Source organism: Vigna unguiculata, chromosome 3 (genome assembly GCF_004118075.2).
Source record: "Vigna unguiculata cultivar IT97K-499-35 chromosome 3, ASM411807v1, whole genome shotgun sequence".
NCBI lineage: Eukaryota > Viridiplantae > Streptophyta > Magnoliopsida > Fabales > Fabaceae > Vigna > Vigna unguiculata.
This window is the reverse complement of record NC_040281.1, coordinates 59771581-59915759: the sequence shown is the minus strand read 5'-3', so window position 1 is coordinate 59915759 and position 144179 is coordinate 59771581. Positions and strand designations below refer to the sequence as shown.

General features: G+C 29.9%; 14 protein-coding genes across 28 annotated transcripts in view; 8 read left to right on the top strand and 6 right to left on the bottom strand.

Annotated features, from left to right (window-relative positions):
- The window catches only part of LOC114175553 (putative transcription factor bHLH041), a 3184-nt gene extending 483 nt beyond the window's left edge, over positions 1 to 2701 (bottom strand). Inside the window, exons 1-7 of the mRNA XM_028060306.1 lie at positions 2586 to 2701; positions 2395 to 2502; positions 2200 to 2305; positions 2113 to 2127; positions 1980 to 2042; positions 800 to 1390; positions 205 to 600 (exon numbers count right to left, since the gene is read on the bottom strand). Of these exons, the coding sequence (XP_027916107.1) occupies positions 205 to 600; positions 800 to 1390; positions 1980 to 2042; positions 2113 to 2127; positions 2200 to 2305; positions 2395 to 2502; positions 2586 to 2701 (1395 nt within the window). The remainder of the gene's footprint in view (positions 1 to 204; positions 601 to 799; positions 1391 to 1979; positions 2043 to 2112; positions 2128 to 2199; positions 2306 to 2394; positions 2503 to 2585) is intronic.
- An 8480-nt stretch (positions 2702 to 11181) lies between these two features.
- On the top strand, positions 11182 to 17042 carry LOC114179875. Of its 2 annotated transcripts, XM_028066361.1 has the most exons (8): positions 11182 to 11257; positions 11392 to 11467; positions 11563 to 11681; positions 11766 to 11848; positions 12972 to 13093; positions 13737 to 13898; positions 15867 to 15960; positions 16527 to 17042. In XM_028066361.1, the coding sequence occupies exons 2-8, from the start codon at positions 11452 to 11454 to the stop codon at positions 16726 to 16728; spliced, it is 798 nt and encodes a 265-aa protein (XP_027922162.1). In that variant the 5' UTR covers positions 11182 to 11257; positions 11392 to 11451; the 3' UTR covers positions 16729 to 17042. The 2 variants fall into 2 exon arrangements, with proteins under 2 accessions (XP_027922162.1, XP_027922161.1); XM_028066360.1 differs by having other exon boundaries at positions 11202 to 11467.
- A 1801-nt stretch (positions 17043 to 18843) lies between these two features.
- Positions 18844 to 22867, top strand: LOC114175957. 2 transcript variants are annotated; one of them, XM_028060816.1, is made up of 8 exons: positions 18844 to 19139; positions 19653 to 19768; positions 19899 to 19981; positions 20661 to 20782; positions 20965 to 21126; positions 21572 to 21665; positions 22392 to 22593; positions 22683 to 22867. In XM_028060816.1, exons 1-7 carry the CDS (start codon positions 18980 to 18982, stop codon positions 22591 to 22593), a joined length of 939 nt encoding a protein of 312 aa, XP_027916617.1. In that variant the 5' UTR covers positions 18844 to 18979; the 3' UTR covers positions 22683 to 22867. The 2 variants fall into 2 exon arrangements, with proteins under 2 accessions (XP_027916617.1, XP_027916616.1); XM_028060815.1 differs by having other exon boundaries at positions 22674 to 22867.
- A 1689-nt stretch (positions 22868 to 24556) lies between these two features.
- LOC114176552 lies at positions 24557 to 27479 on the top strand. Of its 3 annotated transcripts, none has more exons than XM_028061622.1 (8): positions 24557 to 24805; positions 24935 to 25053; positions 25182 to 25264; positions 25461 to 25582; positions 25985 to 26149; positions 26393 to 26486; positions 26989 to 27190; positions 27283 to 27479. In XM_028061622.1, exons 1-7 carry the CDS (start codon positions 24790 to 24792, stop codon positions 27188 to 27190), a joined length of 801 nt encoding a protein of 266 aa, XP_027917423.1. In that variant the 5' UTR covers positions 24557 to 24789; the 3' UTR covers positions 27283 to 27479. The 3 variants fall into 3 exon arrangements, with proteins under 3 accessions (XP_027917423.1, XP_027917424.1, XP_027917425.1); XM_028061623.1 differs by having other exon boundaries at positions 24588 to 24805; positions 24946 to 25053; positions 25163 to 25264; XM_028061624.1 differs by having other exon boundaries at positions 24591 to 24805; positions 24946 to 25053.
- Positions 27480 to 28500: 1021 nt separating this feature from the next.
- On the top strand, positions 28501 to 32796 carry LOC114177960. 5 transcript variants are annotated; one of them, XM_028063584.1, is made up of 8 exons: positions 28501 to 28617; positions 29302 to 29420; positions 29572 to 29654; positions 29839 to 29927; positions 30868 to 31035; positions 31398 to 31491; positions 32101 to 32302; positions 32408 to 32796. In XM_028063584.1, exons 1-7 carry the CDS (start codon positions 28590 to 28592, stop codon positions 32300 to 32302), a joined length of 783 nt encoding a protein of 260 aa, XP_027919385.1. In that variant the 5' UTR covers positions 28501 to 28589; the 3' UTR covers positions 32408 to 32796. The 5 variants fall into 5 exon arrangements, with proteins under 5 accessions (XP_027919385.1, XP_027919384.1, XP_027919386.1 ...); XM_028063583.1 differs by having other exon boundaries at positions 29839 to 29954; XM_028063585.1 differs by having other exon boundaries at positions 29839 to 29960; positions 32101 to 32162; positions 32418 to 32796.
- A 370-nt stretch (positions 32797 to 33166) lies between these two features.
- On the bottom strand, positions 33167 to 38244 carry LOC114177959 (CRM-domain containing factor CFM3, chloroplastic/mitochondrial). Of its 3 annotated transcripts, XM_028063579.1 has the most exons (9): positions 37376 to 38243; positions 36452 to 36926; positions 36242 to 36372; positions 34694 to 35044; positions 34457 to 34613; positions 34060 to 34355; positions 33919 to 33978; positions 33735 to 33827; positions 33167 to 33597 (listed from the first exon to the last, which is right to left on the bottom strand). In XM_028063579.1, exons 1-9 carry the CDS (start codon positions 38189 to 38191, stop codon positions 33526 to 33528), a joined length of 2451 nt encoding a protein of 816 aa, XP_027919380.1. In that variant the 5' UTR covers positions 38192 to 38243; the 3' UTR covers positions 33167 to 33525. The 3 variants fall into 3 exon arrangements, 1 of the variants encoding a protein (XP_027919380.1); XR_003603250.1 differs by lacking the exons at positions 33167 to 33597; positions 33735 to 33827 and having other exon boundaries at positions 34060 to 34377; positions 37376 to 38244; XR_003603251.1 differs by lacking the exons at positions 33167 to 33597; positions 33735 to 33827 and having other exon boundaries at positions 34060 to 34374; positions 37376 to 38244.
- An 18193-nt stretch (positions 38245 to 56437) lies between these two features.
- On the top strand, positions 56438 to 59879 carry LOC114176603 (cytokinin dehydrogenase 3-like). The gene is made up of 5 exons (XM_028061686.1): positions 56438 to 57182; positions 57745 to 57872; positions 58537 to 58812; positions 59036 to 59304; positions 59397 to 59879. Exons 1-5 carry the CDS (start codon positions 56558 to 56560, stop codon positions 59704 to 59706), a joined length of 1608 nt encoding a protein of 535 aa, XP_027917487.1. The 5' UTR covers positions 56438 to 56557; the 3' UTR covers positions 59707 to 59879.
- Positions 59880 to 63791: 3912 nt separating this feature from the next.
- Positions 63792 to 67809, bottom strand: LOC114177218 (cytokinin dehydrogenase 3-like). The gene is made up of 5 exons (XM_028062485.1): positions 67135 to 67809; positions 65281 to 65408; positions 64745 to 65011; positions 64394 to 64662; positions 63792 to 64302 (listed from the first exon to the last, which is right to left on the bottom strand). Exons 1-5 carry the CDS (start codon positions 67742 to 67744, stop codon positions 64014 to 64016), a joined length of 1563 nt encoding a protein of 520 aa, XP_027918286.1. The 5' UTR covers positions 67745 to 67809; the 3' UTR covers positions 63792 to 64013.
- Positions 67810 to 73047: 5238 nt separating this feature from the next.
- On the bottom strand, positions 73048 to 74174 carry LOC114176536 (pathogen-associated molecular patterns-induced protein A70-like). Its single transcript, XM_028061606.1, has one exon. The coding sequence runs from the start codon at positions 74044 to 74046 to the stop codon at positions 73276 to 73278; it is 771 nt and encodes a 256-aa protein (XP_027917407.1). The 5' UTR covers positions 74047 to 74174; the 3' UTR covers positions 73048 to 73275.
- A 20068-nt stretch (positions 74175 to 94242) lies between these two features.
- LOC114178894 (zinc finger CCCH domain-containing protein 64) lies at positions 94243 to 100817 on the top strand. 4 transcript variants are annotated; one of them, XM_028065039.1, is made up of 13 exons: positions 94243 to 94437; positions 94529 to 94802; positions 94882 to 95011; positions 95143 to 95262; positions 95739 to 95856; positions 97398 to 97834; positions 98066 to 98351; positions 98571 to 98664; positions 98935 to 99080; positions 99241 to 99484; positions 99582 to 99640; positions 99743 to 99915; positions 100511 to 100817. In XM_028065039.1, the coding sequence occupies exons 1-10, from the start codon at positions 94366 to 94368 to the stop codon at positions 99367 to 99369; spliced, it is 1806 nt and encodes a 601-aa protein (XP_027920840.1). In that variant the 5' UTR covers positions 94243 to 94365; the 3' UTR covers positions 99370 to 99484; positions 99582 to 99640; positions 99743 to 99915; positions 100511 to 100817. The 4 variants fall into 4 exon arrangements, with proteins under 4 accessions (XP_027920840.1, XP_027920842.1, XP_027920839.1 ...); XM_028065041.1 differs by lacking the exon at positions 100511 to 100817 and having other exon boundaries at positions 99633 to 99640; positions 99743 to 100006; XM_028065038.1 differs by lacking the exon at positions 100511 to 100817 and having other exon boundaries at positions 99743 to 100006.
- A 3910-nt stretch (positions 100818 to 104727) lies between these two features.
- On the top strand, positions 104728 to 106831 carry LOC114177375 (transmembrane protein 258). Its single transcript, XM_028062694.1, has 4 exons — positions 104728 to 104936; positions 105022 to 105122; positions 106401 to 106479; positions 106565 to 106831. Exons 1-4 carry the CDS (start codon positions 104934 to 104936, stop codon positions 106610 to 106612), a joined length of 231 nt encoding a protein of 76 aa, XP_027918495.1. The 5' UTR covers positions 104728 to 104933; the 3' UTR covers positions 106613 to 106831.
- A 13285-nt stretch (positions 106832 to 120116) lies between these two features.
- On the top strand, positions 120117 to 122049 carry LOC114177258 (probable polyamine oxidase 5). Its single transcript, XM_028062532.1, has one exon. The coding sequence runs from the start codon at positions 120264 to 120266 to the stop codon at positions 121866 to 121868; it is 1605 nt and encodes a 534-aa protein (XP_027918333.1). The 5' UTR covers positions 120117 to 120263; the 3' UTR covers positions 121869 to 122049.
- A 7941-nt stretch (positions 122050 to 129990) lies between these two features.
- LOC114177982 (beta-galactosidase-like) lies at positions 129991 to 134757 on the bottom strand. Its single transcript, XM_028063617.1, has 18 exons — positions 134398 to 134757; positions 134222 to 134317; positions 133994 to 134106; positions 133797 to 133863; positions 133606 to 133698; positions 133324 to 133467; positions 133019 to 133107; positions 132841 to 132946; positions 132653 to 132740; positions 132427 to 132545; positions 132177 to 132338; positions 131859 to 132034; positions 131639 to 131748; positions 131443 to 131552; positions 131228 to 131338; positions 131015 to 131125; positions 130709 to 130914; positions 129991 to 130607 (listed from the first exon to the last, which is right to left on the bottom strand). Exons 1-18 carry the CDS (start codon positions 134557 to 134559, stop codon positions 130445 to 130447), a joined length of 2226 nt encoding a protein of 741 aa, XP_027919418.1. The 5' UTR covers positions 134560 to 134757; the 3' UTR covers positions 129991 to 130444.
- Positions 134758 to 140354: 5597 nt separating this feature from the next.
- The window catches only part of LOC114177981 (beta-galactosidase-like), a 5339-nt gene continuing 1514 nt past the window's right edge, over positions 140355 to 144179 (bottom strand). For both annotated transcript variants that reach the window (XM_028063615.1, XM_028063616.1), the window contains 13 exons: positions 143879 to 143967; positions 143699 to 143804; positions 143478 to 143565; positions 143169 to 143287; positions 142919 to 143080; positions 142507 to 142682; positions 142269 to 142378; positions 142086 to 142195; positions 141870 to 141980; positions 141662 to 141772; positions 141369 to 141574; positions 140940 to 141267; positions 140355 to 140671 (listed from right to left, as the gene is read on the bottom strand). In XM_028063615.1, coding sequence (XP_027919416.1) covers positions 140561 to 140671; positions 140940 to 141267; positions 141369 to 141574; positions 141662 to 141772; positions 141870 to 141980; positions 142086 to 142195; positions 142269 to 142378; positions 142507 to 142682; positions 142919 to 143080; positions 143169 to 143287; positions 143478 to 143565; positions 143699 to 143804; positions 143879 to 143967 — 1827 coding nt within the window. In that variant the 3' untranslated portion in view covers positions 140355 to 140560. The remainder of the gene's footprint in view (positions 140672 to 140939; positions 141268 to 141368; positions 141575 to 141661; positions 141773 to 141869; positions 141981 to 142085; positions 142196 to 142268; positions 142379 to 142506; positions 142683 to 142918; positions 143081 to 143168; positions 143288 to 143477; positions 143566 to 143698; positions 143805 to 143878; positions 143968 to 144179) is intronic.

Here is a 144179-nt window from a genome sequence, read left to right as displayed (position 1 = left end):
CTCCATTTAAGGTGGAGACCCAGATCCGGTGGTTGTAATTATGGTTGAGATGTTCATAACGTTCGTTGACGCTTTTAATATTTATTTATTTATGTGTGTAGGTTTAACGAGGGTTCATAAAATTACTCATATTTAATGGATTATGTAGAGACAAAGCAAATGTTTGAACATGTTACGTCGTGGAATGGTGCTTGAAAAACATACCTCAATAATCCTCAGCCTGAAGGTTAATACATTAATGGTTGTCCCTCCTTCCGTAACATGGAGGTTTGTGTTCGTGGAAATCAAGGTTACGTTCTGAACCCTTTCTAAGAATTCCCATATGCGAATCAATACATTAACTTCACAGTTTTGTTCTCTCATCGTCACTTCCAAATCCACCATTTGCTCTTTCGATGAACTTGATTCTGATGCATGCAAAACCCGAACTTTCAATCTTTCATTACAGGACCTGTCACTGTTTTCCTCCCTACTACTGCCAACTTCTTTGCCTGACAAAACTCTTAACAGCTGCTCATTTCTCACCTTAAGCTTTTCAATTTCAACCATCAAAGATATCATTGTCTCCTTTGCTGCTGCAAGTATCGACCTTTTGTTTTTCTAAACCACCAAAGTTCAAATCCAAGTGCTAAATGCATTAATTTTTTTATTAAAAATCATGTTAACGCGTCATTATAATTAATAGTGTGGTACAGTTTGGACAAGAAATTAATATAGCATCATCGCAAGCAAATACATAAACTTAATCCTAGTAATTAGCCATGACGCTGCTTTTTGAATTGAAATTTGATATATATACCTTTGTTCCCGGAGGAAGAAGTGCGCTGAGTTCCTGAAAACACTCGCTGAGTTTTTCACGACGTTTTCTTTCCGATATCGTGTGATAGTACTTCTGGGGGGAACTAATGGGATGGGTTGCTTTAACAGTATCACGTTCTCTCATTCTCTTTGTATTTAAGTTTTCAAGCAATGATGTATTCTGCAGGTTTTGCCTGTTAAAATTGGACTCCATTTGTGGTTTTATATTTGAATCTGATCTATATCTCACGAAATCGGCAGTTCCAGGGTGTGTTACAGAATTATGAGGCAACATTGGAGGAGGTTGATACTGCTGATCAGAAGTTGAAGACATGACTTGGATTAATGTTCTTACTATTTCTTCATGTTCATCTTCTGGTGTTGGTAATGGTTGGATAGTGTGTTGGTGAGGACTAGATTGTGTGGGAGCCACACCAAAGTTGGAGTGGGAAGTTCTCGGAATATTGAGTGATTGATTAAAGGTAGTTGATGATTTTATGAAAGAAGATGAATATGGATTCTGATCAATTGATTGGGAACGTATATAGAAATCTTCGGGGAATAAATTCTTAAGTGCTGTCTCAATGTCAGCCTGAATATAACACAAGTTAGTTTTTCAGGTACCAAATTGATCAAATATTGTTTAGGGCTAACCATGTTATCAGTGATGAAATTTAACTCAAAATTAGAATTTGTCTCTTTCTACAATATATTTTAGTTCATAAACTTTGAAACTAAATGAATATAGTTTTCTTTAACCCAATTACGTTAATATTTTTTAAGGTATCGAACACATTTTCCAACATATATTAAATTAAGAATATGTCAAACGGTATAAATATTTTTCAAGTTTTTGATTATTATTTGTTAGTCTTCCTTGAATATAAATTGAAGCACAAACTCGGCTCACTTAAGTTAGACATTTTGGTGGTTTAGGCTAAATGAGAAACTTTTTAATATCATTCAAGTGTTTTATTAGAGCTTTTATAAATTACAATTCAAAAAATATGTTTTAGATAACTTTTACTATGAATTTATTTTTATTCATATTGTAAAAAATGCATTTAATTTTGCATAAATTAACAAACAAATGTTTAAAAATCCATTTTACTATTTGAAATACTTGCAAAAAATATTTGAACTCAATTAACCAACATGCATGCATAGTGTAGTTTTCTTACTTGAGGAATGTTGGAGAAGCCAAGTTCGATTTCTCCAGTTTTGCACCCCATGAAAACAGCCATCTGCGATCAACAACATACATATCTGTAATAAATATTCATTCCATTTTTGTTTCCGATGAAGTTAACCTACCTGAATCCTAGCTTCCTGTAAAATCATTTAAGACAATTAGCGATATATCCTGTAATTTAAATACTTCATAAAATGATCATTAATTACCAGAAAGAATTGTGCTTGAATTTGGGTGGATGTGAGTGGTAGGAGATCCGAGAGTTTGAGGTGTATGTAGGGAAGTTGATTCCTGAAAGCAACTCCAGGAACACATCTAAAACGGTAAAAAAGGAAAAAGGTGAAACCATTTTGCAGAAAGAAAGATTAATGCATGATGATGGTGAAGAATAATGCAGCACTTACTCATCACTGACATCAAACGTTAAAGCCCGATACTGATGAAAAAGGGTTTGAGAAGAGGTTGGTTGGTTGTTCCCTCCATTGTAGAAACCATCAAGGAAGAACAAACGACTATGGAAGAAAAGTAAATAAAAACTTTAGCCAGTGAAGAGTAGAAGCTGAGAAAATATAAAGAGAGAATGAATGATAGATACTTTGATAAATGGGAGTGATGCCGCCATAGACAAACGTAAGTGGCACCAAAAGATTGGATGAGAGAACGGAGAAAATCATCTCTGGGGGCTTCAGGGAGGGCAAACACAGCATCCATATTGCACGATGATGGATATGATTATGCATCCATCATCTTAATATATATATACAGTAGATCGATAAAATTCCGGATTTGTATGTGTGAAGGGAAAAGAGCGTCCAGATTATTAATATATTATTTATATATTATTGGTATATTATTAGAACAAAACGTCAACAGTTTTGATAAATACGGCGAAAACATAAGTATTCATTTCAAAATGTGTGCATTAGATTGGAAAAAAGTGTTTGACGATAGAAGCTTAATTGTGTGAAGAACGCAACAGTTCCCAGAAACATCGACGGACCATTGTGTGGAAATAGGGCCATGGTCTGATTATTATTTTTTATTTATATAATTTTATATACATTTTTTAAAAACTTAATATTTTAATATATATATATTATATATTTAATATTTTAATAAATTTTTATATATTTATATTTATAGATGAAGAAAACATTTATTTTTCAATCTTATCTTTTAAATATTTTTTAAATAAAAATACTTATTTTATTAATATTATTTTTTAAGTGATTATTTATTTAATTTAATCATTTTCTATTTGATTATTTTCAAATTTATAATAAATATATTTAATTTTATATTTATAATAATAACAATAATTATAGTTTTATTATTATAAAAAATTAAATACAATGTTTCTACTCGTTTATATAAAGATTTTGAAATTATTTTTTTGTCCTATTTTTGTTCAAAAATAATAAATTGATTCTCGATTTTTTTTGTCTCAATTTTGAAAAAATGATGCAATTTTGTCATTTTTTCAATAATTTATTGATATTGACAAAAAATATTTCATCAAAATTGAAGTGGTGAATACAGATGGTTTATTTTGTTGGTGTAATTGACATAATCCTAGTATAAATTTTGATGAAACATTTTTGCTCCGCTTTAAGAAATTATACGAAAAAGATAAAATTGCATCAATTTTAAAAAATCAGACCCAAATTGAGACTAAAAAACATTAGACGACAAACTTAATATTTTTAGACAAAAAATAGACAAAAAAAGTATTCAACCAAAATTTGGACACCCCAACATATTGGTTGAAGATCTGCCTGCCTAACTTTTCAGGAAACTAATAATCAAGTAATCCATCTGCTTTGGCTTCCCAGAATAGACCATCATATATGACTTAATTAAATTGCTCAATTAAATTTTAAAAATTACAATAAATATATTTTTTAGACTTAAATTAAACTTGATTTTATTGTTTATTTTTCAGAAATCAATCTGAGAGAGTGAGTTTGTTAATCAAAATACTAATTAAAGAATTTTCATGGTGTTCAACGTCATTTTATATTTACTTTTACAATTATTTGAACTTGTATCAACTTGAGTTTATTTAAACTTTATTTAAAATTTATGACAATAATGTATTTTATTTTATTTTATTTTATTTAAATTTATGATTAAATATTTATTTTTTAAATAATTTTACAAATATCTGCGGATATCCGTGGATACCCACGGATATGAATAAAATAGACAAATACCCGCATAACGGATACCGGATATGACTACGGATACGGAGCAAATATTTAACCAGCGGGTAGGATGCGGAGAAACTACTACCCATACCCTACCCACCCCGTTGACATCCCTACCCATATCCTACCTTTCCCCGTTAACATTCATGAACCTATATAAATTTTGGCAATTTTTACTTTTACCGTCAATGCGTAATTAATTAATGTGCTTCAGAGTCACTAAATTAGTATAATACGATATATTTTAAATATATAATTTGAATACCATTTTCATCGTAGACACGTGACTAACGCCTTATACCTATATTTTTTATTTACTAAAATACGTTAAATTTTAATATTTATATTAATTTTAATTTTAAATATTAATTTAAATAAAAAATATATATGTATCATTTATATATTGATATAATATATTTGAATGAAACAACCCTTAATAAATAATACAAAATTATATATTTATTAAAAACATTAAAAACATAATTATCTATACCTATTTATATTTATATATATTAGAATAATTATTTTATCGATTTTATTTTTATATAATTATTTTTTTAAAATGTAATCAGTTTTTTTATTTGATAATTTCTTTAAACTTTAATTTTTTTAATTATAAAAATACCTAAAATATAAATAAGAATTATTTACAAAAAATATTAAATTATTTATAATTAACTTTATAATTATAACAATATATAATAAAATAGTAATATTTTTATTATCTTTTATTATCTCAAAAAATTATTACAGAATAGTAATGCATTAATTAATTTATTATTTATTATTTATTTATTATTATTATTAATATTAATCCTAATCCTAGAGAGACTTCTCATATCCAAAGAATCCGGTAAAAAGAAGAAAAGTTATACTTCAAATCTTAAGTGATGTATAAAGAATTTATTTTTCCACATTTTTTTTAATTTTATCTCTTAATGATTTTTTTATAAAATTAAATTAATTATTTTATTAATTTTATCTTTTTTAAGTAACAATTTCTTTTAAAATTTAACCATTTGACCGTTTTCTTAAACTTAAACATTTTTTAGTTATAAAATTACCTATAAAATAAATAAAAATTATTAATATTTAATTTAATAATTATAATAATAATTTTAGCATTTTTTATTATCGTACAGAAAAATAACATATATGCGAGTAGTATATGTGTTTTTTCAGTAAATATAAACAAAACAATAATATTATAATTTTAAAGTTTGAAATATTAAAAATTTAAAATATAACTAAAATTAAAGTAAATTATGTATAATTCAATTATTATCACGTGGCCTAAATCATGACAATTTTTCATTATTATCACGTGTTTTCCCTTCTCTCACGTAACCAAAATGATTCACAATAATTTATGAATATTTGGAGATATTAAAAAGTAATGTTTGGTTAATGAAGTAATAATTAGAAACCACGCGTGTGGGAATCGGAGAAATGAGTTGTATATTTGCGGCCCTGTGAAGATGGTTGAATTTGTCTCGACAAAGAAATAAGACCTGAGATAATTGAAATGACAATAATTTGAAAGAAGTATGTTAGTTTATTTTGGATGAGAAAATGGAGTATGAGTGGTCAACTCATATTTATCATCTCTTGTTCATAAATATATTCCAATTTCTCATTTCATACATCTTGTGAACATTAGAGACGGAACAATTTTTGTGGGTGTAAAATTATGTTTGTCATCATTTATTACTGATTTTGCAAATTCTTTTGGAAATTGAAGATATTTATTAATATATGTAGATGAGACAAAACTTACACACTCAAAAATTCACATCAACTGCATCTTTTCAATCGTTTATGTTTCCGTGTTCTGTATGATTTGTTAAATTTGTTTTCTTCTTATTATTGTTTTGTAAGAGTGGAAAGTGATTCTCATTTTCAGGCATACTATTCAAAATATATTATTGTTTTACTTTCTTTTAACTAATTATATGCATCTAAATAATTTTGATTACCATTTCCTAAAACCCTATTTACTAATTAACATATTTAATGTGATAGAGCTTTATGACACAGTTAATATGATTTTTTTTTTAAAATTAAGATATCATTTTTATTACTGATTTCTAAAAGTCCTTATTAACTAGTAAAATTGATAAATCGTATATCAAACTTTAGGGGTAAGAAGAGACGCTTATTTTTGTTTTCTATTTAATTTTATACTTTTATTGTATGATTTGGGTTAATTATATATTAGAGAAATTATTTTAAAGAAAATAAAAAATAAAATTGTATACGAAAGTTTAAAGTAATGTATTCATCACTTTAACTACCATTGAATTTCTTTATTAATTTTCTTTATGTTATCTTTATTAATAAATATTTATTATCAATGAAAATATTCGACAATAAATCTATCGGTAAAATTTATTAGTAATTTAAATTTTTATTACCTGTCAACATTCTCATTTTATTTCTGATTTTTTGTGATAAAATTTGTCAATAATTACTTTTTTAAATACATCAGTAACAGATTTTCTTAAAAAATTTATAGATAATTTAAATTTTGTCCATAATTTCTTCAATAAAATGGCGTGTCCATTTTTCCACAAAATCAATTATATATATATATATATATATATATATATATATATATATATATATATATACTTATTTTCCCTCAAAAAGTAAACGTACCCTTAAAAATACATGACTAGATTTAACTAAACATTTCTGCTTTGATATGGTAGATGAGAAGGTGTTTGGAAGATGCAATCTTGTGTGTGAATGAAGTTGGTTTGGTGACTTTGGGCAGGTTTGTCCTTCGCCAGATACGATGTAGCTGTTTTTCCTGGTCTATGCGCCGTCAATACTAATCAAAATCTATGTCAATTATTATATTTCCAGTTTCAAAATTATACGATTTAAATTTTATAATTTAATTTTGTATACTTAATTTTAGAATTTTTATTTTTGAGAGTGTGACTATTTTTTATTGTATTCGGAATAAAAAGTGGTTATTTAATGGTAATTCAACTCCAGAAGTTCGAAGACATAAAAAAGAAAAAAAAAAAAACTGTTTTGGTCTGTTTATCATTTTCTCCTTTGTGTGGGAGCATGTTTGTGGTCAAAAATTGTCAGATATGGAATCAATTTTAGTGTGAATTGAATCTAATCAACAATTTTAAAGATTCATTCAAAGAAGGGAGGATAAGAAAACCTACCCATCAATGGGAGTCAGATATATATATGGATCTGCATTCAGACTTGCCTACACCCACATTGTCATACATATTAATTAAATAACTTTTTAAAGAAAAAACAAAATAAAGAAAACATGATGTTAATACAATTATATATAATTATATTTTTATGAAAATTTTTTAATACTTTTTATCTTTTATAAAATGTTGACCAAAAAACATTTTCAAATAATTGAATAAATTTGTTGGATATAAAATGAATTAAATATTAGAAGAAAGAACAAAAAATTATGTAACAATATAATAGTTTTTTAAACAAAACAAAATTAACAACTAAAGAAAAAGAAAAAAAAAGTTTTGTGGATTATTTTAAAAAGGGTTAAATATGTTTTTGGTCCCTCAAGTTTCAGCGAAATTTGGAATTAGTCCCTCATCAAAACTTTTGACCAATTTAGTCCTTCATCTTTCAAAATGCGTGAATTTAGTCCTTTTAACCAAATTTTGTTAAGTTTATCTGACGTTTCAAGCGCATTTCATGATAGTATTTAAATTATTTACACTTTTTGACACATTTTTTCTTCAATATTAACTTAAATACTATCATGAAATGTGCTTGAAACGTATAAACTTAACAAAATTTGATTAAAAGGACTAAATTCACGCATTTTGAAAGATGAAGGACTAAATTGGTATAAAGTTTTGATGAGGGACTAATTCCAAAATTCACTGCAACTTGAGGGACTAAAAACATATTTAACCCTTTTAAAAACTAAATTTTTAAACAATTGAACACTTAATATTGAAATAAAAATATTAAAGAAACAAAAATAATTAAAATATGCACTAAAAATAACATAAGTTGTAAAATTGAAGATTACGTTCCTTGGTATTCAAGAAATCATATGATATATTAATATTTGTTATTAATATACCGAACTACACAACTGAGACCTCACACCTTATATTAGGAGTGAAAACGAGTCAGGTGAAAGATACGGATACTGCTATTCGCTATTCGATCTGCAAAAGAAAAAAATTTATTCGTATCTGTCCGTTTATTTGTTGAGTATCCGTTCAAAAAATATTTGCAGATTTTTTCAAAACAAGCGAGTACTTATGAATATCCGTATACCTGTAAATATTTTTAAAAAAAATATTTTATAAAAATTTTGAATAAAATTATAAAAATATCAAATATAATAGAAATTAAATTTTAATTTTAATTAAATTTAACCTAATAAAATATAAATTAAATTTTTATTTTAATTGAATTTAACTTAATAAAATATAAATTAAATTTTAATTTTAAGTTTGTGCAGGTAACTAATATTTGCGGGTATGAGTAGTGTGATATCGCACTCAATCCATTTATAAATGGATATTAAAATACTTACTACCCACTACTCGCGGGTAACAAATACCAACAGATACTAATTATCTGTCGTGAATTTTATCCGTGAATACCCACAGACACATGTATTTTTGTTATTCCGACCTTATACAATATAGTCTAATTTCTAAATCCCATTAGATAGTCTAATAATTTGGCTAAATGATTTAATACAAGCAGTCCATTTATAAGTTTGATTATACCAAACATTCTAAGTGTTTTGTGTCCTTGGATGTGATTTATTTATTTGAACATTCCTGACAAGCGAGTTTATGCAATTATTTTTAATCGTAATTAACTATCATATATTTAAATATGTTTATGTTTGAATTGTTTTCTTAAGCAACACAAAAGCAAAAGAACTTATAATAATCAAATTTATCTTTCTTAATTGAGACCAACAAATCAACAAACATATTGAAGTTTATACGAGATCAAGGAAGATCAATGATTAATTTATGAAAGGCATCAATGATCATCTTTCAGAGTCTCTTTATATTCTATATAAAGAGATTGAATTGAAGTTGAACACAAATGCAATTCACAATTCTTTCTATTCTATAGTAATCAAAATGTGTTCTTTTTAGGGTACGCGATAACCATTATAAATTTTAACATTGTAAAGTTAACATTGTGAGTTTTAAATATGATCTCTTTATAATGTTTCTATTTGTTGATTGTAACACTCCAATTTAGTAAAATTATCTTAGTAATTAAATAATTACATATAGGTTAAATCATTCTAGAGGTCCCTCCATTTTTATTTGACTCAATTGAATCTTTATTTTTGAAAATTCGTTGCAATAAGTTCCTTTTCCTTAGTTGTCCACTAACGGTGCTATTTATGTGTCACGTGTCAGCACTGGTTTTTATAATTTTTTTATAATTTTTTATAATTTTTTTAATTTTTTTAATTTGTAATTTTTTTTATAATTTTTGTTTTAAAAAATTAAAATTGCCACGTATCAATCTGACATTGTGTCACGTGGCAGAGACAATATGATGTGGCAGTGGCAGTTTTGCATATGTCACGTGACATTTGATTCTACTTTTGAAAGACGTGTGTATTGAGTAAAGATGTTTTGCATATGTCATACCATCTCACACTTCTAAGGAGTTTGCTCTCACAAAGCAATAACTAGGACTAATGTCCCTCTAAAGTATGATGAGTAAATTTCTTATGTTTGTTTGGTTCATCATATTTTGTATCAAATTATTAAATTACAAGAACCTCCATTGACTCTCACACCTAAGTATCTTTCTCTATGTGAGTTAGATATCAATAAAGTTAGGATAATCTTTTTAAATTCGTTTGCAATACACTATAGACTTAACTAAGTGAAATATTTTCTCCCAAAAAATTCACTACACTCTCATCACATCAACATTTAAACATCATATTTCTCGTCAGATACTATCTTCACCATTCATACAAATTAGAAATTATATTTATCATATTTAAACCATCCATTATTACCAACTGATCAACACATGTGCACAATTAATAAATTATTAAACACGATAACTTATCAAATGATGTATTTAGGGTCCAATGCTAACCTATATTTGCCTAATGAAAGTAACAAAGGCTCCCTCGAACCAAGTTCCAATTTGCACCTAGCGAAACCAGACCATCGTTTGGTGTCTACACATGGCACCCGATGGAAACCTAATGCTTTGAACCCGTGAATCCCATTAGGATTTAATTTTATGACGTCTGACACACTTCCTTTAACGGCGTCAACTTTGACTTAACAGAAATGTCAAACTTGAGACATTTTAAAAAAATTAGACCAATTTGAGACTTTTAAAAATTTAAATACTATTTTAAGATTTTAACTCTAAAATAAAAACATTATTAAACCTAAATCATAATAGCACCTATGGGTCCTTAACTACCTAACAACATGGACCACTAAAGTTCTCTGACTTCAATTTTTGATATAGTGCTCGACGAATTCATGGTATTGCTCAACGTAATACCAATACTGACTAACTACAAACATGTTATCTAATTTACTATCTAGAGAATTCTATCTTTTCTTTAATTCAAAATATCATAACTTAGTTCAAAATAAACCTTAGACAAATTGTGAGAAATTCTTTATAAAAAATATAATTAAAATTGTAATATGAAAAAAGTGTCTCTAATCTCAATTAACTAAGTGAAAATAAAATGAATTAAACCTTTATTTAAATTAAAATTATTTTAATAATTCAAATCTAAAATTAATACGAGGATGGAAAAAAATATTTAATACTCATCACGTGTTACATCCGATTTAAAAGTTGGATATTATTCACAGTGAATTGATATTAATATTTTTAATAAAAATTAGACAATGATTTATTACCCAAAATAAATTAGAATTTACACTGAAGTGAAAACTAATTGAGTTATTTATATTTTAAAATTAAAAAGGTTGCTTATATCAACAACTCTAAATCTTTATCGGAGGTTGAGTGAGTGAGGACCAGGAACAGACAAGGAGCGAGTGAGGAATAGGTAAATGGATCGTGTTCAAATGAAATGCCTGTGCATGTCATTGTTCACTCCCAATGGAATCCTTTCTGCATAATGCTTCTTCACTTTTCTTCAATTCATCACTTCCTACAACACCTAAATTTTCCCATTACCAGGTTCGCTTTTCCATCCCTCATAATCACAAACCCAGAACCAGAAGGACTTTCACCTTGAGCATGGCACACACCCCAGGTGATATTTTTTGTACTTTTCATTGCAAAATTGGATCTTCAATAAAGTGCTAAGAAAGAAAACTGATACAATTGACGTGTTAATTGCCCTTTTAGCTGTTGAGCAACACAGAGTGATAATACCCAACAAGCACGGTGAGAATCTAGTAGGCATATTACATGAATCTGGAAGCAGGGAGATTGTAATCTTGTGCCACGGTTTCCGCTCTTCAAAAGTTAGCTTTTTTCATATTTTAAGCTTTTACTTGTAAACCCATTTTACCCGATAAGTTTCATCGCTTTAGTTTCCTAATGTTCAGCAAACAAATACCTTAGTGAATCTTGCTGCTGCTTTGGAAAATGCCAGATTGAGTTCTTTCCGCTTTGACTTTTCTGGAAATGGGTAAGTTTAAAAGTAGTACAAAACAAAATCGTAAATCCTTAACATTCAAGTTGTTTGTTACTGTATTAGCATTATGAGCATTGATGTGATAAAAAAGAAGTGGCCTTTTTAAGGTTTGAATTGTTTCAGAGATATGTGTGTTAAACTCATCAATATTTGAAAGCTTTAAGCATGGGTTCCAATTGTAAAAAAAAGGAATGTATTAGATTAGATGAATAATAGGTGAGGGTAATTACTACCACATTTTAAGAGCTGGAGATTGGAACAACATAAGTTGGTATGTCTAGATGATATAATTTAAGGTAATGCAACCTTTGGAGTCATATTGGGGCTCTTCAACAGCATAAAGACAGTCTTAAGATTTGTTTTGACCAACTTCTGCTTAAGGATTTCCAAGAGAGAAAAACAAGAAAAAATGAAATTAGTTTCTTCACTAGTTAAAATTAACTTACAAGTTAAAAAGCAAAAAATTAGAAACTATGAGAAAGATTTTATGAATTAGTTTATATATAAACTAATTTTAAGTTATAGAGAAGTTTATTTCATTTTTTTCTTCTTATTTTTGTTTCCTAAAAGTCCTTGTGGAAAGTTTATCCAAACAAGTTCTTAGTAATAATAGCTCCAAAGAAACCAGTGAACCAAGCTTCTAAACAACAACAGGCACCACCATTGACCCAAACTTCTTAACAACAGTAAACTTGGGGATTACTAATATAGTATGGGATGTGAATTTTCAAATAGAGAGATTTATCGGTAAACTAGTTATATGTGACAGGATTGCTATCTTCACTGCCTGTTGATTAATGTTTGAAGTCCCACATAAGTAGGATGAGATACTTACGCCTTAGAGCTCTCCCACGTGATTGATTAGTTTTTTTTTGGGTTGAGCTCTCCTCTTATGCTTGAGTCCTAATAGTTAAGCAATCTTCAATTCAATACTTTTTAAGCATATGTATTCCTGATACTTTGGCCACATTACATGGAATTATAGGTTGAAAACTCTATGGCAGTTTCTCTCTCCATTTACTGTGTTACATGAAGTGCAATTTCTGCCATCTGGTCTTTATCATAGTCTTGCTTCGTTCTATGTTTCCTTTAATTTAGTGTTGGATTTTCCTTCTAGGGAAAGTGACGGCTCCTTTCAGTATGGTTACTATTGGAGGGAGGCTGAAGATTTACGTGCTGTAATTCAACATTTTCATGAATCAAACCGTGGAGTTAGTGCCATTGTTGGGCACAGTAAAGGTATTTTAAATTATTTTCTTCAATTCCATCTTGCAAGTATCTCTACCAACACGAAAAATGTCATGAAAGATAAGTCAGAGAACACTCGGGTTGCAAGGGTTGATTTAATAATCATTTCCCAGTAATTGATAATGTTATGGGATTGTTCTTGTTATTTAATTTCCTACTGGCTTGGTTGTAAAGGTAGAAACCATGAATGATGCAACATGAAGAGAATTATGTTGTTTCTGGCATAGAACCAGAATCAACTCATCATTACTTGGTACTTAATAACTGGCTAGTCTTCTATTATGAGCTATGCAATATTTTAAAATGTAATTTCTGGGCTGCTTGCCAAAAGCCTGCTATAGAGGAAATTGAGAAGCATTTTTTATTTAAACATAGTGTTTGCGAATTAGGATTATAGAACAATAGGTATGTGGGTATATAGTTCTTAAACTGGATATGTTATGGTAATAAGTAAAATTGATGAAAAACTCCGTGACTTCTACTCTTTATTGATGGTTAATTTTTTTTTTTCTCATTGGTACTCAGTGAAACTTAACTTATTAGTTCAGCTTTGCCTGGTACATCTTCTCAAATCGCTTCTCTGAAATTGCATGCTAATTGGACTAAAATTAGTCATTGACGTCTATTGGTGCAGGAGGTGGCGTGGTGCTTCTTTATGCTTCTAAATACCATGACATTAAAACAGTTGTCAACCTATCTGGACGCTATGATCTGAAGGTAGGAATTGAAGAACGCCTTGGAAAAGATTACTTAGAAAGAATTAAGAAGAATGGTTTCATTGATGTGGAGAGATCAGGTAACTTGTCATTTAAGGACACTAGTTTCAATGATATTAGTGTTAGACTTTAGAGCATGTTGTAAGAGATAGTTTGAACAATGAGTGACTATCAATTACTTGTTTTTCCATTTTGAAGTTATGGTACAAATGTATTTTCTGAAATTAGCAAGCCTGGAATTAGAGTTTGTCTTGCTTTTGCCATGCTCATATAATTTGTTATTGGTATTTGAAATTCTCCAAAATATAATCATCCTAGTTCTGTAGATATTTATACTCAAAAACTATACACCTGAAGTCTTCATACATTATCTTTAAACTGTAAGCTCTTAAAATACATATAAAAAATCTTATCGTTCTAGGAATATATTAAATCATGGTCCTAGCTCTGCTTGGAATGTTTTCACTAACTACAACAACATTTGTTTCCGTACAAAGTACAATCATACTAGTAGCACACTACAGAACACCAAGGTGAGCTAACTTTTTGAGCATTCACATCTCTCGTGATTTTGTATCGTTGATATATATAGCATTCACATCACCACAACAATCTCAATCCCGAGAACAACATGATCACATATATCTTATCTTGAAGAACCATAATAACAACAAATTACACCCGATTCACAATCTAAGATTACATAAATCCTTAATTGTATTTTTTATGATATTAGGAATCTGTGACACTAGACACCTTCCTACAAACTTTTATTAAGTATTACCTACCTCAGAGCAACACCTGATCCATTAAAAGTAATACTGTTAATTGAACCACAATTTCCTATGTTAGGATGGTTCTTTACACCTACACTATACAAAGTCTAGGGCAAGAACTTTCTTCAGCTTCTCACTAGTGCGGTGCTTTAGCAACAATTCTTGGTGTTGGCAATGATTACCACTGCTTTAGCATCACTCAAGCAAGATAGGGAGAAAACCCATATCTTAAGCAATTTCATGATAGATACAGCAACTCAACATAAGCAATCCTAACCGTCTTCACACAATTCAATCAGCAAAAATACACCTATAATGTAACCGAACCTTCCAATAAGCTAACTAAAACTAAAATTGAGGAATCCAAACCCCAATTCAATTCAACATAAGTATACACCAATTAAACCATAACTCCATATACTTCCAATTCAAAGAAAACCGAACTCCAATCAATAACATTCATCACATTTTAATGCATCTAAATCAAATTAAACGATTAGATGTAGGCTATTAGCTCCCTTTTCCTGGAGATAGCTAGCCTTGTAAGAAAAACAACTTCCAAAATTGAAATGTTTTCAAAGAAATCTGGTAGAACCTCCCAAGTTTCAACCTATACAATCAACATCTTCACTTGTTCAAATTATTACTACAATCCTATTCCTCAGTTGATTTTAACAGATGGTAGGAAAAACACGAACTTACCTAGATCAAGATTTTGATTAATCTCATTGCTGCTTCCTTAGCTATGTAATGAGATTGTGGAAAAGATGGATGACCAACTAAGAATCTTAGAGAGAAGGTAAAATATTTAGGAATGTAGAAAGATGAAATTTAGAATAAGTGAAGAATTAATTGTTTTGAATTTATTCACAAACATTTTTTGAAAGACATTTTCATTCTCCATTAAATTTCGAAATCATCTCTTAACCTAATAAACTGGGTCTTATTGTATTGTTCTATCCTATAAGCACAAATTTCTTGCTGCAGTACTTCTTTTTTGTTGCATTTCATTCTTTTAAATTGATAATCAAACAAACCAAATAAAAAAATCAGGGAGAGGGGAAGACACAGAAGGAAAAAATGAAAAATCTGGGCAATAATTATCTGCAACTGTTTTTAATACTTGGACTATTGAAGATTGATTGGCTGTCAGCCATCATATGTAATCTGACCGATGACATGGATTTTCTGTTTTAGTTTGTTTACCACAGACACAATATTGAGTTATTTTAATTAATGACCATTTGGGGTTGGGGACATCTACTGTTGCAGGAAATTTTGAGTACCGTGTGACATTGGAAAGTTTGATGGATCGCTTAGATACAAATATGCAGGAAGCTTGTCTTCAGATTGATAAAGAATGCAGGTGAGGAAATATTTTGTTTGGTTCCTTTTGATTGACCCTTTGCATATTTTTGATGGCAAAGTATGTATGTCGAAATTACACAGTTTATATAAAGAAAATATAATTGGGAAGCAATAAACCATAGGATAATTTATGATGGCATTAAATTTAAGAACACATAATTCAAAACTCGAAAATGCAGAGAGTAGTTATTTGGGTAGAGGGTGTTTATACTAAGTGTTAGAAGTGGGCTTTAAAAACCGGCTTGGAAGGTGAGGTTTGCAATCACAATCTTATTGGAACTGTCCAGTTCACCCTTTGGAACCATATCACATCCTCGATAGGATGAAATTAAGTTGAGGTGTTTGCACACTCTAAATATAGAGACTCTAAGTACTTTAATATGTTAAAGGATGAGATTTAAGCCTAACTCAAGTTCCACAAACCGGCTTGTAAAGTGAGGTTTGTATCTCACTTATATATTATGAAATTGTCTTATTTCTAGTCGATATGGGACTTCCAACACTAAGTTATGAATTTTACATCATGAGCAGAGTGCTAATCTCAAGTCATATAATGTATTACAGGGTCCTAACTGTTCATGGTACTTCAGACAAAGTTGTCCCTGCTGAAGATGCATCTAAATTTTCCAAGATTATACCAAACCACAAGCTACATATAATAGAAGGAGCTGATCATTCATTCACTGGTCATCAAGATGAATTAGCATCTGTTGTTGTGAACTTCATAAAGGAAACCTTGCACCAGGATAGGGGTACTGCTAGCTAGGTATTTGTCTGTGCTAGCAGCATTTGAACTTACCTTTTTTTTTTGGGGACATCTAATTATATTGTGGTAGATCTTGCAGTTTCAAGCCAGTTGAATTCACCACTGATGACAATTTTTTTCATATGGATGAACCTCCCTATGATGTTCTACAATATATGTTAGCCCTTCTAACTTTTGGTTATTAAATTAGTGAACTTGCATCAGGGTGAAAATAATGGCAAGATCAATGTCTGTCCTTGTTATCTACATGTCAGATGTACTGGGTTATTTTGACATTATCAATTATGACGATGCAAACAGTTTGATGTTTTTCACCCAGTGGCCAGGTATAAATGCCAGGGCAGTTTCTTTCTCACCCCCATCAAATTTCTCCTTACACCCATCATTGCATTTTATTTTTCTAAACTCACCAAATTAATTTTAGAAAATTTTATCCGGAATTGGAGTGGTGAGTGTGTTCCGAAAAAATGTTTTCAGAATTAATTTAGTGCCGTTCCGGATAATAAAATCGGAAATGATAGGATGCAAGGAGAAATTTGATAGGGTGCAGGAAGAAACTGGAAAAACCAAAGGGTTTGGGCTGACATTTAAAGTTTGTGGGGACATCTCACATTGTTACCAAGCGGGAAAAAAAAGAAGGAAAAACTCATGTTTGGAACTTCGTAGTTGTCACCTCTGTGTGTGTGTTTTTTTTTTTAAAAAATAGTGGAAGTTTTTCTGAAATTAGTTGGTAAATTATCTGGTGTGAGGTTGTGATCTGCAGCTTTTTCCTCCTATCTGACTTCCTAGAATTTGGATTTGGACTTGGTTTAATTTCAAAAGAAGCTCATGATATGAAAATTAGCCTTTATATAAAGACTGTTTCTTCTCGATCACATCAAATTTCTTCCTGCATCTTATTAAATATGAGAATTTCTGGATTTTACTTTTTCGAACACATTAGACCAATTTCGAAAATATCTTTCCAGAAGATACTCATCAATAGTATGTATTGCAGATTTCTTTTTCTGGAAGTATATATTATGCTTCTGGAAACACGAATCCGGATACCAAATTCTCACCATCCACCCCTATTCCGGACCAAAATATCCGGAAGTCTCTATATTTTCGTGATGGGATTCTGGAAGAAATTTGATGGGGGTGTAGGAAGAATCAGTCTTGTATAAATTGTTTCATAACATTAGTGAAAGTGTAATTTTCAATATCTTCCCTGATCGAAGATTGTACATTTGCCGATGGTTGAAATACGCTTTAATTGATTTAACAACAGCTGCTAGTATGAGTTTTTGACACGTTAGAATGAGTTTTGTACTTAATTTAACATGACGTAAGAGTTGCTGCTCTTTTTTATATACATTATTTTGGTTATCAGTAAATGTGTAAATTTTAATACATTATCTTTACATTAAAAATTACACATTTTAATGAGATAAGTAAGATTAAATATTTGTGAATGTTTTATACCGGCATAATTGATTCAATAACGATACAAATATTAATACTACCTTAAAATTTGAGTTTTGGTTTAACTCAATACAAAAGTTGACTCAAGATAAGAAACTTACTTCCCAATTGCATGTAGTATTGATCATTGACTAGTGGCAGCTTCTTCCTGCATTCTAATAAATTCTTGTATTTTGGATTATGTAATTCAAGATATAGATGTATTTTCAAATTCATGATCTAAAATATAAAATTATATTCTGAATTATAGATTTATTTTAAATTATGTAATTTAAAATGTATTTTTATTTTATATTTTAAAATATATAATCTAAATTAAAAAAAAAAGTTTAAATTATACATTTCAAAACATAAAAATTTATGAAGGTGCAGGTTGAAATTATAGAAATGCAGAAAGAAATGACCTTAGTTAATGAGATTTTACCGAGAAGAAGATTTTACATGGTTGTTAACTGTTAACTGTTTTACACCCCCTTTGATGTGAAAAATGAATCTAAAATCGTTATGACATGCCATTGATGTAAAGGACAGTTTAAAAAAAATATTATTATTATTATAATGCATCGAAAAAAAAATCTGTTGGACGAAAACATGTGTTCATATTTTATTGGATAAATGTTAAAAAACTTTAAAATAAAAACAGTTTAGGCAAGTCACGTGTTGGCTTTGCAACACAGTTTTCGTCGAAATCATACGACGTTTATTCGTGAAAGTCCAGTATAATATAATATATTTTCAATCATTATTTTAAAGGAATTTGGATCATTCTAATTCATGATCACATGATATGCTTACTGTGTTCGCGGGTCCTGTCGTAAATTTGTCTCCCCGGTTTATTGAATTCAGGAAGCTTTCACAACCAATCTTTTCTGGCATTTCTCGCAAGCCGATTCGCATTTCAAGAAAAACCCTGAGCTTGAAGATGGCTCAACCTTCCCAAAACCCTTGTGAGTTAATTTTCTGGTGTTTTATTAGAATCGATGACTTAAGTGACTCTGCCCACAATCATTGGTAGTAAAGGCTTCACCTTTAAGTACTCGAAAGAGTTTCGTGTGGTTTATTTTGCAGCTACTGATTTAATCCATTGGTAAAATAATCAAGAAATGGTTTGTTGGGTATCAAAAATTCAACTTATTAGGCTTATAATTCTGTGGTTCTGTTTTTATTTGTACAGATTTGTTTTCCTGTAATTAGTTTCTATTTATTTCCTGTAATTAAGTTAGCAAGATTCTTTCATGTGAGTACTAGGTCAAGAGTCATTAGTCATTTAGAATATATTTGTAATCAGCCCCTATTACAGAATTGTAAAAAAGATTAATCTCTTTCTCAAATTTCAGGTGTATGGTATGGTGATACTTATTATTTGAAATAAAGAAAGGCAATGGTTAATCTAACTTGCGTGTTGATTATTCAATCAATTACAAAGAAAATGACTTCCCACTGTTGAATTACTTTTTCAGCTCGGCAGCAGAAAGTCATAATTACTAAAAAGAATGACAGTAAACTGGTTGGCATTCTTCATGAATCTGAAACCGAAGAGATTGTCATCCTATGTCATGGTCTTCGATCCACCAAGGTTGAGCTCACTTTTTTTTATTATGTAAATGCTATTAAAAATCAATATGACATCTCATTCCATTATCCATATACATTAAATATCTTGATTCATTTTTTTTCATTGTTTAATTAAAATTTTCTATCTCCAGGAAGACACTATCATAATAAATCTTGCTTCTGCTCTAGAGAATGCAGGAGTCAGTTCTTTCCGCTTTGACTTCAGTGGAAATGGGTACGTATCTTGTATTACAGGATAAATTGTGAACCTATTTGTTTTTTATTCAAATTATGCAACCAACTTCACTTTTTGTTGTGAATATCAATGTTATTAGATTCAAAACTATTCTAAAAGTGCAAAGCTAAAAATCTCCAGTGATTCTGCAATGCAAGATGTTCAAAGGTTTTACTTATTTTATGCAGTTTTTGGCATACGTTAGTGACCATTGTGAAGCATATGATATGATTTTCTCTTTAAGGAAACAGATGCTGGATATTTATATATTCACATATGCATTAGTATAGTGTATATGCAAACGCTGCATAACGTTATGTTAATTGTTACATATTCTTGGAATATAAATTGCTCAACTGTCAAGATATAAAAATGATCTGTTTTACCAAAAAATAACCCATTAGAGGTCATTGATAATATACATTTAATATTTTACGCAAAAACATGAATAAAAACATCAGTTCCTCGTTACAAGGGAATTTGGACACATACTTTTACTTTTTTTCTAGTTTTAACAAAGTAATTATTTCCTTTGACAATAGAAAAGCTAAAACCATTTCGTGATGAATCACCACTAGCTTCTCCACCATGTTCTATGAAACTTCTACCTAATCCTGATCACTAGTATGTATTGTTTAGCTGTTTCATTTTTTATTTAGCTGTTGAGTTTTCCTTCTAGGGAAAGTGATGGTTCATTTGAGTTTGGTCACTATTGGAGGGAGGTTGATGATCTACATGACGTCATTCAACACTTTCATAGAGCAAACCGCATAGTTACTGCAATTATTGGACACAGTAAAGGTTTGTTGTTTACATTCTTACTAGCAAAAATAATTTTGCAGATGATCAAGCACTAACATTTCAATCATGTGTTTAGTCCATACTCTAAATACAAAACTTTTATTCTTAATGTACTGAGTTAGCCTGTGGAACAGCTTTAGAAAGGGTTTATGTGAAATTTTGTTACTTGTATCCTGATACAGGAGGTGGCGTGGTTCTTCTTTATGCTTCTAAGTATCATGACATCAAAACGGTTATCAACATCTCTGGACGCTATGATCTGAAGGCAGGAATTGAAGAACGCCTTGGAAAAGATTATTTGGAAAGAATTAGGAAGGATGGTTTCATTGATGTGATGCGGGCAGGTAACCTTTCATTTAACCACAAAACATTTACACGCCTCTTACAGCACCTTGTAAGATATAGTTTGCACAAATTCAGTGAATTTACAATGCATATTTGTTAAAACCGGTAAGTCAAACAACATGGCTTTTTTGCTTTTGCTGTATATTTTATACCAAAATTGGAATTGGGGAATATTCTGTCTTCTTAAGCACAAAGTTCTTGCTGCAGTACTTTTATTTTGCCACAGTTCATTTTCTTAATGTCTGATAACTAAAGAAACCCAAAAAGGAAATGAAAACGAGAGAAACTCGAAAAATTTAGGCAATAATTATACTTCAAGATTTGTTGGCAGCCTTCATATGTAATCTGGCATATTACATGACATTCTCTGTTTCTATTTGTCTAACGTAGGCAGACACTTTTTTACATTATTATACGACCATTTGATGACATGTCTCATTGCAGGAAGTTTTGATTACCGTGTAACTTTGGAAAGTTTGATGGATCGCTTAGATACAAACATGCATGAAGCATGCCTTCAGATTGATAAAGAATGCAGGTGAACACAATTTTTTGTCTGATCTCTTTTTTCGTCACCCTTTGTATCTGTTTTGTTTATGAAGGATGAGTGTGGAGTTTCCAGAGTTTGGGTAAATAAAAAAGTTAAAACCAGAGATAATTTTTTAAAGAATGTGGTTTTTCCCATTTGTAATTGAAAATTATGTAGAGTTTATAGAATACGTTATTTTTAACCTAGTGGTTGTAATTATATGTTTTTATTTATAACAATGACCAAGAGTTCTTATCTTATCTAGTGACAAAGTCATTTTTGTATAAGGGTTATTGTTTTTTGTCTATATAACTTGGCTCCATTATGCTGTTTTTAACACATTAATTAATTTCTTGAAATGTCCCTTGTTTTCCCTTGTCTAAACTTGATTTTACGAGAGATGTTCCTAATTATTTCACAGCTGCTGAAGATTATGAAATTAGAGGAGGAAATTTACAAGATTTAATATCCACTCTTGATATTTGAAATAGAATTGTTTAATTTCATGCAGGGGAAACCATTACATGTACAAATTTATGAATACTTTTGTATTTAATTGAGGAAGTCTTATTTAATAGTGCGTAGAGTAGTTGTTTGAGCAAAGGGAGTTTATACTAGTGAGAGATGATGATGAAGGTAGTAGGGTGGTCTTGTGAACAATATTCTTAATAAAGCTACAAACTCATTACATGCATCCATATAATTGCTAATCTCAAATCACATAATGGATTATAGGGTCTTCACAATTCATGGTTCTTCAGACCCAGTTATCCCCGTTGAAGATGCATATGAGTTTGCCAAGATTTTACCAAACCATAAGCTACATATCATAGAGGGAGCTGATCATTCTTACACTAATCATCAAGATGAATTGGCCTCTGTTGTTGTGAACTGCATAAAAGAAACCTTGCTCCAGGATAGGGTTACATCTGGCTAGGTATCTACCTTTGCCAGTGCCATCTATCTGAACTTTAATTTGGTGGACATCTATTTTTTAATGATGTGCAATTGTGGTAGATCTTGCAGTTTTTAGCCAACTGAAATTGCTCAAGGTGACAATCTCTGCTATGGATGAACCTGCCTATGATGTTCTACAACATGCTTGAGTTCTTCTAGCTTTTGCTTATCAAATTTGTGAATATTGCATCATGGTGAAAATAATGGCGAGAGAAATATCTGCTACAGTTATAAAATATGTGAATATTGCTCAAGTTAAGATTTGCCACAATCTTTGATGAGAACCAGATACCTAAGTTAAGACCAAAGAGAATCCTCTCTTTAATAAAATAAAATTCAATATATGACTAAAAGTGTTTACATCAGTTTTTTGTACCTCTATATATAGGCAAAAGAATCTTCTCTCTAATGAAATAAAATAAAATTCAATATATGACTAAAGATGTTTACATCATTTTTTTTCTTACCTCTATATGTAGGCATATAAGTTTAAGAAAACCTAAAAACCTTACAAGAAGACCTAAGCCCAAAAACATAAAAATATAAACTAATTTATAAAAGAAAACTCAATGTCCAAAAACATAAAAACATAACAAGTTTCTAAAAGAAAACTCAAAGTCCAAAAACATAAACTAATTTTTCTAAACTAATTTTTCTAAAAATTATGCTTCAAATGTGTTCCAAGTCATGACCTTCATATCTTTTGAATTTCTAATTGTTTATAGCATTAGGAGCCTTTGAATAGATTTGATCTTCCAATCTCTTGCTTTTACTCTTGTTATAGTTCCTTTGAATTATAAAAGGTTCATTTTGCAGTTTTTCATGTACGAGATTTAAAGATATCACGTGACAGAACACTTATTTGACATATGATACTTGTTTTTTAAAAAGAAAAGTAAAATAAAAAAACTACGAACTAACATGTAACACAAAGATAACATTGTCAGTGTTACACTAACAGAAAAGGTTAATTTAAAACACATTTCCAAAAATGAAGACCCAATTAAAACAACTTAAAATTTGATAATTCAATTAAGATTTTAGAATAAAAACAAATTATTCGAACGATTTAAACCTAATTTTAAGAAGGACTACTTTTTTATTTAAAGTGTTTTATAATCTGTGACGATACTACCAAGTTGATCAAGTTAGTGTGATAAATGAGTTGATAATCAACCTCGTCTCGTATATTAGACTATTAAGGGATTAAAATTGAATTCTGTCAACATATACAACAATTTTTTAAAGACGTCTTAGTCTTCCTTTAATGGTTTTTGATATTTTATTTTTATAGACATTAATTTCCGTAACTAATTTAACAAGAAAAACAAACAGTGAGAAAATTTTTTCTTAGTGTCAATCGGTCTACTTCGAGAACTAATTGCTTTTAACATTATGTAGAATTTTAAAATTTAGTGATTTTGTTTGTTCTTATTTGTTTCAATAAAATAAATAAACTTCGGTTTATTTATGTAGTTGTCTAATTAGTGAGCAGTTTTATAGTTTTTAATAAGCAATTATTATATATATTTTTTGAATAAGTAATTATTTACAGAAAAGACGTACTTCAGAAATATTTATTTTAAATTTAAACAAAATAGCCCAATGCGCATTGGAAAAATTCTATTTGATTTTGTTTTAATTATGTTATCTGTGTATTAACTTTGTTAATGAAAAATACAATGAATAATTTTTTTAACAACTTTTCTTCGAACATTCTTCACTTTGTTTTTTTGTTGAAATTAATGTTATTCAAATGGGATCAGTAATTAATGTTCCAAGAAGTGAATGATTGAACCGTTAGAATAGTTTAACTGAAGTACATGAACCTGTTATAAGTAATCTGCCAATATTATATGTAACTGATCCTGTTTAAATGTCAAATTGATTAAAAATCATTAGTTTTGGTGTTGAATTTAATATCTATGTAAGCAACCCTTGATATATTTAAACCAACAAAGAGGGAATCTTGATTAAATTTTACGATATTAGTTAAAGTTTTAATTTTTACAAAAGAGGGAGTAATATTGGATAATTTGTCCTCTCAGATTAAGGGGACGATTCCATCAGACAAGAATATCCACAACATTACACACAGAGGTTGAATTATAAACTCAAATTCAAGAGAGGTTTCGCAAGCAAGCATGCGAGCAACTTCGCATCCCAGAACTTGAAGATGGCACAAAACCCATGTGAGTTATTTCTTTTGAATTTGATTTTATAAGAGCTTGATGTTCAGAGTTCTTGGGTTTTCTTTAACTCTTCAAGAACTCCTTTTTACATAATTTACAAAGAAAACACTGTTGAAGTATTTTTCTCAGCATTTCTGCAGCAGAAAGTCATAATACAGAATAAGTATGGCTATAAACTAGTGGGCATCTTACATGACTCTGGAACCGAAGAGATTGTTCTCCTATGCCATGGGGGTCGAGCTTCCAAGGTTACTTTTCCTGTTTTGTAAATTATGAACTCACAATTTTTTTTATTATGATGCAAATGTTATTAGAAATTAATATAAAAGCCTTGATTCAGTTTCTGTCGTTGTTTAGTTATTTTTTCTATCTCCAGGAAAACTTTATCATGACAAATCTTGCAGCTGCTCTAGAGAATGCAGGAATCGGTTCTTTCCGGTTTGACTTCACTGGAAATGGGTAAATTTCTCGTTTTACAGATCAAAACCAAGAGCATATTATTCTTATATTCTCGGTGTTCAATTCAACATATACAACCACTTGTTCCTTCCTCCATTTCTTCTATGTTATATTAATCTTCTGCTATCTAATCCTGACTATTACTGTTTCTGTTTAACTGTTTCATTTTGATTTAGCTGTTGAGTTTTCCTTCCAGGGAAAGTGAAGGTTCATTTGAGATTGGTGGTTTCTGGAGGGAAGCTGATGATATACATGCTGTAGCCCAACATTTTCTCAAAGCAAACCGGAAAGTTATTGCTATTGTTGGCCACAGTAAAGGTTTGTTGTATTGATGTAATTAAACCATGCCTGCATGTGTTTATATTTCATACTCTCAATAAAAAACTGTTTCTTAATCTACTGAGCTAGTCTGCAGAAGTTCCAAAATGAAACTTGAGTCGGTTTTAAAGAGGATTTATAAGAAATTTTATTACTGGCCTTCAACTGTAATTTGAAGTCTACTGTGATGGCTGTGTTAATCTGTATCCATTAGAAAGGAACAAATACTTGTCAAGTTGCTGCATATTTGTGATAGGGCTTAAAACATTATTTCATCCCTTCGCAAAACTTGCCAAGATCTTCTACCAGTATAAAGAAGTCAACAAATTCAGTCACTATGTGAATTAGAGAGTTTGTATGCATGTTGAAATTGTTCTGAATGGTTTATGTATATTGGTGCAGGAGCTAGTGCAGCCATTCTTTATGCATCAAAATATCATGATGTTAAAACAATTGTGAACCTCTCTGGAACTCATGATTTGAAGGTAGGCCTTGTAAGTCGTTATGGAAAAGAAATTTTGGAAAGAATCAGGAAGGAAGGTTTCGTTGAGTTGAAGGAAGCACCAGGTAACTTATCACTAAATCAGCCATTTATTTCAGTACTTATATTGATGCAGAGGTGTGCTTCTAAAAGATAGTTTTGAGAAATCTGGGCTTCATATACTTGTTTCTATGCTTTTATTTTGCTATTTGTTGCATTTTCTAAAATGTTGTGTTTTTCCTCTTCACTCTTTTTCAAAACAAAACTTCGTTCTTCAAACCAATTGGAGCTCTTTCTTTTGGTCTCCGATCTTTGATACAATGTGGCAGGAGGCATCAATTATCGTATAACTGAGGAAAGTTTGAAGGATCGGTTAAACATAAGTATGCTTGAAGAATGTCTGCATATTGACAAAGAATGCAGGTCACACTCTTCTTCAACCTTTCATCTTCATTGCAGAGTTTTATTATAATGTCAAGAGCAGGCCTCTGCCAAATTTTAAAATTAAACAAAATCCTCATTACTCAGTTCATGTTATAAATTTTGATTTGAAAGATTTTTGTAAGTTAACAATGAGGAATAAATATGAAAAATAACGAAATAGTTTTTGTGAGGATGATAGTGATTCAATCTAAATTTACTATGTTATATCGTTCTTAAAGTGGTCGTTTGCATGACTTGTCTACATTCATGTTACCTCATCACCAATCAGTAATAGAGACCATTTTCAAAAAAAGAAAAAGAAAGAACGTTGTGAAATTTGTGAGGAAAATTGATATTAGTATATATGTTTATGTTTATATGGAGTATGGACTAGTAATTAGGAATGTATTTAAAGAACTGGAACATTAATTTGTGAGGAAAATTGATAGTTGTCATTTGTGAAGTTGTGAAATTTCCATAATGATTTGTAGATAAATGACAGGGTCTTCACAGTTCATGGTGGTGCAGACATCCTAGTCCCAGTTGTGGCTGCACTTGAGTTTGACAAGATCCTTCCCAATCACAAGTTTCGTATCATAGAGGGAGCTGATCATGTATATAGTGATCACCAAGATGAATTAGCCTCACTTGTTGTAAACTTCATAAAGGAAACCTTGAACAAGGATAAAGGTTCATCTAGCTAGGTATCTATCTATCTATCTTTGTTTTGAACTCAACATTTTATGTTGGACATTCGTTTATCTAATGATATATATATTCATGGTTGATGTTGCAGTGTCAAGCTAGTTCAATCCGTCACTGATAAGCAAATTTTCTGCTATGGATGAACCTGCCTATGATGTTCCACAACACGTGTTGAACTTTTCTGGATTCTACTTGTTGAATTAGTGAATCTCTCATCATGGTTAAAATAATGGAGAGTGGAATATCTTCCTATGTTACTAAATTAATTATTTAAAAGATCAATTTAAACATTAGTTCCTTTAATAATCAAAACTTTAATAGTACATGTTTGTGTCAAATTTAGAATTTAATTTATAAACCAATTATAATATTTTATCTATAATAGAAATTATTTTTAGATACTAATATATAAATTAGGTAGTATAGTGATTAGTTATTTTTTATTTTTAAAATTGGTTGTTATTTAAGGATTTCTTTGTAGGGTGCCTTTGTTTGTATTAGAAAAACATTGGTGATTTATTTGAAAAATTTGTTAAGAGGTGGTTTGTTTGAAAAATAAAAATTGTTTAAAGGTGATTTAAAAAGTAAAAATTGATATGTATTTATGTATGGTAAAAGAAAAGCTTTTTTACTTATAAAAAAACTAGAGACTACTTTTTTTTTTCTACTTTTTTCCTAAAAGTACACCCAAATAATTTTAAAATTATTATAAGTTATTATTTTATTTTTAAAAAATCAGAAGAAAAAAAACAAACGTACCGAATTTTACATATTTGATGACAACATTGAGCAATTTCAACGGACTGAATTCAAACTACTACCACTATGAAATACTAGCTGTAAAAAAAACTCTTCCAAATGTTATGATTACTTTAATTAGCATTAAATTAAGTTTGAATTCTTTTGTAATCGATTGTTTAAGGTATGATATTAGCAAGTAAGTCTAGTACGTACGTATTATTCTAATTTAAATAATAATAATAATAATAATAATAATAATAATAATAATAATAATAATAATAATAATAGTTTCAGTTTAAGAAGAATATAATTTTTTTTAAAGTACAATGGGTAACATTCGAGGAGAAATCTAATATTAGAGAAATAAAAATATTTGAAATTGAAATTTGGGGTGTTTTGATTTAACACTTAACAATGGTAAAGTAGCAAAGCATACAATAAAATTATTCTTTCACTGAAAGAGAAAATGAAAATTTACAGTATAAAAATTTATTTAAAACATAAAATAGTTTATATCATTAAGAATAATATATATATAGAAAGAGATGACATGGCATTTCCTGCCACACTCAGAAATAGAATTATTGAAAGTGCGACTTTCAACTAAAATATTCATCAGACTTTTCGCAAACTGGTTGACGTTTCCACAACTTGAAGATGGCCGAAGATGCCCAAAAAAACCCTTGTGAGTTATTTATATGACTTCCCATAACCAATCGTTTATTTCTTTCACTGCAAAAAGTACATAATATAAGTCAACCTCATTAGTCATTTTAAGTGTGTTGTCTGACTGAAATGCTTCTAAAATTGTTCATAGGTTCTGTATATTATGTTTGGATTATGTTCTGCACTTTTTTAAGTTAGCAGTTTCTAGTTTCTTGATTGAATAGAAACTAGAATAGTTTGTTCCGGAGGAGTTCCAGAGTTTATATCCAAAGTTTGTGGGTAGTTGTAAGATGTTGGGAACAGCATATTTAACTGCCCTGTTCTGTCTTCATTTTTTGCTATCCCCATCAAATAGAGTGTTGCCAAATCTTGCCTACTCTGAAGATTCTAAATCCAGTTTTGAATTTTATCTCTCCATATTATATAAATGTAATTTATTTTATGTTCTCTTTAACTGTATTACACAAAGTTTACCTCATAAACAGGGTTTCATATTCCATGAGATTTATAATGTTTTTTCCTATGTACATGGAAATCACATGAAATGGAAGTATCCAAATCGGCATACGAAAAGTATTGTATAACGGTGCTGAGAATTTCAGAAGCATTTATTGCTGTATTTAAAATGAAACCTAAGTAGCATACTGAATATTCAACCAATGTATAAAGAATTTGACTTCAAACTGTTGAGTTATTTTCTCAGCATTTCAGCAGCAAAGAGTCATAATCCCGAACAAACATGGCAATAAACTAGTGGGCATACTACATGAATCTGGAACCCAAGAGATTGTTATCCTATGCCATGGTCTTCGTGCTTCCAAGGTTACTTTCCTGTTTTATAAATTATGAACCCGCCATTTTTTGTTGTAATGCATAAGTTATTCGAAATGAATATGACATCTGATTCCATAGACCATGTACACATAAATACCCGGATTCAGTTTCATTGTTAATTAATTTTTCTTATCTCCAGGAAAACTTTATCATGACAAATCTAGCTGCTGCTCTTGACAATGCAGGAATCAGTTCTTTCCGGTTTGACTTCACTGGAAATGGGTAAATTTCTTGTTACAAAATCAAAACCGTGAACTTGTTTATGTTTGTAATTTTGATCATCAAAAGATAGAACCACTAGTTCCTCCGTTTATGCCATGTTCTATGAAACTTCTGATACCTAATCCTGACCATTAGTATTGCTTAACTGTTTCATTTTGATTTAGTTGTTGAGGTTTACTTGTAGGGAAAGTGAAGGTTCATTTGAGTTTGGTAGCTACTGGAGGGAAGCTGAGGATATACGTGCTGTAGCTCAACACTTTCAAGAAACAAACCGTACAGTTATTGCAATTGTTGGGCACAGTAAAGGTTTGTTGTATTATATTGATTTCCATACATGCATATGTAATTCTACGAAATGACAAGTTGCGTAGTAACAAATTGATTTTGTCAATATTTTTTTAGTAACCATGATATAAGTAATTTCTGATCAACAACGATTTGGCTGGGCAGAAATCTCAGAATGAAGCAATAGGACAAGAACAGCACAGATTCTTTCATAAATAATATTTTTTTCCTATCTGTAGATTATTACTCACTGTCACTGAAAATAAAAGCATGTCTGTATGCATTTATAGTTCATACTATGAATAAAACACTGTCTCTTAATCTACTGAGCTTTTCAGCAGAAGTACTAAAATGAGAAATTTTATCTTGGTATGTTTAAAGAGGATTTGTGAGAAATTTTATCACTTGCCTTAAACTGTAAAGTCAAGTTTACTGTGATGTCTGTGTTAATCTGTATCCACTGGATAGGAATAAATACATATTTGTGCTTGGTTTTAAAACAATATTTCATGCCTAGGAAAAAATTGATAACATCTTCCATGGATGCGTGGTTTTGGAGTTTTTGTTAGACTTGAGATCAACACGCTGAACTCCTAATATTAATGGAGAATATTTTATCTTAAGCTAAATTTGAGTACAAGCATCAGCAAAAGCAAGGTTTCCACCTACATGGCGTTTCTTCCTTCAAAACACCAGAAAAAATATCATCTTAACTGCCTTCTACAAATCTGTTACACACTATAACTGTCATACCTTATGCAGTATTATAACTACCTAGTTTAAAACTTAGTTAGCCTCAATTTCTCTATAATATGAGAAGTATGGATTCAAGCACATAAAGGACAAATCAAAGAATTCTGTCACTGTAGATTAGAAAGTTTATATGTATGTTAAAATTGTTCTGAGTAGTTTATGTATATTGGTGCAGGAGCTAATGCAGCGCTTCTTTATGCATCAAAATATCATGACACTAAAACAATTGTCAACCTATCTGGTAGCCCTGATTTGAAGATAGGCCTTGAATTTCGTTTTGGCAAAGATTTTATGGAAAGACTCAGGAAGGAAGGTTTCATTGAGTTAAAGGCAGAGTCAGCAGGTAATCCAACCACTTGATCAGCCATGTGTTAAAACAATCAAATGTTTAAATTCAAATTGGTGTGGAGGCATGCTTTTCGAAGATGATTTTTGTGAAATCTCAGGTCCATATAGTTGTTTCTCTACTTTAAACTTGCTATTAGTTGCTTTTGCTGAAATGAGCTAGCCCAGAGCCTTTCCTCGATTTTGTTTTCCTCTAGTAAGCTTCTTTCTTTTTTCTTCCAATCTTAGTCTTATCATCTTTCTTTGCCATAACTCTTCTTTTAAATATGAAATAACATATGCACCAATGTTTGCGTGTGCGTTTGTATATATAGGTTCTCTTCTGTTCTTGAGGATATCACATGACATCTGCTCTTGTAGGAGGTATTGATCATCGTGTAACTGAAGAAAGTTTGAAGGATCGGTTAAACATAATTATGCTTGAAGAATGCCTGCGTATTGACAAAGAATGCAGGTGAAGAAAAAACTGTCTGATAGTTCTCCCTTCTTCCTTTAATTCTTCGTTAAAGAATTTCACTATAATGATCTATACAGCGGAATTATATTTTGACATCAGAAGTTTTTTTTTTTTTTTTGTATTTTTACGCTTGAAGGTATATGTGAAAATATTACAAGCGTTAACTCTTGAAACTTAGTGGAGGAGATCATATTTATACGTACCTTCTTTTCTGGTGAATATCTTTATATGTAATTGATGCTTAGTATTAAATATAGTGAAAATAGGTTTGAGATTAGTCTCCTTTGTATAGAAAATACACATAGAGTACTATATTTATAACAAAGGAAGTATGAGCTAAATCCAAAATACACATAAAAAATAATAACAAAGAAACTGAAGATCAAGATAAAGATAAGTATATATCTAACACTTAGCAAATGCCTCCAAAATTTATGACATGTCTGTGTCTCCATTGATTATGGACTAGAAGTTCGGAATATAGCTATTATCAAGGAAGGGAATTTAGAGAAATTCAACTTGAATTATAGTATTTTTGTGTGAAAATGGACAGTTTTTAATGAGGTTAATGAAATTTCCATAATGCATGGATGCATAATATGACAGGGTCTTTACCGTTCATGGTGGAAGAGACACCCTAATCCCGGTTGTAGCTGCACTTGAGTTTGGTAAGGTTCTACCTAATCACAAGTTACACATCATAGAAGGAGCTGATCATGTATATACTGATCATCAAGCTGAGTTAGCGTCCTTTGTGGTGCATGTTATAAAGGAAACCTTGCAAATGGACCTTCTTAATGCTACTTAGGTATCTATCTACCTACCTTGGCCTGAATAATAATTTTTTATATTTTAAAATTTTTAGTTTTTTCTAAAAGAATATAATGGTGATGATCAATCTTACTGCTTTTAGCATTCTGCAGGTCCCTGATGGACACATCCTTCATGACGCACTATCGTAATTTGCCGCGTGGTACATTTGAGGACTCTGGTCATGGTGGAGAGGCTTTAGTTTTATTCAATAAGAGAACCATTGCACAACGTGGCAGTAATATTTATAGACAAATGTTAACTAGTATCTTGAGTTTTAGTTAGGGAATAAAAGAAATTAAAAGTTTCTATTTTAAATTACCATTAATTAATGCATTTCTTTTGAAATCTTCAATGTGAATTACAATAAAACTTTATGATTTTAAATTTCTAACCTTGTACCTTATTTGTGTGTAGGTATGTTAAATGGGAAATAAGGTCGAGGATAGTCATTATACTTTTACCATATCATGTTGAAGTATTATGTTATTATTTTGTGAATTATACCATAGTTGAGGATGTATGACATTCATTACCAACTCGAGAAACAAGAATGAAAGGAAGACATTCGATTAATTAAATTATAGGTTTGTATAACGATACAAATAATGAAAGCTTTATTAATTTAATCTTGATTTATAGGAGTAAAATATGATAAAAACAAAATACTTGTATACAAAAATATACTAATCAAAATCATAAAATGAATTCTATTTTTTAATTTAATGAAATACTAGTTCTTATAATCTCACACATATATGATATATACAAGTTTGGTATTAATCTAAAGAATATAAATGTGGACTCCTACTCAAACTGGTCAATAGTTAAGGATGGAGGTCAAATATAAATTACAACAGACTTTTGACCCCAAAAAATTATTATTTTGTGGAATAACAGTTCTAAACAAATCCTCTTATGGTACACTGAAAGGTCATACTACCCTAATGGAATTAACCATTATCAAACTCGTGTAATGGAATTGACATTCATACAACTGAATTAACCATTTCACATGATGTTATAGGAAGCCTACCATTTCCAGGTAAGATAGAATTCCCGCATAAATGGTGCTCACAATGGGGCAGCAATAATAATCTGTGCGGCCTGCTACTATCTTCAAAAATATTTCAGTGAGGGGTGAGAAGCTTAAGCGTCGGTGCTTCACATTTTTCTTCACCTTCTTCGTCACCTATTGCAATGCAGTGCTAGTTTACCTAGTTAAGTATTTTGACGTTTCTTATCCTCATCATCACTGTCATCTTCACTAAAACAAATCTCACTCCATTCAATCTATTTTACCAAAGAAAGTAGCGTGGCACAAACATAAGAAAAGAGTACAGTTAGTCACTTCTTATGGGTACTTCTAAAATTGCTATTGGCTTTAAATACAAGTATTTGGTATTTCTTTGCTGAAAGAAAATATTTACCTCTTCCAAGTCATTGTCGGAGGAAACAGGATTGTCCAGTGTTGAGTGCAGAGTTTTGCTATCATCAATCTCCTTCCCGTTCTTCATATCCTCCTGAAATCAGCAACAAAAACTTCAGAAAGAACTTATAAACTAGTTAAAATAAGCAACAGCAGGAACACATAAAAGTGATATAAAATCATACCAGCTCAGATTTCAGCAACCCAATTATCTCCTCTAAGTCTAGGATATGATGTTTAAGAGCCTGGATATATTACAGACTTTATGAGATAAAAGTACAAGTAAAGATCCAAGTTTACCACAAGTCAAGTCATTGCTTTACTACCTCACGTCTTTGAAGCTCAATAGATCGAGCCATTGCCTGTCTTCGTGTTAACATGTTTTTGGGTCTCACAACATATGGACTTTGATAGTTCTTCCCACGATACACAATAATGATATGGTGACCTCTGTTGTCCTTATCTACAGATACTAGCACCCCTCCACTCTCAGCTTCTAAAGATGTTGCCATATGCTTGACTTGGGCTGCATTTCTTCCTTTCAGAATTAGCTTTACCACCTCACGATATTTCCAGTGTAGGTGCATGTTTTCTATGGTGCCAGCATAAACATCTCGCCTCCCTGAAATAAAAATTCCATGCTTCTAACCTTTCTTGTGTAAGCCATTAAACCTTATACAAAAACAGCCAATCACAAAGCTATAATAAATTTGTTCGTCTTACCTAAAAGTAAATATGGTTTCATGCTCATACCAATCTTCCTAAATAAAAATCTCTCTTCATTAGTTAATGTTTCCAAATCAGTAGGAATGTCAGCTGGGTCCATATCACGCTGAACTTTTTCTAAAGCCTTCTCAGCCTTCTTGAACTTTGCCTTTGCCTACGACCATCAAAAGTTAGATAGATTTAGTAACAGATCAGTTTTGGTAAGTTATTTCACTTGATACCTTCAAAACTTACTAAAGCTAGTCTCTTCTCATGGTTTTTTATTAAAGCAGAAAGTTTACTCATGGCAGAATCTCTCAACATGTTCTCAATTTCTTGCTTATTCGGTTGGTGTCCCCAGTTGGAGGTTGCAGCCCTAGTCTCAGCAAGGGTGCCAGCAATTAATGGCACTTGAGCAGCTTTGGTTTTTGACACAGCAATAGATGAAGCAATTTGCCGTGCTTTCTCTTCCTCTTCTTGTTGGAGGAGGGTTTCTTTATGTCTCTCATTCAGTGTATTTGTGACAGCAGGAGGCAAGAAGTCATTGCCTCTGTAAAGTACAATATATTCTTTATTTCTGGAAAGTAGAGTTCCCCCAGTCAATTTCTGCATGCATGATAAGGAATAATTAATTCACTTGAATATGGCAGAGGGAAAATTTGGAACCAGAGCAGCTGTTAAGTTATACAAGTGTCAAATTCTAACAATCCGTACAACTTATCTTAACATATATGCTGGTAAGCCTACAAAAAGTGTAATCCGTGAGCATTACAATAAATGCAGGCAGTCTTTAGATTATTAAGAGCGTGAATTTTTTTCTACAATCCGGAATTATTTAAAGAAAAAATAGAGTGGGCCAAAAGGCAAGAATGTCAATTGCAGATAACCACTTGTGGTACAAACCTTAACAACTTGACTCCTTGAATTTATGGAAACCCAAAAGGGAATTTTCTGCACGTGCACAAAAAATTTACAGTAACGTGCAAGGTTTGGTAAATTCAAGGAGTTGAGTAGCTGGATTTGAACCATGGGATAGTTTTCTGCATTTACATGGAAGGATGTGTGTGCATTTTAGCTCCAGTGATGGTATAGAGAGAACAATAATTCCAATGTATCTGATCCAAAACAAAGGCAAAATGCCATGAAAATCACACATATCCAATCGTTCAGTCTCCACTGATGAAAACCATCCGATTTTAGCAAATTAAATGAAGAGGACATATAGCAAACGCATGTCTAGCGATTAACTACAAAATGAAGACATGTAGCACTTTCCTTGTTTTATGGACTTCAAATGAAAATCCCAACTGAGGAAATGTTAACAAACTTATCAGTCTTATGATACAATACGGTTATTTTATCACAGAAAGATGTCATGGTCATTGGTTAATTATTTAGTCAACTCACCTGCACCTGTCATTTCCTATTAACTCATTATTAAGTGGGTGGCGTAGTCACTCAGGCAATTCCCTAAACTTTAAATTCATTTGTTTGTAGAGCAAAGGTTAAGAAACAAAAGAAACATTTAGAGAAAATTTAACGGTTGTTTGACCTTTACTGTTTCAGGATGAAAATAAAAAAATGCAGACTTTCTTTAAGTCACCACGACATGCCTCACTTTTAATGGGTTTAGAATCATATTCTCATTCCCAATGTTTCCTTAATGAAAAACACTGATTTTGATACTTTCTTTAATGTTTTCTAAATGTAGATTTATATACTTTCTTTTGCACAATAAAATTTAACTTCAACTAAATCTAACAGTAGTATTGAAACAATTTCAGCTCTGTTTATGAGAAGTACCACAAGTTCTTCAGCCATCCTGTCATTATTTGTAAAGGGCACACCTCGTTTGATGGCAATTTTTGCAATAGCACTCGTTTCCCACAGCTTGACCACAGCACTAGCTAGACCTTGTAAATCTCTGTTTCTGCCTGCAGCAGTAAACAGATAGTATCGGTTGGAAAGAGATGTTTGCAAGACATGAATTTAACTAGATAGTTTCTCGCATACCAAGGGCAAAGTGTGGAGCTGTTGTTCTTGCAAGCCTACGGAAGTTGGTCATTTCCCTGTTAGTTAAACAAGGCCGTAATCCATAGGGAAGGAGTCTGAATGGGGTCTTATATCCTGGAACCACAGCAGGCAACAAGTCCGCATCAACTGGCAATGGTTGCCGGCCTGTCCAATCTATGAAACGTGGACCCAATTCATCTAACAAATGGTTGAGGTCACACATTTCCATCAATTCTGTTTCACTCATGTCCTTCAAGCACTCTTCGGAGTCTCGGAATGACTCTGTTCCAACTGTTTCTCGGACGCTTGCTTCACCACTATTTCCACTTCCAACATGTAGTGAGTTATCCACAGCATTCTCCTTCGCATCATTCACTTTCTTATACAACTCAACGCAGGGAAGCTTGTATGTCATACCCCGATACAATACTATGGAACTGCCAGATCGCCATATCACTATGCCCCCAATTTTACTCTGATCAAGCACGAACAGCATTGAGAAAAAAGTATAATAAGTAGCAGTTGAAACCAATAGAAGATAAAAGACAATCCATAAGCTAGAAGAATGCTACCAATGCACTCTTACTATTAATTGAAGGATATAGCCTATTTACAGAGTCTTGTCTTGTTCATAACTTATGACTAGAGAGTGTGTTAGAGACTGTTTATCTGACAAAAACATATTACACTAAGGCCCTTGATATAAATTTCTCCATAAACATTTATTAAAAAAATAAGAAGGCAAAATACAGTGATCTTCTATAAGTTAAAATCAACTTAAGTTCAATTTATTCTACCTTTTTATGATGCTTAAAGAGAGTTTTATTCAATCAGGTCTAGATTGAAAATGAAGAGTGCATTGTCTTTTATGAGGCTTTCAAGTGAAGCATAAAGATAAGCAAAGGAATGAAAGGAGAGAAATACCTCTAGCAGTTGATGAGCCTTTTTCATGTGAGTAGAAAGAGGAATGCCAAACTTGAACTTCACAACTTCACTATCCCTCCACTTTTCGTGAACGGAAGCCACCAACTCCTGCGTGATGCCCTTCACTCCAACATTGAACCTCTCCATCATCCTCAGCGCAATCTTTCTCAGCCTCCGCAACTCATGTTCAGGAATCGTCTTCTCCGCCAGCATCGTGTTGCTTCTTTTTTTCCTCTCCCCATTCACTCTCTCTGATACATTTGAAGTCTTACGCACCGTTCCCTCTCTCTCTTCACCGCCAGAACCTTTGACACCCTCAGTGTCATTCTCCTCCTCGGAATCATAGGATTCAGAAGCAAACCGTCCATTGCTCGGGTTCACTGCTTGCGGCCACGGCGAAAATCGCCTCGGAAACTGAAAATTCGATGCTGGAGGCTTTTCCGTATTCTGCAACTTATTATGCCTTTCTTCTTTCTGTGGTTGTTGTTGTTGTTGTTGTTGTTGTTGTTCGTGTTGGCGTCGTTGTTCCTCCTCGCCTTGGGATTCTTGCCATGGAAATTTTTCTCTTTGAGACCCCAATTTATGAGACCATTTATCTTGAATTTGATGAAGGAAGCTTGGTCGGTGATTGTTCTTGTTTTTCTTCTTCACTGTCTTCACTTGTTGCTGAGTCTGAACTCCCGCTGCCTGGTTCGAACAAGAAACTCTGAATTTGATAGTGACACGAGTTTGGGGTCGGAAAAACAGAGAATGCAGAGAAGAAGAGCGACACGGTGTTGAGGATGAACAATTCAATGGAATTGGTTGAAGCGCCATGGCATAGTTACTCTATCACCTGTGCACAGAACCTCTTCAACTGTAACATACTCCGAGGATTTTTGTTTTGTGTTGTTTTGAAAAAAAAAATGTAGCCAGTTGGGCCGGCAAGCCCCGAATAAGTAGCCCATAGTTGTCACATTCGTGATAGGGCTTTTACTTCCTGCACCGCCATAGTTTCTTTAGGCACTCCCTCAAACTTAAAAAAAAAAACAGAAAGATTATTATTGAGTTATAAGAAATTGAGTGGTGCACTAGTATGAGAATCTTTGAAGGCTTGATTTAAAATTTGTGCAAAAGGAATTTTGAGAAGGAAATGATATGATTGGAGATAGTGAAAAAGAAGGGACATAAGATTTGGTTGATGGGAGAGAGTGGAGTGGTGCCAAATAAGATGCTGCCAAATTCATATGATGCAGTGCCTACAATAAATAGGTCACTGTTGGGCCTTTAAATCGTCCAAAACCAAATCCTGCTTCTTGCTTCTCCATAATCATTTTAGAAACTAATGAAAGTTGGCCCACTTATCCCAATCACATGTTATAGGATATGACTTACCATATTACTTTTTATGGAAAGATTTATACCATCTAAAACCAAAGTTTCTTCTCACAGTTTTTCATAAATAAAAACATTATTGTGATGTGATTTTTAAATTAAAATTATGTTTCACATAGACTATTCAGTAGAGCTGTCAAAGTGGATCAAAACTTATGGGTCAATATGACTCACCCTGGGTTTGGGTTGAGTTGGGTTCAAATTTTTTTACAAGTTATAGTACGGATCAATTTTTGACCCGGCCCACCAAGAACTCGGCTCATTCGAGTTAAACCTATGGTAAGTTGGGTTGACCCACAAACCCGCGTGGTGACACACATTATGTTGGATTTTGCAAGGTTGAACTATTTTTTAAACCAAACACATTGATGGGTTGACAAATAGAAACCTAGCTTCAACTAATAAAAGTATAATTAGTTTGCTGAAAAAAATATTGCATTCAATAAAAGATTGGGTAAGTCACAAAAATGTTTTGATCTTAGATAGTAATTTGTATTTTTATTTATTTATTTTGGTTTGTATTGGAGTTTAACATCATTTTGAATTATATTGAGATTGTATTCAAGTTTATTTAAATTTTAATCCGAAATATAATTTCTGACTTAAGAAAAAAATTATATGTTTTTAATTAAGTAAATTAGTGAGCCAACCCGTTTAACCCACTAACCCGTGGTGGACCGGGTTGGATTCAAATTTTTTTGGCTCACTAATAAATGAGCCGGGTTGAATTGGCCCACTAAGTGACTAACCCATGGTGGGTCAGGCGGCCCATTTTGACCGCTCTACTATTTGTTGTAATTCTCTATGTATTAGTTTTTTCTTAAAACTTATTATAATGTTAATTATATATTATCCAGAGTTAACTCATTTAAACTTTTCAAAACATAAAAATCTTCATTTTCAATTTTCTCATGTAAAATCACTTTGGTTTAAAAATGTTTTCACCACCCTCCCACACTCAAAATCTCATGTGCTTTATGCTCAACCATCAAACCATCATTTCTCTACAACTCATTCTTTAATTTTCAAGAACTAAAGATTGAACCTTTATCATTCAAGTTTTAACCCCCTTCAATATAATTTCTCTAAGGTGCAAAAAATATCTTTCCACATTTTCCTACTACAATGTTGAAAAGTCATATCCTCTTAATAATAAAGTAAAATAAGTTCATTGTGTATTTATTCTCTGATGGCTTCCAACTTTAATACACTTCAAATTATATTTAGATTTTTACTTTGAAAACAGATTTGGTGTAAGATTTTGTGTATATTTTTAACCTAACACAAGCTACTTTTTATTCATGTTTGGTTTTAAGGTGTGGAAGTATTCAAATTGAATTTGTTGTATGAAACTTTATTTTAATAAAGATATATGATATTCTAATCTTCATTTAAAGAAATAATAGAAGGTAACTTTTTTCTGATAAATGTTTTCTATTAAGTTTTACCTCAAACTTATTTTTTAACATAAAAACATTTGGACACAAATTACTTTAATTACTTCAACTTCAACTTTAAATATTTTTTTTATAAAATCATGTTTCTATAAATATTTTGTGTTTATTCACCCAAACATACTATATATGTTCTAATGTAATTTTGGAAGCAAAAATATAAAGTGAACAAATTTCAAGTGAGTTTTTAAATTTTATAAATTCAACATATTGAATTAGTCTAATGTACGTAACATACTAGATATGATGTGTAAGCTAGTGTTGACTAATCTCTTTAAAAGCAATTCCAAGATGAATCTTTATTGAATAATATTTAATCATGCCTCAAGCATTACGAAAAATAACGTGGAAAACCAAACAAGAGCCCTAATACAGTTTTTACCTAAGACTTCAAATACTCTCGAAACCCTAAAAAGGTAGAATTTGAAAATGGTTGGATTCCAACAATTGGATCGGTTAGGTAGGAACAAGTCCTAATATTCATAAAGAAAAGCTGTTCATATTATTAGTTGAAATTTATGGAAAAAAGAATCAACTTCAATATACGTATCACTTTTCATTTAATAAATATCTTAGTTTATATATTCGTTTTAATAGGGAGAAGGCATGTTTTCTAGCCGATAACTTAATTATTTATAAACTTTTCTTAATCTTATTAATTATAAATATATTTTTTAAATTAATCTTAATCATGATGTGGAAATTTAAATATGTTTTAAAACAAATGACAAATAAGATTAAGTTTATGAAAGTTTATTTATTGTTGAAAGTCTCACATTGACTAGCGATAAAACTAATTCACCAATATATAAGTGGGGTGCAATCCTCACTCTACAAGCTGACTTTGTGGGGTTGAGTTAGGCTTAAAGTTCATTTCTATCATGGTATTAAAGTCAACTTAGAGCTTATCCTATCACCCACTAATGTGAAGGAGTGTGTTGGAAGTCCCACATCGAGTAGGGATAAAGTGAATTCACAATATATAAGTGGGTGCAATCCTTATCTTACAAGCTAATTTTGTGAGGTTAAGTTAGACTTAAAACCTATTTTTAACATTTATATTTAGATTTATAGAACATAGACATTTTTTTATTTATATTTAATTTTAGAGGGAACGATATTTTCTTCCAATAGGCTATGAAAGCTTTAAGAAGAGCATTGTGTTATCTTATTTGCAAGGGTGGGAGTAGTAGTTTTTCATTAGTTGATTTTATTGAAGAAAAGAAAGTTGTTTTGAAATAATGAAGAACAACTTCAATGGATGTGATTTTTTTTTCAACTTCTAATTCTTATATAAAATTAAAAGTTCTTACGAATTGTAGCGTGTGTAAAGAAGAAGACAACGAATGAAAAACAATATTGAGTATTTAAAAGTTAGAAGAAGAAATTGATATAAAAGAGTGAAAGCTAGATATATGGTAATTTAATAGAAAAAAAATCATATATGTTATCAGTGAAATATCCTAAAAGTATAATTAAGATATTAAAAAACGTGTAAATGCAATTATGATATCTCTAGCAGGATTTAAGATATCTTTTTGAAAGGAAAATGTAGTTATTGGCCTCGCATTTCATATTCAGCCATCTGTTTGATAAAGATTGATCACATGCAATACCTTTTGTAGCCAAAATTCTTATCAACTTATGCAATCGACAAAAAGAACAGTGACTCGATCTTTCATCATCAGTGTTATCTTATCTTGCTCAGTTTCTCTACTCTTCATAATTGTAGAGAATCACAATTCATAATACATAAACTTTAAAAAGATACGCAAGTTATAACTTCAATAAGTTTGGAGAAAAACAATAGGATGCCTATAGTTTTCAACTAAGTTTGCAATGATACACTTCATGAAGAAAAAGTAATCATCAATGAAAACATAAAAATTATTCTTACGTAATATCATTTTTTTTATATTAACCAAAAAAATGTTGTAATTAACACGTAAATAAGATGATGAAAAAAAAAACACATAACCTCATTGATGGGAAAATTAAACCACAATAACTCAATCAAAAAAATATGATAATCATGACTACTTAATAAACAAAAAAAAGCTTAAATATATTACTGATCTTTAACTTTCGATGAATATTGAAATTAGTTCATTTTCAAAATTTTGGTTCAATTTAGTTTCTTGACTTTATAAATTGAAGTTGCTTATCATAAAATATGGTTTGACATATTTATGTTTCATATTAATTAAGAAACTATTATAAAATACGTTTGAAACGTTAAATAAACACAAAAAATTTAGTTAAAATGATTAAATTCACGTATTTATAAACTTGAGAACTAAATTAGGTCAAAGTTTCAAAAATAGACTAATTTTAATTTTCACTCAAAATTAAGGAACCAAAAAAATATTTTACTCATAAAAAATTAATAATAATTCAATTAGAAATATCAACCATACTTACACGTTGGCAATTGTTCTCACATTGTGAAATAAAAAAATTACAGAAACTAATAATTTGAAATTTTTAATTAATATATATATATATATATATATATATATATATATATCGAACAAGAACTTTATATTCTTGACAACTATGTTGTCTGATTGAAATAAGGTTGTCTGAATATATATGTGGTTTTGATAAAGAAAAGGTAAGATAAGGAAACATATATAGTGATCACGTGAAAAATGAAGAAGTTTGACATATGAAAGGTGGTATACATTAATTAGAAAATCTAGCATGAGTCTTGAAGAATCGATTTGCTAGCAACTCACTGTCCTCCACCATATATTTTTCATCACCATTCTCTATGTATAAGTAGCGTGGTCCACAGTTTCATGTGCTGCAAAATCCACCATCATAAATACTTTCTTTCTTTCTTTCTTTCTCAATATATAGTTACCAATGTGAATGCAGCACCCTCTTTTTTGTATTTTCAAAACCCTCCATGTTCACATGTAAAAAAAGTTACGAGAATGAAGTAAACGCAAAATGTTCATGGTTTTTGTTTCTGCTCCTACTTAATTATGATAGCATCAATTTTGTATCTTTCTCCACTCGTGCATGCGAGATCGTCTTTAGAATCTCTTGAGATGATTACCACAAATATTCTCATGCCACTTTCTTTACACATTAACCTAATAGAGTGTACTCCCTCTCGACAAAATAATTACCACACTCAGACATTTGATGTGATACCTTCAATTTTAACTTGCTCCATCCAACTTTAAAAGAAGAAAAAAAAAATGACAACCACTTTGGTTTTGTTGTATAGTTTGCAGCCTCTAATAGTTTTGAGACGCATGTAGTGATTCTAAAGTCCAGTTGAAAATGTTTGAGTGATTGGAAAGTGAGATTGTGTTCAAACTTTTTTGCTGTATTTCAACAGTTTTAGATCTTTGGTATATATTTAAAACAAAAAGCCAAAGGCTACACTCAATTTTGTGGTTGAAAAAGTATGGAAGGTGGCAAGCTCTTAGGCTCCTCCTGCGAATGGGTCCGTTCATTACTCTGTCACCAATTTCAGAGGTTCATCTATCAGTAATTTAAGGGCTGAGATTTTTATATATTAATTAATATATATTAATGTATTGATATAATGTTTGTGTTATTTTGGTTATCACTTTCCAGGCTTCGTATCTTGTTTAGCCAAAAAAACATCAAGCTTATGACAGCTGCTAATGACAACCTCATGCTACATGAAACTAAAGCTTTCTATCTACGTGAATCAATGATGTGCCTTTTAGGTATGTATATAAACTTGTTAGGAATCCAAGTGTGAGTCTAAGTCCCATATTGATCAGAAATGAGAAAGTAGAGCACTATATAAGAATAAAGACCCATAAACTCATTGCCTTAAGGTTTTGGGTTGAGAGTGGTGTCAATGTCTTATGTGGTTGGGCTCAGGTCTCATTGGTGTTGTTCTCTCCAGTAAAACCCCCTCTGTAAAACCTGACAAAACTAAACATTATTGATTTAATCGAAATTATTATTTAATAAAAGTATCAGTTTTTATTTAAAGTTAAATACGTTTTTCTTATACTCTCTTTTTTTATCAGCAAGAACACATGTATTAATAAGAGGTAATTGGGTTACCTCAACCCATAAACAATAAAAAAAATGCTATGATTTTCCTTCATCAATCTCTACATAGAGTAATATCTCACAATCATCATAAAAGAATAAAAATAAAGATTACAAGTAAAAAGCATATCCTTTATGACTATGCTTTGAATACAAAGCTTAAACGTCCTCCCCCAATAGTATCATTTATCCTGCAAAATATGAAGTCACGAATACACGCAAAAATAATGTAAAGAACTAATTTTCCAAGACTTTTGATGTAAACAAGACCAAGACTACAAGTAACAATGAATGGAATCTAACAACGTGAATACTAGAGTGTACAAATAATACCACCACTACAACAATTTATAGTTTAGACCACACTAAAATAGATAACGGCTAAATAAATGTAGCCTAAACATATAATAAACAACATTTTTATAAATGATGTATAAATATCATGAAAGTCCATGATTATGTAATTGTTGCTTTAAACTATGTGGACAAAACTAGTAAAAATGTGGTCTAAAAACATAGGTAAGGTATAAAATCAACATGTAAAATTGTTGTCTATTGTGAGAATTTTAAGCAACGGTTTTAAAAATATTATCATACTACAAACCGTTGTCTATTATCTATAGCTACACTCACCTATACCACGCCTAAAAAATTGTGGTCTAATCTTTAAACCACGGTTTTTATAATTTATATCATAATTTTATGTTGTTGTCTAAAGTGATTTTTGTTGTAGTGCACCTCTAGCCAGTGCCAGCGTACGACAATCACAGAAGCTATATCATGATGAGTCAAAAGATAATAAACCACCCAAAATTGAAACTTTTAAATCGAGAAAAAACATGTAATTGGGCTCAAACATCAATCCGATAAAAAGAATGTTGTTGATGGATACTTATTGGTGATCCAGACCCATGTTTTAGTTTGAGCCAACATAAAAATTTTCTCCATGTCTATTAATGTATTTTTAAATATAACACCATTTCTATAATTTGATCTCAGACTTTAAAAATCAATAGATACATTTCTCTTAACCAACCTATTTAAGTTAAAGTTTTTTTAATGTGTCAAATGGCATTTTAGATTGACATTCTATTTACAACATTTGACACATTTGAACTCAAATGTCAATCTCATTTCATCTGAAATATAAAGTTATTCATTTATAATGTTCAAATACTAAAATATAGAATTAAATATGTTTTTGTATCTTGACTTTCAGTAAAAATTGAAATTAGTCTCTTTTTAAAATTTTGGTCCAATTTAATTCCTCAACTTTGGAACTATGAGAATTTAGTCGTTTTAACCAAATTTTAGTAAATTTATTTAACATTTTAAATGTTTTTCATAATAATTTCTTAACTAAAGTTGATGCAAAAATGTGTCAAACAGTGTAAACAACTCAAATGTTATCTTAAATTTCGTTTGAAACGTTAAATAAACATAACAAAATATGGTTAAAATGACTAAATTCACACAATTTTAAAGTTGAATGACTAAATTGGACTAAAATTTTCAAAAGAGACTAATTTTAATTTTCACTGTAAATTTAAAGATAAAAAACATATTTAACTCCTAAATATATCAAATTTTAAATAAAATATATATATAATTTCGTATTCACAAATTTAAGAATTATAAATATGTTTTTTTATTGATGAAAGTGCGAAATATGATGAGAAGAAGAATAGTAGAAGGGTAATGTGATGTGACTTGGCAATGGTAGAAGATCTGTTGGTGGATGCTACTAGGAAATTTCACTCGTCACCCTTTGGTCGTTGGGAAGGGAATAGGCAGGGCACTGGGAAACAGATACCCACATATAGCCTTTCCCTTCGAATTGACATTACATCTTTCTCTTCAAATTCTTCTTCTTTATCAAATTCAGTTTAAATTCCACATCATAAAACTTACCTTTCATGTTTTTGACCATAGAATAATGAATTATGTAGACATTTTACCGTCTCTAATCGTTTACCGTAAGCTTTTGGACTTTGAATAAAGTTATATACTAAAGTTTTCTGACGGAACTTGTACGTTTTCTGCCGCAAAATTCCAAAGACAACTGACTCATTACTTTCCTTTTTTATCTTCCTCCAAAATTTTAACTACTCTTTCAACCACATTTATAAACCTAACTCATTATATCTATAAATAGATTCACTTCAATTATTTTATTACATTGCATCCCATCCTATCTAATATTTTACAATCTTATATAAATTATTAGGTCATGCTTCTCTCTACTAAACTTAAAGCTCTCATTAAAATTATTAATCACTAATAACATACTTATTATTAATTTAAGATATTTTAAAATCTTCGATAAATACAAAAAGATAAAAAACATCATTGATGTTTTCTAGATTCGTAAAACTCACATTCTAGAGTTGTAAAAACTTCGTTTAATCCTCAGTAATTTAAAAACAAACTTATGTTAAAATAATTTTTTCTTGTAGTAAATTAAATATTTTTTTAAATATTAATTAATATAATCTATTCTTAAAAATAAAACTTTTAAAAAATATTTTTTGCAGAAAATATAAATTTAGTTAGTCTAATAATATTAAAAATATTATTAGATTAAATAATGAATTTATTCAAACCGGTTTAAATAGCTAATTAATACAAAGAATGCCAAATCAACGCATTAACGTATTATAATATTTTTATTTGCTTTAAAAAATTAAACATTCCTTGAATTTCAATTTAAGTAAAAGTTTAACATCAAAAACTCTCCCACAATTTATATATTTTATTTTTGTGATTTTACTGCCAGACCTACGATTTTTAACATATCTTGACATTAAGGATAAAAAATCTTCAACATGAGATATGGTTATTAAACATGTGATCAGTTTAACAATAATTTTTTTCTTTTACTAGAAATGTCAAAATATGTTTTAACATGTGAGTTAATCTGGTTCATCAAGGGTTCTAGTTGAATTGGATTGAGATAAATTCTAATGAGTTAAATTGAATTTAGTTCACTTATTTCACGGATTCGAGCCGGGTTGAAAGTCGATTGATACAATTTCATATTTTCTAATGTTAGAATGTTGCTCAATAATATTTGAATAATTTGAATGTTTAATTAATTTGTTTATCAAGTTATATATTTGATACTTCGATCTTTAACTCTTGTTATGATATTATTTCGAGAATTATATAAATTTTGATCCCACTGTTATAATGCAATAAATATATAAAATAATTTGTAAAAAGAAATTCATAAGTGAGTCAATCCACTAACCTACCAACTCATAATAATTCAGACCGAATTGTAAACTTTTGACTCACCAAAGAGTGAATCAAATTAAACTAGTTATTTTCAATTCAACTCGTAGTGAGTCGATATGAGTCAAGTTGATTCACTTTCACACTCCTATTTGTTAGGTCCAACCAAAAGTAATTGTTTTGGTAGATTATAATATTATTTTAAAATTTGAGTTTGAGTTGTTTAATCTTAATATGTTATTAAAGAAGAGACAGTTGGTTTTTACTTGCCATCTTATTGATAATAAACATTTTATCAATTCAATCGATACAAGTTAAATATATTAAATGTTTTTATTCAAGATGTACATGGATTAACAATTTCATATTTCTATTTCTTTTAATAGAACTTCTAAGTTAAGTTGAAAATTAAATCTTAAATTAATTTATTTTACAATATATTATATTAATTTATATTAATATAAATACAATTGAGAATTATAACAGAAGTAAATGATTTTAATAGTTCTTTTCGATTGAGAATTTAACTTCAGTTAAAATCTTGCTTGAGGATACTTATAATTGATAGCTTTAGGTTTCCGAGCGTTTGTAATAATTAAGAACAAGTAAGAACTTGAACTCGCTTATTGTTAGACAATGAAAGAAGAGAAATATCGGAGAAAAATAAATGTAAAATGTGACAAAATATTCAGTTAATTAAATAAAGTTGAAAAATGTTAGAAATCTTAAGTAGTAAGTTGAAAGTCTTATATTTATTTTGATATACTTAGAAAAATAATATATTTTTTTTCTACAGTCACCTAAAATCTATGTAGATTTCAATACAAAATTTGTAACAAGTAGCCTCTTCAGTTGTGCATGGATTACTTAAAAACAACTTGCTAAACAACTAGTAATTGCCGACAGCTATGGTTTACTTTGATGCATGTTTTTAATGTTGGTGCGTGACCATAATTTTATTCTCCAAATCTTAATTTCAAAAGTGAGACATTATAACATTGTCGTATTTTAAGCTCATTTTTCAAGACAGGATTACATAATTGAGAGAAGATTGTCACAGACTGTTATTTGTTGCTTATGAACTAGATTAGGTGAAGAGAGAGAGTAAAAAATGTTTGGCTTTTAAAGAAATTTGAAATAATAAGGTGACCTGATCAAAAGAAAATAGACTATATTAGCTGTGAAAGTATGTATTCTAAGGGGTATATATGGGAGAAGAAGAGTGAAAAATATTTTTTTTCAACGAGATAATTATTGAAAAATAAAGATGGATATTTCAATCTCAATAAAACTCCTTATAATAATAGGGTTTTTCTACCAAAATATGAACATCGGAAAAAAATTATTTTGATACAAGAGTGTAAAAATAGCAAAATTTGGTAGAGGACCAAATAGACTTCAATGATATAACAAAATGATTCATGTAAGACTGTTAGATAGGTGTTAGGAATTTAAGTGTGATTCTAAGTCTCATATTGGTTAGAAATAAGAAAGTAGAACACTATATAAGAATAAAGACTCATAAATTCGTTATTGTCTTAAGATTTTGGATTGAGAGTAATGTCAATGTCTTATGTGGTTGAACTTAAATATTATTGGTGTTGTATTACCTCATGAAACTCCTTCTATAAACCTAACATTTGTATAAAATTTTGACTCACTCAATATAAATTATGAGATTGAGCAACAAAAATTATTTGAGTCGTGCACCATATGTATAACTAGATACAAATGATATATAACCGTTTCTTCTCAAGTGAAAATATATACTTTTAATTAATAATAACAAATATATAAATATATTGAAAGAAACAATTGGCTTATCAAATCCATATTCAAAAAATATGTATAATAAGAAAAATAAAATAAAGACTTGTCACCAAATACAATATTTCATTCTAACTAAAAATTTTCTAATATTACATCTCTCATCCCTTTTCTTCACCCACTTATATTGACCAATAGAAAAATAGACATTTATATGTATGTTAAAGAAAAACACGGCAACTTTTTTGTCAATAAATTGAAGCAATTTATCACTACTAAAAAATTTATATTTTTTACAAATTTTGTTTTAAAAAATTTTTCGTAGAAAATACTTACAAATTTTATTGTGAAAAAAAAAATTTGTAAGAAATTGTTACTAATTTTTTTGCAAAATATTTTGTATAAAACACTTTTTACAACAATTTTTGTAGGAAATACTTACGAATTTTATAATTTTGTAGGAAATAATTACCCACGAAGGAAGTACCTACGAATTAAGATTCTTAGAAAATATGACAGAAAAAAGTCTTTTCTTGTAAATTTATTTAAAAAATTTAAAAGAAAAATCTTATGTAATATAAAAACTTCTAAGTGTATGTTGATGTTTTATTGTACGACATAACTTTTTTTATATAGAACCAAAGCTTCCTCTTCATTTCTCATTACATGAAAACTGTATAAACATTTCTCAAAGTTAGGGTTTGATATCCAACACGGTGGTTGTTTGGAGATTATTTTTGTCTGTGATATCAACTTTTACAAATTTCATGATAGATGTTCCATTCACGTACATACATACATATAATGTAGAGTGCAGCACCTTTTTTGTGTGTTATATGGATGCATGCACGAGTTAAGTAGTTGAGTTTATTATGAATTGGCTGGGTAGAAAATTCAATGGCAGGGCCCTTAGGCATGGAAGAATATGACCTTATTGATTTGGTGTTTTGTATGTTATTAATATCCGATCCCAAAAGAGTGAATTGGAAGCAAGAAAATTGTGAGTTTAAAAGTGGATGCTTGCTTAAAGAGACACCGAACTGGTCACTGATAATCATAGTGTCCAATACTCATTAACATACTCAAATTCAGCTCTAATCATTACATTAGGTGCATTAGTTTCCATGCATGTGCATGAATCAATCTTAAACAAATTCCATCTCTTCAAACATTCTTTTTGAGATAATATCTCACTTTCAACACTCAAGAACAATTAACATTTAAAACGGGATTAACCAAATTAATCCGTGTATAGAAAATTCTAAATTATTTTTAAAAATTACACACCCAATTGTTATTTCAATTCAGTTTCTGAAAAAGGAACTGCTTCTAAACTGAACTGAATTACAATTTATGAGATTAGAAGATGTGCTTTAAAATAAATAGTAGTTCAAATAATTTAAAATTTTAATTTAATCAAATGTAGTTTAACTGATAAATCACTTCTAAAAGTCTATTCAATCTTTACTCGGCAATGAATTAGCGTCATAGTCTAATTTTATATATCAAATAATTATATTTGTGAGCAATATGTTACCTGTTAAGACAGTTACTTTTTTATAGATGTCTTTGGGTTTATATTTAATATTTTTTGAAAATTAGAAATTATTTAATTAACAAATAAAAAATGCAAAAAGGTAGATTATTCTTATAAGAATATATAAATTAATTATTTTGGGAGTTATTGAAAACTCCTAATATCCAATTTCAATTATCATAAATTTTAAAAAATTCTTTTCATGTATAACTTTCCAAATGTATGAAAATATACTTTCATTATATTCTACTAGTTTGAAATTATTTATTTTCAACCACACAGAGGGAAGGCAAACACTTAGTCTTAATATATATATATATATATATATATATATATATATATATATATATATATTTTCATGTACTTGATATTTATATTGTCTTGGGTTAAAAAGAATGGTGGAAGAGATTGTGGGTTTAATTTCTTCTATTGAATTAAAGAAAAAAAGGAGGAGCCCACCCAGGAAGTTTGGGTCTGATTAACTAGTTGATGAGGCGGCAATAGCTTACCAAACTAGTATGAGAGGATGATCAAATATACTAAGACTGAGACACGGTCCAAACTCCAACAAGAGGCAATAATTGATATTCATCTTCTCCCACCACAATACTTTGATTGGCCTTTGAATTGACAAAAGAAAAAGAAAAATCCATGTGTGATAAGTGGTTTATGTGATTTGAGTTTAAGTTTTTATTTAAAGGATTAAATATGTCTTTTTGTTAATTTAGTAAAAATTATAATTAGTCTATATTTGAAATGTTAATCCACTTTAGTTCTCAATTTTAAAATTACGTGAATTTAGTATTATTTTCAATAAAATTTGGTTAAAGATATTAAATTTATACATTTTTAAATATTGAAAACTAAATTGGTCTAAAATTTTAAAAATTGACTAATTTTAATTTTTAGAAAAAATCAAGAAAAAAAAGATATTTAATCTTATTTAAATTAAGAAAAACTACAAAACTAACCAAATATGACCTGAAAACTGCTAAAGTAAAAAAAAAATGTAAATGTATTGATGATGGCATCGAAAAAGAAAGATTAAAAAGTATTAGTATTGACTTTTGACATATTACGAATCTGTAATGAAATTCATTAAATTAAACCAAATGCCTCTATGCGTAATATCTATTAGAAGTACTCCCATTGCCAAGCAGGGCATATGTGGAGCACAAAGATTTTTTTATTTTGATTATTAATGTAATTACGCATAAAAAAATTATTACACTTGAAACCTCTTGCTCTGCTTGAAAAATCTTTCTCCATTAATTAATGCATAATAACAATTGTTAATGTATAAATAACATTGTTATTATAAAAACTAGTCCAAACATTAGGATTATCGTCAACGTGTATGTATTTTTTAAATATATATAATATTATATTAATAGGTAATAATATTATAATGTTATTAAATTAATATATAAAATAAATTTATATTTATTAATAAAAGTGAAATAAATGGAAAAAATATTAAAAAATAATTATTGATGAATAGGAAAAGAAAGGAGAGAAGATTGACAATTTTATAGCTTATAGAAAACATGTAAAAATAAATAACTGTTAACTTTTAAAAATTTTACAAATAATTATAATGTAAAATTGAAATTATGAGATGTATACACAAAAAATATAATCCTCATTAAATATAGTTATAGATTATAACAATGGTTATAATTGATGTGATTTATAACAGCTTCAAAAATCCACCATATACAATTTTTTTTTCTATTATTTTTGTTTATATGATCAATAAGATAACAAATTTTAAACATATAAATGATATTATAAGATAAGATTGTTGAGTATTCAAGTATGAGTCTAAGTCTCATATGGGTTAAAAATGAGAAAGTAGAATATTATATAAGGATAAAGACTCATAAATCCATTCCATTGTCTTAAAGTTTTAGATTGAGAGTCGTGTCAATACTTTATGTGATTGGACTCCGGTCTCATTGATTTTGTATCTCTTCAAGAGTAAAACCCTATGTAAACCTAACAAAAATTATAATAAATAATTATTTAAATATATAAATTATATTTTATATTTATCATAATAATAATAATTGTGAATTAAGATTATATATTTTTTAAAAACACGAGACTCCTTTCCTTTAAAATACATATAAAAGGAATGCATCGAATAAAATAAGCGATCAAGAGAACTCTTTTTTAATGTGCAAAAAGCACATGAAAAAGTGTATGAAAAAGAGAAAAGATACAAGAAATCATGGGAACTAGACAAAATCTTATTAAGAGAAGAGAAAGGTAGATAAACCAAATCTTGGAGAATTCATATCCTATAAAACTATCACCATACAATAGAATTGTTTGAAACATCAATATTTTTTTTTTCAGTGTTTATTAAATTTAAAACTAAAATTAAAAAAATTCAAGATTATTGAATATATAAAAATAAGATAAATATGTAACTCAATATGAACGATAAACTTCTAAACACCCTGTCAAGGAAAACTGATTTAAGACGTTATCATATCAAAAAATACTCTAACCCTAAAAGTGCTATCAAATTTATAATTTTTGAGTGAATATATCGCACTAACTCTGCAATATTCTTGACAAGAAAGTGAAATCTAATTACAATAAATAGATATTGTGCCGACTTTGGTGTATAAGTATTGACTTATATCTATGTTTTTTTTTTCCAACAACTTTATAATGAGTTATGGAGTGAGTCCATATGATATATATATATATATATATATATATATATATATATATATATATATATATATATATATATATATATATATATATATATATATTTGATACAAAATTGCACCATGTAGTACGTGCACTACTACTACTACCAGCTTTTTGTTTTTCTATTTTCATAATCTATCCAAAATAAAAATTGAAAGTAACATGTGCAAGAAATGAGAATATAGTAGGTCCCTCCCTCCCTCCAGTATACATATATATCATATTTTGTATGATGATTTTTCTTACCAGAACTTAGATGTAAATTTTATCAACTATTTCAATGAGAACGTTTCTTTGAACTACCTTTTGTCCTATGCATATAAAACTCAAATTTTAAGAGCTTGTTCAAAAGAAACAAATCCAATATCAGACGAAGTTTACTGCAACAAGTTTGATTATATTTATATATATGTAGAAAGTTGACACTGTGTTATGATTTGTTTTGATTTTTTTACCTTTGTATGGGTCATCAGAAAAAAAAATTGAGTGAGCGATTAACCGATTGAGTGGTTGTGTGGAAGAAGATACGATTTTGATGATAAGGTTGGTTCGAAGCAGGATTCAGAATCTATGAGATGATATGTTTGCAAATGTGAAATGAATATATTTTTGTTTGAAATGCTATTGTTTTCTCGTTGCGTTTGTTTTTGGGACCACGCGATAGATCCCAAAGAAGATCTTGAATATCTAAGAAACAGTCCCCCCTCTACTTCCCATTGCAGTGCACGGCATTGTCTTACTTTGTTTCATTCCTTCTATTAGCATTAACTGCCATACCAAAACTTGTGTCTTTGTTTCTACTGAACCCGCAAAACAACAACTGGTAAAATTTAAAAACCACTTTGAACAAAACGACAAGGGACAGCCCCCTCTCCCCTTTTCATATTTGTCTATGTATAATCTGTGAAGATATGTGTCATATGCCTTTACAAGGATCTATCACAAACCTTAGCTTCCTTGCATATTCTCATCACTCATAGTACGACAAAAAACCGTGTTAAAGTAAGGATATTGCAATTCTCGTTAACTTCTTTATCAATTTCACCAAACATTTCAAAAAGATGCAAAAGATTGTACCATATAAAATTCTGATATATACCATATGTGTTAAAAAAAACAGTAGGTTTTTATTATGTATACCAACACCAACTCTTTCTTTTCACTCTTTCCTTTTATTAGGTAGAACCTAACTAGTTAGTAACTACTACTACTGTTTGAACATGATGAAAAAAGTTGTGTACTTTGATCGATTCAGGAATGTGCGTATGCGTATGAGTTGTTATTTTTTGGTTATTAGTCATGCATGTAGCATTCATCGTCAAAGATTACAATCTTGAATAGGAAGCATTAGTAGAATATGGTTCCACAGAGACTTGCATGGTGGAAGGTCTTGTTATCAGCTGATAGCTCCTCTTACCTGCGTGATCTACAAGTCAGAGATTGTTCATTCAACACCCTTTAGTTGTTAGTCAAATTTCCTTATACAAGTCTTTGTTTAGGAACTCAGATCTCTTATTTGTCTTTGTTTAATTTGTTCAATTTATAGCTACTAATCAACAAAGACCAATCTGATGCATACATAATATATACTTTATATATGGTTCATAGTATTCTGACATTCTGTCAACACAGTATTTACTTTTGTCCCCTTCTCTTATCATATATATATATATATATATATATATATATATATATATATATATATATATATATATATATATATATATATAAATTACTAGCGATATCATGCATGTGCATGGCATGCCGTTATTTTCTTCTCATATTTTTATTACTTTTATACGATGCATGTGAGGGATTGTAGTATTTTTTTACACACATATATATAACATAATGTAGAAGACAGCAGAAGAAGAATTGGTGAGTTACGTATATTTAGAGAGGGGGCCAACTAATTATTAATGATAATGAACATTGTTCTTAATTAGCAATTAATAATGGCACGGAATGGGACAAAGTAAATTTGAGTTGGGTGTGAAGAAATAAAATGTGGAACTGTAGTGAGAAAAACACATTGGTGGGTATAATTATAGTTTCATTTCCCTGCTTGACTTTTCATTGATTACATGTTGGTTTAGATGGTCACAGACAAAATCTTGGCCTGAAGAAAATCCGGTGTCATGTCTCCCTCCGTTCCCATTGTTATTACCCCTCCACCACCCACAAAAGTTGGATGCAAATTAGTTTCTCTCATCCCCAAAACATATCTTAAGAGATCCTTTTGATAATTACCTATTTTTGACTCACTTTCATCCTTAAAATAGGAAATACACCAATACCAAGTGGTAATAAAAAAGAAAAATGGAATGTGTGGTGTGGTGTGGGGTAAGTAATTTAATAATATATATATATTACTCGACCAAACTTGACCAATGTTGGATATCAACGGCCAGATTTCACTAATCCGATTCTGGTCCCGGTAAAGCCCACAAAAATGGTAGAAATCTGTGGGTTCAAATGTTCCATTGCTGGGAATCTTCGTGATACATCATCATTCATTCACAATCACAAGAAGCACGTACGCAAATGTTAATTAATTGTTTTCCTTTTAGTAGTTTCCCCACAATTCACATGAACCTTCACACTCTATTATCCGCTTCCATTTCCATCATATATATACCTTTGAATTTGACACTTTGCCACCCCATTCTCTGCGCAATATAATTTGTAATTTCCCTTCACATATCCTTAATATTTTTCACCTTTTTCGCACTCACCTTACCACTATTTTTATACTTTATTTTTCTTTCTTCTAGATCACATCACTTCTTACGTGTACACTTTTTCTCACTTTCTTTCTTATTTCTGTCTTCCACGATCCATCCCGATATGTATACAGCCCCAATAAGTGTGCAAAACCATTTTTCTATTCCCAAACCCTCTTTTTCTCATGCAAGCTCCCTCATTCTATTTATAGCACCTCCCTTCACCCACTACCACACCACACCACAACACCAAACTTTTCTTCTAATTATCTTCTTCTTCTTCTTCTACACAACTATAGTACTCTCTCTCTCTCCAAAAATGGGTCTGAATTACCCTTCTTCAACCTGCTTCATACTACTTCTAGTAACCATAACCCGTTTGATATACACAGTGGGCAAAACCGAGCAACGGAAAGCTCCGATTCTCCCAGATCTTGACACTGAAAAAATATTCCATAAGCTTCATAATGACCCTGAAACCATTCAAATGGCCTCTACGGACTATGGCCATATCGTGCATGAGCTCCCAGCAGCCGTGTTTCATCCATCTTCCATAGATGACATAGCCACCTTGATAAAATCCTCGTACAATAGCTTTGTCCCCTTTCACATAGCAGCGAGGGGCCAAGGCCACTCCACCCGAGGACAAGCCATGGCTCGTGATGGGGTAGTGGTTGACATGGCCACCCTCAGAAAACAAAGAAATGGGGTTTCGATCAGTGTCTCTAAGGACCCTTTCATAGGTCACTATGCTGATGTCGGAGGGGAACAACTCTGGATTGATGTGCTACATGCCTCACTACAACATGGACTTGCACCCGTTTCTTGGACTGATTATTTGTACTTGACCGTGGGAGGAACACTTTCCAACGCTGGAATCAGTGGCCAGAGTTTCCGCTATGGACCTCAAATCAGCAACGTTCATGAAATGGATGTTATCACAGGTATGCAGTTCCTCCGCAATTTCTCCTACTTCAGTAACTATTACTGTTTTCATTTTAGTGGCCAGAATCAGAGACAATGGCGACCGTACCTGTCATTGTATTTAAGTTTTTCAAATTTCTATTGCCTGGTTTTCTTGAGAGAACGTGTTCGTGTCGAAACTTTGAAAAAAAGAGAAAGGTGAAGTCTTCTTGAGCTGTTTCCATTTTGTCTCTTATGATATGACATGGTGTGTCGTCGTGGATGTTCTGCTAAATGTATAAGATATGGTTTGTTGAACACGTCTTATAAATCCAGTTAATGTGGTTGGTGAACTCTAGAACAGGAATGGTCATTGTCTACAAAATTGGTGAGCGATGGGTTAATTAGTAACCAGGTCCACGGTCATAGTTTTGAATTAACTTTATTATGTTGGTCAAAACGTTTATATTACTGGTCAATTCATTCATATGAAAAGACTTCATTACCAACCTATGGAAAATGTTACCCTCACAATTGATGCATGCATGCATTTAATTAATCGAGCAATTTATGAAACAATTTTTGTCGTGTACTTGGTTACAGGAAAAGGAGAGTTCGTAACCTGCTCCACCCAGAAGAACTTGGAGTTATTCAACGCGGTTCTTGGAGGCTTGGGACAATTTGGAGTGATAGCAAGGGCGAGAATTGCTCTTGAGGCAGCACCCAAAAGGGTACGTTCATAAGAATTGACTAGAATTTTGTCTCGTAGCTTTTCCACCACCAATTCATAGTGACGCCAAATCGAATTGTCATTTTTTTAAGGGTGAATAGTGGCAGTTGTGCATTTCATCTTATGTTGATGTATTAGTCATCCATGATAAAAACATACACAAATCAAAACAAGACGAGTTATGCGTACGTAAGAGTTTGAACCACTTAATGTGGATTTGAAATTGAAAGCACACATAGTATACATAATACGAGTTTGAAAAAACAGTCTTAGATCTCAAGCTATGAACCAATAGAATTAGAAAAACTCGAGTATTATGAACACATTCTTTTTTCCATGACTTGATTAAAACCTTATCTACTTTTATCAAACCAAACAACGAGTGCTCTCTCTGAAAAGACTTTCAAGATACATTCATTCCATGAGACATTAAAGCTATAACACATGAATGCGGATATTTTATAGCCACCACATGTTACAGCCGTATTCTTTTGTTTATCTTTCCAATTTTGATTGGACTAGCGGTGTGTGAGCTCGTGCACATCCATTAATATTCAAACATACATAAATATATACGTGTCTCTCTCTCATTTATTTGATTTATTATATTGTATAGTGGTATAATTAAGAGAGTGTTAATGGTGAATTTTTTTGTTGGCATGCAGGTTAAGTGGGTCAGAGTACTTTATAGTGACTTTTCTGCTTTTACCGAAGACCAGGAACGATTAATCTCAATCAATGGAAGGAAACAAAAGAATGCATTGGATTTTCTGGAAGGGATGCTGCTAATGAACCATGGCCCCATAAATAATTGGAGATCCTCTTTCTTCCCTCTATCTGACCATCCCAGAATAGCTTCTTTAATAACTGAACATAGCATCCTCTACTGTCTTGAAGTGGCCAAATATTATGACGACCAAACCGAGAAAAATGTCGACAAGGTATCCTCTCTGGTCATATCACATTCTAGTTAGATCATATTTCTTTTCAAAAAAAATAACCCCACTGTCCCAACTAGTCAAAAGCAAATGCCTACATATATATGGTGCTGTCATTCTTGGATTACACCTTCATAACCAAGATGCTAAATCTTTATACACAAGATATACTTACAGCAACACTTATTTAATAAATGGTAGTAATAATGTTTTTCTTTGTCTCTAGGAAATTCAAGTTTTGCTCCAAGGGCTGGCCTATATCCCCGGATTTTATTATGAGAAAAATGTCTCCTACGTTGAGTTCTTGAATAGAGTCCGAAGTGGAGAGTTGAAGCTTCACTCACAAGGACTGTGGGAGGTTCCTCACCCGTGGCTTAATTTGTTTATACCAAAATCTCAAATCTTGGATTTTAACTCAGGAGTATTCAGAGGTATAATTCTTAAAAGAAACATCTCCTCTGGACCGGTGCTGGTTTACCCTATGAATAGAAACAAGTAAGCTTTGAATGATGCAATTTTATTTATTTTTTGAATGAAATTCAGAAGAGAACAGTCACTAATAATAATACTATGAAATATAATTCCAGATGGGACGATAGGATGTCAGCATCTATACCAGACGAGGATGTTTTCTACACTGTTGGATTTTTGCACTCAAGTGGGTTTGATTCTTGGAAGGCACATGATGCTCAAAACAGAGAAATTTTGGAGTTCTGTAGGGAAACTGGAATTAAGGTTAAGCAATATCTTCCTAATCACAGCACACAGGAAGATTGGACAAACCATTTCGGTGCCAAATGGATGAAATTCTTAGAAAGAAAACATCAGTTTGATCCAAGAATGATTCTATCACCCGGCCAGAAAATCTTCCACAAACAATTACATCCAGCGTTTTAAATATTCCCCCAATGAAATCAGAAAAAAAAAAAAAAAAACTAAAAGTGTTATGGAGGGAATATTTTTCAATTAAATGGGTAGGGACTGGTGTACATACAATGATGATCGAAACCAAAATGAGTTTTGTATGTTTTTGCTAGAGAAATTAAGGTGGAGTATTGAATTCAGCATCACTTTGATCTATATTATGCTATGTACTTTAGATAGATTAGGTTGGCACAGTCTTATTGTCTCTCACATTCTGTCACTAAACCTGCTAGTGTGGAGAAAATGTGTTGAAGATGTTCTAAGGAGTTCTGGTCCTCCATTAAATGTGTAACGATTCTGTATTAATTTCTTTATATAATTTTGTTTTTGCATTAATTATTTCCAAATATATGTGTGTGTGATTCAAAGATAATGAGCATAATTGTGCCCAAGTTGCATGCGATAATCAAGGTAGATAGATATGATAACCTAAAATTGAAATGAAACAATACTCTTAATTATCTGCAAGATTTTGCCTTTGTAATATGTTCATGGATGTTGGTAACTTAAGCTGCTAGATATTGTACAAGAAGAAGATAAACAAATAGAGACACAAGGCACTACATAAAAAATAATATAGGGTTCATAATAATGAACCTAGTCGTTGATTTTAAGTTACTTGTAGACAGATTCTACGTCTCTCACTTTTTGTGAAGACTTACCACACCACTATACTCCAAAGCACAAGTTGTTGTGAAGGTGCTTTAATTTAATTTGAAGTTTCAGATTTATTTTGACATTTTTTATCTTTCAAGCCAGGGTAAAATTATTAATAAATCCGAAAAAAAAAACGTACTATTCAGAGATTTAGGCTCACACCTTGCAAGTGGGAGTATATATATAATAAGTAAAACACCAAACAATATGCAACACAAAGATGGAATATTAACAAATAATTATAATATATTGAAAATTTTACGATATTATATATATACCCCAATCCTTTAGTTCGACGTGTTAAAGCACAATTTGCATACTTTTGGTGTCTAAAAAGAAGAGATTATAATGAAAAATTAACATTTTTAATCATGTAGAATTTTTACAAACATTTCTGTCCTATTTCAGAATTATGTATATGGTTTGAAGTTTTTTTATCTATTAAATAAAATTTTATTCAAAAAAAAGGAAATTTTCACAAACACGAGTGCCTGATTTTCTAATTATTAGATATATTCATATATGATGCCGTCTTAAATCAAATTCACACAAAAAATCAAACAAAAAAAAAGAACAAGAAGAACACGAGCATTACAACAATTCGACATACTTAAGGAAGAAAAATCAAAACTCTATTAAAAGGTGGTTGGTAATGTATACGTGAGTTTTTGTTACATAAATATATACATAAGAGGAATGTTTTGGATATTTGTTAGAACCCCTTTTAAATATGTAGTCGATTCTTAAAATAGAATAATGGTAAAACATTGGAATAAATTAGTACTGGTGACTTTATAATAAGCCACTAATTAAGTAGCTTGTTTTGGAGAAAGCAAAAGACGAATTTGACAGTGAGTTGGAATGGTGGATATGAGAAGGAATATCATATCACATAAACCATTTTTTCCTTGAGTCACATCAACTCAAAACTATGAGGGTTGGCTTATATTTTGTCGTTCTCGCATAGGAATAATTTTTGACTTTTTCATTCAGATAGACCCACGAGGGCCTTTGTTGTCATGTCACAAAAGTATAAAGCAATGACTTCATCTACAAATTAAAGCAAAACCTGATCATCCAGTTGTCATTCTTATCATTTAATTAACTAATCTAAATCTCATAAAATGAGGCTTTTTATTCACATTTTAAACCAGACAAGATCCAATACTTACTTATGTTGTTGCCTTCGTGTTCTTTAATATCAAAACTAAAATTTTGTTTCAAGAGTTGAGAGACAAAAGTTGTGATTAGAAATAATGGTTTAGAAGTAAGTAACTAATAATTTGTTGGCAGGGTGCATAATTATGTTGCAACACTTAATTCCAGCTTGCAGGCAAATTGGAGACAAGAAAAGTTATGGGATGCCCCAGCAATTAAAATAAATTCCTTCTCCTCTTTTTTTGACTTTTTTGTGCCTCCATTGTAAATAAACTAGATTTGCTTTAACAGATTCATGTCTAATTGTTGTGGAAAATCCATGACAGAATCCCATGATTCACACGCTGTGAATCATACTATGTTGACAAATGGATAGAAAAGAGCATCATCATGTACAACCTAATCATAATTACTTACTTTCCTTTCCTTTTTCCACTCCTTCTAATTCTAAAATATCTCCTCATCATATCTTTTTTTTTTATTTTCTCCCTTGCTTCCTATTTTTTAATTTAAAGTGAAAAAAAAAGGTTGCTTTCCCATTAGGGCAACCGTGATGAGAAGGCAAAAAATAAAAATTCATTATAGTTCATTCTTAAAGTCACCAATTGCTCTATCTATTAAAAAACAAGTGTATATATATAGTTGTATAGTTAAATATTAAAAAAAAAGGCATTATCTGATAACTAAAGTTTATGCTGTCTGTTATTATGACCGTTTTATGTCTTGGTTAGCTAGTTAATTAGGTACACCTAGTCCTTCCTTAGGGAGGTTTGTTTAATGATAAAGGATTTTACTATTGGAGTCTGTTTGATGGCATAGAATTAATTAATCTGATTATGCGTTGGAGGTTTTTTGAGATTGCATCACTTTACCAACCTACTAACATATTGTTACTTTATATTTGTGTGACTACTTATCCAATAAAAAGAAAGCTTTTCAAAGAATTAGAACAAGTTTAAAAGAAAAATCTTCGTAAGCATTTATGGAGAGGAAAAAAATAAAATAACTTTTTTTAGATGATAAAATAAACTTATTATTATTATGTATTATAGTTATAAATAAAAATTTAAAGGAACTATATAAAAAATAATAATGTATGAGGAAATTATTTTTTTCTTTAAATACTTAAAAAGATACCATTCAAAATATTCTTACTCAGTGTACAAAAAGGGGTTTAGATGTAGTGTGGTATGCAAGCCCATAAGGGGAGCAGTTTTGCTTTAAATATTTTACATATAATATATACATTTAATAGGAAATTAGTTAGTAATTAAGAAACATTGTTTGCTTTTACAAATAACTCATACCCTCGAGAGAGCTAATGTCCTTCATATTCCTATAGTTAATTATTTAATGAAAATGTGCACTTTTTAAGAAAATATTTTTTTATGCAATATATATATATATTTATATATATATATATATATATATATATATATATATATATATATATATATATATATATATATATATCAAAGAAAATGTTCCTTAAGCTTTAATTAAAAAAAACACATCTTGTTAGACTTTTTATATCATTACAAACAAAATCTTAAATAATGACTAAATTTAATAACCAAAATTAATTAGTTACTATAATAAACAATTTAAATATTAATTTATAAACTAAAAATTAATTGATAAGTGAACTAGTTTCAAAAAATTATAATTGATCTTTAAATCGATAACTAAAATAATTTCTATTATGAATTAGTCTCTGAATTGGTCATTAACATCAGCTCTCTAGGTTTTGACTACCAAATGAATTAGTCACTAAATTAGTCTCTAATTAATTATTTAGAGACCAATCTAGAAACCAATTTTTTGGTAACAAAAATTTTGGTAACTAATGTTAAGGGACCAATTTCTTTTAGTAACTAAATTTTAGAAATTAATTATAATTTTTTATTCGTAATAATGACTATTTTAGTAACTAATAATTTTTTTTAATTGGTCATTAATGATGCATTTTTTTATAGTGATATATAGAAAACAAAAAAGTTTTGTCTTAATAAAAACAAAAGAAAAAAAAATAAAGGAAGAATGACATTGTGAAAATAAGGAAGCAAGCAATATGACGGATTCCTAGTGACCTACTATTAGAGCATACAACATTTATTCTTATTAATATATGTTAATGCTACATTAGTTGTTATACTAAATGATGTGGTATCTATATATCACGTGAGTTATAATAAGAATCAATATAGTATATTTCACTACCTATATATAGATAAATAATGAACTGCTAGAAGCCAATTGGATAAATTGATTATAATAACATCGGAACACAAACATATAGTGACAATACTTTTATTTGCTACATCTACGTAACCCATGTTAAGACATCCAAACATCATGACAAAAAATACATATACATAAATACTTACTTATAAACTGCTTCGGTAACACCTGTACAACAGTATTAGACTATAGTATGGTAAATTGTATCGTTGATTATTTTATATTTAATTGAAAATCCTCTGTCCAGGTGACAATATTCTGTTGGGATCAAATTCATTTTTTCTTTCTTGGAATGTTTTCCATTTGGACCCAAATTGTTTCATCCATTCTTTCCTTGTTTTGTTTTGGGGAAGATACTGCTTGATCTCAATACCAGCATCCTCACAGAACTTTAATATTTCTTGGTTTTGAGCTTGAAATTCCTCCACTTTATCAAACCCAGTTGAATGAAGAAGTGACACAGTGTAGAAAATATCTTCATTTGGTGTAACTGCAGACATCTTATCATTCCACCTGTGGATTAATTACATGCATTTACATTAATTATGTTTGGTAATTATTCCATATATACCAAATCAAACATACTTAATTTCTTAAAACTTACTTGGATCGATTCATCGGGTAGATTATCGCAACTCCTGCAGTGATATTTTGTTTCAGAATAATGCCCTTGAACACACCTTCATCGAAATCTGAGATTCGAGATCCTGGAACAAAGAGGTTTAGCCAAGGATGAGGAACATCCCAGAGTCCTTGTGATGTTAGTAAAAGCTCGTCAGAATGAACTCTGTTCAGGAACTCTTCGTATGATGCATCTTTTTCGAACATAAACGTGGGAACAAACTTCAACCCCTCCACCAAAACTTTTACATCCTATTCAAACATATAAAAACATAATAACTAACTTGAGTCTTTCACATAAAAGTTTAGTTCCTAAACTTTCATACGTTATTACCTCGTCAACATGTTGTTGAGTACTATTGTCGTAATATTTCACAAGCTCTATGATATAGATGATGCCGTATTGTGTTACTAGGGAAGCTATACGAGGTTGATCAGGTGCTGGAAAAGAAGAAAGATCAAGTGGTGGCTGATTTAGCAGAAGGAAACCTTCTACATAATCAGCAGCAATGGTGTCGTTTCTTCCATTCAACGAGATCAAGTGTTCTTGGTCTGCAGAAAATGCAGAGAAATCGTTGTAAAGCAAACGGAGCCACTTCACCTGCAAGAGATTAGGCAAATGATTTTTCATTAACACTAAGCATGATATTGAAGAACGGTTAAGCATTTACTGTAAACATTTTTCTTTGTTTTGGGCATGTAAATATAGAATGCTTGAAAGCAACTGGTTGTGGTGTCCATGGAATTTTTGCGTGTTAATTTTACTTTCCTACTTTCAAATGATCGATTATTAATTGGTGGGTTTGAGAATCCAACAAGATTGACTTATAAAATAAACAAATATAAATAAAAAGAATACGATATACTTGCCCTAGTTGGTGCGGGTCCAAGAGCTATTCTTGCCCTAGTTATAATTCCAAATTGACCTAATCCTCCTAGAACGGCGTAAAACAACTCTGAATTGTTCTCCGAGGAACATGTCACCAGGTCTCCTTTCCCTGTCGAAGCCAGGTGTAAACATGTGTGTCAAGTGTGCCCAATGAAAAAATGTAAAAAATTCAGAGAAATATATTTCTAATGAAATCACGTTCCTTGCTGTAATAAGTGTGTTTTCTTCCAATAACAATTCTTGTTACTGATGTATATAAAAACCAGCATCCCTTATGCATAAACTTTAATTTACCATTATTCATTTATAACTTGAAAATCATGCCTCGATTCTCTTACCTCACTCATTCAATATGTATTAGTTAAGTGAATGATGAATACTGAATAAACTTTCCTTAGTCCTATAAAACTCTGCAAGAGAGTTGACTTGCATTTGTCAAAGAAGATTTTTCCCAGAATTATGCAGGGAATAATAAACTGCAATTGTTAATTTGATGGGAAATATTTGAGAAAGAAAAACAGGAGTGCGTGCTGACAATTTGTTGGGTGAGGACTTATTTAAGACCAAAAGATTGGTCCACAGAAAATGTTGGCGTATTCAATCTAAGCCGGTCGAATTGGAAAATAAACAGTGTACAGTGTTTCATTTCGCAGTCCATCTTTGATGTAATCATTGATTGCTATGGAATCTTGGTAAATATATGATGAAGTCACGTGACAATTACACTCCCTTTAATTATTTTTATACTTATTTTTCATGTCTGTTTCTTGGTTTGATTTCATAAGACTGTTCAGGAATCAATCACAAACAGATTTACTAGCACACAGAAAATTTTTATATTACAATATAATGGTGAAGAATCAAGAACACAAGGAAACTTTGCTGTTCTTTTTTATTATAATATACACCGAAGATCAATCCCCAGAATCTTGTCAAGAAAAATAAACAGTTCTTCTTTTCTGTTATTAAAAGTATACATATTTTAATTAACTTTGACGGTGGACATAATCTAAGTTGTAAATGAAAGAGATAAGCTTCAACTATAAGATTTTGAACCTAGCAAATTCCGAAAGAACTACTAAATCTCATAACCTGTATCAATTTTTTAATGACATGGTCAATTCATACATCATAAAGAGACAAGATTAAAATCTTCTGTAAAGATATGATGTGACCAATCAACTTAGCTTAATCCACATGTTTCATTGAATTCTGAGTTCATTTAATAAAACCCATTCATCTGACTTTTTGGTTAATATATAATATACCTAAGATGTTTCAAGGGGTCATAGTTTAATTGATGTACTCATGAAATTTATAAAAAAAAACGGATACTCATATTGAATAACTATTTACTACGTATGTCTGTCATTATTTTTGACGTCTGTTTGATCCTTCCCCAAATTTTTTAGTTGATGTAAGCAGAAATAAAAGGACATAGAAGATGAATCCACTAGCACGTTGACAGTATTATTTTATTTAACAATATAAAATACTATCTTTCAACGCTCTTACCATTGAGTTATAATTATTTATATAAAAAATAAAAAATCATATACAAATCAAACAACAACAAAGAGATTAAATAACAGTTATTCGTATATAATTTTAAAAAGATATATCACATTTTAATAAATTAAAATCAATGCTGTCAAGAGTCTGCATACTTATATATATGTATATACATAGATTTCGTCAATGAAGTATTCTAAAATTTTAGATTATAAAAACTTTCAATTCATGTTTATGTATATATGTGAATGGTGATGAACTTGAATGCAAAATTAATCTGGAAAAGTTATTGGCTGGGGAAAAGAATATATAATAATCCATACCTGTAACAACATCCAATTCATGAACATTGGAAATCTGAGGACCAAACCTGAAGGATTGGCCACTGATCCCAGCATTGGAGAGAGTTCCACCAACCGATAAGAACAAATAATCAGTCCAAGAGAGTGGTGTGAGTCCATGCTCAAGTGTTGCATGCAACACATCAATCCAAATTTGTTCTCCACCCACATCAGCATATGGAGCACTTGTTCTTCCATCAGACACTACTACAATCCCAGTCCCGTTTCTGAACCGATTCAACTCGGTCATGTTCACCACAACCCCATCATTTGTCATGGCTTGTCCATTCACCGAATGTGCTTGCCCTCTAGGAGCTATGGTGAACGGGATGGGAAGAGAATTCGAGAAATTTATCAACAGAGCGATGTCACTGATGGACGATGGGGAAAAAATCGCAAAAGGGTTGTAATGAAGTATGTGGCCATAGTCTGTTGAAGCTAGCGAAAGGGTCACAGGATCACGAATAAGCTTCAGGGTTAGGTCTTTTGGTGCTTGGAGTAACGACCAAGGTTGTGATTGTGTCTGTGTCAGCACTGTGAAGGCTAACCCTAGCACAACTAAAGCTTTTGAGAATCTAAAATAACTTCTCATTTTGGAAGAGATAATTTGGTTAATGCACTGTTGTTTTGAATTTGGCTATGAAAGTGTTCTTGTTTAGTTACATGTATATATATATAGGAAAGAAGAGAAAAGAAGATGATTTTTTGGTCTACTATAATAATATTGTATACTTGTGTATATATGTATTGTTGTTGCTTAGATTTATACGCCTCTAAATTTCCTTTTTCATTTGCACGCTTTAGGCTGCAGAAACTTCGATTTTCATCCACTTGTTTAGCTGCATTATCTTTTTGCCGATCATGGCATAAATTAGTCCTTGGACGGAGTTTATAAAATTATAGTCAAATGTTGAAGATCGAGCTTTGTTTTTTTCCTTTGTTTACATTTGGAGATGGGAGACTTTACACTAATTTCATTTAATAATCGGTATTACGTGTGACAATTTGTCGTGGTCAACCAATAATTAGTTAACAGTTGACAAAACAATAATAATTATCTGATATGCAAATCAGTTATGTATCTTACAACATTCCTGTGCCGGAGAACCTCTGTGACACACAACATCAGAAAAATGAAAAAATCATGGGTTGACAATGATTAAAGTCCACACTTCCGCAATTATGTTATCACCAGTGTGAAGCTTATTAGGTAACCACCTAGTTGTTAGTGTACCTCCATTAACACACTTCTTAGTACGCATGTATATATTTGTGTGTTTCATTGACTTTAAATTAATAGATAACATAACCGCCTTTTAGGTTATGCTTCTTTTTCTTTGTGCTGCAACGTGAAGTAACATAGAGGGAGATTTTATACAACCTAAGTCCAGTCTAAGCCCTACCCTTTACACTTCATCACGTATATATGTGGTAAACGTTTTTGTGACTAATATAGTTAAAGTGTGTTTGAAGAATGTGATTGAAGAGATCTTGCACGTGCTGAACCAAAATGAACGAAAAACAATATATGGTGGTACTGAACAGCATGCCACTTGTTCCATGTGATAAACTATGAATTTCTTCCAACTTTGAAAAAAAAAAGTTTCACATTGGCTCAATTTAAGGCATGAATTGGTCACAGAAGTAGAAACATGATACACGAAATGGTTTGATGAGTATTTGTGGTCATGTCACACATGTATCTCATTGTGTGGACAAAGTTCTAAAGAGTTGAACCAGACTTCTGACTTGGACCATAACCTATGGGTTGGCAAATTATTTTTCTTTCCGTGGCCCATTTAAGATTGCAAAAGATATTCTCGTACAGTTCTATCACCATCAGTGAATCTTAACAACGAATAAATGGGATTTGAGAGAACCGTTGTATTCACAAGGTCTGTAATTAAAATTTGATGGTAAAAAAGAAAATTATGTTTTTGTCGTTAAAAAGTTATATTATTGAATAATGGCTTTTGTTATGGTCTTTAATCGTTGAATGCTGGTAAGAAGATATTGGTGCCCAAACAAAGCTAGCCCAATAATAAGGCCCAGAGATTAGCATGCGTGGCAAAATCTTTCTGCACCCCCGTGATTCCAGTGTCCACCTCCTTCATAGCTGGGCCGTCCTAGTGCATTACCCTTACCCATGCACATTAGAAACAATACAAGATGAAAGATAAGGAAAAGTCTCTCATATATTTGAAGCCTCTCCGTATCAAATTTAGATTTTAATCTGCAGACTTGCAATCTCTGTAAAGATCCTTCCTCAACTTCAGTCAATGTGCAGAGATGTAGTTTAAGATGTATTTGAAATTAATTTATTATTTAATTGAAATTCATTTATTATTTAATTTTGAAATTAATTTATAAATCACTGTGAATTTTTTACAAACTTTCATAAATTTTTCATTCATCTCCCACTTTCCTTCTTTTCATCTAAACAACCTCATTTTCCACACTTTTCTCCTTCTTTTCCATACCCTCAAATTCATTTCTAAATCGAAACTAAACCTCAGCATATAATTTATATCTTTAATTCTTTTTGCATCATAGATACTCAAATCAAAAATTACAAACAGGAAATTGCATAACAGATTGTAAAATGCGTAATGATTTTTTTTAAAATAGAATCTGAAATATAAATTTTATATTTCAAATTATAGGAAATGTAATTTTTTATTTTATATTAATATAAATTTTGTATTCTAAATTTTATATTTTAATATATATTTTTATTTTTATTTGTATATTTTATAATATAAAGTTTACATTATAATTTATACATTTGAAAATAAATTTTTATTTTGTATTTTAAATTATAAGTCTTAAAAATATACAAATATTGACATTTAATATTTGGAATTATATAATCCAAAATATATCTAGATTTCACGATTCCAAATTGAAACTGAAAATCCTAAACGAAATAATAAATTTAAGACATTGAAATTGATGGAAGTGGATGGTGAAATTATGAGATTGTGGTGGGGGTGTGGAAGAAATTGCCATCAGAGGTAGGTCCGAATCCGAAACATTGAAATGTACTACGGACACTGGGATGTTTTTTCTTCATACTAAAACCATTACGACCACTCTATTTGAGGTATCATTTACATTAGTTATAATTTATTGAAAAAATTATAAAAACGTTTGAGTCTATTTAATGATTTTATTCTTAATTTTTAAGATTTTCGTAAGACTTTAAAAACAAAATACGGTGTTTTACAAGAGTAATTTTTTTTTTTATATATTTTGGTTAATGATTTGATCTTGCTCTTCAACATCTACTACTGATCTCTTCCAAATCCAGTAAATTAACAAAAGTCGCTGTGAGAATTACTGTTATTAATGATACTTGAACATGTATAGGTACATTTAAACAAATGTACTCAGTTTCTCTACTCACTTAAACTCTACCAACTTTATTCTTTTTGACTCTTTATTTTTGTTTTATTGTTATCGAATGAAATTATTTAATGATTAGGTTCCTTGTTATGATGTGTTAGGTATAAAAAATATTTTTTGATTACTAAATTTTGATAACTTTCTCTTATAAATTTACGTGTCAATTTTTAAGTAGTTTTTTATTTTTTCATTTTCTAATTCTCGATTTTCTAAAAACTTTTAAAATATGCCACATAATATTATAAAAAAAGTTATTAAAATTTAGTAGTCAAAATATCATTGTTTAGTATCCTATATACGACAGATAATTAAGAATCAAATTTCTTCATTTTATTCATCATAAATAAACCTTTGAGTAATTAGTTCGTACACCAGAGAATATGACACTATGCAAAAACCTATAACATATAGGATCACTTAAAGTCAATTTCCTTTGACAATTTTAAGAAAACTATCCGTATAGTATAGAGTTTTAAGGTGGATAAACTATCCATTTAGAATTAGAGGGTATAAAAATTCAGAAAAATACCATTTAGCAACAATATTTGACCTATTTTTTCTTTCATTTTTTTTTCTTTAGCAATCTAAAATTGTTCTCACTGTCTTTTTACTCTTTTTTTCTTTCTTTCTCGTTTTTTCCCTCAACTTTTTTTTTTTTTACTTTTTACCTTAAATCAGACGCATGCGAAAATAACACGAAGGATAAGAGAACTAATTGATAGAATCAAATTGAAGCGGTCAGAACCAAAAAGTGGGAAAGGATATAATTATTTTTCTATGTTTAACATTTTTGTATAAAATAAATAATTTTATTTCACTTTTAGGGAGAATAATATTTTTTATGTTCACATAACTTAAATGTCTTCCCATCACACTAGTATTACTAAAAATATAAAAAAAAAGTACAGACTCAATAATAATAATAATAATAATAATAATAAAATCTTTGTTATGATACTTTTTATCATATAATTTTTTTTCCAAAATAAATGAAGAGAATTTTTACTAACCAAAACATATAATTTTTTTTATCTCTCATCCAATAGTAGTAGGAAAATAAAAAACAGGAGGAAGGTTCCGGAGACTTGACTTTGGATCCTTGGCATAAATAGAATTTTGATCTCATTTTTAGATTAGCCATTTTAACTGTATTTTTAGCATGTGGCAGGTGAACCTACCACCCAATGTTTCAACAATATCTATGCCATAATCATCATAGTTCAAATCACAATTTTCTAACTTTTTGGACTTTTCATGCCTTCGATTCAAATCCATTGTATATACCATTTTTTTTTTTTTCATTTTTAAACTCGGAAGAAGAAAAAACTATGTAACGCAACTTTATCTTATAGTCTTGTATATTATATTAGATGAAGATTCTTACGACTAATTACTGGATTATGGCGGATCCATGAAATAAGGATAAAACTAATAATAATACTTTCTAATAAAATTCAGGTAAATTGACGATAATTAAAAAAAAATCTCAGAATTGATTCATCAATAGTTTGTTTGGTCCAATCACACAAAATGAAAAATACTAACTTATTTAGTTTAGTGCGTAAGATTCGTGTTAAGATCCAACTAATAAATTATAACTTTTGTCTACTTTTATAATTTGACTTTGAAATTATTAAGATCAAATCCTATCATTTAACATTAAGTCAAAAGTTATAAATAATAGTTAGAGTATAATTCTATTTAAATAAGAATGTAACGGTTTAAATGTCTTGTAATTCAATTTATTTGACATGTACTAGAGAACAATTGATATCACCACCTAGAACATAAATATTAATGTAGAAACAAACAATGCATCATATGTATAACAATTTTATCCTACTCCGATTATTTCTTTTACATTGAAATACCTACAGGCTTTACCAGAATTTACTCAGATATTATGTCTCTGCATAGAGAAAGGCCGGGCAAAGTTAGGTTGTAGTCAATAAGCAATATATTGCGTTTTGAAAAACCTACTTTAATATTAACCAAAAGTCATCATCCTTTTAAATGATAAGAAGCGTTGTAACAAAAGTTAATCACAGTCCGAATCGGCCTCTGCATGGGTGGATAAAATCAATAAATGTCGTAGTTATCAAAATTTATTTATTAATTAGTATGGAATTTTTCAATAAAGTATATATACTAGTACACCAGTTAAGAAAAACTCATCGAAATAAAAATATATACATATGAATCGTGTTCACACTTAATCATTTCATATATAAGTAATTATATTTGGGTGGATGAATGGATAACAAATTAAAGAATTAACAAATTGAAGGGAAATCGGGATAAGACCTTGTGAAACAGCTTCCAATTCGTATCATTTTCCCCAGATTAATGCTCAAACCTTTTAATTGGTATTCATGTTGTAATATTACTATACAACAAATCCCATTCACAATTCTATAAGTATCACTAATGTGTTAACAAATATTTTATCACCACATCTCCTTATTTTTAATTTTCTTTAACAAGGTGCACTTTAGAATGAATATTACTATTGCACATAGTTTTCATTGACACATGCATATATAGAATAATAAAAAGACCTTTTTAGACTATAACAAGAACTTTGCCATACCGACCAACACCAAGTGATGGTTTCTTAATACAAACTAGTATTATACTAATAATATAATACAAAGTAACAACAAAGGTGACGACGAAACGACGACGTAGATTCAGTGACGTAGATCCATGGATAATCTATCAGCTACCTGCTCTGTAACGGAGAAGAGAGTCAATCCTCTGCAACCTCAACTGTTTCTTGAACCTGTTGATGAAATCATCAGCTTTCGCGTCCACCTCTTCGTCTTCTCTACACGACGTCGCTTCAACCCTCGCCGTTTGTGGTCTCCGTCTCTCCACCTCCTCTTCCTCCTCGCGCTCTATCGGGCCCCTCCTCTCGCTCGCCGATTTCCGCATCTCCGCCTTACCCGGATCCTCTCCGTGTACGGCCTCCGATCTGTACAGACGCGACAAGTTTATGGACTGTAGCCGCTGCAAGAGCGAGGGACTCCGAACCAGTTCCGGCTGTTCAGGCTCTGGTTCGGGTTCGGGTTGCACGTGTTGTGTTTGTGCATGTGTGGGTTCTTGATTCTTTAGAGAAAGATCGAAAGACGCGAGGCGCTCCAACAGCGAGGGTGTCCGAACCAGTTCCGGGTTTGTAGGTTGGAGGTGCTGTGTTTCCGCATGTGTGGGTTCGTGTGTCCGGAAGGAGAGATTGAAGGACTTGACTCGCTGCAATAATGAGGGTGTTGGAACGAGTTGAGGGTGAGTGAAGTCTGGGTCTGGGTGGTGAGTGAGATTGAAGGAGCTGAGTCGTTGTAGAAGGGAGGGTGAAGGAGCAAGATGAGGGTGGTGGTGGTTTTTGGGAGTGAAGCGAGAAGTGATTGCTATTGTTCCTATGACGATGTTGACGAAGATGAAGAGAGAAGAGGGAGTTAACCAGCTGGCAATGAAAGCTGCTGGATCTGCCATTGCTGGAGTTTACTGAGCTCCAAAACTCTTTGTGAAATATGGTATGTATTGTGCGGTGTAAATACAGAGATATCAGTACTGTAGCAGCTTTATGGTTGACGTTTACTTCTCTTTAACTTTGTCCTTTTGTTTCTTCTCCAAAGCCCTCCACGTTCCACCGCTATTCCTCTAACCTTTACTTTTAATCAATTCAGAAAACGGCCATGTTACACAATAATACACCCATTATTTTATTATCTTTCAGTATCCAGAAAGAGAAATGCAGAAGCGTAAGTCAAGAGTAAAAAAGAAAAGGTTGCACATAAAATAAATTATATAATGAAAACCACCAACTTTTCATGTTTATTTCATTGCTATATAGAGGAAGCATAAGTTATCTCAAGTTAATTCATCTTACAAAAATAAATAAAAATTAGTATATATAACTTGACGAAAATCGTGCTTTCATCTATCAATTATTAAATAAAAGAAAAGAAACAAAATTTTGTAATTTTTAATAATTTTTAACTATTAATATTTGTTAAAATTAGCGTTGTGTATTTCCATTGCTGTGAGATTAGAACGATAATGCTTGAAGAGAAAAATATTAAATAAATCCTTTATCAAAAAAGAATAATATTTTTTTTATTAATAATAAAAAATAGATAAAATATAAGAGTAGTTGGAGTGCAACCTAATTTTTATAGAAGACTAGAAAACATTCTTCTCATATATATATAGGTTGGTGTAAGGGTATAAATATATCTCACAAGGACTTTCCGATGGTATATGAGTTAGTATGTGATCGAGAAGAGCATGTGTATATATAATAATATTGCAAGAGCTTTGTTTATTGTGTTTCTATGCGTATGAGTCACAACTATGATATCTGAGCATACCATCTATAATATAATATAATGATAAGGAAAACTGAGAACTTTGAACTACTAAACATTATAGATTTTGAAGCTTCATAGGTGTTACTAAGCGGTAAGGATACTTCGTTTTAAGAGTAAGAATGCATTCTTGATGCAAGTTTGAACATGGTGTAATGATGGATCTCACACGGCTCCTTAGTTTAACACATGAAAGTGAGAACAATATAAAAGATCGATGAAGTCAATTATTGTATTTGTATTATTCGTTTCAAAGTCTAAATTTTGTTTTTAAAGTTGTAAATTCAATGTATTATATTTAGGACCATGATACTATGACCCATTTTGACTCTCATCTTTCACTCTTCACGTGATTTAGTGTGGGTCATTAATTGATATACTACTAATTTTCTTTGAAAGAATTAATGATCCACACTAAGTCACGTCAATGAGTAAAGGATATGAGTAATAAAAAAGAGGAGTCAACAAAATAATTTTCCTTATATTTATTATTGTTTATTATTCAATATATTATATTAAAAATGTAATCACAAGGAGACTAAATTAAATTTAATTTCAGTTTCATACTTATATTTTATTATTTTACTTGTTTAACAATACCATTAATTGGTAAGTACGAATGTTAATAGGACGAGACACAAATGAGTTTCGCTATCTCATACCTATCTTTCAACAGTGTTTCAATATCAATTAATTAATTTATATAAAATAATAAAAAATGATAGTGGTAAATGAAACATAATATTATTAAATATTCAACATTAAAAAGAGTATTGTTTCTTCAATATGAAATATTTAGAAATAAATTATATTATAATTATATACATTTTAAATTAGAATACCAAATAAAGTTCAATGAACCAAAACATTTATTAAATTTACAAAAATCTAGTTGAAAAATTTTAAAAATATATAAAAGAAAAATAAATATTCAAATTAAACATTATTTTAAATGTTTATTTATTTCAATTTTTAAAATTCTAATTAAATCTCTTTTTTATATAGTAAAAAAGTTATATTAGATTAATTGATCAAAATCATACAAAGAATAAAGATTAAACTAATAATAATAAAATTTTAACATACATCTTTCACCTTTTGAACTTCAATATATGTTGGATGGTGATAAAAAAGATTAATGACGATTACATTCAATTATTATATTGTAGTAAATAAAATTTATTTATAAAATAGTTATAAAATTATACATATATATATATATATATATATATATGATGATGAGTTATAAAATAAAAATAATTATATAAATAATATCAAAATAGTATTTTACATTATAAAAATAAATAATAAATAAAAATATTTAAAAAATTAACAAATGTGTGTGTTAGAAACAATTTGAGAGACCATTGAATAAAATTTCACAACAGAGAACAAATTTATAATTAAAGGGTATGATAAGATAAAAAATAACTTACAAATCTAAGAAATTTTTTTAAATATCAACTCAGTCGATGATTGATATATAACGAAAATAGTTTTAATGAAATAAATGAGTTCTTCAAATAAAACAAAAATAAATAATAACATAATAAACAAGATAATTTTTTTTATATTACCTAATAAATGAAAGGTTTATACTATGAAAACTTAAATTGACAGTGTTCAACATTATCATGTGGAAGAAAATATACAATTAATAAAAATATTAAAAAAGAGTAAAAATATTCAAATGTAAAACATAAAAAATATTTAATTGACATACATCATTTGAACATAATTGCATAAAAGTTGTAATAAGACAAAAAATATATTGGAGATAAGAATGAATTACAAGACAAACCAAATAATAAAAAGAATAAAAAATAGAAAGCGTATAATATATATATATATATATATATATATATATATATATATATATATATACACACACGCACACACACACACGTATGGATATAAAGTTATTTAATAGACAACGAATATTTTAATAATTTAAACGGAAACGAATATATGATGGGGACGGGTATTATGACAGTTGTGGAGATGGAGACGGGGTGAATATGTACATACACATCCTCATCCTCACACCTAATTGAAAAAGTCAGGTACTTCACATACTCATACTCAATCAATACGAAAATTCTTCATCAAATCGGTGATGAATTTGGACAATACCCACAAAAACAAGTTTATTTGTCCTCATTATAAATAAGTAAATCTTCATTTATATATTTAATCTTATTATAATCAACACTTGAAATTAATTTTAAAAAGATTTAGAAACATCTTTTACAAAATGTTAACTACAAAAATATTTAATTTAAGAAAAATATAGATTATATGTTCCGAACAAAAATTTGATTAGATTAATTGTCACATTCAAGGTATTGTCTATGTTGGAGTCTCTTTTGTCATAATTTTATTATTGAAAGACACATTGAAGGATTGAAAGAAAAATAATATTTAAAGTGTTCTTGATCACCATCTCTAAATAATGTGGCATTATTATATATAGCTGAACACTATAAATTATAGTAATATATATATATATATATAATAAAAGGAAATTGTAATAAACTATTTCGATTCTAGTTTTTTTTAATATTTATGGATTTAAAACAATGAGATTCAAATTGAAATGAAAGTCTTATTTCGCATTATTGTTGCGTGTTAAATAAACAATAATTGCCCATAAGATACCACTTTTCTTCTTTTCACATTTTACCTTTTATGAAACCTCTTAAAAGTGCAACATTATTCGGTTTGGCTATCTCGTGCAATGTCACAACGTACTAGAAATTGTAAATGTTAGATCACAGCATGTGCGTTTATAAAATACACGTTTTAAAATGGACTTTCAAAACTCCGAAAGTTAATAAATGTGTGTTTATGAAGTACAAGTTTTTAAATGGACTTTCAAAACAGGATGAGTTAATAAAATAAATACTTGTCTCATATTAACAATAGAAGGACAATAATAGAATAATAGAATGACAATGATATTTTGATAATTTTCCTTTATAATTTTATATGATTTTTTATAAGCAATTTTAGAATATAAAAAATGAAAAATTAAAAAAAAATGAAAAATCATTTTAAAAGATAAAACTTCATATGGTAAGAAAAAAATCATTAAAATTTAGTTGTTAAAAAATTCTTTAATAGAAATCTCTAACAAAAGTGAAAAAATTATGTACCAATTGATGTGGGTAAAAAAAGTGTGAAAAGTACATGTTGTTAGAAAACACTAAGAAAATTAACACCAAAGTAAAGTATGAATGAAGTTGGTTGGGTGGTAAGGAAAAAAACAAGGAGAGAAAGGTCCACAACAATAAATATAACACTTCATGTGTAAAATATGCAGCGTTGGGTGTGAACAACTGAACTCACTTCACTTCTCTATAATTAAGAGTTGACTGACTATAAGTTTTTAGTTTGTCTTTTACCACACATGTTCTTTTCTCATTTATTACTTCTGCCAATTGAGATAAAATTAAAAGAATTAAAATAAGCACTTTTAAAAAAAAATCATTTATTACAAATATTCTTCATCTTGCTTTGCCATAGTTCTTTCCGTTACACTTCCGGAACTAGAATGATGAAAACTGAATATTTCATTGGATATTAAATTTGGAGTCAATATCCAAAGTGTTAAAGATAGTATTTTGTCTTTTTATAAGTTTCTAAAAAATAATTGAATGACGAATATCTTGAGTCAACAAGATAACATTTACCAATAATAAAATGAATAAATAATTGTAAAAATATTCTCATGTAAATTAAAATAATTCAACGCATAAAATTATCTTGAATGATAAGGAAGTTTCAAAATTGGCTTCCAAAGTGTATTGATGAAAATCTTAGCATCATGAAGAGATAGTTTCCAACAATAAATGATAGCACATTTAAAGCACGTAATAATCACCTCCAACCACGACATTTGTATTTGTATATCCTATAAAAATGACAATTACTTTTGAAACAATAACATGTTATAGATTAAACTATAACATGTGATAGATGTTCGAACATCACATATGTGGTCAAATAAGTTATTGATTGCATTTGCATAATTTAAATATATGGCAAGTATAAGACGAAACTGTTATAATTTCATTCAAAATCAACCAACACCAAGTTGAAAGCACTAAAAAAAGTTAGAAAAGAAAAAAAGAGTAAAAGTAAATATGAATTCTTTTTTAGAATGAAAAAGTGTTGCAGATAGTTTTGAGGACCGCGATGCATGGAAGATGATCACAATCATCGGTGAATTTTGACCAAAATTTATGGAAGAGGCAAAATAATAAACTTAAAATTTATATATTTAACATGATTCTCACTATTCAATAAGAATGAATATATAATTTATTATAGGTATAATTATAAAAGAAATTACACATATCTAAATAATTGTCCATCATTTTTTTCATATTCTTGAACTTATTAAATAATTTAATCATAAATAAATTTCAGTTATTTTATTTTTAATATAAATAATTATATTATTTGCAAAATATTTATTTTTCATTTTACTAATGTGCACATATCGATTCAAAAGTCAAAAAGTCATCACAAGCATTTCATTTCATGATTAAGCGATGATCAATGATATTGTCTTGTTTGATCTTTACTTTTCTTTTAATAATTTTAAAAAATAATTTATTCTTTTGTTTTTTTATCAATATAATTATTTAAAAAATAAGTTTAAGACTAAAAGTAATTTATCGGAATCTAATAAAAAATTGAGAGACATAACAACTACAACAAATTATGATAATCAAGTTAACTTAAAACTTGTCTATAAAAAATCACATAATACAGTATCTACTCTTCTATATTCGTAAAAAATAATATACAAAATGTCATGAGATAAAAAAATAGTGTTAAATATTAAACAAGTATTTCACTATCAAGCAAGACAAGAGAAAGTTATTTTTTTTCTTTAAAAATGGAAGAAAATATATAAAAAATGAGGGTAAAAATAATGAGTTTTTATTCAAGTTTTTTTTTTTCGGTAACAAAAGAAATTAGGTAAGGGAGACAGATGAGTACAACATATAAAAAACTCAAAAGACAATGGAAAATGAAAATTATCTTAATATTTGTTTTTCTTCATTAGATTTGATTTTATGTTTTACTATTTATTAACATTAAATTTTGTACTTTATAAAAGAAACAAAAAATACATAATTTAATTTTCAATTTTCAATATACTACTACCTAATTTAAAAGATACATATAGTTTAAAAAATTTAAAAATATACATAATTTAAAAAATTGAAAAAGTTTGGAGGGGTCGTGACACCCGCCTTTTCCTTAAAAGTTGAAAAAGAAACTGAAAGGTTAGTCTATATGCGTTATAGTATAACAACAATCAATAATTGCAAAGATATTATAGAATAACAGGCACATGTAGTAACATAATCATTTCTCATACCCTGTCATTAGAAACTAATCATAAGGTTACATAAACTCATAGAATTATCCTCCTAATATGTTGGTGTGCTAACAAAATGGACATAATGACATTTTCTTGGTGGTTGTCTATCCTTGGTTAAACCTCTTGTGGCATGTCCCATATTCCTGCATATGTTTATTGTCACTCAATTATATTCCTGCGATGGAGCAGTTGTATTGTTATGTTGTCTATTCCATATAGATATAAAAGTTGTATTCTCATTCTCGAAAAAACAGAACATATCTTCCTTAAAACTCTTTTAATGCTAGAAATATCCCCTTTTTTGTTCTCCCTACTTCGGTATAAACCTCCCATAACTTTCTTTTATTGGTTTAGTACCTCCCCAAACTATTTTTCTTGAACTATTCTTGTCTTTTTTCGTACAGAACACCATGGTACTTACCTAAAAGAATATATATACCTAGCAAGCTGGAAAAAAAAATTAAGTATTTTTCAAATTTACCCATTTATAGGCAAAGGACATAAATTAATATAAATATAAGATTATGAGAAAACAAGACACAGAAGACATTAAAAATAAAATATAATTATTAGTAAAACATAAATTTAATATTTCTAATTTCTAATATTTTTAAATTTTAAGTAAAACATAAATATAATATTTTTAAAATATTTATAATATTTATAGTTTTTTTAAATTTCAATTTTACTGGTATCAGTATATTTAAAAATAATTATTAGAAGAAATTTTTTAATAATTATATTCTAATAATATTATAACTATTATTTAATAATTGAATCTAAGAATTACGTTTAATTTATAATTAAATATAATGATTTATAATTGAATTTTAAAAATAATTAATAAAAAGGTCAATTTTAATAAAAATACTAGGATAACATTTATATAAAAGTTAAATTTGATTTTAATTTGAAAGGGACAAAATTATTTTATTTTAACAAGAATAAAGATGGAATTGAATAAAAATAAGAAATATAGAAACAAAATTGAACAACAAATAATAACGACATAATCATGAACTGACACGTCGAAATAAAAAATAAAATAACATGAAGACATTTAATATCACAGACTATTTAAATATCGTTAGCAAAAAAATAAATTTAACAAAAAATTAGGACCTAATTATATATTTAACTAAAATGAGAATCAAACTAAACAAAAACTATAAAAATAGGAAAATAGGACTAAATGAGTATTTAAACTTAAAACAAAAGTATGGTCAATGACTCTTTTTTTTTTCTTCATGATTCTCAATATTATGGTTATGGGTAATGAATGTTTTGTAATCGTTGTCAACTTTTCGATTAAAAGTTAATTGTTAATAATATTAAGTTAACTATGACTCAAATTATTCTAATATGTTAATTAAGTTTATTATGATATAATATTGTTAGAGTCAGCTATTACATTTTAAGGTATTACTGTATTTAAAATATTGTGAACCCTAAAATTATAATTTCATCACAATTTTATTTTAAAAAGAATATCAACACTTGAAGTAATACTAAGGAAAACATATATATTTTAATTATTTTTTACCACGACTTTAACTAAAATGAAATTCGTAAAAGTACCAAAAGACATACAGTTAAATAAAAAGTTAGACCAGTTTTCAAAGATGTTAAATAACTACTCAAATATTCAATATCTTTATTATATGCTCAAATTAGGTTTAATTTGAATTTTAGCAACGACAATTTGAATAAAAAAGTTCGTCAACAGTGAACTTTGCACAATAATAATTATTAAAGTTGATGAATTATTTGAAAATGAATGTTGTCATAAGATTAAATCGGTCGGAATAGAAGTGACAAATTGGGAAATATTTTCGTATTACAATGATTAATTAGGGTATAAAATTATTGGAGAATAAAACAATACAAATGAAAGAATCCAATGTACATTTTAAATTATTTCAATTATTTGAGTGTACTTTTTTAATTGTTTCACTTATTTGGCCAAAAAGGTAGAACATAATGAAATAGTATAAGGGATTGGTGGATCTTATGCATTGGTTGTAAAATGTACTTTCCTGTTAGATCGCACAAAAACTTATTTTTCTTTGTTGTAATACATCATCCAAAGAGATTAAAATGTTTTTTCTTTCTTTATTTTTCATCAAAAATTTAAAAATATAACCACAGTGATTGGTTGCTTTAAGTTGAGTTTGTAACATATAACTTACTAATACATTTAACTTTAGTTGAGTTATGAAGGTTGTGAATCTTCCTAAATAACTCAATAATAAGTGTATTATACTCAATTAAAGGACAATTAAACAATCCCTCCAATAGTTAACTCATAGCTCAACAAAATGAATATTACTATATATTATTTCAACTATAAGAATCGTAAACTCTCCCAGGTTTTAGATTGAGTTTTAAGGTTCAATTTTTCAAATTTTGAACTTAAACCCACAAATGCCCACAAACCACAAGTTAGGGATTAATTGGTCACACATCAAATATAAAATTATTTTCAATTAATTGACTAAAATATTCATTAATTTTTAATATAATAGTTAACCTTAACGCGTGCCTTGTGAAATTAATGACATTATACATATAGAAAGAGAGACATTTAAAAGGAGAAAAGGAATTTATGTCATGAGCTCCTTAAAACATCTTTGCATCAAAGTATTCCTTATTTTAAAAAAAGTATTAAATATTTTCAACCTTATCTTTATTTATTGATATCTCATAAATTCTCACATAAGTTCATAAATAAATATATATTACTACAAGAAAATGTTTCATTAATAATAAATTTGAAGTGATAAAAAATTATTAATCATTATAGTGACTAATTTAATTATCGATCTATACAATAAAAAATATTTAATTATTAAAATAGTCACAATTATAAATGAAAAATTATAATTGGTCTTTAAAATTTAGTTACAAAAGAAAATTGGTCACAAACACATTAACTACCTTGATTTTTGCTATCAAAAAATTGGTTTCTAAATTAATTTCTAATTAACTAGTGACTAATTATAATTCTTTATTCATAATAGTGAATATTTTAATAACCAATAATTTTTTATTTTGTAAATTGATATATAAATTGGTCACTATAGTGACGAATAATTTTTGGTCACTAAAATTGATTGCTAATGAAGCATTTTTTTAATTTTGTGTGTGTATTTTATAAATACACTTTTATGGAATTTTTTATTAGTTTGTGTAATTAATATTTTTTACAAAATATTGTAATCACTTATTAAACAATATGAACTCATAAAATTGACCAAAAAGAAAAAGAAAAATAAAGGCTTAAGAGACATTATTTCCACTTTGTAATCCATTTTGTCGTGCATGGAACCAAATTGTGACATTCTGTTTTAGATAACTTTATGTTTTCAATTTGTTTTGTAAATGAATTTTGCGATGATGATTAGAGAGGTAAACAATTTGCGTTTGAGTTTGTTTAACATCAGATTCTACCTTATGCATGACAATGTGTTTTTATTAGAAGTCTCACATCGATTAGAGATAAAATATTTTATAATATGTATGTGAGGTGCAAACCTCACCTTATATTTTGTGAGATTGAATTTGGCTTAAACTCTATCTCTAATATGGTATCAGAGCCATATTAGAGTTTATCCTAGCGAGATTGGTTAGAGTCTATCCTAGCAAAATTGGTTAGAGCCTATCATAGTGAGGTTTTTTTGGACATATTATTCCACTCCTATTGGACCGTTATCAGATTACCCATTTCTAGTCTCACGCACGAGATCTATAATCTATGTATTAAAACAATTTCATAATATACTAGTGAACATAGAGACGTTGTCGCGCATATGTATTCGCATTTTTTAATTTTTATAATATTAATAATATTTATTTTTAAAACATGTATAATAAATGTTAAAATAGTTGTTAAATAAAATAACTGTTTAAAATAAGTTTTTAGAATAACAGTCAAAATAAAAAGAAATTAAAGAAAAACGGTTAAAGAAAAAATAATTATAAAATAATTAATTTTTAAATAATAGTTAAGGGTAAAATTGAAAAATGAAAAGTGGACACAAAAAGAGGAATCCCCCTTATATATTGTTATAAATAAATGAAGTGTAAACCTCACCTTAGAAATCGATTTTATCGGAGTATTAGGCTTAAACTTCACTTCTAACACCACTAACCCACCACATAGTTTTTAGTTTTCTCATTATTCCACACCCACTACTACTATAAAAGACACAAGTATTCTCTCGTAACTATTCCATTTCTAAATATGCTTTGTTCTTTTTATAAAAATTTAAATTGATTATTATATATTTTTTAAAATATAATAATTATAGTCTTACTTCAATGTTATCCTAAACTGATATTTAAAAGTTTAGATAGATGACTTCGTGGATATGGGAGAATATGAGTATATTAGCATTTGAAATTAAGGGGGTGAGAAGGTATATTAACGGGTATTGTTCAATGAATAGAAAAAGGTTTATTATATGTTGCACCATCAGTGTAATGGCGATATTAAATACTATAATTTATTTTTTAATCAATATCATAGAGGTATTAAAAATATTTACACTAAGTTGTATACAAATGTACGTGATCAATCCTTAGAAAAATTACGCAGTTCAAAGTTTATATTGGAATCGCACGTCCATTTCTCCATTTATCAGTTTGAAAAGTAATACATATTACTTTACATTTTTTTATTATACAACTACTTTATTTTTGTAAAGTGCTAATAATTCTTCATAATGTTCAGATCCAATGATACATGAATGACTCACCTGACCCAAAAAAGTTTGAAAGATTCGACTTTTCCTAAAGAATATATAAGATTTCAAACATTTTGCTTTAACTATAATTTAGTGTTACCCACACTTATTTTGTATTCTAAAAAATAATATTAAAAATAAAAGCTTTGTAAATGACACCACTCTAACTAGTTACTAACGAGGACGATAAAATCCATACCGTATATCATTAAATTAAGTAAATTAAAAAGATTTAACATTTCTAATGTTAACTCAAACTTTAAAGTAATATAGTAGTAAAACAAAATAAAAAGGAATACGTATACGTTGAAAAAATATAACTAACCATCGATTAATATAATTCCATGCAAAATATTCGTGAAAGATTCCGGATTAAGTAAAGATCAAAACACATAACTTACTAAAATGTGATATTCTATATTACTGATTATTAACTTCTAACACTCCATTAGGTAATATGAAAATTGTATTTGATCAACTACAAAAGTAATATCGCCATTAAATAATACATATAAAAACATATACGGTTAATTTCATCCATTAAAATTTTCTTGAAATTATCGTATTGAAAATGTGTGGACGTTGAAGTAAATTATTTAATCAACTTTAAGGATTGGCATCAGAAATGAAGACCAAGACCAATCAGTGATTTACTTTCTTCTTCAACCCACTATCACAAAAAAGAAAGAAAACTTTACTGATGAATGAATGTGTGTTGTCGTAGTTTCATTCACAATACTAAAATGTATATAATTATGATTATGACGTAGACTTAAAAGGTTGAACTCAAAAAGATACGTGGTTGGTACAGATTTAACTTTACTTAAAAATGCAAGAATGTCATACTTTTGGAGTTGAAGGAAATCAAGGTATTTCAAGAAAAAAATATATTCAATACTTAAATTTAGTAATAGATTTATGGTATAGAGATCCACATCTATTTGTCGAAATAATAAAAAAATTAAAAACTATTTTTTTCTTAATTTTGTAATACTTATTTTAAATATAATTTGTAATATTGAATTTCAACGCTAAAAAGACATCCAATATACTAATTAATCTTAAATATGTTAATAGCTTCATATTAACTAAAGTCTAAATCAAGTATAATTTGTTTAATTAATGAAAATATTTATTTATTTTCATTATTTTTATTTTAACTAACTAATTTTTATTTAACTTTTTTTTTTGTGTATAGTTACTTATTCCTTTTTACAAAGCAAATCATATTTAAGATAAAGCTACAGAAAAATCAGAAAAGTTGTAGGTCTCACCAATAGTATTCTATAAGACTAGAGAAAGAGAAAAATTGGTTGTGTGGCCGGGACAGACCGTGGGTACTAGGGATGGCAATTAGGGCCTGGCCCGCAGGTTTGGCCCGCAGGTTCGCAGAAAAAACGCGGGGCGGGTTAGGATAGTGAGCCCGCGAGCCCGTGCGGGCCGGTCCGCAAGGCCGCATAAAATTAAAAAATAACAAAATAAACTTGCACTTGTGTATATTAATTACTTCTTTTATGGACTCTTACATTAATATTTCAAATTTTTGTATAACTGGAAAAGACAAGTATTATATAATTTTTAATGTGCTAAAATTTAAAGAATACATTATGTATGTCATAGTATGAAAATGATGAAAATGTTGAATTATCAATTTATCATCTAATTCCCCAAAGTCTTTACTTAATTTTGTGAACTTCTTAAAGTTTCCCAATTTTTAAACATTGAAAGTTTTATCATAAAAAAATTAAAAAAATTTTAAAAAAAAGGGCCGGCCCGCGGGCCCACGGGCCAACGTATATGCGGGGCGAGCCAGAGTATGCGGCCCGCATAAAATGTGCAAAGCGGGGTGGGCCGGCCCGCGGTGTGCGAGCCTTATGCGGGACGGGCCTAAAAGGGGCGGGGCGACCCGCATTGCCACCCCTAGTGGGTACAATAGAAGCGCGGGTAGAGTATGGATAATTGTTGTCCGTTATTCAGTTGTTGGCTAAATATTTATTTCATCTATATATATATATATATATATATATATATAGGTATTTGTTATTCGAATATCTGTATATATTTTTAATATTTATAAATATTTAATATTTAATAAAAAATATTAATAATAAATTTAAATAAAAATATAATGCATAATTTTTATAAATTTTAAACATGATAAAAATAATTCATTTAAATAGTGTTGGATGATAGTTTTTAAAAATAAATAGAAATTTTTTAAAATCAATTGATAAAAAATAACTCTTCAAAATTAATGTATTAACATTTTAATAATTTTTTTTAATTTAAATTATATTATAGCGGGTACGGGTATTCATGAGTACAAATAATATAATATCTGTATTTGTCTCGTTAACATGTAGAATATAAAATATATCTATTCCTGTTATCCGCAAATATCCATTTTTTACCTGTTAAATATACTTACAAATACGAATTTTATTGACATTTCTATGTAAAACTTAGTGGAGGTCTTTATATAAAACTTGTAAAACCGCCTTACATGCTATCCACTCTTTCTTTAAAACATAAACAAAGTATTATTATATTAATTATTAAAATAAAAAAATTATTAAATCATTAAATAATGTTTATTAAAAATATTAAAAATAAATAATTTTATAAATAATTTTATTATGTTTATGATTTTGTTCTATTTTGAATAGTTAAAAAACATTACCTAAAATATAAAATCGAAAAAATTATGTATAGGAAAAATAATTAAAAGAGGAATCTCCTTATCACTTCTGAAAATAAATATGTTTCACGGTAAGTATATTTATATTTTTATTCCATTAAAAGTATATAATTTTATAATTTTTATGATTAATTAATTAAAAATAGAAACAAATACAATTTAATATATATATATATATATATATATATATACATTAATAAAAATAATATTAAAAATATCACGTAATCATTGTTTTAAAATGAAGAATTGTATAATTATTTTGAAATAAAAAAAAACTATCCAATAATTTATTTTATTAAAAACATAAATAAATAACTATCTTTTATTTTGTAGAACTGTCCAGAGTAAAAGATATTTTTATTATGGCATAATATATACTTTTTATATGATATAATAAATTATAATATCATATTAAAATAAAAGAATTATTAAACTATGGGTTAAATATATTTTTATTCTGTAAAATTAAAATTGGTTCATGTTCGAAAATTTAATTCTGTTTGGTCCATAACTTTCGAGCAGTGACCAATTTCAATTTTGTGTCGCAATTAAGGGACAAAAAATATATTTAATAATTTTTTAAACACACCAAAACAGATAGGGATGTCAAAAAAATTCATATCCGCGAGTAATGAATACGGGTATTCCGCATGTTAACGGGGCGGGTACGAATATCATAGTATTTGTACCCGTGGATACCCGTACCCGCTATACTCTCATCTAAATTAAAAAAAAATGATTAAAACATTAACACATTAGTTTTAAATGGGTTATTCTTTATCAATTGATTTTAAAAAATCTTCATTTATTTGTAAACTGTCATTCAACACTATTTAAATATGTTATTTGTACTTTGTTTGAAATTTATAAATGTTATACATTATATTTTTGTTTTGAATTTGTGAGTAAAATTTGTTGATAAATATTAATTTTTTTTCTTTATGTAAATACCTGCAGTTACCCGTGGATATTAAAAAAATATGCGGGTTCCTGCGTATCAGATTTTCGGATATAGATACGAGTACGAAACTGATATTTCCAACGGGTAAGATACAGGGAAGCTACTACCCTTACCTTAACCACCCCGTTAACATCTCCAAAAACAGGTGAAGAGGGGATGCAAACATAGGAACATGCTTGAAAGAGAATGTGGGTAGCAACACAACCACGAAAAAGGGTAGCAACAAATGTGTGATGTCAATATGGTGCAAAAGTGGGGATGACAAAAATACTCGCACTCGCGGGTATCCGCGAATAAAATCCGTGACAGATAAACAATATCTGTGGATATTTATCATCTGCGAGTAGTGAGTATTTTAATACCCACTTATAAATGGGTTGGGTGTAGACCGCGGTTAACCATTACCTGCAAAATATTAAAATTAAAATTTAATATATATTTTATTAAGTTGAATTTAATTAAAATTAAAATTATATTTTATTAGGTTAAATTTAATTAAAATTTATTTTATTTTTTATTATAATTTTTTTAAAATAAATTTATTATATATATATATATAAACATTTGCGGGTATGCAGATATCCATGAGTATCCGCGATTTAAAAAAAAAATCTACGAGTCTTTTTTAAATGGGTACTCGATGGGTAAACGAGCGGATAGAGAATGATTTTTTTTTTTTTGCAGATCAGGTTACGAGTAGACACTATCCGTGCCCGATCCGACACGTTATCATCCATAGTGCAAAGACTTAACACACAAACAATGGTTTATGATTTAGGATCATGCAAGAGGAGAAAAAAAATAAATGGAGGAGGAAATAAATGAAAAGGAACATGATTTATGTAAGACCCGTAGAATTTAATTAATAAATACGGGAGGAGAAATAATTATGACATTAAATTATGGTTGGTATGACGTGGGAAAGTATTAGCTCAAGTGGTTGAGAGTACTTAAATTGTGTGAGAGGACTTGGGTTCGAGTCTTATGTATGCTAACTTTTGTGTTATTGTTTTATTATTTAAATCTATGTAATCATGTTCTGGTATGTTATGATATCTGAATTGGATTTGTTAAGCACGAAACATGACTTGGTTGAATTGGTGGTGTAATTATTTTGTGATTGAATTGTTATGGGTTCAAACCTTGGAGAACCAAACTAAAAACATTATTTTTGGCATTTTGGCTTTGAATTGAATATGAAAGGTTGGGAAAAACCCTAGATAGTTGAGAGGCAGCCTTGGGTATCTGACTGGTGAGGTTTGAGTGACCACATCAAGAAGGGGAAGATAATTATGCGTTTCTGGAAGAGGAACCGCCTGGCGGCACATGCCCGGCCAGGCGGTGCGAGGTATTTTGACTCGTTTATGGGTTTTCTGGAATTTTGGGTGAAATCTGATCGGGGCAAAAGGCAGTGGTGATCCTTATAGAGGGGTAATGTTGACCAACAGTAGGTATAACCACCTAATCGAAGGCTTAAATGAATGGGCATTGGGTGCAGGAGGAATCTAGGAAGTTCCAGAACTGATGCACCGCCTGGCGGCCAGCGCCGCCAGGCGACGTTGGTGACAGTGCAGAGAGAGTGTTTTTCGTGATCGAGCGGGTGTTGAGGGTCAATGGGAGCTTGGTGTAAAAAATGAGTGCATTCGGTTAGAGTTCGAAGTCATAGGGATGGGAGTTGATGGAATGAAATTACATAGATGGTGGACCTTGAAGTTTGGTATGAGTCATGAGGGATAATTGTAATTGAGGTTTGGTATGAGTCATAGAACTGTGTGAGTGCAATATTGGACCTTGAGAGGTCTGGTTGGACGGTGGTACTGTAATCTGAGGATAGTAGAAATAAGTATAAAATATAGTGAGATAAACTTGTATAATTAAATAGGCTATAAAAGAGGAAGGAAATGAGGACAAGTATTGTAGGAGCATGGGTACTATCTAGAGAAAAGGGTGAGTTATACTAAATTATAACAAGAGTACGTGAATCTAGACTAGGAAATGGTTTAAAGTAAGGTACTCCAGTGATGCAGGGGCACTGTGACTAGTCAAGCCTAAGAGACTTGTTATGATTCAGTTAGGGAGAAGAGCATTGGGAGCTAGAAGCTGTGAACGATGAAAACACGTGACAGGGAACTCAATTGGAGTGTTGTTGTACTGATACAGCGCCTGGCGGCGTGATTGGGTCCGCCAGGCGATAGTTTGGTAACGAAGGACAACTGAGTGGCCGGCGCCTGGCGATGAGCATAATATCGCCACGCGGTACCTGCTGCGAGATGAATTTTGAGGCGCTGTGCGCCTGGCGGTACGCGACACCCGCCAGGCGGTCTGGGAGCTGGCAGCGCCTGGCGGCACGTGTCCCCCGCCAGGCGATTTATACTGCTGCAGCTTGGAGTCTTATTTATGAATTTGTGATCTATCGTGCGTCTAGTGATGCTTTAAGGGTGAGTTTGCTGGTGTTCCTTGAGTTGTGGCTCGGAACGTATCTCTTGAGTTGTGGCTCGGGATAGGGGTTAAGCACGTGGTATTCCTTGAGTTGTGGCTTGAAATAGCATCTCTTGAGTTGTGGCTCGGGATGGCGGATGGACACGAGGAACCCTTGAGTTGTGGCTCGGGTTGGCGAGTGTTGCCGGTGTGAGTGTGTTGGTTGTGGCCAGTACGGATGGGTCCAGATGGATTGCCCTCCTCAGTTGTTGGCTGACGAGTTTGGTAGTCTTGGGACGATACAGACTATGTTCGTATATGGGAACTCTACCTGGCGTTGCGGTGTATGATCCGTAGCATGTTTTCCCGCACGTGCTCTATCGGTTGTGTCTGATAGGTATGGCAGCAAGTCACCTTAAAGTAATCCTTAGACGTTGTAGAACACGAATAATTCGATTGGGGGTCAGATGGTAGGAATTAAAGAATAGGGCAATGTGAGATGTTTATGTTATGTACGATCTCTTGTGTTTATATGCTTATATTTTTGTAACTTTATATATGTGATTTAATTGTTAAGCTCACCCTATCTGCGTGTGTGTGGCGATGATCGTGTACGCGGTACACGGGAGCATATGTTGGTGATGCAGGTGGCTTTGGTGCAGCCTAGTCGCGAAGATGGGATTGACTTGGGGAAACTATTACGTGTATTTACTTGTTTTTGGAAAACATTTGTAAACCCTGATGGGTGACTTGATAATATTGTGGATTTTGATTTTGTAATGGACGTTGTACACTTTATCCGCCCATTTAATAAAGTTTTAAATTTTCCTGCGTTTTGGGAAAATGAGGCATTATTAAACGCACAGTTTTATTTATTTCATTTATTTATTTATAAATCAGTAATATCCTGACGAGATGTTACAATTTAGGATCATACAAGAGGGAAAAAAATAAATGGAGGAGGAAATAAATGAGAAGAAATGAGACGTGAACCTACACGGAGGACAATTAATGGGGTGGTACTAAGTCAAAGTTAGAAGAAGAGACAAATAGCTCACATTTCATGGTGAAGGAGGAAAAATTTGCATTCAACGTAACGATAATCAATAGTGGCATTAACGCGTGCACAGTTAAAATAAAGTAGGTTAAACTATTAAGGGTAATATAGTTTGCATAAAATTGTAGTCTATATCACTACAGTTCCTTAAATGAAACCGTGGTATATAGTGAACTAAACTACAGTTTTAACTAAATTTAGTATATTCTTTATTAGTAATTTCAAACATATCATCGCTTCAACATATACTATCTTCTTATATTAATCGTAATTTATATGCATAGTTATTTCATATATATGCAGTAGAACATATATCAAACTAGTTGAATCGTTGAAATATAATGAAAATTATTTTATCAAAACAAAAGTTCTTCAAATGAAACAAAATTAAGCAAAGAAAGTACAAAATATACATTTTTTTTATTTTATGAACAAAGGAATGGTTTATGCATTGAATACTTTAAATTAAGAGTTAAATATTCTCATGCGAAAAAAAAATACATAAAAACATTAAAAAGAAGTAATTGATATTTAAATATGAGATATGAAATCTATTTCATTAACTATAATTGATAATACACCATTTGGACATAATCACATAAAACTTATATTATCATCTTATTTGTCATTATTTTTCATTTTTTTTTCTTTTTCCTTTTTCACATTATTATCGTTCCACTTGTGGTGATAAAATATCTTTTTGAAATTTCTTTATGATCATGTCGATAACCATGATCACAACCAGGACCACAACCACGACCAAGGCCATAATTATGACCATGAAAATATTAATTAGAAATATTATTGCATTCACTTTTGAGAATGGAACATAACTAGGTGGACGAGTCTCGTGAATTTTCATCAAAAACTTCATTGTTTTGTTCTACCATAAGAGACATAAAATTCAGAATATTTCTTTTTTCACGATATTGTTGTGACAACAAATTAGTTGTTCAAATGTTTTATTTATTTGTTTAATAGCATTACCAAGACCCATTGCATCTAGGTGTATTTCAACTAGACATGTTAAAGTGAGCCAAGTTGGCTCACACAAGTTGGTTCATCATGAGCCAGGTTATAAATGATTGAGCCCAACCCTACTCACTTTATGGTGAGCCAAAAAATTTGCAACCCAGCTCAACCCACCATGAGTTGGTGGATTAATTGGGTTGGCTCACCAATTCACATAAAAAAATATTTATTTATTTTAAGTATTCAAATATTTAAATAATTTTTAAGCAACCAATGAGATGACAATCACAAAAAAAATAATCAAGAATCAATGTTTTTATCATGCTCACCACCAATATATGATTCCAAGAAAACATGGCTAATATTACATATTTTCTATCATGTTATTCAACAAAATATAAATGAAAAACTACACATTTTTGTCATGCTAATTTAGAAAAATTTGTTTATAAGACAATGCTTGAGTAATTTACTATACAAAGTATATTTAAAGATTCAAGTATCAATGTATATAACTTCATAATCAAATTGATTAAACATTCAAACTATTCAAATATTATTGAACAATATTATAGTATTTAAAAATATGAAATTGTGAACCTATATAATTATAAGTAGTAAATAACTATTTTTTTTTAAAAGTTGGTGGGTTAAGTGAGCCTGATTCAGTTCAACCAATATTTTGAAAGAAAAAATTTTTCTCAACACAATTCGATTCGAACTCATAGTGAACCAGGTTAGTTCAAAAGTTATAATCCATTTTGACATCTCTAATTTTAGTATTTAATATTTGATATAAATAATTTTTTTTTGTAATATAAAGGTCACAAACTTAAACTTTATAATATTTGACGTTTAGAGTGAAAACATAAAATAATAATAATAGTAATAATAATAATATAAACAATTTAAGTGTTAGTAAGTAAATAGATATTCATTGGTTTCATACTAAGTAAAGGTTATTCAGTTCTATAAAGTATTAATTTTAATTTTATTTTCATAAATTTGAATTTGTATAATATATATATATATATATATATATATATATATATTTATTATTTTAAATGTGCCTAGCAATTTCACATCCCCATGTTTCTTGAGATTGAATAGAACCAAACTCAGCTCGCTGCCGTGAGTGAAGAGTTACACTGAAATTTGAGTGCGTCAACCTTATTTCTGTGTTGGTGGTTTCATTATGGCTCCTAGAATCCTTCTATGCGGCGACGTTTTAGGCCGCCTCAGCCAACTCTTCAAGCGCGTCTCTTCAGTGAGTCTCACCGTATCCTTTGTTGCTTCTAATCTAGGGTTTGTTTCTATCGTTACTCACTCGGAACATTGTTTTCATGTGATTGCTGCAGGTGAGCAAATCTGCAGGTCCATTCGACGCGCTTTTGTGCGTAGGCCAGTTTTTCCCGGACTCACCGGAGCAACTGGAAGAATTCACGGCCTACATTGAAGGTGGATCACCGATTCCGCTTCCGACTTACTTCGTCGGCGATTACGGCGTCGCCGCCCCTAAATTTCTCTTGCAAGCTTCCAAGGACTCCGCCAACCGCGGGTTCATGATGGACGGCTTCAAGGTTTGCCACAACTTGTATTGGTTGAAAGGCAGTGGCAAATTCCCCCTCTTCGGTACCAACTCTTTCTTTTGCTTTGCCAATTCGATTAGGACTTTTGAATTCGGTGGCTTAAATGTTGCAGTTGCATGTAGGGTTATCCGTGGCCTATTTATCTGGTAGGAAGTCATCCAGTGTTCAACAGTTTGGAACTTACAGCGAAGATGATGTTGATGCTTTGCGAGCTATTGCAGAGGAACCAGAAATTGTTGATCTGTTCTTGACATATCCTTCAATTGTTGTGAATTATCTCATGTACAGACAGAGTTAGTTAGTTACATGCTTGTTACTTCTCACATTGCATATAATATAAGCTGAGAGGATTCTCTGTGTTCACTTCCTTGATTCATTATTACTAATGAATGGCCAAGTGGCGTCACCAATGGAGCAGCTGCTTCGGACATTCCTGCTGGAGCCTCGGATGTTGTAGGCAGTGATTCAACCATATCGGAGTTAGTACAGGAGATCAAGCCTCGGTAATTGTTATTTTTGTTTTTTGTGCAAACTACCTAAATGGTCAATAGCCTAGGCATTTTATATTTAACAAATGGTATTGCATGCTTAAGCCTCATTTCACATTGTTTGCTTGGAATTGGATTGTGCACATGGGAGTTGAGAGGGTTAGGTCTCTTGTTCCTTGTTCAATTGAGTGACTTTTGTGTTCTATCATGTTTACTGTAGTTGTTGTAGGACAGTAAAACATAATATTGTATTTGCAATTCTTGTTATTGGGAGTGACAATCTCACGAGTGGTAAACGAAAATGGGATTTGGTTGAGAGAAAGATTAATTAAAATTTTTAAATCTAAAGGGGGAACTATAAGATCGGGATTTTTGGAGTATTCTGGAAGACTTTGGTATGTCGAATGTAGGTTTTGTGGTCTTTCTTGTGGCTTTTGTAAGCCTGATTCTGATCACTGCAGTTATTTTCTTATGGTTATTTTTGGGGTTAGTTATCACATTGCAGGCACGAAAGGTATATACTATGCCCGTGAACCATATACCAATGTTGATGCTGTGCATATCACCCGTTTCATAGGGCTTGCATCTGTTGGAAATAGAAATAAACAGGTTTGTTTGTTGGTCTTATTGTTCTTCTTTTTGTATTTTGTTTATTTATTTAACTGAAAATTTTGAATTAGTAGATACTTTACCATTTTCATGTGGTAATAGTAGGGGTAACAGTTGCATCCATTTATTCATCAACCACCCAATTCATTCATGCATAAATATATCAAATCTGCCCTATTATATGAACAAAAATAATGAAGTGGACAGACTGGATCAACAATCACTATCGAATGGTTCATAAACCATGAATCATATTTTAAGCCAATGGTTAATACGAGTTACTATGTTGAACCAAGATTACAAAGAAATGAATAGTGAGGATGAGGAGTAACTCTCTTAAAATTACCCTTGGAATCAATTGATCCCTCATATTTGTATGTGTGTGTGTAGGGGAGAAATCAAATGATGCTGGTACGAGTTACATTAACTATGGCACCTTCAATAACTCTTTATCAAAATCAACATTTTGAATTATAATTTACCTTTATTGTGTGTCAAATTTTAGAAAAGATGAACAACAATAAGATGCTAATCAAGTAGTTCATATTGGTGTATATTTCAAGAATTATATATTATGTCATTTTGATGCATATAGATGGGATATCTAGTAATTTTAGATTAATATTACTTTTTTAGACATGATTTAAGTGATAAGAACTTTCAATCCAACATTATTTTTTAGAAAAAAAGAAAGTTTATAATTAAAAGATATTGAAGGTTTCGTAGTTGATGTGGTGTAGTGTCATTTGATCCCTCTCCACAACCACCCACCCACACACCCACAAAAGATATTGAAGGTTTCGTAGTTGATGTGGTGTAGAGTTGTAATGTCATTTGATCCCTCACACACCCACATTTGCCGACTTTACCTTTTAAAATGAGTTGCTCACTTTAGAGGGTTCAGATCTCTCTGATAAATAGATGACAAAAAGCCTTCACAGCTCAAACTAGAGGAACAATAAATAGATAACAGAGACTAATGGAACAAGGAGAACAGGAAAAATGTTCAGTAGAAAGACAAGAAAACTGAATTTGAATAAAAGAAAAGTAAAAAGAGCTGGTAGATTGGTTTCTGGAGAGTCAGCAGAGGTTCACACAGTGGTCCAGAGGGTCACATCATGGTCGCACAGTAGTTGCAATTAGGAGAGTTGACAACTGAATCATAATTGCTATGAAATATGAGCATTTTCTGCAAAGTGAAACCGTTCCACTCGAATCCCAAAATTATCCTCATAAAAGGCCTTTCTACTGTTATATTGGAGATCAATGCCATTGTAAGGATTTTGGACTCCATCAGGATAGCAGTGCCGTAGTAAAATGCCTCTTGCAGCCACTATGGTGAAGTGTGAAGCTATGGCAATTCATATAATGGCCATGGGAGGCTGTGCACTGCTATGCTGCTATGGCGTGCTATTGATAACTCTGATTTCAGATAGTGCTTTATTTTTCTTATCAACAAAATTAACGTACTGTTTTTTCGGTCCCTAAAAGATTAATAGCTTTTCAGTGATTCTGACATTGTATTTGCTTCTGCATTCCAGAAATTTATTCATGCAATTTCCCCCACGCCTGCTTCGACCATGTCTTCAACTGAGATTGCTATGAAAACCACAAGTACCACTTTATCACCTTACACATTTGTGGAGAAAAGAACTTCTCCTGTGGATTCCACGAAGAGATCCAGTGATTCTATCTCTGAGTCTCAATATTGGAGATATGATGTTTCTCAAAAGCGACAAAAACATGAAACTGGACAAGCTGATAAGCTGTGTTTCAAATTTGTCTCTTCTGGATCTTGTCCACATGGAGAGAAGTGCCATTTTCGACATGATACAGATGCAAGGGAGCAGTGTAGGAGAGGTGTTTGTTTTGATTTATTGAACAAGGGAAAATGTGAAAGGGGCCCAGACTGCAACTTTAAGCACAACTTGCAGGATGGAGGTGACAGTCATCCTTCTAGGAGGCCCGGATCTGGCAGGTTTGTTTTCGGACTTACTATGTTCTATAATTAATGTGCGTTCTGTTAGTTAGTAATACTTCATTTGTAAGTTTTAGTATTATGTTATTATGTTAATACTAATATTAATGCACTAAAAAGTTGATTGTGCAAGTTAGTTAGTCCTCATATTTGTTTATTTGCTTCTTAATTGTTCCATCTAACTTTTAGGCATTTAGTCTTTGACAAATCTATCCTAAAATATGGCTGCAGGTCAAAAGAGTGTTGGTTTTGCTTGTCAAGCCCAAATGTGGAGACACATTTAATCGTTAGCATTGGGGAGAATTATTACTTGGCACTGGCTAAAGGTCCACTTGTTGAGGACCATGCACTGATAATACCCGTTGAGCACATGCCTAGTACCTTATCTATGTCTTCTGAATCTGAAATTGAGCTCTCTAGGTTTCAGAACAGTCTCAAGAATTACTGCAGGCTCCAAGAAAAGGAAGTGATATTTTTTGAGTGGGTCTCCATTCGTGGCACTCATGCCAATCTTCAGGTAGTAGTTTCTGTTGAGAGTTAACGATCTAGTTTACTTTTATTTCTTCCCTGTCCACTTTCCCTTTTTATAATTTGCTTAATTCCACGTTGCATGGCCAATCTCTTCATTTTGCTGGTTAGCTGTTTTGTGCTCTATCAGTAGTAGTTTGCTGTTTTTAATTTTTGATCGACTGTTTTAGATTTGCTCTCTAATTGAATTTGTGCCCTTTTGATGTAGGCCATTCCCATTCCATCTTCCAAAGCAGTTATGGCTGAAAAAGTTTTCAATTTAGCTGCACAAAAGTTGGGATTTGAATTTGTGGCCAAGACATGTAAGTATTATTCTTCAAATTATGTTTCATATTTCATTGCCTACATGATCTGAGTCAGACCTGGATCCATTAATTTCCTGTCTCTTTATTCCACTTCCTTGTTTTTCCTTTGCTCTATATATCAATTGTCGGGCACTAATTACCTGACTTGAAACAGTGGACTTTGATTTATGTATTCTGAAAATGCTTTACATTTGTTATTTATTATTTTGGCTGGTTGTGTGGGAGGGTGTTTTTGGTCTTCTGCATATGTTCTTTGTTGCAACACAGTTGATAGCATTTCTGATGGAAGGAAGTTCTTGAAGACTCAAATTGATGGGGGTTCAAGCTTGTTCTATGCTCAAGTTCCGGGAGGCAAAATTCTGCTGCATCATGTTGAAAAGAACGAGAAATTTCCTGCCCAATTCGGCCGTGAGGTAGCCTTCTAATATTGATACACTGAATAAACAAATCATATCAATATATTTCTTAAAAATTTCTTTTTCAGAAAGAGGTCATCAATGGTAGCATGCTTGGGTTAACATTGCAACTCTTTGTATTTATCAGTGAATGTTAATACCTGTAAACGCGACGCAGGTCATGGCTGGGTTGCTCAATATGGCAGATAATGCAGATTGGAGGAATCACAAACATAGCAAGGATGAGGAAACGAAAATTGTTAAAAATTTCAAGAGCCGATTTCAAGAATATGATCCAAACTGCTAATTGTTCATGCATTGAATTCTGAATTTACTCCAAAGTCCTCATGGTTATGGCGATTCCTTGTTCATCTTTCAGTTATATGTCGTGATTGATTCAGTGCTCTATGCTAAACGGAAAGGTGCCTTGTTTAATTTGGTAATCATCGACCTGTTTACTTATTTATTGAACCAACTGATCTTATAGTAGTGTGTTTTTACCTATGAATTGGTGCTTAGAGATTTGTTGGTCATGCTGGATGTTAACTGGTAACCTTTTTCCGTCGGCAGCTTCTGTGGTAAGCATCACTTTCCTTTCCTAAACTTGCATTGCTATTTTTTGTGAGATGTTATATGCACATTACATAGACGTCTCAACCTTGCTATTCTATATTTTCAAGGCAAGAATCACCGAACGGAGTTTGATATTCTATAACTCCGGCTATTTGTGCGCGTTAGTCAGCAAGCAGAGCAGCAGCCTGCACCTAATTGACAGAGTATTCATTTTTGTTTCGAGAGGCAGGGAGATTAAGAGGGTGAGAGGTGACTTGCTTCAACTTTCAGCTAGTCAATAGTAAGTATCCTTTTATTTGATGTAGGGATCTAACGGATTTGTGTACTCTTTGTATTTTCCCAAAGCTCGGATTCTACCCTTTTATAATTAATTCAACTTCATATATATATATATATATATATATATATATATATATATATATATATATATATATGTATGTGTGTGTGTGTGTATCAAATTTAGTGATATTAAGTGTAAGAATTCTCAGTATAGACATTTCTCTAATTACTACAACAAAAATAGGGTTTTTAAAACTGAGGTATAAGATGAGATCAGATCTAAATGATCGAGATAAATCAAATCGATTTTGACGACCACTTGAAAGAATTTAATTAATTAAAAGAAATTTAATCAATACAAATACAAAATTGTGCAGTTAAACCCATGGTTATCAAAATCGTGAGTCAACTCGTAAATTTGAACGAGTTTACATTCTCACACGCTCTAACCCGATTTAACTCGCAGGTAGAATTGTTTTTTGGTAGGATCGTGTAAACTCGAGCAAACTTGGTTAAACTCGTGTGAAATTGCGAGTTTAGAGGCAATTCAACGAGCTAAGTTTGACACTAAAAATTGCCACTTTGTTGGTTTCTAGGTCAATATATGCAAAACGCATCTAGGCAATGATTTCATGATTCATTGGCTCACTCTTAGAAGAATCGGGTTGCTTTGGGTGTTGATGTTGATTCGCCTATTGCAGCAACAAACTTCGCCTGTTGGTTTGTGTTTTGGTCTTTGATTCTCCTCCACACTTTACCATATCTCACAACTTTCATTTTTTCTCTCTGCCTCAGGTTTAGGTTCGGCGGCACATGTTAGTTTTTTAACTTTTTCAGTTTTAATCACCTCTTATTATTCTGAACAATTGAGCCTCCTTTTACTATGCTGAACTTTTGGCCCAACATTTAAGTTCAACATTTTTTTTTGTATGTAAAGTATAAAATATAATCAATTAAAATTATGACAAAAGAATAATAATATTAGAGAAAAATATTTGAAATATATAATATGATAAACTAATAATTATAAGAATTAAATATGTTTTTATCCTTTAACTTTTAATTAAAATTGAAATTAGTTCTATTTATAAACTTTAAATTAATTTAGTTTCTCAACTTTAGAAATGCATAAATTTAATTCTTGCAGTCACATTTCAGTAAGTTTTTTGATGTTTCAAATGTATTTTATGATAACATTTCAACAAACATTGAAGTAAAAATATATTAAATTCATGATAACATTTCAACTAACATTGAAGTGAAAATATACCAAATGGTCTAAATAACTTAAACGTTATTATGAAATGCGTTTTGAAATGTCAAATAAACTAAACAAAATAAATTAAATAAAATTTGGTTAAAAAGATTAAATTCATGCATTTCTAAATATGAGAGATTAAATTGGGTTGTAGTTTCAAAGAAAGATTAATTTCAATTGTTGAGGGATTAAAAACATATTTAACTCTAATTATAATAATAAAAAAATAAAAAAATTATTTATAAACATTATAAATATTAAATTTATGTTATTTATAAATATTTTTATATGAAGTAAACTCTCTCAATTGGTTAAACCTAATTCTTGAAACTAAAAATAGAAAATTAAATAAAAAAATAATTTAATTTCAACATAAATAAATAATATAATTCCTCATTCTCTTAGTTGATAGGCATGCGAGTTTCCTTTAAAAAAATTTTGACCGGCACGCAAGTCAAATTCGTAGATTGTATAACATTCACATTATCTGTTGCTTGTGTAATATTTTTTAGAGAGCTAAACATATAAAATTTCTAAAATTCAAGCTTTAGGTCTACAAATAAGAAAAAATATTATTAGTTTTATAAAATAAAGTAAAAAAAAAACTGGGTGGATGTGAAGAATGTATGTAGTTCTCACAAAATCGGGTTCCAACCTTTTGCATCCCACTTTCTCCAGCACCTTCTATGCAATTCAAATTTGTTTTTTCGGAATACTATTTTTTTTATATATATCTGAAAGCCCGTTAGAATCTCCATATGCATAGGCGGTATTACAAGAAAAGTGACGGTGTAAAAAAGAAATCTCAAAATCTTATTTCCTTACTTTTGAGAGTCCACCACGAAGTTTATTAACTTGCATGAAATGGGTTATATTAGGGATTTTTCTTCCTGTGCCTCCACACTTTCTTTGTGTATCCTCATAAAATGATCAGTTTATTCTCCCTAAAAGGAACTTCTAGATTATATGTTCTACAATTTTTTTGAAACAAGTTTTCCAAAATTTTCAGAATAAAATTTTGAAACAATTTTTGGGATGCATGAAACAAATTATAAAATAAGTTTTTCGAAATAATTTCTTCGAAGCAAACTGTTCGGGACACATATAATACCTTTCGATTTTTTGGAACATCTTCCACGAGATATGTTTCGAAAGAGATTTTGTTTGTGCTCTAACTCTCTTCTTCCCTTTGCATCGTTCCTTCTTTTCATCTTCCTTTCCAACGATGATAAAAGTTACAGTGCTGGTACCGATAGTAGCATGGTGCAGTGATGAAAGATAACTAGTCTTTACTTAGTAGTGTGGGGGTTCAGTTGGTACTTGTGAGGTGCGGAAAGCAATAGCCATTTATCGCCCATAATTTTACAAATTTGAATCCATGAACCCAGATTGAAATAAGTTAGGGGTATATTACATAGAACTAGTTCTTGTTAAATATAGTGACAAATTCTTTTTAAAAACAAAAGCAAAAATATGAATTTTAATAAGGTTTGCACTAAATATAGTTTTGTGGATTTCTTTACATAAACATGCAGTTTATCCATTTATTTTGTCGATAACTAACATACTTTAATGAAAAAACTTAAACTCAAAATGTAAACAAAACAAAAATAGAATTTGTCGGTAACTAACATACGTTAATAAAAATAAATAAACTCAAAATGTAAACAAAACTATTGAGAAAATTTAGCCTCAACCTTAAAAAAATATAGAGAAGAATTTGGCTTCAATGGTTTACTAAACTCATTTAATTTGAACTTAAATGTTGTTGGAAATAGTTTAAATATGAGTCAAAAGTCTCACATTGGACAAATTTAAATACTATATAAGAATAAAGACCCATAACATCATTGTCTTAAGGTTTCTGGGTAAAAATAGTATCAAATACCTTATACGTGTGTAAAATCAATGTCCACAATCTCTCAATGACCATAACCCACATGATAAAATTCATAATCAGTTAATGTTGTATTTTCTAGTGTTCTAATATAGTGTTGTAGTTTTCATCTTTTTCATCCCACGACTCCATCACTAGATAATTCATTGTCTTGTAGATGCATTTGCTGATAATAGATTGTTCCTTGTTGAGTTTATTGTTTTGCAACACATTCAATCTTTTGTTATGAACCTGTTCCAAATGGAAGTGTGGAATCCTACTTGCATGGTTCTTAAAAACTTCTTGTTATTTGCTCACTTCATTATCGAGGTTTGTTAGTTCTTTAGAATAAGGTTCATATTTTATTCTATCTTCTAGTAGGGATTGAAAGGGAAAACAACCCGTTTGAGTGGAGTGTTTGTTAGATTGTCGAAATCGATTGATCTAAAGGGCATCAAAACCTATCATACAATAAATTATCCTCGATATACACAAAATTCGGAAACACACCTCATCAATGGTTATAAGATAAATGCATGATAGCAGTGTTATCATAATACATTACAAGTGGCCTGTAAATACTTTTAACAATTTAAAAGTCAGAAATCAAATTTTTAAGCCACACTGTTTAACAAGTGCTTTATAACGAGCAACATACTGCCTCTATGGTAGGAGTAGCGGTAAGAGTTTGTTTAACACTCTTCCAAGAAATAGCTTATCCTATTATCATAAAACCAAAGTCGGAAGTAAATTTTCGACAACCAGAAAAATCAAAATTAAAATAAATCAATAACATGAAGTTGATCAAACTTCTTATAGGTCAACATGTGATCCTTGGTTCATGCAAATATCCAAAGACCTTATTGATAGCTTTCTAGTTACTCCAACTTGGGTCACTCAAGTATCTCCCTGAAACATTAACAACAAAAGCAATATCGGAATGAGTACAAAATTGAGTATATATTAAACTAACAATAGTGGAAGCATATGAGACTTTTTCCATTTAGACTTTATCATTATCATTTTGAGGACACGGAGATTTAAAGAGTTTATCACCTTTTTTAAGGTATGCAACACATGAGGAACAAGAAAGAATGCATGTTAAACCTTGAGAACTTTGTCAATATATCTCTCTGAGGCTAGGGATCTCTCAACAGATTACTAAATTCAAGTCTATCATAGACTATTCAATGAGCAGTCCAGTCCATCACAAACTGTTCATCATAAACCCAAACGTCTTATTCATGTAATTAATAACCATGTACTATATAATTGTTACTAACAAATAATATAATTTACTAATTAATTTTAATCCACGATGATAACAAAATAAAGAATAATAATTTTATATAATGAAATTATATAAAATCCCTTTATGCGATGAACTTAAAATTAAAATTTTCTGTAAACTTTTCTTTTTGTTTGAGGTAAATGGAAAAAAAATGGTGAGACAGAATAAAATTGTTTACAAAATATAAAAGGTTCCATTTATAAAACGTTGAAAAAAATGAATAAAACATAACAGTAGTTTAAAATAAATAACTTTTCTTTTTTGTTTATACGAGGCCAAAACCCCAAATTGAATTGAAAAAGAAATAAATAGAAAAAGCTTATGTGTCAATTAGTAGATAATTTGCAAACCTCAAATTGGGTGGGAATAGAAACTCTCCTTGGGTCAATTTGCAACCCAATGTTGGAGTTCTGGCCTGATAATTTGGGCCATAGAGAATCCAAATGCTAAGCTGGGCTTGGTGGAAGTGTAAGGTGAGGTGATTAGCGCTGACGCTGAAATATAGAGTAGAGTCAGCAAGAACGAAGGGGTTTGTACTCTGCATCTGCACTTCGGACCTTGCAAGATCCAGTGCTGTAATCTCTGCATTCTCTAATGGTACTTCAATTTCGTTTTCCTTCTCTCTTCTCGTTTTCAAATTCGATTTCGATTTCCTAATCTTGTGTTTTAATTTCTGTGGAAGGCTCCAAAACCGATTACGAGTCCTGTGCCCGATTCGTGGTACCCCACACTCTCCGTCTTTACCCTCGCCATCGGCCTCGTCTTAACCGCATCTTTCTTCATGTGAGTTCCTCTCGATCTACATTTCTTATTTTGATCTCCATGTTTCAATTTGCTTGCCAATTATGAGAAGGTTCCTGTGGATTTATGAATCTTTGAAATTTTACTCAACTGTAACAACGCTGGATTTCATTAATCTGAGTTTGTTGGAAAATGCTATCGTTGTGTTGCTACCTTGATCTCCGTAAGTGATAGCCAATACGGAGTCAACGCAGGGCAAGTCTTCTGAGATGAGAAGCACGAAATTCAGAATTGGAGTTTCACTCCAGTCATTTACGTAATAAGTTTTAATGGTTAGCATAGGTTAGTAAGGCGAAACCTCCAATTCTAATTGGAAAACAATAACAAAAATACATAAGCAAGTTTTGTGCTCTTGATAAATGCTTGTCATTGGTGGAACGTAGATTTCTCCTGCTTGAAGGTATGGAATTGGCTGCTGGGGTGAGAGATTTTGTGCAGGAGTAAATTTAACATAGGGTTTAATTTCTTAAATTTAGAGTAACAAAGGATCTTGCAGAACTACAATCTTCTAGGAAGGCATCCTGGTCAAGATGTTGTTAAATTTTTACGTGTGATCTAACATTCGCCCTTTTTGCCCATTTGTTGTTTAACCACCTAAATGAGCTGATGCGCAAGGAAGTATAGACACTCCAAAATAGTAGTTGAGTTTGTTCATACCTGGGTTAGACATATTGTTGGAAATTCGCTTTATATGTGGTTAGCCCTAATTCACCTTAGTTGTAGACTCTTTTAGGATTGCTTTAATTGCAACCTTAAAGGTGGTGGTTTAGATCCACATGAAATAGTGATGTGGTTAAATTGGAGTTAGACATTATTTTATAAGTTGTTTTTATGAAATCAAGTTAGAGCTAAATCCACATTTTAAGATATATAGATAGTTTCTATTTAAAATGGCTGGATTTATCATCCTCAATCTGTGTCTAACTTCGTGTTATCTTGTGCAAAAAATGTGATTGGTGTTCAACGGAAGAACTTTTGTATTTGGCACATGCTTATTATATATGTGAAATCTGACCTCATAGCTGAATGATATTATTATCGTGACCAATTATAAATAAGTTGTAGGTGCGTGTCCGGCTTGGACTTTTATTGTCTTGTATTTTGTGGTATTGAACTGTTTTTAATCTTAGAAGCATTAGGAATTTCCCCTTGTCCTGTTAGATCAAGTATCATGAACTCTGAATATTCATACCATACTAACTGCTATCATGGTATCTATATTCTTCTTTAGTCATAAAATAAATGGATGATTATTTGCAGTTATGAAGCAACCTCTTCTAGGAAAACTCGTTCACTTGTTCAGGAGCTTGCAACTGGAGCAGTTGCATCAGTCTTCTTGGTATGTATTTTTTGTTCAATCACTTCTTGCCGTTAAACCGGTATGATATAGTAAACTTATGCTAATGTGTCTATTTTCTTGGCAGGGTTTTGGGTCCTTGTTCCTCTTAATTGCTTGTGGCGTTTATGTCTAATTAAACATTGAATTGGATGAAAATTTTGTGAAGCAAATAGTTTTATATGACTAAAAGTTATGATCTTGATCTATCAATGACAATGTTGGTTATGTGTAATGTTCAAGAAGATTATGATATATGAGGATAGCTTTTAGACATGAATCTGCGTTACATTTCTATATACTGAATGCTGATGAACATTATGGTTGATAGTATAAACAGCGTAAATTTATCTGACTGGATAGTTTGGTTGGTTTTGAGTGTGCATTTAGGCTTGGGCTCTCGACGAAAAGTGCAAGTGGTTATTCAATTTTTCTTCCCACTAAAAATTAGTCTTTTGATAATTTTTAAGAGGGTAATTTATTTTGTAAAAAATTTAAGAAATTTTAAAAGAAATTAAAATTCTATATTTCTACGTTTCTTTTTCTTTTCATGTTCTCTTTAATTTGTTTCTAGTAAAGTTTTCATCTCTTTGATTACAATAGCAGATTAAGAAAAAACAAAAAGAAAAATGTTACAATCAATACTGTTTACTTAGGCCAGTATTATAATCGTAACATTTATTTTGGTAAATGTTGAAGATTTCTTTCAAACTGTGGATAGTGTTTGTTCTTTTGTTAACATACTTAGAGTTATTTTATTGTTACTATTAAGTTCAAGTTATTTTATTGTTAATATTAAGTCCAAGTTATTTTTCAATCAACTGTTTGTTTGAAAATTTCTTAGTCAACATTAGAGGTGTTTTTTTTTTTTATTATTATTGTTAAACATAATTGTTTTTCAATTTTTGTTCTTTTTTAATTGAAGTTAGTTGGGTTTATTTTCATCTTTATCGAGTTTAAGTCGTTTTTTGAACATGTGTTTGGTTTATTTTTAATCAATGTTAATAATGATTTTATCAGCCAATGTAAGCAGAATTATTTATTAAAGTGAGTGATTTTTTTATATTTATATTGTGATCCTGGCGGAACATTATTAGGACAGGTCCCCAAAATTTTTGGGACTTTTTTTTATATATATTTATATCTTTAAAATTAAAATTATATATTATTTATATTAAGTTTATATTATGAAAAATAATAATAAAAAGTAAAATTAAAAAATTTAATGGAAGCATTGATTTATAAAAGAAATTAGTTTTTTTTTTGTTATAAGATCTTTCTACCCAGTAAGTTATTATGAAAGCGTGTGAGGAGAAAAAAAAAATACAAAGAGATAAATTGGAAAACAAAGGTTGAAGAACACATAGATTAACATTGAAATATACATTTTTTGTATTATCTCTTACATATTAAGTATCTTATAATGATGATTTATGTATGTTAGAGTTATGATTCTTCTTAGGATGTTTATCCCAAATTAGAATAAACTGTAATTATGATTTTAGGGATTTTTTTATGAAATTGATATGAACCTTAATTATAATTTTTCCCAAATTAGTATAACCTTTAATTATGAAATTTAGTAATTTTGTGTTTTTCTGCTTATGGTAAATTTTTTAAAGTTTTGAATTTATACAGGATTGCTTATTTAATCAAAGTATGTGTTTAGTTATGTTTTGCAATGTGATAATTATGATTTGTAAATATAAATTTTAGATGAAAAAATGCATCTACGTTAACTAACCTTGAGAAATTTCATGAGAATCAAGAATTCAAGACAATGAAAAACAAATATCTAAAATTCTGAGAATTACATATAATGAATTTAAAAATTCATTAGAACGCGATCCGGAAAAAACGTCCTCAAATTTGACAATATCTACCCAATCAAATTGATGAGTTCGGGAAAAGTGTCATCAAATTTGACAATATCCATCTAATCATATTGATGAGGTACGAAGAGCTTATCTAAAATGATATTCATGGTTTGATATCGTAATATAATAATGAATGATAGTCAAATTTTTTTGAATTCTACCATTATGTGTGCTTATTTTAAGCATAGAAAATGAAAAGAAAAAATGAAGAGTTTTTTTTTTAACTAAAAAAAATTATATATAAAAAATCTAATTTGACACTCCTAAGTTATTATTTCTGGATATTATTTAGAGTTTTCTCTAATATTGTGAAGATAATTTTTTATGAGTGTTAAACTAAATTTTTTCAGTTGATATGTATTGTGATTAATTTTTACTCTTTTTTATGTAGTCATTAGTTTTTGTAGTTTTTTTTTATTAATAATATCAATATTGTTTTCTTTCAATAGTTTGTTTTAATTTTTTTAAGGTTGACCGAAAAACTTCTAGTCAATAACAATTAAAACTTTTTTTGATGAATGTGAGAAAATTTTTTTCAATATCGCTTAAAAAGTCGTCTAAAAGAAATATCCATATAATTTCATTAATATCAATTGGTTCAAGAATTTTGGTAAAAATAACAGTTCAAATTGATTAAATAATAATCAATATTAATATTTAAATATTTTTAAAATTTTGCGATAATTAAAATATTTAATTTAAATAAGAAAATTAATTCAATAAATTTAAATTATCTTCTCTAAATGAAGCATTTAATAAGTTAAAAATTAAAAAATATTAATTTAAATTAACATAAATAGAAAATATAGTTTTTTTATCCAAACTCTTCTTATTTTCAATAGTTAAGAAGAGAGAAAAAGATATACCAAAATAGTATAAACCAGCAATTATAACCTTTTGAGCAAATTGGCATATTAGAAAGGATAATGATATTTTAATTTATTTTTTTATTCACTTTTATTTTACTATTTCAATCATCGTTAAATTATTTATTTTAATTCTTTTAGTGATGTTATGTGATAATCTAATAATAATTAAAATGATAAGTTAAAAGTAGATAAAAAAAATAGATTAAAATATCATTATCCTATTAGAAATACAACTAAACTACACTCCGATCTTTACTTATGACCTAAACTCTCCATGAACGTTTCATAGTGCAACACTCAGTCTTTGTTCTTTACAGTTGCACTGCGAAATAAATCGAGTTATCCAAATATTTTGATCCCTTCACTAATTATATATATATATATATATAATACACGTTCATTTGACATACACATATGTCATGCAGTGCAATGTTACTAAAATTTATTGAATAATTTCATGAAAGATACCAACCTTTTATTTATATTAACGCTTTTATAACTTATGTATCACTTGTATAAGTTAAGAAAAAACGATACAATTTTTAAACATTTGTTTACTCATTTTCTTAAATATTGTTTATGTTGTGGTTGACATCAATTGTCCCGTAGTGGAGATTGGGTAGGTCGAGTTACAATTGAATCATGACACTTAGACTTATACACTCTTAAGTAGAAAGAGTTGCATTTTCATTAACAATTATAGCTTTTGACCAAGTGGTAAGAGCTCGATTCAATAATTAGTATCAGAGACTAATAGCAATAGCTTTTGGCCAAGTGATAAGCGCTCGATCCAAAAATTTATTCTTTTAGAAATAGTTATAAAACATAATTTAGATTTTTTATATGACAAATCACCACAAGAAAAATTTTAAAACATAATTAAGAAAGTGGTCTCTAAACATAGGCAATGCGGATCGGCTCAGTCCGTTTAGGTCCGTCCCACATTAGACCCGCACATTATGAGTCAGGTTGGCTCACCTGTAAAGAAGTTGTGGGCTTGAAAAAGTGGCCTGCTCCAAATACTTGTGGACCCGCAGGTTGGCCCACATATTTGGGCATCTTGACTTAAAAAAAACAAGTCTTAGACATCATAATTTTAATATTTGAAGCATCAAAACAGTTCAATAAAACGAACCTGGAGCATAAAAATAGTCCAGTATAACAAATCAAAATCGTCCATAATATTTGGAATATCATAATTTTAATATTTGGAACATCAAAACATTCAAATAAAATAAATCCTAGAGCATCAAAACAAGTCCAATATACAACATCATAAGAGTCCAATAAAACAAGTCTTGGACCATCAAAACAAGTCTAATAAACAACATTAAAACATGAACTTGTTACTAAGCTAGGGTGAGAAGTGTTAGGTTATTCGGGCTGCGGGTCAGTCCGCACAGTCACGAGTTATGTGGGCCGTGCTTTGGCAAGCCTGCGGTTTCACTATATCGGCCCGCCCAAAGTATTTTTAGTGGGTCGGCCTGCCGGGCCAAGCCACATTGCCATTCCTATGTTTAGAGACCAATTTCTTAATTTGAGACCAATCCTTTTAGTAGCCAAAACATTGGTAGCTAATGTTAGTGACCACTTTAGAGACCAATTCATAATAGAAACTATTTTAGTCACCAATTTAGAAAACAATTATAATTTTTTAAAACTATTTTGGTTACCAATAATTTCTAGTTTATAAATTGATCACTGTATTGACTAATTATTTTTTATCACTAAAATTTATTATTCAAAAATTTTCTTATAGTGAATGTTTTTATATTAAAAAAAGGAAAAATACTTTTATGCCTTCGATAAATGCACCAAGCTTAACACCGTGTTCACATGAGAAGATTAATAAAATCATCCGATTTGCGAGGACAAATTCTGAGCTTTTTTCTTGTGTGAATGAAAGGATGTGAGTAGATTTGCATAGACATATTTGTGAGTAAACATCCAAATCCCATCTCTTCAAAGCGCAAAGATTTGCAAGGGTGAAATATACTTTTACCATTATGTCCTTTCACATGTGTGTGAGTGTCCAACAAAGGGTGGTGGGTTTTCATGGCATGGGATGAACCGGTTACGTAACCAGTTCCTTTGTGCGTGTGAAGCATGGGTAGTGGTGGATCTTGACCAAAAGTGTTAGAGGGGCCAAAGTAATATAATTTTGAGATCATTAGATTCGATCATTAGTAAGTATAATGCTTCAAAAAATGACTTCTCTAATCGAATATTTTTTATCATTAGTATAATGCTTCAAAATATAATATTTGGAGAGGTAGAATCATCTTGTTTTAGTCAATAATTTCCTTTTCATCACTCTTAAACGATTAATTTATTCTTTCATTCTTTATCAATATACCTATTTTGTAAATAATACTAAAAAATAATTGATCATAATCTAATAAAAAAATAAGACACGTAATTATTAAAATAAAAAATATATTCATTATTATTAATAATACATTTTTTTTCTATATTCATAAAAAAATGAATACACAAAAAGCTCATGAAATAAAAAATAATAATGTTTTCATTATCAAGTAAGACAAGAGACGGGAAAGGAAGATGATAAATGAGAAATATAATGAGTTTATGTCTAACTTTTTTTTTCTCTAAAAACAAAAAGAAGACATATGAGGGTGATAGATTATTACAATTTGTGAAAAACTAAAAAGACAATGAAAAGAAAAATAAAAATTATGTTAATAAATATTTGGTTTAATTACTCCTTTGATTCAAGCTTTCGTTTAAAAATGTTAAGTTGATCCTCCAATTTTTTTTTTAATCTCAATTTGGTCTCGATTTTTAAAAAACTGATGTAATTCGATCTTTTACGATAAATTTCGTTAAATTCCTCAAAACAGAACAATGATCTTTTCATTAAAATTGAGACTCTTAATATGAATGATTTACTTTGTTGGTGTAATTAACTTAATCCTAATGTCAATTTTTAAATAAAAACAAAAACCAAAAGATAAATTAAACTTAAATATTTTTATTTTTTTATTATATTTAATTTTATATTTTATTATGTATTTACATTAAATACTATGATTAAATAAAAGAAATTTAAAAATTTATTTTTATTAATTTCTAATATATATATATATATTACCTACAATTTAAAAAAATTTAAATATATTTTTATATTATATTATATATATATATATATATATATATATATATATATATATATATATATATATATATATATATATATATATATATATATATATATATATAAAATCAAAACTTTGGGGGGTCAGGGCCCCTCCCTGCCCCCAAAGAAATTCGCCACTGAGCATGGGAGGGAATCAGTTACCTAATTGATTCTTTCTTTGGGTTTATATATATTATCATAAAAATATATTATATATAATAATAATATTAATAATAATATATTAATTTTATTATAAGAGTAAAATAGTAATTTCATTTTTTTTATCTATCATATCAATAAAATCATTCACCAACTATCGCAAATTTCATCTCAAAATCCACTCATTTTTATCCTCAAATCTCTTAAAAAAACACAAAAAATCATATATTCAAATATTCTCATATCCATCCAAATTTATTCTCACACTCTTCTTTAAATCCATCTCTTCAAAGAAACACACCTTAAAGTAATACAAGTTTTTCAAACACTTGCTTATGACTTATTCTCATTAATCTTCTTATTCAAAAATATAAAAAGCATCAATATTTTATATAATTTTTAGGATTTCAAAAAGAAATCTTTGTTTAAATTTGTATAAAATATTAGGAAAAAAAAGACTAATATAGTAAGTTAATTTTTTTTTATGAAAACACCACTATTAAAATAATTGTATACTTTTTTGACTTGGTCAATGTGTGAAAAAGACTTCAATGATAAATCAGTGTCCTCCATTGATTGATGGTTTTGTTGATTTATGTTGTGTCTTGTGTACTTGACAATCTTCGACAAATTTGATATTGATATAACCTATGGTCTGATTCTCTTTGCAAGGAAATTGCACACATAGTAAATTGAATTGGCAATGGCAATGAGAATCCAACAATAATTGGGACCACTTATTTATGATATTTTTTTATGTAATCAATCTTAACATATGATGGTTAGTTTTATATTTGCAATTTTCTACTTTATTGAATGCTTCTTCACCATTTTGAGCATGCTTTTTAAGGGTGTATTCCTTCGCAATTTTTTTTTTCAATATGTATTTTAATGGTGTATATAATTAATTCTTTTTTAGATTTACATAAAAAATCTGTAAATTTTAAGAGATTTATAATTTAAATCTTAAATAATTTGTACAATATGAAATTGTTAAATTTGAAAGAAAAATGAATTTACAAAACTGTATAGAATTTTTGTATTTTAAGCAATATAAATAGTATATATCTCTCATTTTTGTCCAAAAAATACCTGTGATTGTAATTCCCAAAATCTTTTAAGTAAAGTGTATTTTATTGGCGGCCATTGTTACAAATAACTTATGGCAGTGGTGGTTTTAATTTGGTGGTGGTGATGGTGGTGACAACATTGATTATGTTGACAATAGTAAATGGTATGAAATGGAGGATAAGAGTGACAAAGAAGTCTATTGTGAGGGTCATGAATCATGATAAAGTGGAAGTTGAGAGTAATGAGATGGATGGTGAGACTAAATTAAACAAATTTAACTAAAATAGAGACTTATTTAAACAAAACACAAACAATCACAATTAAAATAGTTCACATAATGTGAATAATGTTAGTTGTACACTCTACTGTTGTCAATTTACACAATGTGAAAGGACAAAATTGAATGTAATTTAATAAAACAGGAACCAAATTGAACGAAACAAAAATAGAGAAATCAAACTCTCACAACTTAGACTAAAACAATGACCAAAACAGTATATAAACCTAATAATTATTTGCATTTAGGTACCTGGTTAACTTATAGAAAGAATATTTACATCTTGATCGAGTAACCAAACTAATTATGAAAATGAATATTTAGAAGTGAAATATAATATACCTTGAAATAAATATTTATAGAAAAAAAATATTAAGATGAATGAAAAGTCACATCTACCATTAAGAAAGTGAAATTTAAATATAAACAAGGGTTAAATATGTTTTTAGTCCTTTAACTTTAAGTTAAAATTGTAATTAGTTCATTTTTGAGATTTTTGTCTAATTTAGTTCCCCAAGTTTAGAAATGTGTGAATTTAGTCTTTTTAACCAAATTTTGTTAAGTTTATTTGACGCTTCAAAAGCTTTTCATGATAATATTTGAGTTATTTATACCGTTTGACACATTTATGCTTCAATGTTAGTTGAAAAAAGTGTTTGAGATGTCAAATAAACTTAACAAATTTGATTAAAAAGACTAAATTCATGATTAAAAATGAATAAATTCATGCATTTCTAAAAGTGGAGACTAAATTAGACCAAAATTTCGAAGAAAGACTAATCCTAATTTTTAGTGAAAGTTAAAAGATAAAAACATATTTAAATTCTATAAATAAATATCACAAAATCAACTAGATATGATATTTGCACTTATCTATTATTATTTGACAATATGTAAATGAGAAATTGCTAACATATCTTATATTTGACAATATCTTAAGTAAATGAGAAATTTCTAACCTATCCTATCTGTGAACATCAAATATAAGAATAAAAGAGATCATCCATAACTAACATACCAGATCGAACCAAACTCGTTTCTTAATAAGTTTGGAATGACCTTTTGATATGTTCTAATTTGATTAAAATATTTGTCTACCAATAATGCACCAACAAACTAAATAGTAAATGAAAAAAATAGTTAATTATTTATAATATTTATAACATCTAATTATTATTGATTATAATATTAAAAATAATATTTTCAATTTAATTTTTTTTGAAAATGTTCTTTAATTATTAATTAGCTTATATATTTTTCAAAAAACATTTCAAAAATAAATATTATATTAATTAGTATAGTACCAAACACCGTTAACCATATTGGAGGTAGAGTTAGACATTTGGGTTTAGACATGTAGCACCGAAAATTCATAATTCTCTGGCAGTGGGGGAGCACCATAAGGGCAGGGGGCATGGCCCCAAAAATTTTGAATCTTTTTTATGTTATATATATTTTAAATTGTTTATATATTATAGATATTAAAAAATATATTATGATTAAATTAAATATTTTATTTCTTTTATAAACATAATAATTAATGCTAATAAAATATAAAATATAAAATTAAACATAATAAAAATAAAGAATAAAAAATTTATCAAGATATTTTTTTATTTTTTATTTATTTATTAATTATGGTTTGAGTTTCTCACAAATTGTTTTCATATTCCATTTTCATCTGTTTTCTCTTTTTGATTTTGAAAAAAAAAGATCTATTATTTTTGCTCTTATTTCTCTTATGTCATCCTCCATTCTCGTGGGAGAAAAAAAGAAGATAATTCTTTGGTGTCAATTGATAGTAAAATATTAGTTTAATAATTTATTTAATGATCCTTTTTTATATTAATTGTTTATTTCATGAATATAGAAGAAAAAATATTGTACTGTGTGTTTTTTTATAACCGAATTTTAATTGTGGTTCCATTATATGGCTTGAGTTTCTCACAAATTATTCTCATATCTCATTCTCAGCTGTTTACTTTTATTTTTGAAGAGAAAAAGATCTATCATTTTTGCTCTTATTTCTCCTCTACTCTCTTCCATTCACAAGAGAGAAAAAAAGAAGGTAATTCTTTGATCTCAATTGATAGTGAAATATTAGTTGAATAATTTATTTAATGAACCTGTTTTATATTAATTTTTTATTTTATGAACATAAAAGAAAAAATATTATACTGTATGGTTCTTTATAACCGAATTTTAATTGTGATTCCATTATATGTCTTGAGTTTTTCACAAATTGTTTTCACCTATCTTTTTTTGTTTCTGAAGAAAAAAAATCTATTATTTTTGCTCTCATCTCTCAGTCGTTTTCTTCCATTCTCGAAAAAATAAGAAAGAAGGTCATTCTCTCTTGTCTCACTTGATAGTAAAATATTAGTTTAATCATTTATTTAATCAGCATCTTGTATATTAATTTTTTATTTTATGAAAATAGAAAAAAAATATTGTACTTTGTGTTTTTTATAATTAGATTTTAAGTGTGGTTTGATTATTATTGAATTTTCTTTTGACAATTTTGATATGTGTGATTTATTTTTAGTTATTGTTATACTAAATTATGTATTCATTTTTATTTTATTAGTGATAATAATTAAATATATAAATTTTTGATATATTATTTTGGCTCCCCCAACAATTTTTGTTAAGATCTGTCACTGTTCTCAGGAGACACAGAGTTTAAAGATGTGTTTGCTTTCGGGGATGAATACGAGGGAGGGTGTCTAGATGCATAAGTAAGGACGAATTTGAGAGTTATTTCAGTGTTTGGTTCAAAGGATCCGAGTTGATTTGAGAAGATGAATTTGAAGGAGACCTCAAAATTCTCATCCTCTCATTTTGAAGAGATGAGGAAGGCAAGAGACGTCATTACATGAACTTTGACGTTTTTGTCCATTACAGTTACATATGACTTCAAAATGATTTTTTTTGTTAACAGTAATTTTTTGTTAATAAAAAAATTTATTTAAAATACTTATTATACTCTAAATTATTAAAAAGCTATATATATATATATATTTTTTTTTCTTCTTTTTGTTATGTATAACGTATAATAACATACTTACTTTTTTAATTAATTTGATACTACTGTTATATCATTCAAATTATTGAAGAGTAATATATAAATCTTTTCTATAATAAAAGATATATTAATTATTATGATAAAAACAAAGTGAAAGATTAATAAAAGAAAGGTAATAATATGTCAAACAAGAACTAACAAAGTAATATTGAAATAAAGATAGAAAATAAACAAATACTTGTTGTAGAACTTAAATTAATATTTTACAGTTTATTAAATACACAAATTGAAAAATTTTAAATAAGTGTTTCATTACCCATACCCTTAACCCTTCTATTTTCATTTGTAAATAAAAACATATAGAAATAATAATAATAATTAAAATATTAATAATAATAACACTAATACTAATAAATTACTAGTTTTAATTGTAGAATTAAAATTATTAAAAAAATTAATAATAATAATAATTATTATTAAAATTTGTAGAAAATTAATAAAATTAATAATAATAACATTAATAATATAATCATAATATTAAAACTAATAATATTAATAATAAAACTAATAATAATAATACTAAAACTAATAATAATTATTTTATTTTATTTTATACTAATTTTAACCGTAAGTAAAAATATAATCTAACAATTTTATCTATTACAATATTATTTTATATCTATTATATTCATCGAATCATTCACAAATTTTCATCAACTTTATCTTCAAATCTCTTCAATTTCACCTCTCCACCCCTTTAAACAAACAACCTCACTTTCTTCTCTCAATCAAATTCATCTATTTACCCTTCTCAAAAATATCTTTCGAAGCAATCGGGACTTTGATCCATGTTCTGTTTGAATTGTAGACTTTAGTATAATTTATCCAAATAGCATGTTGAACAAGTTTCATATGATTACTTTTTTAATTTAGTTTGAAAAATATAATAAAATTATAAAAAAGCGAAAAAGTAAGAATTTTTTTTTTATGATTCAGCTGTGGTAGAATACTCTTATTTAAGATTAAAATTATATATTACGTAAATATATTCTAAAATAGCATTTAAGCGACTTAAGATATGGATATATTAATATTTTTTAATAAAAAATAATTTTTTATTCCATAATTCATTGCTAGATTATTTTAATAGCCTAAATTTCTTATTTTAAATAATATTTTTATTTTTTTTATTAAATACGAGTCTATCCACGTAACCACAACCTTAAGAGCTTAATAAAAATAAACTATTTAGAAAGAAGCAAGTTCACAAAACAAGAATCACAAAGTTAAGAATTTACATGTTACAAACTTTAATGTTATGTTTCCCTAATTTTACTGAAATTGCGAAATGAAAAGGTGTAAAGGTTGGAGGTTTGTTAGGTTAGAAAGTTTGGGTAATATATGAAGTAAAAATTTAAGATAACACTTTAAGATTTTGAGTTAAATATGTTTAATTTTTCTATTATATTTCTATTAAAATTTAAAATATTTATTAATGTGAAGTTATAAAGTGAACTAATGTTAAAGTTTGGAAAAAATGTAAGAGAAGTTGTAAGTTTAATTTTCCCATTATCATTTAAAACTCATAAGGTTTTAGTGAGTTTGGAAGAAAAGATGAAAGAAGTTGTGAGTTTAAAACCTTTTACTAACAAAAATATTAACAACTAATATCTATTCACTTTTTAATATCTCAGATCTTTTGCAAGGACAATTCTCAATTAACTTTTTACTCTCCCTTACTCTCCTTTTTAACACCCAAATAAGTGCAGATTAAGACATATATGTAGTATTTTTTAAATTTTAAGACATATTTTGATTTGATAGTTGTGATTCTTAATACGTGGTAGTGAGAGAAGTTGAACCAACAATCTCTCTCATTTTTCCTTCTTAAATTCATCAAACCAATCTTATAACTCACAAATATTAGTAAAAAGAGTTGAATTCAGAACCTCTCCCATAAACCCTAAATCCTAAACCCTAAACCCTAAACCTCATAACTCAATATGAGGTTTGAGTATGTGTTGCACCACTTTCTATCATTGTTTTCTTATGTTAGTCGTTGTTTCACTGATTTTAGTGGTCTCCTAAAGTAAACTTATTAATTTTTGTATCACCATCGGTCCATGATGTTTGAAAATTTGTAATAATATAATAATGTTGTTTTTATTTTGTAGGAAAAATATCATGAACATGTATATGAGGTAAAGTAACAATCCACACACAAAAAGACACAAATGTTTCACCCTCTACATTTGGTAGAAAAGTAAATGAAATGTGTTTGGAATGAATTGCTAAAAAAGATGCGAAAGGAACTTGTATGGGCTTGTTGAATTGAATGAACAAACTCAAAGTGCATTATGTTACAAACATCATCAATTGTTGTAGAGGTGAAAGAAAAAGTGAAAAATAAGATTATTAAATTAGATATTGGATGTGCTGCAAAGAAAGCTAAATATATAAAAGCGTTTGAAGAACTATAGAAAACAATACGATCAACAAATGCACTACACATCACAGTACCTCCAGAGTAATCTCCTCCTCTTCCACCGAGTTAATTCTTTTTTTTGTAAGTTTTTCTAAGTTCACATTATATTGATGTAAGAATTCCAATTCAAACAATTTTTTTTTCTTTTTTCTTTTTCATCCCACTCCTTTTGAAACGAAGCAGAATAGTGGGTTATCAAATTTGTTTTCTCCTTTACTCTAAAAATTGTCTCTGTATTGTACAACTAAATTTGTTTGTTCTGGGCGGTGTGAAGAGGGCCACAGGTTATGTGGCTCAGTGCTGATCACAGTACCTTTCTTTGAATTATTACTCTACGCACTGCTTCTAACTTCTGCTCCATATTTACTTTTTTACCATTTTTACTTCAAAACATTCAACATGGCCCCCTTTCCCTACATTATTATAAACTGTAATTCCGATTCTTACTTACACGGTAAGGTGAACCTTCAATTATAATTAGAGAAGAATTAGTAAAAGAAAATGACTTGAATAATTGTAGTCTTACAGAGAGAAAAAGCAAAAGTAGCGCCGTGTCTTTATTAGGGCATAATAAATTATAGTGTGCGGAAAGAAGTCACTAGAAAAAGGTAAATGAACAAAGTCTCTTAATTAAATGATTACGTGTCTCTTCTTTAAACTTGTTTTTGAAACATAGTATGTCACTTCAAATTCATTTTGGTTTGTAACATTTTATTTTCGAAAAGTACTTTTGAATCTTGACAAAACAACAAATCACCCACTTATAAATCCATTGCCAGTTACTGAAATCTCACCTTCATACTCATACACTCACACACACACCACTTGTTTCATTGGTGTGACAAAAAGCAAAGCTAGGTGGTAACAATGGCGGTGAAGAAGGCACGGATTGTGATAATAGGAGCAGGAATGGCGGGGCTCACTGCTGCCAACAGGCTTCACAGTGTGAGTGCCTCAAAGAACTTGTTTGAGGTGTGTGTTGTGGAAGGTGGAAACAGGATTGGTGGGAGAATCAACAGTTCAGAGTTTGGTGGTGACCGGATTGAGATGGGTGCTACTTGGATCCATGGAATTGAAGGAAGTCCAATCCACAAAATAGCTCAACAAATCCATGCACTTGAGTCTGACCAGCCTTGGGAGTGCATGGATGGGAACGACAACAAGGCCACCACCATTGCTGAAGGTGGCTTTGTGCTAACCCCTTCCTTTGTCCACCCCATCACCAAGCTTTTCAACAGTCTCATGGACCATGCTCAGGGAAAGATGTCAACACCAACAACCAACGGCGACAGCGGAATCCTCAGCATCGGTTCTTTTCTCAGACAAGGCCTTGATGCTTATTGGGGTTCGTCAAAAGAGGAAAAGGAGCTGAAAGGGTTCGGAAAGTGGAATAGGAAGTTGCTTGATGAAGCAATCTTTGCCATGCACGAGAACACGCAGAGGACTTGTACATCTGTTTCTGACTTGTTGACTTTGGATTATGGCGCAGAAAGTGAATACCAAATGTTTCCGGGTGAAGAAATCACAATTGCTAGAGGCTACTCGAGCATAATTGAAACGTTAGCGTCTGTGCTACCACCTGGTTCAGTTCAGTTGGGAAGAAAAGTCACAAGAATCGAATGGCAACCCGAGAGACACGAGGCCAACGGAACATGTTCTAGGCCCGTGGTGCTACATTTCTCTGATGGCTCTATTATGTCTGCGGATCATGTCATTGTCACGGTTTCACTGGGGGTGTTGAAGGCTTCTATCCGTGATGATGGTGATTCAGGTATGTCGATGTTCCATCCCCCTCTACCCTCTTTTAAGGCTGAGGCTATTTCAAGGCTTGGTTTTGGTGTTGTTAACAAGTTGTTCATGCAATTGAGTCCTCCTCATGGGAGAAGAGAGGAACACCCCAGAGGGTTCCCCTTCTTGCAAATGGTTTTCCATTCACCAAACTCTGAGTTGAGGCACAAGAAAATACCCTGGTGGATGAGGAAAACTGCTACTCTTTGTCCTATCTACAACAACTCTAGTGTCCTCTTATCTTGGTTTGCCGGGGAAGAAGCTCTGGCACTTGAGTCACTCAAAGATGAAGAGATCATTAAAGGGGTTTCAGACACAGTTTCATGCTTCCTGTCACATTCAGTTGAGTTTTGCAACGGGAATGTGAATTCTGAAAAGCACTCCCACGAATACAATGTTAAATTCAGTAAAGTGTTGAAGAGCCAATGGGGAACAGATCCTTTGTTTTTAGGCTCATACAGTCATGTGGCAGTTGGATCAAGTGGAGATGATTTTGATACAATGGCAGAACCTTTGCCAAAATGCAGTAGCAGCAGTAGCAGCCACCCTTCTGCTTCACCACCACTTCAAATCTTGTTTGCAGGGGAAGCAACCCACAGAACCCATTATTCCACAACTCATGGAGCTTACTTCAGTGGTCTTAGGGAAGCCAATAGGCTTATTCAACACTATTCACCGTGTTAAGATTTATAGTATAGCAACTTCTTTTTCATTTTCTCCCCTTTCAAAATTTGTATCATTAGTTTATATGATAGTATTCTTAGTTTGTCTTTGGGGAGATTAGTAACCGATTTCCCAACAATTGAAATTAGAAGTGGCAACATAGGGAAAACCAGTGTAGCCAATTACTTTCTTTTAAACTTTTTTGTGCATTTTCTTGTTGTTTCATATCTTTTAAATCATTACAACAAACACCTAATGTTCTTAAATTTAAACTTTGAAACACCAACCTGGCCTATAAACACTGTTTCATTTCATGTGTATTTTGTGGTTTCCCCCAGAGGACAGGATCCGGTAAAGCCGGGTCTTTCCAGCTTTTGGAACCGCTTCATCACCTCTAACATAAACGTAATCTGGCTTGTCAACTCATCTACGTATCCATTTTTCAATACAAAGCCATTTAATAGGAGCCTCTGCTTTAACCTGCAAAGAACTCATGTCTGTTTGAGTCAGATCAGAGTTTTACTTGGAACAATAATTGATGGTCTTTACGTTTTAACTTTAGTTCGCCGCAATTGGGAATAAAACATTGCACAATGCACTTTCCGTGACAGTAAAAAAATCCTCCTTTCGGCCAAACAGTGGTATAGTTGTAGAAATAAGCACACCGCCTCCTATTGTACAAATAATAACATTAACTTTCGCACTTGTCACCTCGATTTGCTTTTCATATCCACAAAATATCTTTCCATCAACTAATAAAATTGTTCCATTTTATTTTGTTTCAACCTTTCGTACCAGAGCCACCAGTAACAACGGTCTAGTAATACAGGGTTCCAATACATAAATGAAGATCATTTTGGATCTTCTTTCTCCTTATTTCATCATAAAGTTGAAGTTGGTAAGAAATCTCATGATCTCATGTAAACTTTAGGCTCTTTTCACTTTAAGGTATTTAATGTTCATATAGGAAAAAGAGAACAATGATTCAAAGTTGATATATTTTTTCATTTTTTATGGATTTGATGGAGAGCGAAAGGAAAAAATAGCCAGATTCTTTTATGTTCGATCATAGACTTGAAGGTGATACACATAAGATTATAGTTATGCCCTCACTTTATTTTTATTTTTTTAATTCAATTTAGTTTTATAAATATTTGTTTACTAAAATATTTTATTTTAATTTATTTATTTTGATACTTTTTATAAAATAAATCTAACTTATTTAGTTATAATTTTAAATTACTTTCAAAATTAAGGGTAATTTGGTAATTTTGATTTCTTCTTAAACTTAATTTTTAATTTATTACAAATTTTTATAAATTTTAATTGTAAATTTATTCATTTTCATCTCCAAATCTCTTAAAGTGAGAAAATTGAACAATATAAATTTAACTTCTTATCCACTCAAATCAATCCTCTTCATCTCTCTTATATTGATCTTCACACCTGAAAACATTCTTAACAAAACAAACAAATTACTTTAGTTGGAGCCGTAACATGTGAGGATGATCTTTTCCATCATTTTGATGGGAGAAAAGAAATAGAAGTAGATTAGTAAAAAAAGAGATAAATATGATTTTGGATGAAATTTGAATTTATTATTACCTTAAACTTCAACATAATTCTGTCTTAAAATTTAAAATTTAATAAATATAATTTACATAATCTAATTATGTCACATTTGTTTACGTGTCAAAAAATATTTCGATATAATTATTTTAAAATTTAAAAGTAAATAAATATAGTTCACTAATTATATAACATTTGTTTACGTGTCAAAAAAATATTTCACAGTGATGTTTTATTTAACACGTTTCAATTTGAATGACAATTTCAAACAAGATTTAATACATAAAGAAAATATAAAACAATATTAGGTAAAGGGAAAAACAGTTTGTAAAATTTTGGAAAAAAATGAAAATTTGAAATAGAATTTTGATGTGATAGAAAAAAATGAAGGATGGTAATGGAGTGTTGTGGAACACAGGGTCCCATGGGTGAAGGAGAGGAGTATCCAACCACAATGTCCTTTAACGTTAACAATGAGACAAAGGTGTAGTAGTACCAAAATGCTTCATTGTGCCCACATCACTCTACTCTCAACTCATTTTTCATTTTTCTCTTTTTCAGGATTCATCAATATCAAACGTCCCATCCAATCCAACCCTCCATAGTACGTTACTACGTGCGTACCATCTCTTCCTCATAAACCCTAAACTCAAACATTAACTTTTATAACAAATTTAAATATATTTTTCACATTATTTATTTATATTTATCATACAAGTGTATAAAAAAGAATCCGAGTATTATTAAAGATTAGTTTAAAATTAGTAAAACAAAGTCTGAGAATAAAAACGATTATTTATTCCATCCCAATCATTTGCACGTATAATGTTTTTGTGCAAGCTTTAACTCACAACACTTTTCTACAGACATATCTCCAACACTGTGGCCTACCAACCAAGAAGTATTGGTGCTAACGTTGGATTTTTCTGCAAAGCAAATCAACCAAGCTTGATACTTGTTTTAATTTGCTTTTAGAGATTGTCGAGAAAAGAAATCTAAGAGGAACAAACGTGAGTGATAAATAAAATACTAAAAAAATGTTATTTTAATGGATGAGAACTCTCTCTGAAAAATGAGAAATTTTATTTTTGTTCAAAAGTAGAGCTTGTTGTTTTGTTTTTACATTATTTAATTAAAATCACCTTACAAAAATAAAAGAACAAAAATGATAATAACTCTTATAATGATCTCGGTCACGTGGAGATATTCTTTTAGATTCTTGTTATGACTTCGTGAATATATCTTTCTGAATTCCTGTAATAATTTCGGCTTTGTATTTTTTTGGATTTTTCCAATGATCTCGACTGTGTAGAGATATTTTTTTAATTCTTGCAATGACCTCGACTATGTTTTCTGACTTGAATTTTTTCTCCATTTCTTAACCTATTGAATATCTCGATTTATTATAAATCTTTTTCAACCGAGAGAAAACAAAAATGTCCCACTTGCTGTCTCGTCCTGTTTCTTGTGTGCCTCAATCACACAGTAAGTAAGGATCGGACATCACAAACCATTGCTTTACCTAATAGATCTTTGTCTGACACGTAAACGAAGGAATCTGAATATACAAAATTTCTTTAATATCTTCTACTAAACATTTTATTTATGTAATGTGAATTTTAACTCTTTTTTGCTACAGCAGGTATTATTTTGAAATATATATTTTGACTTGTAAACAAATGTTAAAAAAGTATGACATTGGCAGTGTCAATTCGAAATTTGAAAGGAGTTAATTTTGACAGGATGACCTTTTGCCTGTAATCATGGTTATGATATTTGCCTACAACATGTTTGGTCTGTTATGAGTAAAACAAATTGATGTTTCAATTATTGGATGGAATGTGAGTGATGATAATATCCAATAGTATTATGCAGATAATGATTGTATTTATGAAGAGTTAATTGATGCCATATATAGGTGGTGAAGGTTAAGTTGGACCACTGAAAGGACGAAACGTGGGAGGAAGAGAGATTGTGTTGCAAAGTCTTATATTATTGATGCACGTTTGTTTTCTTTCAATCAGAGCACGGTGTGCAGCAGCGTACTTGCCCCCATAATTTCTTTCTCCCCAATCACCTTCTAAACCCCCACTCATTCAAACAAATCTTAATGCAACCTTTAAACCTATAATTATAATACAAATTATAATATTTTATTTTTAAAAATCTAAACCTTATATGTTAAGAATAGTCCAATAGTCCAAGTACCATAGTTTAAGTGTCAGTCAAAGTTCCACATCAGATAGAATAGATCAAGTTAAATACTATATAAGAATAAAGACCAATAATATCATTGTCTTAAGGTTTTTGTGTAAAAGTAGTGTCAAATATCTAACATGTGTAAAACTAATGTCATATAATCATATAGAACCAAAATCTATCAATAACCATGATTCAAAACTGTATATTATATATTATGCCAACACACCAAAATTTTAAAAGATTACTAAAGAAATTAGAAATGTGTAATATCTTTTTATCAACTTTGAAAAAAATGTAGAGATAATAAAATTGTTTCACTAACTAAAACATATTTTTATATAACGATACTAGTATAATCATAATTTTCTTAATTTAATCCTAATAGAAATAAAATTCTATAATATATATATATATATATATATATATATATAACAATATATAAAGAGAATTTCCCTTTTTTGTCCACTTTTCAAAATACCGATTTTACCCTTTAAATATAATAATTTATTAAATTTTTAAAAATTGACCATTACTTTTATAAATTTTATAAAATCAGATATTTCTGCTTCTTCTCTTCTTTTTTATTTATCAATGGTTATTCTTTTATCTGTTCTGATATATTTAATTTAATTTTAAATAAATATAATTTTAATATATATATATTAACTTAATAACATTATAATATTATCACTTACTAATATAATATTACACATATTTAAAAAATGCATACACAGGCGCGATGACGGGCACCTGTGTTACGCAAGTATATATAATAAAGTTTATTTTTCAGTTATTATTTGTAATATATATTATGTCAATTACATAATCATCAAGAATTATATTACTTACGTAACATGCCAATTTTTATCTCTAATGTGTTACTCATTCAAAACAATTTTATATAATCTAATATGATAAAATATATAATATAGCTTATTAAAATATAACGTTATAATAATTTGTGTAATGACATTGTGTAAAGAAGAATTTCAGATTTAATCGTAATCTTATACTTTTTGCACATTGTTACTTTAGTTTTATTTGCAAGTGGACATTCATTCGCTGTTGTATTTAATCTATTAAAATTCGGTCCAAACTCAACAAAAATAAATTCTGTCTTATAAAAAGTATCGACCCATAAAACATTTCACTTCTAATTAATTAATTTTATACATACTAGCGTAAATGCGTAAATACATGCGTTTATGTATGTATTTTTTAAATATATATAATATTATATTAATTAATAAGTGATAATATATATATATATATTAATAATATCATAAACAAAATATTTACACTAAAATATATTCGTGAAAAATGTTCATTTTGTTAATTACACCCAAAAATCGATTTTAACTGTAATTTTTTTCAAGTAGTATTATGAGTTAACATTGGTTTTTAATATTTATTATCCAAACAAAATCCAATTAATCTAAAATTAATATTTGTTTTAAACTAATTTTGTAAGATGATGTTAATTCAAAACAGATTCATTTAAACCATATACCTTCTCAAAAGTGTGTTCCTATCACCTTTACCTTTTAGGCAAATTAACCTTTAACTTTGCGTATCCAAGTTCTTTATTATAACTCTCCTACTTTTCCTTCTTTTTCTTGCAGTCTTAAAAGATTAATAGACACTTAGGTAGTAGTCTCTATGACTCTTGACCTTTTTTTATTTCTTTTTTCTACACAACGTTTTCTTAATTTTTGTGTAGTTAATGATGACAACGAACAAGATAGAAAATTTAAAAAGTAAACTGGACATTTAAAATTTACATCGAGACATTATATATATTTATATTTCTTTTTTTAAAGTGTCACATCGATTAGAGATAAGACCAATTCATAATATATTAGTAGATCTCTACAAATCAGTTTTTTAGGGTTGAATTAGACTTAAAACCTACAAACCGGTTTTGTAGGATTGAGTGAGGCCTAAAACTCATTTATATAACATTTTTTCCATATTAAATTACTTATCTTATTATAAAAAATACAAAAACAAACAACTTCGTCATTTATTTTAGTTATTGGGACATGTTTAAAATTTTACATCAAAATAAAAATTTATAATATATAAATGTGTAAGTCTTATCTATATTAAGCTATATTTAAAATTTTCTTTTTAAAAATACTAGCCATTAGGTTTAGTTTATATGAAAAAGAAAAGAAAAAATAAACTATGTTGAAAAGTGTTTTAGAAATTGAGTTAATTCTTTAGTTAGTGATTGGAAAACATTATTGGTTAGCATTCATGCTGAATTTAAGAAAGAAAGTAATTTTGAAATCTATCCTTTTGAGATGAGTATTAACTAATCATGAATAGACAACAAATGGATATTGGAAAAAAAAAAAAAAACTTTGAACATAGTTTTCCTTTTACTTTGTGGAGGAAAAAGGAGGAGTAATCGTGTTTATGTCTTGTAAAGTTTAATTAGTGGAAGGTGGTCCTCACTTCTTTCTTAAAATTGAACTTTATATCCCTAAAGGTCGTTTTCTTTTTCAATTAAGTACAAGGAAGTAAAGTTAAATAAGTTTTGGAGGTCAAATATGATCAAAATGCTTGATTTATTGGGCCCCAATTTACTATTTTTTTAAGACAACATTGCTTTGAGTAGCAATAACTCCTCTATACAATATTAACCTGCAATTTACCCTTTAGTGAAAAAATTACTACCATTAATTATTTTTTATATTATATTATTGTTCACTTTCTCAATAGTTTTTATTATTATTAAATTTGTCTCTCTTTGTAAGTTTTTTCATTAATTAATATATATTACCAACCTAATATAATTTTCTGAGAAAATTTTCACAAAGAAATGAAATAAACAATTATCGGACTTGAATGATGTGTTAAAACGTTAAACACCAATAATTTGTGAGAAAATGAAAGACATATATTTGTTTAAAAAGAAAGTATATTTGCCTAAAATTATTTTGATATTGTCTTGCTCTCATCAAACAAGCATATATATTATAATTTTATGGATATTAAATATGTTATTAATTTATGATAAATTTTAAGTACACTAAATTGTTATTGTTGAATTAATAACATTATTTAAAATTATTTATTTTATAGTTTAATGTTTTTTATTATAGTTTAATTTTGTTCTAAGGTATTGAACCTAATTATGTAAATAATTCTAGTACAAATATCACAGCTCATATATGTTAAAGCCACTAAAACATATTTTTTTAGCTATTTAACTTTTTTTAGAGAATAATTTAGTAATGCGCTTATATCTCAAAATCATAGAAAAATGCCAGCTTCAATTGATACATTTCCACACAATACTTTTTTCTTTTAAATATTCTTAGAATATAAAATTGTCACTTCTTTCAAATTTTTAAATGTTAAAAAGATGTCACATAAAATTAATCATTTTTAATTAAAAAAATAATTTATGTATTTCACAATTAACTTATAAAATAGTAATATGTGTACCGATAAAAAAGAATAGATTTTTCTTTTCTTTTCTAGGATAGTGTTGATAATACCATACCTAAATCCAAGAACATCAATAAAGAAAATGAGTTTCATAAACAACATAGCTGAATTGTTGGAGAGTTGAACTCACAATCTTTCTCATCCTCATTTCTAAACCCACCAAATTAATTTTATTTCTCCAAATTGTTAGTAGAAGATATTGAACGTACAACATTTCCTTCTTTCTAACCACTAAACCACCTTACCACTCTTGCATCATATGATATGTGAGCATGACAACTTCACTCTCTATAGTTTCCACAAGTTTCATGCGACAATCCATAACTAGCAAATTTAGTCTGGGAAATCTTTTGCCTAGGTGGACACCATGTCCAGATAAGGATATGAAGATACAACTAAATAAAAAAATATAGGACACGGCGTGTATATACATATTTGTTTCAAATTGTAAACTAATACATTGTTAATTAACACAAAAATAAATCTAATCTATCTATCTAATATCCAAAAAACTAAAAGTAATGATCATATAAGATTTGTTCCTTATTTTTATAATCATAATAGAAACTTATATGATCCTATTCAGAAAAGTTTATGATTGTTGTTGATTTTGAATTTCTCTTATAAAATAGATGAAATATTAAAAGGAAAATTCAGAGATTATAATTATAAAGAACGAATAAGACAATGATGGAAGAACGTCACAATTTAGCTTGTTGCTAAGTAAAGGAAGATCACCACAAAGAAATCACTCTTTGATAAGTATTGAAAATAAAGACGTCATAATCAATAAGATAAATAAGTCAAGGAAGATATGCTAAAAAGATATCACTCTTTGATAAGAACTTATAAACTCTTTGATAAGAACTAATAATAGAGATGTCACAATCAATAAAATTGAAGTCAAGGAAAATTCGCCACAAAAATCTCAATCTTTGATAAATATGACTAAAAGTAATTACATTCGTTGTAGGCCTATGTATAAGTAGACTCTTTAATGTTCAAAAGATAAAAATAAGCCTAATTACATACATAGGTCCAATAAATCTAAAAACAGAATCTGAATCTATAAATAATGGAACTCTTTGAATTTTCAGGTCCTTGGATCATCACGAACTAGTTAGAAATATGTTCTTATATCTTTAAATTGCCTTGATTTCTCTTCAAGTTCTTCTTGTATGAGTTCCGACTTCTTTCATAAACTTATATAATAAGTTTACAAGTTTATTGAATTTGTGGTTATTAGCATTGTATTGGAGACATGTCAAAATTATGTCAAGACAAAAAAATGTCCTTCAAATTAGACACTTTATTGATAGTGTATCGTATGAGTATCCTGCGTGTGTCCGATACGTGTCATTCGAGCTTCATACTTTGCCACAGGCCAATTTAGGACTTGATCCTTCAGCACAAACACCACTTTCTACTGTTCTTTTCATCAAAGTAATTCCAAAAGGGTCTCCTCCCCATTCTTCAAACACAACCAGATAGTTCCCAGTTGGGTACAGCCACGACCGAGGAACATGGTACCTGTCCAATGCCAACAATAGGTTGTCAATGTCATGAATCATGATGATGTTCAAGTTATTTACACCATTCACAGCGGAAAAATAACTTGTATCAGCTCTTACCATCTCTGGGAGGGCTCCCCACAGTTTGTGAGACATTTTTTCTCATTGTAAGTTCCAGCGTAGTAACAATCCCCACAACCACCGCGTGCTTTATTTGCAGGCCAATGGCGTCCAATGCTTCTACCATTTATCCATACTTGGCCCTTTCCCATGGTATACATGTCCAGAGCCAATGGATCATTGCCTTCTGGTGCGTTAAAACGTGTCTATTGACATCAATGCATAAATGTGTTAGAAGAAATATAAACCCTTACATGATCAGTGACATAATAAATACAACATTTGTTGATATTCATTCAATCTTACCTTGTACCATGTCAAACAATGTTTTCTAATCAATGCATTTCCTCGTGTCCATTGAACAGATTTTTCCCCATTAACACTGTATATGTATAAGTCTTCTCCCTTGAGACCAACCTGCCAACAAAATGCAGATGAGTAGTGTCTTATTTCTGTGGTGACACACACACATCATTATGATTGCAACTGTGCAAAACAATGGTAGATGACAAGACAAACCTTGTAAGACCATTTTTGTTTAGACAAATCTCTAGTCCCCTCGTTTAGACCACTAAGTGTGACTGGCCCTGACACCCCAGCTTTCCATGTCTCATAGTGTAACCCAACATTCTGGCATTATTGGAACATTGTGATAAGATAGAACGAGGAAAAGAATCTGGAAATTGTTTATATTTGTAGAAATAACAAAAATATTAGAGAGGAAGAGAACTAACCGCGAGACCAACAGTAGCACTTAGTAAAGATATCTTATTATTGCCAGCCCACATCTTAACTTTGCCACCAAATGTAAATTTAGGGACCTCCAATGACCCATACGCAACACCTGCATTTATACAGAAAATATGGATAAGTATTAAGTACAAGCGAAGATTATCATAACAAAAGTGTGGATTGAGAATATATCATTACCTGAATATTCTCCATTAACGAAAACAACCATAGCATGGCCAGCTGACATCACGTTAAGATAGGGAGATTCTCCTTTCTTCAAAAAACCTTCATTTGCATCAATGTAGACACTGGACAAGGGACAATAATTTATTAGTTAGAGAGAGGATATGAATAGTAAGTTTCAAGAAGTTGAACATTTTTTGGAAGTGAAACACATGATGAGTTGAAAGATACTTACTCTGTCATATACCACAAATAATCTGTAGAATCTCGGGTGACATTAATCTGCTCCCAGAGTTCATATCCTATAAAGGAATCCTTTTCAGTGGACTCTAACGGCCATTCTTTGTATGAATGCCAAACAAATCCAGTGTTCAGACCAGTCATCTTCGGCGGAGAACTTTGAGCACCAACCTGTTTACACGCATAGCATTGATAACATGAATATGAATACACAGATTTTCTGCTCAATATCTGTCTAATGTTTCTGTCCTTGAACCATTCGTATGAGAAATGTGTTACTGACAGAAAATTTCTGCACAAAGTATTGTCTTACTCTTGCAGTGTTGAAAACTTCAGTTGCGCAATCAGGAAGGACGCTGACAGACCAAGCTGGTAGTTCATATTTTCCATTTCCATATGCAATTGTAGCGGAATTTTTGGTGTCGTAGTTTGCTAGGAATGCAGCACAAGTGGAAGGAGTCTTGAACTCATGTACCTAAAGTAAAATTAAAACAAGCAGTAAATAAATTTTCAACAAGTCTCTTCAGTATTCTTCACAAGTCACATCACAGGATAGTTCTTACCTCAAGGTTTTTACCAGGCCATGTCACATAGGGATCTACAGACACTAAAGCTGACTCACACGACTTTATTGCTTTATGCAAGTCCCTCAAATGCCCCCATTTTGGCTCATTTAAAAGGCCTGACATAGTTAAACAAGCTTCAGACTAATGTGAATATGTACAATTTGCAAAAACAGGTTTCATCACACAAATCATGTCAACAAATTAACCTAATCTCTCTTCCTACCGTATTCATCAAGGAGAGCATCATAGTCATAGCTGGTGGCAATGAAGGGGCCACCTGATGTCCGATCAAAGTTAGTTCCTCCATGGAACTGGATCCAAAAATGATATATTTTAGAATCAATAAAAGTTTCCAATGAATCTATTCACATTGAGCAACAGATACATCATAAACGCAATGCTCCAACCTACCATGTAGTAATTAACTAATGAACCGCCATTTTGTATAAATCTTGCGACTGAGAAGGCTGTGTCTTCTGCAGATCTACGAGGAACCGGGCCACCAAACTCAGTGTACCTACAGAACAAGAAACATAAAATGAATACAGGATCCAGATCAGTTATTACTTCATTTATTTGTCGAACATACCAGCCAGTCCAGTTCTCTGTCCACATTTTGGGTTTGTAGTCCTTGTCAGGAACGAAGTTTTCACAGTAGTATCCATTGCAGGTGTTAATCTATCGACAAAGATGCAAGGGAGTTCAGTCAATTTGCCAATGAAAAAACACAGAAATGGGTGGATGACACGAGTAGAACAAACTATAAAAGAGATAGCAACAAATACAATATTACTGAAGACTGTACCTAATAAAAAACACAACAACAAAGGTGGGACACACAAATATTTCTTTTTTTTTTTTTTTCTTAAAAGGGTTTGAGCAAAAGGGTCTTACAATAGGATCCGGAACATGGTCATGCTTGCACATAATCCAGGGGACACCGGTATCTAATGCCACAGCCATTTGAGCAGCCCATTGGGTATAAGCCTTTCCAGGAGCACCAATTTCCCACTCCACTGGTCCATATTCGTTTTCTATCTGTCACATTCAACTTTTGGTCAAAGAAAATGCCATCAATAAATGGTCATTATTGTAATTGGTTGGCCTTGGCCTAACTAATGCAAAGTTGAAACTTGAAAGCAATCCTAAGAATATATTCAAACCCCATTTCCTTGCCTGTGATAAAATTATTGGACCTCCCTGAGTCTGGAACAATTTCTCCGCCTTCATCATGTACACAATCTTCTCAGTAAAAGTTTTCATTGCCGCCTACGTCATCACCAAAATTGAACGGTTGCTTACAAAATTAACAGGATTTCATAATTAAACTATAACAATGATAACCGACCAAAATTGAAAATTCCAACCTTAAAGGGTTCATTGTCTGTTCTGAAAGAAATACCCGGAACAAACTTGAGCCAAACAGGAAACCCCCTGAATATCAAACAGAATGAAAAGACCTTTAGACATTGCTAAACAGTGTTGTTCTTTTCCAAAACAAGTTATCCTCAGAATATATATATTATGTTATGTAGAATTGTAAGACAGGTTATCAAAATCTTACCCAAAGTTCCACTCAGCACATACGTAGGGACCAATACGGAGATGAAGATAGAGGCCAGCCTGCTGCACCACCTTGATGAACCTAACCAGGTCGTATCTATCCTCGAAATAATACTGAATTTTCGGTTACCCCAAATTTCATATAAAAAAATAGAAAAAGAGTTAGCTTTGTATCAACTTTTTGACAAGTGGAAATAATATGTTTAAAAAATGAAAATAACATTAGTACCTTTCCAGGCCAAGGTTCATGTCCATTCCAAAACACATAGGTTTCAATAACATCTATGCCTCCATCTTTGGCCTTTTGAACAAGGTCTGGCCACATCTACAGAGCCACCAGAGACAATGAGAATGGAGAAACAAAAAGCTTTTCAGTGTGAGAAATGAAAAGTCTTTTATAAGTACCTCAGGTGTGCTTCTTGGGTAGTGGATGGAGCCTGAGATCAAAATTTTTCTCTGCCCATTAATAAGAATGGCTTTGTGATCGTAAGACACAGTGGCTGTGACTGCACAAACCCACGAAAATAGCAGCAGGGTATAAACAACCCCTCTTGGTAAATTCGCCATAAGAACCAGTGAATCAGTCAGTAGCCTTCACACATTTAAAAAACAGAAACAGAAAGTCCAAATGAGAAGAAGGGGACAAGAGAAACACGGTTCTGATGTTCCTTCACAATGTATTTTGATGCTTTTGAGGTTGAAAGGAGATGGCAAACAAAGACTTTAATATAAGAAAGGTAGTTTAGTTTTGGTGGGTTTGTGCAGTTTGAGAATGCTGCAACTGTTGGAGAAATGGCGGTAAATATGACAGAGAAATTGGAAGAAACAATTGAATCCTGACAAATGATTGTTACAAAAGAATTCTCATTTAATTACACACTTCCTTTGTCGAATGCATTACAATTCTAAAAACATAGCATATTTATATTAAATTAAAAGGAATTAAAATCACAAAAATAAATATAGTAAATCTTAATTTGAAGCATTTGAACGAGTAAAATGCATTATATCCTTTGGTTTCTTTTGTGTTGAATGTAACTGAACTAACAGCAACTCCTTCTTATATACATTTGAAAATCCAAGTTACGACTACACTTTGGAGACTGGGTCCCATTTTCCATATCAGATATCCACGTGTAAAACAGAGTTCAACACATCTTAATAAAATCATAACACTAATAATAATAATAATAATAATAATAATAATAATAATAATAATAATAATAATAATAGTAAAAATAATAATACTAATGATGATTATGCTCTTTATGTATTAAGAAAAGATAAGAGGTTAGTGATTTAAGAAGTAAATAAGATTGTAGCAAAAAAAATATTGATATTTATAAAATAAGATCTTAAATTATAAAAAATATATTTTACAAATTTATATTTGTATTAAAGTGTAAATATAAAATTACAAAAAGGGTGGGTTTTATAAAACAATGACTTGAAACAAAGTTTGCAAAAGGTATTTTAAACACGAGACACATATAAATTTAAACAAGACTTTAATCTAAAATTTGTAATCAACTAGCATATCTTAAATTAAATTTAATAAATCATTAAACACTTTCAGATCGTGATATTTATTATACAGACATTATTGTATCACTTCATATAATTTCTATATATAAGAATATTATTAAATAATATTAATTATTTAAAAAATATATATACACATACATATCTTAATATTTATCTTTATATTGTTAGACACAAATAAATAAATAAATATATATATATATATAATCCTAATATTGCTTTTAGGATCAATCACAAATATTAATATTATTCAAAATATAGAAATTAATAGAAAGTTATGTTATGCATCTAATTTATACTTTAATTATTAAATTTAGTAAGTAAAATAATAATTACTATTTAAACAAAATCACCAAATTAACAGCACGTTAATTGATACAGTAATATCTATCAATGTAAAAGTATATGTTGGTAATTTTGGGTCATACATACATATGATACATATTTAAATGTGTTAGAGTCATTATTTATTAAATCAAATAATAAAGTTATCTGACTATATTAATGTTTTGCCTAAAAGCATATGTCATAAAAATAAAAATTGTGTAGAGATAGTAGAATAATTTCTAATTTGTTGAAGGACCAAATTAAAAATACTATGTCTGTATGACCCAAAATTATCGACATATATTTTCTACATCGATAGATATTACTGTATAATTAACGTGATGTTAATTTGGTGATTTTGTTTAAATAATAATAATAATTTAACTTATTAAATTTAATAATTAAAGTATAAATTAGATGCATAACATAACTTTCTCTATAATTTCTATATATAAAATACATTACAGATAAGTCTAATAATTTTAAAATTTTACACAGATATTGAAATATCATATTACTAGTATAACTACTAAATAAAACATAAATATTATGATAAAATTAGTGGCGGTACTTAGTAATAACCAGGGTTCATGGCTCCCAAAAATTCTTTCACATTTATATATTAATATATAATTTTAAATATGTTTTTTAAAAAGTTAATATTATTAATATATTTATGTATTTAATATTTTACAAATTTTCATATATTTATCTCTCTCTATATATATATATAAGGAAAAGTCTTTTTAAATATTTTTTAAATAAAATTAATTATTTTATTAATATTATCTTTTAAATGATCATTTATTTAATTTATATCATTTTTTATTTGATTACTTTTTTAAAATTTATTTGTTATAAATAAAAATTAATTATAGTAAAATTATAAAAAAATTATATTTAATTTTATAATTATAATAATAACAATAATTATAATTTTATTATTTTTTATTATCATAAAAAAATTAAGTACAATATTTTTACTAGTTTAAATAAAAATTATGGAATTATGCTTTTGATTCTTATTTTTGTTTAAAAATATCAAGTTGGTCCTCCAATTTTTTTTAGTCTCAAAATGGTTCCAATTTTTTAAAAAATGATGCAATTCGGTCTTTTTTTTTGTTAAATTTCTTGAACCGGGGATCAAGATTTCTTCATCAGGATTGAAGTTGTGAATAAGGATGCTTTCCTTTGATGGTGTAATTGATATAATCCTAGTGTCAATTTTGATGAAAAAATCTTTGTTCTGCTTTAAGAGATTTAACGAAAAAGATCAAATTGTATCAATTTTTAAAAAATCAGGATCAAATTACGACTAAAAAAAATTAGAGGACTGATTTGACATCTTTGGACGATAAAATATACCAAAAGGATAATTCAACCAAAATTTTGACACTCCCAAAATATTGGCCGAAGATTCACCGTTGGATAAAAACAAAATAGTTATATATGAAATATTAATACACTTATCAAAAAGAAATAATTATATATATATATAAACAACTAAATATGAAAATCTTTCGATCTTTTTCAAAAAAAAAAAAAAACTATACAACAATCTCACTATTGTTCAGCTAAAAAAGCATTTACACATGTGTCCTCCTCTGCTCACACAATTAAATGATCATTGTAAAAAGAAATCAAGAGAAAACCAAACAACACATAAACCACAAGGTAAGTAGCTAGTATACAAAAAAAAAAAAGTTATACATAAGAAATCATAAGTTACTACATTTTAGCCTTTAAGTCAATACAATACATTTTTATACTTTAAGTTAATATAATACATTTTTATACACACAACAAATGACACTTAGGACTGGGTTAAGGATAAAGCAAGTGAAAGACTTACTTTACTCCAAAATTTATTTATTTTTATTCGCTTTACTAATAATAATGAACTAAAAATGATCATTAATGGTGTGTTTGCTTCCAAGGATGAATTTGAGGGAATCTGAGTATATGGATTTAAGGGAATGGAGAGAGGAAAGTGAGGTTGTCTGTTTCAAGGGACTGAAAGGTGAAAGTGAAGAGATTCAAAGGTAATGTTTGTGAAAATTTATGAATTATATGATAGATGTGATAAATATAAAATAATATTTTAATAGATAAAATTAATATATTACTAGTTTATTCCTATGGTTAAAATTAGTATAAAATAAAATATAATAATTATTATTAGTTTTAGTATTAATATTATTATTATTAGTTTTAATATTATTATATTAGTAATGTTATTATTATTATTATTAATATCATTAGTTTTAATATTATTATTATATTAGTAATGTTATTATTATTATTATTAATATATTTTTTATTATTAGAAAAAAAATTATATACTATTCTTCAATAATTTACATGATATAATCGTTGTTTTAAATTAATACAAAAATAAATATGTTATTATATGTTATATACACAATAAAAAGAAAAGAAATATATATTTAGTTTTTTAATAATTTAAAGTACAACAGATAATTTAAATATTTTTTTATTAACAAAAAATTAATGCTAATAAAAAATCATTTTGTAGTCATGTGTAAATGTTATAGACAAAAACGTCAAAACTCGTGTGATGACATGTCTTTCCTTTCTTGTCTTTTCAAAATGAGAGGATAAAAATCTTGAGTCTTCTTCAAATTCATATTTCTTTATCATCTCAGATTCTTTGAAGCAAACACTGAAGTCACTCTCAAATTCATCCTTGCTTATTCATCTACTCACCCTCCCTCAACTTCATCCTTGGAAGAAAACACACTCTAAGTGTTAGTTCTCAAGTGAGTACTCACTAAAGTCTCACATTGAGTAATATAAAGAAGAGAACAGCAGAAAAGTATTATAAAAATAAAGAGTTATTTTTGGAAGTCACCACAACTCAAAAGATCTATTGGGTGTATGGGGGACTAGGTAGTTGTGTGTTATTGGAAGGTGTGCAATTTTTTGTAAGAAAAATTGCACCATAAAGGGTTTGCACTTTTGGTTCATAACAAATTACACAAACTTGGATGATATAGACCTTGATACTGAATCACATTAAATTTTCTGTGTTTTTTTATTTATTTATATATGTGTTATGGTCATGAAATATGAGATGTGGACAAAAAAATCTTAAAAGAAAAGAAAGACTATAGAAAAACAAAAAAAGGAAAAATATGAAAAGGGGAATAAAAGGGATCGGGGAAAAACAAGAGCTTACATATGAAACAACAAAATATCAAAAAACCTTACGATGATAAATAATTTTACTATGACACAAAAAAAAAATTGGTTATTTATTATTTACTTAATGACATTATTTAATGAGAAAAAGAATCAAAAAGACTTCGGAATCTTAGAAGAAAAAAAAAACTAAAGAAAATTTTGAGAGAGTACAGAGAGACTATGAAAATTTTATAAATAAATAATGAAAAATTAAAATTCGAATTCGTAAACTTAATAAAATACAAATTTTTAATTCTTATTTTCTTTTATAAAAGATTATCTTTATTAAACAGAAATTGAGTCATATAAATATTAGATATTCATACATGTTGACCAACTTACATTTTTTTATTTCGACAGCACGCGGACAGAACAATCTAAATCGTAATTTGTTTTAGAATAACAAAATAGAATGGTGAATCAATCCATTTCTTCAACTTTTCTAAAACACAGTTCACCACACCACAATTTCAGTCACAACACAAAAAAGTCTTAAATAATGTGTCAAAACAACACAATTATGGTGGCATTAGCTACATTTGATTGCAATTCCTTAGAATGTTGAAGAATATGAGAAAGCAGTGAGTGAGAGTGACCAGGATTTAGAATCTTGTTCAATATTTAGGGTTTGCGTTGGGGTTTGGTAAATGTATCTTGGTGAAGAATTCAGTGATGCGCTTATATCTCAAAACCATAGAAAAAATGTCAGCTTCAATTAATACATTTCCATACAATATTTTTTTTTTCTTTCAAATAATCTTAGAATATAAAATTATCACTTGTTTCAAACTTTTAAATGTTAATAAGATGTCACATAAAATAAATCATTTTCACTTAAAACAAATAATTTAAATATTTCACAATTAACTCGCGAATTTTATAAATATAATACGTTAATATGTGAACCGGTAAAAAATCTTTTTGGATTTTTCTTTTTAGGATACAGTTGATGAATACCATAAATAAACCCACGAACAACAATAAAGAAAACGAATTTCATAAGCTACATAGCTGAATTGTTATCTAACATTATGTCCAATTTAAGAGACATAATATGAAAAGAGTAAGGATTATGAGAGAAAGCAACATTGGCGGAACACGTGGTTTTCAACCCAATTTCTGCTACAACCATAAAATAACATGATAGGAAAGTAAATCTTTTGGGCCTCAACCAGTAACCCAATACGCAGAGGCCCGTTAAGGTTTACACCCCAGGCCCAAGTGATGATTTTGAAATAAGTTTTTTTCTATAAATAAACGTTATTGGTTGACTATCTAATTGAAAATTATTATCCAAGAAGTTCGAACTGCTACTTTATTGAAAAAATGTGTATGAATAGCCTGATTATGTAACACTTTGAGCTAATTTCTTTTTATCTACATTTGTTTTGGGAAAGCTGTTGCATGATTGGGATTGTGTGTGTATTGGACTTCAAATACTTTTTGTGTGCTAAACCTAATAAATCTGCTCCATGTTTTTTCTCTGATTCATGATCTAGCTGCAGAGTGCCTCAAGTGACAACTTCTTTGCAGTTCCCGGACATGGGTCTCCCCCAAAAACTTCAGCAGCTACAGTCACAGAGCAAGATTGCTTGCCAATGCAGTTCTACAAATAAGAACAATAATACATAATACAAAGTAGCAGAAGAAAAAGGTAACACTGATAATAACAAAAAGAAGCATGAGCATAGCATGCTGGAGCTAAACAGCATCATAATCATTCAGAACCAAATGGTTCATAAACAAAAAGAGTGCCAACTGATACAAAATTTACTAGTACTAATGACTATGGCAGAAAACTCAGAAGAGGACTGGGTGAAATTGTGTGACTGAAACAAAATCTAAATTGTAAAGGGTGAAGCTGATTGGGGTACCTTTTCAGGAGCATCATATGATCTATGAGCATGACATCTTCCCTCTCTATAGTTTCCACAACTTCCCTGTGGCAATCCATAACTAGCAAACTTAATCTTGGATATCTTTTGCCCAGGTGGACACCATAAGTGAGCCTTGGGTCTATTAATTTTCCCACTGTCAAGCATCTGCCTGTTTTTAAGAGTTGGTTGCCCTTCATATATATCTGAACAAACACTTGCTGTTGTTCTTTTCACCAAGGAAATTCCACTGGGGTCTCCTCCCCATTCTTCAAACACAACCAGATAGTTCCCACTTGGGTTCAGCCACGACCGAGGAACATGGTACCTGTCCAATGTAAACAATAGGTTGTCAATGTCATGAATCATGATGATGTTCAACTTACTCACACCATTCACTGAGCAGAAATAACTTGTATCAGCTCTTACCATCTCTGGGAGGGCTCTCCACAGTTTGTCTGGCACTTTTTCTCAGTGTAAGTTCCAGTGTAGGAACATTCCCCACAACCACCGCGTGCTATATATCCAGGCCAATGCCGTCCAATGCTTCTACCATTTATCCATACTTGGCCCTTTCCCATGCTAATCATGTCCAGAGCCAATGGATCATTGCCTTCTGGTGTGCTAAAAGTTGTCTATTCACACATCACAGCATAAATGTGTTAGAAGAAATATAAACTCTTACGTGAACAAATACCACACTTGTTGAAATTCAATCTTACCTTGTACCATGTCAAAGGCTGTTTTTTAGCCAATAATGATCCTTCTACCCATTCAACTGAACTACTCCCACTTACAGTGTTAAGGTTTAAGGCTTCTCCCTTGAGACCAATCTGCCAACAAAATGCAGATGAGTAGTGTCTTATTTCTGTGGTGACACACACATATCACTATGATTGAAACTGTGCAAAACAATGGTAGATGACAAACCTTGTAAGACCATTTCTGTTTAGACAAGTCTCTAGTCCCCTCATTTAGACCATTAAGTGTGACTGGGCCTAACACCCCAGCATTCCATGTCTCAAAGTGAGTCCCAACATTCTGGCATTAATGGAACATTGGCATAAGATAGGAAGAGGAAAAGAATCTTCAAATAATTTATATTTGTAGAAATCGTAAAAAATATTAGAGAGGAAGAGAACTAACTGGGAGACCAACGGCAATACTTAGTAAAGATATCTTATTATTGCCAACCCTCAGCTTAACACCGTCACTAAATGTCAATTTAGGGAACTCCAATCCCCCATACACAGTACCTGCATTTATTGAGAAAATGGATAAGTATAAGCGATAACCAAAAAAAAAAATGGATTGGAAATATATCATTACCTGAAAGTTGACCATTGATGAAAACATGTAAAGCATGGCCAGCTGACATCACGGTAAGAACAGGAGATTGTCCTCTCTTTATAAAACCTTCATTTGCATCAATGTTGACACTGGACAAGGGACAATAATTTCCATTATTAGATGGAGCGAGGATACGAATAGTAAGTTTCAAGAAGTTGAACATTTCCATTATTAGTTTTATAGAAGTCAAATACATGATGAGTTGACAGATACTTACTCTGTCATATACCACAAATAATCTGTAGAATCTCGGGTGATATTAATCTGCTCCCAAAGTGCATATGCTGTTAAGGGATCATCTTCACTTGAAGATGCTGGTTCTTCATTGTATGACTGCCAATCAAATGCAGTGTTCACAACAGTCATCTTCTGCAGAGAGCTTTGAGCACCAACCTGTTTACATACACAGCATTGATAGCATGAATATGAATACTTGGAAAAAAAGAACCCAATATGAATACAGAGATTTTCTGCTTAAAATCTGTCAATGTTTTTGTCCAGAACAACAGAAAAAGTACTCAATATTACAATTCGTATGAGAAATATGTTAGTGACAGAAAAGTTCTGCACAATTTCTAGCTACACTCCTCGATAAAATAAAATAAGCTTGACAAACAGCATTGTCTTACTCTTGCAGTGTTGAAAACTTCAGTTTTGCAATCAGGAAGGATGCTGACAGACCAAGGTGGGAGGTCATATTTTCCATTTCCAAATGTAATTGTTGAGGAAGATTTGGTGTCATAGTTTGCAAGGAATGCAGCACAAGTAGCAGAAGTCTTGAACACATGTACCTAAAATAAAATTAAAACAAACAGTAAATAAATTTTCAACAAGTCTCTTCAGTATTCTTCACAAGTCACATCACAGTAGAGTTCTTACCTCAAGGTTTTTACCAGGCCATGTCACTGTGGGATCTACAGACACTAAAGCTGGCTCACACAGCTTTATTGCTTTATGTAAATCCCTCAAATGCCCCCATTTTGGTTCATTTAAAAGTCCTGACATAGTTAAACAAGCTTCAGACTAATATGAATATGTTCAACTTGCAAAAGCATAGTGATTAATATTCACGCCAAGCATCAATATAAGCAAGTAATTAAAAATAAATAAATCTTTTTAATAGATTTAAATTTGCATGGTGTCATCATTCAAATCATGTCAATAAATTAACCTAATGTCTCTGCCTACCGTATTCATCAAGGAGACCATCGTAGTCATAGCTGGTGGCAATGAAGGGGCCACCTGTTGTCCGATCAAAGTTAGTTCCTCCATGGAACTGGATCCAAAAATGATACATTTTAGACTCAAATCAAAGTTTCCAATGAATGAATACATGGTACATAAAAAGGTGGGAAGAGTCTATTGACATTGGTCAACAAATAGATCATAAAGACAATGCTACAACCTACCATGTAGTAATTAACAAATGAACCACCATTTTGTACAAATCTAGCAACAGAGAAGGCCATGTCTTCTGCAGGTCTACGAGGTACGGGGCCACCAAACTCAGTGTACCTACAGAACACGAAACATAAAACTGAATACAGGATCCAGACCAGTTATTACTGCCATTTATTTGTCGGACATACCAGCCAGTCCAGTTCTCTGTCCACATTTTGGGTTTGTACACCTTGTTAGGAGTGAAGTTTTCACAGTAGTATCCATTGCAGGTGTTAATCTATCGACAAAGATGCAAGGGAGTTCAATCAATTTGCCAATGAAAATGACAGAAATGGGTGATGACACAAAAATGGGTAGAACATACTATAAGAAAACCTACATCAAAATATCAACAACAAAAGCAACAATCGGATGCAACAAAACAACCAAAACATTATTGTACATAAAAGAAAACACAACAACAAAGGTGGGACACACAAATTTATGGGA

What these genes read in the sequence shown, in the direction of transcription:
- LOC114179875 (XM_028066360.1), top strand. Translation starts at nt 11,311, where the DNA reads ATGGAATCCTTTCTGCATAATGCTTCTTCACTTTTCTTCAATTCATCA. An exon ending in ACGGTTTCCGCTCTTCAAAA is followed by an intron (nt 11,682 to 11,765) that starts GTTAGCTTTTTT and finishes CCTAATGTTCAG; the next exon opens with CAAACAAATACCTTAGTGAA. An exon ending in CATTGTTGGGCACAGTAAAG is followed by an intron (nt 13,094 to 13,736) that starts GTATTTTAAATT and finishes CTATTGGTGCAG; the next exon opens with GAGGTGGCGTGGTGCTTCTT.
- LOC114175957 (XM_028060816.1), top strand. Translation starts at nt 18,980, where the DNA reads ATGCTTACTGTGTTCGCGGGTCCTGTCGTAAATTTGTCTCCCCGGTTT. An exon ending in TCAACCTTCCCAAAACCCTT is followed by an intron (nt 19,140 to 19,652) that starts GTGAGTTAATTT and finishes TTACTTTTTCAG; the next exon opens with CTCGGCAGCAGAAAGTCATA. An exon ending in AATTATTGGACACAGTAAAG is followed by an intron (nt 20,783 to 20,964) that starts GTTTGTTGTTTA and finishes ATCCTGATACAG; the next exon opens with GAGGTGGCGTGGTTCTTCTT.
- LOC114176552 (XM_028061622.1), top strand. An exon ending in TGAGTTGAAGGAAGCACCAG is followed by an intron (nt 26,150 to 26,392) that starts GTAACTTATCAC and finishes ACAATGTGGCAG; the next exon opens with GAGGCATCAATTATCGTATA. An exon ending in CATATTGACAAAGAATGCAG is followed by an intron (nt 26,487 to 26,988) that starts GTCACACTCTTC and finishes GATAAATGACAG; the next exon opens with GGTCTTCACAGTTCATGGTG.
- LOC114177960 (XM_028063581.1), top strand. Translation starts at nt 28,590, where the DNA reads ATGGCCGAAGATGCCCAAAAAAACCCTT. An exon ending in ATGGTCTTCGTGCTTCCAAG is followed by an intron (nt 29,421 to 29,571) that starts GTTACTTTCCTG and finishes TCTTATCTCCAG; the next exon opens with GAAAACTTTATCATGACAAA. An exon ending in AATTGTTGGGCACAGTAAAG is followed by an intron (nt 29,961 to 30,867) that starts GTTTGTTGTATT and finishes ATATTGGTGCAG; the next exon opens with GAGCTAATGCAGCGCTTCTT.
- LOC114177959 (XM_028063579.1), bottom strand. Translation starts at nt 38,191, where the DNA reads ATGGCGCTTCAACCAATTCCATTGAATTGTTCATCCTCAACACCGTGT. An exon ending in GAAACCATATTTACTTTTAG is followed by an intron (nt 34,356 to 34,456) that starts GTAAGACGAACA and finishes TTTTTATTTCAG; the next exon opens with GGAGGCGAGATGTTTATGCT. An exon ending in TTGAGCTTCAAAGACGTGAG is followed by an intron (nt 33,979 to 34,059) that starts GTAGTAAAGCAA and finishes TAATATATCCAG; the next exon opens with GCTCTTAAACATCATATCCT.
- LOC114176603 (XM_028061686.1), top strand. Translation starts at nt 56,558, where the DNA reads ATGGGTCTGAATTACCCTTCTTCAACCTGCTTCATACTACTTCTAGTA. An exon ending in TGAAATGGATGTTATCACAG is followed by an intron (nt 57,183 to 57,744) that starts GTATGCAGTTCC and finishes ACTTGGTTACAG; the next exon opens with GAAAAGGAGAGTTCGTAACC. An exon ending in CCGAGAAAAATGTCGACAAG is followed by an intron (nt 58,813 to 59,035) that starts GTATCCTCTCTG and finishes CTTTGTCTCTAG; the next exon opens with GAAATTCAAGTTTTGCTCCA.
- LOC114177218 (XM_028062485.1), bottom strand. Translation starts at nt 67,744, where the DNA reads ATGAGAAGTTATTTTAGATTCTCAAAAGCTTTAGTTGTGCTAGGGTTA. An exon ending in TTGGACCCGCACCAACTAGG is followed by an intron (nt 65,012 to 65,280) that starts GCAAGTATATCG and finishes AATCTCTTGCAG; the next exon opens with GTGAAGTGGCTCCGTTTGCT. An exon ending in CTCAACAACATGTTGACGAG is followed by an intron (nt 64,663 to 64,744) that starts GTAATAACGTAT and finishes ATGTTTGAATAG; the next exon opens with GATGTAAAAGTTTTGGTGGA.
- LOC114176536 (XM_028061606.1), bottom strand. Translation starts at nt 74,046, where the DNA reads ATGGCAGATCCAGCAGCTTTCATTGCCAGCTGGTTAACTCCCTCTTCT.
- LOC114178894 (XM_028065039.1), top strand. Translation starts at nt 94,366, where the DNA reads ATGGCTCCTAGAATCCTTCTATGCGGCGACGTTTTAGGCCGCCTCAGC. An exon ending in AGGAGGCCCGGATCTGGCAG is followed by an intron (nt 97,835 to 98,065) that starts GTTTGTTTTCGG and finishes ATATGGCTGCAG; the next exon opens with GTCAAAAGAGTGTTGGTTTT. An exon ending in TGAATTTGTGGCCAAGACAT is followed by an intron (nt 98,665 to 98,934) that starts GTAAGTATTATT and finishes GTTGCAACACAG; the next exon opens with TTGATAGCATTTCTGATGGA.
- LOC114177375 (XM_028062694.1), top strand. An exon ending in TTAACCGCATCTTTCTTCAT is followed by an intron (nt 105,123 to 106,400) that starts GTGAGTTCCTCT and finishes GATTATTTGCAG; the next exon opens with TTATGAAGCAACCTCTTCTA. An exon ending in CAGTTGCATCAGTCTTCTTG is followed by an intron (nt 106,480 to 106,564) that starts GTATGTATTTTT and finishes TTTTCTTGGCAG; the next exon opens with GGTTTTGGGTCCTTGTTCCT.
- LOC114177258 (XM_028062532.1), top strand. Translation starts at nt 120,264, where the DNA reads ATGGCGGTGAAGAAGGCACGGATTGTGATAATAGGAGCAGGAATGGCG.
- LOC114177982 (XM_028063617.1), bottom strand. Translation starts at nt 134,559, where the DNA reads ATGGCGAATTTACCAAGAGGGGTTGTTTATACCCTGCTGCTATTTTCG. An exon ending in TGTGCTGAGTGGAACTTTGG is followed by an intron (nt 133,864 to 133,993) that starts GTAAGATTTTGA and finishes TTTGATATTCAG; the next exon opens with GGGGTTTCCTGTTTGGCTCA. An exon ending in GGCCTGGTAAAAACCTTGAG is followed by an intron (nt 132,339 to 132,426) that starts GTAAGAACTATC and finishes ATTTTACTTTAG; the next exon opens with GTACATGAGTTCAAGACTCC.